This window comes from Tursiops truncatus, chromosome 11 (genome assembly GCF_011762595.2).
Source record: "Tursiops truncatus isolate mTurTru1 chromosome 11, mTurTru1.mat.Y, whole genome shotgun sequence".
Classification (NCBI taxonomy): Eukaryota; Metazoa; Chordata; class Mammalia; order Artiodactyla; family Delphinidae; genus Tursiops; species Tursiops truncatus.
The window spans coordinates 15,250,926-15,366,481 of record NC_047044.1 but is presented as its reverse complement, the minus strand read 5'-3'; the positions used below and the strand labels follow the sequence as shown (position 1 = coordinate 15,366,481).

The 115,556-nt window shown below is 37.3% G+C and overlaps 2 protein-coding genes and 1 pseudogene across 5 annotated transcripts; 1 reads left to right on the top strand and 2 right to left on the bottom strand.

Moving 5' to 3' along the window:
- Positions 1-384: 384 nt before the first annotated feature.
- MTERF2 (mitochondrial transcription termination factor 2) lies at positions 385-13,451 on the bottom strand. The gene is made up of 3 exons (XM_019918346.3): positions 10,749-13,451; positions 8,880-9,000; positions 385-1,856 (listed from the first exon to the last, which is right to left on the bottom strand). The coding sequence occupies exon 3, from the start codon at positions 1,826-1,828 to the stop codon at positions 641-643; it is 1,188 nt and encodes a 395-aa protein (XP_019773905.1). The 5' UTR covers positions 1,829-1,856; positions 8,880-9,000; positions 10,749-13,451; the 3' UTR covers positions 385-640.
- An 835-nt stretch (positions 13,452-14,286) lies between these two features.
- Positions 14,287-107,669, bottom strand: CRY1 (cryptochrome circadian regulator 1). 4 transcript variants are annotated; one of them, XM_073788235.1, is made up of 13 exons: positions 106,658-107,669; positions 48,405-48,513; positions 26,698-26,840; positions 24,441-24,625; positions 24,021-24,109; positions 23,329-23,469; positions 22,935-23,246; positions 21,624-21,775; positions 21,182-21,384; positions 20,982-21,077; positions 15,894-15,965; positions 15,714-15,813; positions 14,287-14,942 (listed from the first exon to the last, which is right to left on the bottom strand). In XM_073788235.1, the coding sequence occupies exons 1-13, from the start codon at positions 106,813-106,815 to the stop codon at positions 14,816-14,818; spliced, it is 1,887 nt and encodes a 628-aa protein (XP_073644336.1). In that variant the 5' UTR covers positions 106,816-107,669; the 3' UTR covers positions 14,287-14,815. The 4 variants fall into 4 exon arrangements, with proteins under 4 accessions (XP_073644336.1, XP_033722062.1, XP_019773904.1 ...); XM_033866171.2 differs by having other exon boundaries at positions 15,714-15,817; positions 106,658-107,667; XM_019918345.3 differs by having other exon boundaries at positions 15,714-15,817; positions 48,344-48,513; positions 106,658-106,796.
- On the top strand, positions 57,879-59,777 carry LOC101322440 (small ribosomal subunit protein eS8-like; annotated as a pseudogene).
- Positions 107,670-115,556: the final 7,887 nt, after the last annotated feature.

The window sequence follows — 115,556 nt, the reverse complement described above, 5'->3', positions numbered from 1 at the left end:
CTTGTTTCCTCATCTATAAAAAGGGGAAAGTAATAAATGCACATAAAAGTGTTTCATGAGATAAAATAGTCAATTTTAAACCACACCAATAAGCTCTAATTATTCCTTTTGATGGGCAATACTTGGTTCTCAAAGATATTCCCTTATTCCAACCTGGAGATGAAATCAACTTTCTCCACAAAAATGTATTAGAAGTTTGCTAATGTTTCACTAAACACTAAGCTACAGAATTCACACCATAGTAGAGTGATGTTTCAGAGCTGGTGGTGAGAAAGAAGGCTGGGTCTGCATCCCAGGTGAAATGTGCTATATGAGTAAAAATGTATCCATACTTTGAATAGAGTGCACTTGTCAGTTTCTTAGAAATTACTCACTTATAAAATATCACACTGATAGACCATTTAATAGTTTTTTAAAATAGCTCAAGGTCAAAATTACAAACTTTATTTAAAATAAATGCAATTTATATTTTTAAGTACAGCAACTAAGTGAGAGATTTTCTACTTAGAGGTCATTTAAACACAACTCAGAAGCTAAGTAGGTTCTTAAAATTACTGGTGCCCACAATATGCCTGAATCACTTAAGTTTTTGCTACTCGGTTTTACTCAGCACTGATAAAAAGAAGCATCAGTCAGCAAGTTACTCATCAATATTTAATGGTGCCACAGGATTAAATAATGGCCTACCTTTTTTGGCCTGAATTTTACCAAAGTTAGCCTCAAACTCTTTTTTTGTTCCATTTAGATATGCTAGATATCCATCCTTTATTCTATAGCCTAAGGAATTCAGTTTCCTTACCCTGTACTGTACTATTTGTGGCGTTAATTCAAGAACCTTTGGTGTCTCTCTTATCTGAGCTATGGAAATTCCTTCTTTCAATAATCCCTGAATTCTCTCTTCCAAAACTGGAACGGAATAATATAAAAGGGCAGGACATTTCAAAACTAATTGCTTCAGGTCATGATCAGTACATTTAAAAGCATGTTTAGAGAAGGACATACTGTTCTGTATACTTCTTGGGCAAAGTTGAAACAGAAATCCTTTGAGTTTGGAGAGAAGTTGGAGAATTTCAAAGTTTGTAAAACCCTGCTCCTGGAGAAATTCTAGTGTTTCCTTTATAGATGCAGAAGAATTTAACAAAATAAATGGGTTTTGGCTTAATAATTTTAGTAGCCAAACTTTCATGTTGACCTCAGAGCCACCTAAATTTAGATAACTCTCTTGAAGAACATTTATCATTTGCTTATTCTTCTCAATAGGAGTGTGAAAAATATTAGATGCAGTTGTCAAAAACCTACTAATGACCACATTTTTGAATCCCAACTCTTGAAAGAATTGGACATTCAGCTTCTGGTTTTCCTGGTCTTGAACAGTAAAGAAAGATTCTGGAAACTGTTCTATTAACTTAACTAACTCTTTCTCGTTCTTGCAAACCGACTGCCAGAGTTCTCTCTGGGTGTTAACAGCAGGTGGACTGCATTTAATTGCTTCTGGGCAGCGTTCCAAGATACTGGCTACAGCAGTCTCATCGGCACCTAGCTGTTGTAAAATATTTGCAATTTCTTCAACATAGGTTTCATCCTCCAGAAGTACCCATCCTTTTAATCTTCGAATTTTCCTGATGTCAACTGACAATTTATAGAGCTTTTCTACTGTCTTTTTATTTTCTCTATTTGACTGATTATCAGTTGTATAGGTGAAGGATGCTAGAAAAGGTGTGTATTTTGGAGCTGATAGCATCTTTCTGAAAGAACAGAGCCTGCAGGGCTGGAATCTCATCAGCAACTTCCACAACATGCCTGCAATCCACTGGCTAATTCCCACCATCCTGAGACTCAGAAGGTACTCATCATACCTATATCAAAGAAAATACAGGTTTTTAACATAAAGGGTGTTGACTTTCAGAATACAAACACAAATTTGAGCTGTAAGTAGTAAGCATGGAAATAAAACGGACTTAAATTAGACAACTCATGTGGAGTATATTAAATAGAGCCTCTTAAATAATTGATGAAGTAACTGTAATACACTGCTTCACATCTTAAACTTTATAAATACATTGTCTGAGTTTGCAACAACCTCGTGCAGTAGTTAGTTCCATTTTACAGACCAGTAGCAAAACCACAAGGAGTTCAAAGATTCACAAACCTCAAATGTTATTTTGACACACACTCCCTTTCAACTCTGATACGTTCAGGTTTAGGACACATACGCTATTTACACACACCCACTTTTTTTTGTTTTAACATTTTACATTTTCAAGCTGATGTTTAGCTGAAGCAAATACTTTTTAAGGAGGGGTGTCAACTCTAATTTTATATTTTAGAGTAAATATTCTTTTGCTAAATAACTATTATCAAAATAAGTCAGTGAATTTGTTTTCTCTAAAATGGGTGAATAAATGTATGCTTTTTTATGAGAATTATGTGAAAAACTTTTTTATAAATCTAGAATTAAAATAAGTCTCAGCCAGGTAAAATGAGGAATGCCATGTGACTGCCCTAGTGAAGCCATAGAAAATCAGGTTAGCTGTGGAATGGTGACCATGGCTTATTTCACTTAGCATAATGTCTTCAAGCTTCATACACTGTGTAGCATGTGTCAGGACAAATCGGTTAATTTTAATTGGTCAAAGGATCAAGGAAGTTTCCCTTTCCTTTAGGATTCCTACTGCTTTTATGCATCAGATGAAAAGATAAAAATTCATCCCTATTTGCTTCTATATTTTTGTTTGAAATTTATTTTTCAGTCCCTGTTTTTTTTTTAACATCTTTATTACACTATAATTGCTTTACAATGATGTGTTAGTTTCTACTGTATAACAAAGTGAATCAGCTATACCTATACATACATCCCCATATCTCCTCCCTCTGGCATCTCCCTCCCACCCTCCCTATCCCACCCCTCTAGGTGGACAAAAAGCACCAGGCTGATCTCCCTGTGCTATGCAGCTGCTTCCCACTAGCTATCTATTTTACATTTGGTAGTGTATATATGTCCATGCCACTCTCTCACTTCGTCCCAGCTTCCCACTCCCCGTTTCCTTAAGTCCATTCTCTATGTCTGTGTCTTCATTCCTGTCCTGCCCCTAGGTTCTTCAGAACCATTTTTTTCTTTTTTTTTAGATTCCATGTATATGTGTTAGCATATGGTATTTGTTTTTCTCTTTCTACTTACTTCACTCTGTATGACAGTCTCTGGGTCCATCCACCTCGCTACAAATAACTCAGTTTTGTTTCTTTTTATGGCTGAGTAATATCCCATTGTATATATGTGCCACATCTTCTTTATCCATTCATCTGTCAGTGGACACTTAGGTTGCTTCCATGTCCTTGCTATTGTAAATAGAGCTGAAATGAACATTGTGGTACATGACTCTTTCTGAATTATGGTTTTCTCAGGGTATATGCCCAGTAGTGGGATTGCTGGGTCGTATGGTAGTTCTATTTTTAATTTTTTGAGGAACCTCCATACTGTTCTCCATAGCGGCTGTATCAATTTACATTCCCACCAACAGTGTAAGAGGGTTCCCTTTTCTCCACACCCTCTCCAGCATTTATTGTTTGTAGATTTTTTGATGATGGCCATTCTGACTGGTGTGAGGTGATACCTCATTGTAGTTTTTATTTGCATTTCTCTCATGATTAGGGTGTTGAACATCCTTTCATGTGTTTGAAGGCAATCTGTATATCCTCTTTGGAGAAATGTCTATTTAGGTTTTCTGCCCATTTTTGTATTGGGCTGTTTGTTATTTTGATACTGAGCTGCATGAGCTGCTTGTATATTTTGGAGATTAATCCTTTGCCAGTTGCTTCATTTGCAAATATTTTCTCCCATTCTGAGGGTTGTCTTTTCGTCGTCTTTATGGTTTCCTTTGCTGTGCAAAAGCTTTTAAGTTTTATTAAGTCCCGTTTTTAATTTTTGTTTTTATTTCCGTTTCTCTAGGAGGTGGGTCAAAAAGGATCTTGCTGTGATTTATGTCACAGAATGTTCTGCCTATGTTTTCCTCTAAGAGTTTTATAGTGTCTGGCCTTACATTTAGGTCTTTAATCCATTTTGAGTTTATTTTTGTATGGTTTTAGGGAGTGTTCTAATTTCATTCTTTTACACGTAGCTGTCCAGTTTTCCCAGCACCACTTACTGAAGAGGCTGTCTTTTCTCCATTGTATATTCTTGCCCCCTTTATCAAAGATAAGGTGACCATATGTGCATGGGTTTATCTCTGGGCTTTCTATCCTGTTCCACTGATCTATATTTCTGTTTTTGTGCCAGTACCATACTGTCTTCATTACTGTAGCTTTGTAGTATAGTTTGAAGTCAGGGAGCCTGATTTTTCCAGCTCTGTTTGTCTTTCTCAAGATTGCTTTGGCTATTTGGGGTCTTTCATGTTTCCATACAAATTGTGAAATTTTTTTGTTCTAGTGCTGTGAAAAATGCCAGTGGTAGTTGGGTAGGGATTGCACTGAATCTGTAGATTGCTGTGGGTAGTATAGTTATTTTCACAATGTTGATTCTTCCAATCCAAGAACATGGTATATCTCTCCATCTGTTTGATCATCTTTAATTTCTTTCATCAGTGTCTTATAGTTTTCTGCATACAGATCTTTTGTCTCCTTAGGTAGGTTTATTCCTATGTATTTCATTCTTTTTGTTGCAGTGGTAAATGGGAGAGTTTCCTTAATTTCTCTTTCAGATTTTTCATCATTAGGGTATAGGAATGAAAGAGATTTCTGTGCATTAATTTTGTATTGTGCTACTTCACCAGATTCATTGATTAGCTCTAGTAGTTTTCTTGTGGCATCTTTAGGATTCTCCATGTATAGTATCATGTCATCTGCAAACAGTGACAGTTTTACTTCTTCCTTTCCGATTTGGATTCTTTTTACTTCTTTTTCTTCTCTGATTGCTGTGGCTAAAACTTCCAAAACTATGTTGAATAATAGTGGTGACAGTGGGCAACCTTGTCTTGTTCCTGATATTAGTGGAAATGGTTTCAGTTTTTCACCATTGAGAATGATGTTGGCTGTGGGTTTGTCATAAATGGCCTTTATTATGTTGAGGTAAGTTCCCTATATGCCTACTTTCTGGAGAGTTTTTGTCAAAAAATGGGTGTTGAATTTTGTCGAAAACGTCTTCTGCATCTATTAAGATGATCATATGGCTTTTCTCCTTCAATTTGTTAATATGATTTATCACATTGACTGATTTGCATATATTGAAGAATCATTGCAATCCCACTTGATCATGGTGTATGATCCTTTAAATGTGCTGTTGGATTCTGTTAATATGATTTATCACATTGACTGATTTGCATATATTGAAGAATCGTTGCAATCCCACTTGATCATGGTGTATGATCCTTTAAATGTGCTGTTGGATTCTGTTTGCTGGTATTTTGTTGAGGATTTTTGCATCTACGTTCATCAGTGATACTGGCCTGTAGTTTTCTTTCTTTGTGATATCTTTGTCTGGTTTTCATACCAGGGTGATGGTGGCTTTGTAGAATGAGTTTGGGAGTGCTCCTCCCTCTGCTATATTTTGGAAGAGTTTGAGAAGGATAGGTGTCAGCTCTTCTCTAAATGTTTGATAGAATTCGCCTGTGAAGCCGTCTGGTCCCAGGCTTTTGTCTGCTGGAAGATTTTAAATCACAGTTTCAATTTCAGTGCTTGTGATAGGTCTGTTTATATTTTCTATTTCTTCCTGGTTCAGTCTCAGAAGGCTGTGCTTTTCTAAGAATTTGTCCATTTCTTCCAGGTTGTCCATTTTATTGGCATATACTTGTTTATAGTAATCTCTCATGATCCTTTGTATTTCTGCATTGTCAGTTGTTACTTCTCCTTTTTCATTTCTAATTCTGTTGATTTGAGTCTTCTCCCTTTTTTTCTTGATGAATCTGGCTAATGGTTTATCAATTTTGGTTATTTCCTCAAAGAACCAGCTTTTAGTTTTATTGATCTTTGCTATCGTTTCCTTCATTTCTTTTTCATTTATTTCTGATCTGATCTGTATGATTTCTTTCCTTTTGCTAACTTTGGGGGTTTTTTGTTCTTCTTTCTCTAATTGCTTTAGGTGTAAGGTTAGGTTGTTTATTTGAGATGTTTCTTGTTTCTTTCTCTGTTTTTGGCTGCTTTGGGTCTTCTTTGCTGCGTGCCGGCTTTTTCTAGTGTGGCAAGTGGGGGCTACTCTTCATTGTGGTGGGCGGGCTTCTCATTGCAGTGGCTTCTCTGGTCATGAAGCATGGACTCTAGGCGCGTGGGATTCAGTAGTTGTAGCTTGCGGGCTCTAGAGAGCAGGCTTAGTAGTTGTGGCGCACAGGCTTAGTTGCTCTGCAGCATGTGGGGTCTTCCCGAACCAGGGCTCAAACCCGTGTCCCCTGGATTGGCAGGCAGATTCTTAACCACTGCGCTACCAGGGAAGTCCCATTTCTTGTTTCTTGAGGTAGGATTGTATTGCTATAACCTTCCCTCTTAGAACTGCTTTTGCTGGATCCCACAGGTCTTGGGTCATTATGTTTTCATTGTCATTTATTTCTAGGTATTTTTTTGATGTCCTCTTTGATTTCTTCAGTGATCTCTTCATTATTTAGTAGTATATTATTTAGCCTCCCATGTGTTTGTATCTTTTACAGATTTTTTCCTGTAATTGATATCTAGTCTCAGCGTTGTGGTCGGAAATGATACTTGATACGATTTCAATTTTCTTAAATTTACCAATGCTTGATTTGTGACCCAAGATATGATCTACCCGGGAGAATGTTCCATGTGCACTTGAGATTTAATCCACTGCTCCTGAGGCTGCTGGGAGAGATTTCCCTTTCTCTCCTTTGTTTGCACAGCTCCTGGGGTTCAGCTGTGGATTTGGCCCCACCTCTGTGTGTAGGTCACCTGAGGGCGTCTGTACTTCACTCAGGACGGGGTTAAAAGAGCAGCTGATTAGGGGGCTCTGGCTCACTCAGGCTGGGGGGGAGGGAGGGGTATGGAATGTGGGGCAAGCCTGCAGCAGCAGAGGCCGGCGTGACATTGCAACAGCCTGAAGTGTGCCATGTGTTCTCCCAGGGAAGTTGGCCCTGGATCACGGGACCCTGGCAGTGGCGGGCTGCACAGGCTCCCGGGAAGGGAAGTGTGGATAGTGACCTGTGCTTGCACACAGGATTCTTGGTGGCTGTAGTAGCAGCCCAGCCATTTCATGCCTGTCTCTGATGTCCGTGCTGATAGCTGCGACTCGCGCCCATCTCTGGAGCTCATTTAGGCGGTGCTCTGAATCCCCTCTCTTTGCGCACCCTAAAACAATGGTCTCTCGCCTCTTAGGCAGTTCCAGACTTTTTCCCAGACTCCCTGCCGGCTAGCTGTGGCACACTAGCCCCCTTCAGGCTGTATTCACGCAGCCAACCCCAGTCCTCTCCCTGGGATCTGAACGCCAAAGCTCAAGCCTCAGCTCCCAGCCCCCACCCGCCCTGGCGGGTGAGTGGACAACCCTCTCAGGCTGGTGAGAGTCGGCACCGATCCTCTGTGTGGGAATCTCTCCGCTTTGCCCTCTGCACCCCTGTGGCTGCGCTCTCCTCTGTGGCTCCGAAGCTCCCCCCCCGTGCCCACCCCCTGTCTCCACCAGTGAAGGGGCTTCCTAGTGTGTGGAAACTTTTCCTCCTTTACAGCTCCCTCCCTGAGGTGCAGGTCCCATCCCTGTTCTTTTGTCTCTGTTTTTCCTTTTTTTTTTTACCCTACCCAGGTACGTGGGGAGTTTCTTGCCTTTTGGGAAGTCTGAGGTCTTCTGCCAGCATTCAGTAGGTGTTCTGTAGGAGCTGTTCCACATGTAGATGTAGTTTTGATGTATTTGTGGGGAGGAAGGTGATCTCCACATCTTACTCCTCTGCCACATTGAAGGCACCTGACCTTTGTTTGAATTTTAAAAGCTAGCTCCTTTAATTCATTTGAAATTTCTGATTGTGAGCTAAGAATGTAAATAGATTTTATCAATAGGTTAGCTATCTCTAAGCACCATGTTTGAACAATCGTTTCCTTCCCCATGATTTGTGATGCCTCCTTTGTTATACTGTATTTAATGTAGTTTCTGTTTCTAGCTAGCCTCTGTCCTCACTCCCCTACTATTTTTGCAATTCCCTGAATGAGCCAGGTGGCTAATTTCCGGCCTTTGCTGTTTACTTGGCTCCCTCTGCCAGACCATCCTAAAACAATCTCTGGTCAACTCACTCTTTCACATCCCCCAACAACTATGTCAAATCTTCTCAACTCAGACCTCCAGCTTCCCCTGACACCCATTCTCTCCTTCACTCTCAACCAATATCCTTGCCTCTAACTTGTACAAAGAAAGGAGTGCAATTCATCATACCAAACATAAACCTTCTGCTATCTCCCCTTCCCTACAATGACATTTTTCATCATGCAGGGTAATTCCTGCTCGTGCTGATCCCAGCCTCTCTGGCCTGAAGTGTCTAGAGCCCTTCTTTCTCATGTATTCACTCCTTCAGCTGCATCCTCCTCTCTGAGGTTCCCACCCTTCACCTCAGTGGCTCTTTCTCTCACTGCCCCTCCAACTAAAATCCCGTTTTTCTCTTCCCCTCAGGTTAATTCTTGCAGCTCCTTCTTTCTTTCCATTTCCTCTCTTTCTATGTATACAACTTCCCATAAAGACAACTTTCATGTGATTAAAGCCAATGAGTAGTTTTAGTTCCTCCCTCTTTTGACACTGGCAGTTTTCAGCATAGGTGACCACTTTCTCTGTGAAATACTCATACCTGACTTCCAAAACCTCCCACTCCCCTGGTTCTCCTCCTTCCTTCCTACACTCCTGACTGTCCTTTAGTTGTCTCCCCTGCAGGCTCATCTTCAAGGCTTGGTTCTAGGCCCTCTCCTCTTCTTACCTTAGAGTTTCTCCCCAGAGATCCTGTCCTCATCCGGGGCTTCTTAATCCACTTGGGCTTCTTTCCAGCTTCTTCTCAAAATGTGATCTTGTCACCTCCCTGCAATAACTTTCCGATGGCACTTTAGGATAAAGACACAAAGTAAAAAAGCCTTACCATGGCCTGCAAGGCCTCTTTGTCTTAGGCTTTGTCACCACCCAAATCTCCTGTCCCCCTCTGCCTACACCAGCTGCACCAGCTTCCTTTCTGCCCCTGGTGCTTTACCTGTTCCCATCACTGGGTCTCTGAAGACTGAGGGCTAACCCCTATGCCCACAATGCTCCTAACTCCTAGGTCTAAGTGTCACTTTCTCAGGGAAAGTTCCCTGCCCTTCATGAATAGATGAGGCTTCCTGTCCCCCTGACAGGCTCTCTTATCACCATGGACTGTTCCTATGTGCCACTTGTCATAGCTGCAGCTGTTCATGAGTGGTTTCTGTCTCACCCTCCGTGAGGGCAGAAACGTTTACTGCCATGTTCCAATGAATTGCTTCCCTACCTTTCACCTGGCTGGCACTGCTGACTCTAGGAGGCATTCCTGGGCAGGTGACTTTCATGTGTGCTCTTCCATAGCACCCTGCTCTTGACCCTACTGTGGCACTTATACTCCTGTAAGTTCTTCATTCATTCAACCAGTTTTTTTTGTTTTTGTTTGTTTGGCTCATTCTGTGTGTCAGGCATTATGCTAGATACTAGCTTTTCTGCTAAAATGTTTCTTCATACCTTTGAATCACAGACCCACCAGAGAACACGGTGTGAGCCACACTCCCTCTCTTTTCCAGAAAAGGACCCATACTCACATTTTGCAAAAGACTTTAGCAGGGTTCATGAGCACCCTGCAGTCTATGAACAACCTGCACTAGATTGCAAGCACCTGGAAAGCAGGGTCTGCGTGCTCTTCTACTTTATCCCCTGTACCCAGCAAAGAACTTGGTCCACAGAAACAAAATCAGTATCTGTCAACTGAAACTCAATGACAAACCAAGTTCACTACAACTTAATGTAGTGGGTAAAGCTGTGGGCTGCCTGGGCTTAATTCCTGGTCATTAGTTGTGCTGTGACTTGAGGAAGTCACTTCACCTCTCTGTGCCTCAGTTTAAGCACCAGGAAAATGGCATCACTAGGTGTTCGTGAAGATTACATCCTGGGTGATTGTGAAGGTTAAATTAATTAATACCATAAATGACAAAGCATTCAGAAACTCATTAAACCACCACAGCAACCCATTTTAAAGATGAGTTAACAGATGCACGTAAAGTAGCCCAAGGTTGGTCAGCTAATAAAGGGGAGACCTTGGATTCAAACCCAACAGCTTAGCTGAGTCCTGCTCTTAGCCCTGTGCTCTGCACATAGCAATGATCCAGGTAAATGTTTTCTAAATCACAACGTGGTTTATTTTCTAATACTTCATGTTTCGTAAGCGTTTTTGAGGAGTGAAACCCACTTCTGTAATATGCACCATTTTCATAACACGGTTCCCTCGACAAACACCGGCAATTCAGTTAACGTCTACTTTTATAACATGTACGACCTGCTGACAGTTTCAAATTAACCCCAATGTTTGTAAGAAAGGAAAAACGAGGGCCCAAAGCAGAGGATACTGGGGAGCGATCGAAAGCCGCACATCCATCATGTGGGGCCTGCGCTCATATCCAGAGAAACTTCCGACCTGCCGCGCCCCAGCGTCCACTCAGCTCCCGAGCCAGCCAGGCGGAGCTGAGCAGCTGGCGGGAAGTCTGGCTTCACGGTGGGCAGCTCCTGACTCCAGCCTCTCGGCCGCTGTGCGGCCGGAGACGATCACCCCCAGGGGCGCAGGACCGGGGCGACTCACCTGTCGGCGTCCACTCTGCACAAGGCGCGAGTTCCGGGTCTCTGGCTCCGTCCTACCCCCCTCCCCAGGCCGAGGCTCCCCGCAGCCTGGCGTCCTCCCGAGGCCTGGGAACAGGGGCCAGGGTACCAAGCCGCCAGCCAATTCCCCTCAGCAGCTCCGGCCCCGCTTCGCGGAACCCACAGTCACGCCCTAGAGCTCCCAACGCAGCCAATCAGGGCGCGGGTCGCAGGCTACGTGACCCTCCTGACGCGGCGGGGCGGAGCCAGGCGGAGCGGAGGGGGCCAGCGTGCGAGTCGGCTGTCCGGGGAACAGCGCCTCTGGCCGGCAACTATTGCTTCCGGCATTTTCTCACCCTTTCCCTGCCAGTATTTTAGAGAACTTGGAGTTTCAGTCCTTTTGTCCCTTGGGGAGTGTCACTAGCCCGGGAGAAAAAAAGGGTAGAAATAACTCAAACCGCTATATCTTTAAGCTATATCTTTAAGCTACAGCCAGTCAGAATTCCCCAAATTAGTCGATAGGTAAAGAACTAAGTTACAAAAGAAACGTAGTTTAAAAAATCCCGAAACTTCTCCGGTACATATCTAGCTTTCCTGCCCCCTCCCCACCCCAATCCAGCAGTCAGCTACAGTGTCTGATGCGTCTTTAACAGCCTCCCTCCTGCTGCTTTCACCCAAATACTCACCTTTTCTGATAAACTGCTAGGTGCTTTACATTCTATTTATTACCTGTGATGCCAACCTCATAGACTAACAAATTTCTCCTTAAAGCCAGGCTCAATGTCTGTCCCATTTATTCTCATATTTATCCATACACATATTTATGGCATGCCTGTTAAAGTGTCAAGCATGTGAAGCTGCAATGACAAAACAGCGGTGCACAAGACAAAAGGGAATAAAGTACATTCCCTATCCTGATGAGGTTTACATTCTATTGGAGAACAAAGACATTAACAACCAATGACATGATTAATCACAACTAGAGTTGAATGTTTCCAAGGACAGGGTGCCCTGACTGGCCTAGCTGTCCTATGCTGGGTGTGGAGTTGGGGTCAGGAAAGCTGTGATTTTCCCAGCCTGCATGTAGTCCCCTCACTTTGCGTATTTCATAGTATACAGTGCACAGTTCTAACACCTTAACGCGCAGCACTGTAATTCTTCAAGATGGCCCTCTCTCCTTGTGGAGTGTCCTTGTGGATACTGATGAATTAATTTTCCTATGAACAGTGCTTGGCACATGGTAGGGACTCAGAAAATGCTAACCAAATCTTTGAGTCTAGCCTTATTACCCAGTTTGTGCTCAATGGCTTTGTTGAGAGGGACTGACAAGTTGCACTTTAATTCCACAGAGTAGCAGCAAGAATCCTGGCTCCTTGTCTCTAGGTCAACTTTGATCTCCAGGATATTCTAGAATTAACTGGGTGGCTAATGTATGTGAGGTAGGGGAGTGTTTGCCCAGTAACCCTTCTCCCTCTGAGTTACCCGTATACAAAACTCCCATTATTCATGGCTTTATCGCACTCTTTTTCCTGAAATACAAGGATTTGGGGTCCAGACTAACCAAAGTGTGTCACCTGCATCTAGGAAAAGGGAATTAAAGTAGGATACAGAAAGGAGAAGGATGTTAAGGAATGTAAACTAGGGCCTTAGAACTGCATGCGGCAGTCACTGGTCAGGAGGGAGGGAGCAGAGATGTGCATTAAGGTGCTAGCAGCTTATATCAGGGCTCCACATAATTGTAAGAGGAATGACAATACATATAACCCTGTGCATTGTAATCACACTTGAAATTGACCAACTTAGCTATGCCAGTGGTCTTAAATAAATGCTACCCAAAGTTTTTTCCATCCTAGTTTAAAGAGTTCATTTCTAGAACCATACAATCAGAAAAACACTTTGATGGAGAAACGGGGGTTCAAAGAACCTAGAACCTAGTATTAGGCATATTACCTACAAGAAAATTACAAACATATGTTTGAAATTGTGGGAAGATCCTGAAGTTTCTAGTACACAAGAGATGGTTAAAAGTAATATTGCTATCAGTCTTTTATACCCCAAATTAGTAACTGTTTTAAGTGAATGTGAAAAACTTAAAAACGTAGTTCCCTCAATTCAGTTTTTCCAAGTTGCTAAGCACAGTTTTTGGTAATAAGAGTTCAAGAAGTATCTGCTGAATGAACAAAATGTCTTAAAATCCCTCAACCACCTATAGGGTTTTTAGAACACTAACCCTTCCAGTTAGGGGGACAACACTGTATTCAAACATAGTGCATTTGCTCAGTTGGAGCACATTGATTGATACCTCTCTTTCCCTTTTGGTGATTTTTTTGTTTTAGTCACAATTTAGACCAAACTGAAAAAAGCTTTCCCCATCCCACCCCCCAAACATACGAAAATCCTTCTACATTTAAAAGTAAAATATCAGTGCCTATGTTGAAATAGTGTTCTTTTACTAAAATACTGATTTATTCATATGAAAACTGCATCTTTTATTCCCCAAATGGTGATGGTAAATTCCAAGTCAATGAATTTCTCAATTCTGTATAGTACAATCAGGTCCAAAGAGCAGGATGTAAAGTACAGGTGTGAAAAACAAAATATTACTCCTTATTAACAGTGATAAAAGAAGATAAGGCAGTTTTTTCTTTCATTTTCTTTCATCTCATTTCTTTCTCAGTAATGAATTTATTGATCAGTATTAATTCATTATCCAGGATACTTTTTAAAATGTGTATCATCTAAAAATAAAAATGATTGTTTCTGGATTTCTGACTCAAATTTATTTTGAGTTACCTTTAAATACAATTACCACACTGAACATCACTAATAAAGATGGGAAAACAAAAGCCAATGTTTATAATTCCAAATGGTAAGAACTGGCCTACTGGAGAACAGTAAAGGGATAATAATAATGATAACAATAATGGCAGCTAGCCAGAGCTGCAGCGGGCAGTTATGCAGACTATGCACTGTACATTCCAGGGAGCTAGCTACACAGAACAGCAATCCTGTAGCTAATATTTACTGAGCATCCTACCACATGCCAGGCACTGTTATGACCATTTCATATGTAGTATGAAGCAGATACTACTCTCATCCTCACTTTTTATAGAAGAGAAAAAAGAAGGCACAAAAGGTTAATAATTGCCCAAGATCTCAAAGCTAATGAGTGACAGAGCCAGGCATTTGACTCCAGGGCCCACACTCTTAACTGCTACCCCATACTGACTAACTCAGAGTTATAAGCCCAATTACTTGAAAAAAATCTCTTTGATTTTAAATCTTTCTTATAGATAACTTTATTTTTAAAAGTACGAAGTATTTGGAAGATAGTATTCTTACTTGGAATAATTTTGAAAAGTATTTTACTAAATATATATTAGCTGTTTCTTCATTCAGAATGGTGACATGTAGTTTACAGAATCTGTCTCTAATTTGTGATCACATCTCACATACCAATGCTCTCCCCCTTACCTAAAACAAACAAAAAATTTTTAAAAAAGGAAAGGAAAAAAAAAAAAGCAACCACCAAGTACACAGGATTCCATATACGCATATACTTTAATAACAAAGTCACTTTAGCTGTAACTGAACAAAGAAAGGGAGACAAGAAGAACTTAACACATGATACTATGATATCCACAACTTTGGGTCAAAACAGGCATACATAAAGCTTTAAAATATATATTGTCTATGTTAATGGAGGCTACAACTACCAATTTTGATTACACATGTTTTCTGAAACATTATTGTCAAAGAGTTCAAAGTTAGACCAAATAATGATGTCAAGAAAAATTCTGTCTTAAAATTTTAACAAAGTCTTTTAAGAAAGTCTAAAATCCTATATTCTCACATTGACTCTCAAAACTTTGATTTTTATATCAGAATATCAGTTTGCCACTTTAATTTTTACCATACATGAAAGATTATCAAAAATATATTGATGGGTCTATACTAATTGTGACTATTCATATTTACATTAAGCAAATTCTTTTACCAAGTTCTTTATATACAAATTACCATTTGTCCTATGTCAAATTCATTAAAAAGTTAAAAACTACAGAAATGTTATTAGAAATAATGCATTTCAATATGTAACTGTTTTCCATTAATGAAGAACATTTTAAAATAATTTAACTGAAAAAGTACTGAACTGCCCACCAATTTCTGCTGCAACGGTATTCCTTCTGAATGTTTTCTGTGATTTAAGGAAAAAAAAAAAACTGGGTAAAGCTTGATTGCAAGGAATGACAAAAATCTGATGACTGTTTATTGATCTTCAAGAAATTTACAGATTAATTATATTGGTATTAAAAAATAGCAATGATTAAAAAACGTAAACAGTTCAAGATAACTGAAGAAACAGCAGTCTTTAAAAACTGGCAAATGCACTATATGAATACTTTTCATATAAATTTAAATCACAAAATAGTATCCCATAACCAGTTGAACTGAATACAGGCATGGCTTTCTGACACTTCCAAAAAGGGCCAACATTTTAAAAAAACTTAAACTATTCCCAAACTGGAAATAATTTAGATTTTAGAAGTATCACAATAAATAAAAGAAATTTATAAAATCAAGAGAAGATTTGGGGAAATTTTCATAAGGGGATTATATTAATACCACTAAAATAAAAAAGTCACTTTAATTGTTTTAGACTCCTGGTCACACAGGAAGGAAATGAAAAGGATGGCTTTTTCCGAGGAAAAACCTGAGCATGACATCATAAGCTTTTCAAATTTGAAGATCATCAGTTCAGACGACCATAAAACTGAGTACAGCACTTTGTCCAGTACAGATACATTTCTCTTGTCTAAGAATTAACTGATTTTGTAACAATCACTGAAAAATTTATGCCTCAGATTCTCTGGTTTGAAATAGAGATTAGCTCCATTTTGGAAATTATATTAATTTATGTTGATTATATACTCCGCTAAAGCAAGAAATAAAGCTCTAAAATATTTACCTAGTTAGTGCTCTGTCTCTGGACTTTAGGACCAATACTCTGTGTGTCCTCTTCCTGACTAGGACGTTTCCCACTGCTGAGACCAGTGCACGTGGAGCTTCTTCCTACACATTTAAAAAAAATGTATGTTTAAGATAAGAAAGGTGAGAAGAAGAGTATGCTCAAATGCTACATTCTTACCTTGCTTTAATAGGTGAGTTTGCTGACTATCTCCATAAGCATAATGTAAAATACCACTCCCTGGAGTGCAACCTGTTAGTATGTTAAACATAGTAAAATTACTTAAACTAATTTCAAGTTGTATGTATTACGATTACAAATCTAATTTTTAGTATTTGTATTGTGCGTTTTAGGATTAATCCACAACCCTTCATATGAACCAAAACTCATACCCAAATCAGGAAAACTTAACTTGTCCTTAAATTTAGGGTCATAGGAATGTGGACTGTTCAAGGGCAAAATCACTAATAATCATTTTCTAAAAAACACTTCTTTACTGGATGACAATTAGACACTTGATCATGAAGTCAAAACATAGGGCATCAGTGAGATATACATCCTTCCTTCACCTCCTCCTCCCTCAGCACCTATCTAAAACATATGTCCTTGGAGATACAGTAAGGGAATAAGGTCCTGCCAGATGAGAGTTAAACAATGGAGCAGTTACCTAGCCTGTAAAATTGTATCAACTCTCCTAAAAAGAAAAAATGTTATAGGAGAATGGGTTAGCACAGAAAAGTAGATTCTAGAGAAAACATTATGGAAAAATATGAGGATCCTACCCCTAGGAGTGGTTGCATGATGGCCCGAACAAGACAATCTACTTATTTTTAGTGTAACTTCATACTTATCACATTTCTCTGGATAAAGAATTCAGCTTTTCGGGTACTCAAAATTGGGAAAGTGAATGCCCTGATCAAGGATGAGGACTTCTGGAAAGGAATATTTCCACCATAAGCTAATAAACTAATGTTCCCTGTTGATATTTTAATTCATATGATTTTAAAATTTCTAGTCTGTCATTCACAGAATGGTCACCACTAATTATAGCAAACGTTCAGGCTTTAGACTTGTAAGGCTGAAGGCCAGACTCAGGACTGTGGCAAATTCACCGCTGAATGGTGCTGCTACTGGTCTTACCATCATCAGGGCTTCCCCTAGTAGCGATACTTGTCATCATGCATCTTTGCACGACTCTACTGAAATCTTCACAAAATAATGTGAAGGTACTTAATTCCACTGAATTGTACATTTAAAATGGTTAAAATGCTAAATTTTATGTTGTGCATATTTTACAATTAAAAAAACTTCAACAAATACATTTTTCAATTATCGTATTTATTTGATTTTTATTGTTATTTTCTATTTTTCTGAATTTTCTAAACTGTCTATAGTGAATAGTTTTTTAAAGCAGTTTTGAGGAGTAATTTATATACCATAAAATTCAACTGTTTTAAGGGTACAGTTCAATAATTTTTAGTTAATTTACAGAGTTGTGTAATCACCAGCATAATCCAGCTTTAGAACATTTTCATCACATCCAAAAGATCCCTCATGTCCATTTGCTTTCATTCTCCATTCCTACCTATAAGCCTAAGGTAGGCACTAATCTAATTTCTCTTTTAAAAACATGACTTTTCTCACTAGTTCATATAAGTGGAATCATGCAGCATGTGGTCTTTTGTGTCTGGCTTCTTTAACTTAACATAATATTTTTGAGATTTATCCATGTTGTAGCATATATCAGCATTTTGTTCCTTTTTATGAATTAATATTCCATTATATGGATACACTCCATTTTGACTATCATGAATAAAGCTATTATAAACATTCACATATAAGTCTCTGTGTAGACATGTATTTTCACTTCTTTTGGATACTTAGGAATGGAATTTCTGGGTTGTATGTTAAATTTATGTTTAGCTTTTAAGAAACTGCCAAACTGCTTCCCAAAATGGCTTCACTGTTTTACACCCTACCTCTCAGCAATGTATGAGCGTTCCAGTTTCTTCACATCCTCCACACACTCGTTACTGTCTGTCTTTTTTATTTCAACCACTCTAGTGGTTATAGGGTGACCAACTCATCCCAGTTTGGGACTCTTCAAGTGTTAGCATGGAAAGTCCTGTGTCCCAAGAAACTCCTCAATGCCAGGCAATCAGTGATAACTGGTCACCCTAAGTGGGTGTGAAGTCCTATCTCTTAATAGTTTTAATTTGCATTTCCCCAATAACTAATAATGCTGAACAGGTATTTTATAATAGAAAAAATTTTAGTAGTCTGCTTTATTATAAGAACAAAAATACCTCAAGGCATCTTTGTATGTTAGTTTATTCCTTTCCTGAGCACAAAAAGTCTACAAAAATGAGAGGACAAAAATGCAGTTTCTGTTGCAGAGATTAAGAATTTTTGCACAGTCATAAATCATAAAGAATCTTGCCCTTTGAAATGCCTTTAAGACACTGTAAATAAAAGCCTACGAATAGGGTAAGTATGGGGCATTAAGGGATACGCTTCTGAAGTATAAGTCCTTTCTAGCATTTAAAAAAAAATTTTAATTTATATTTTGGCTGCGTTGGGTCTTCATTGCTGCGCACAGGCTTTCTCTAGTTGCGGTGAGCGCGAGTTACTCTTTGTTGCAGTGCGTGGGCTTCTCGTTGCGGTGGCTTCTCTTGTTGTGAAGCGCTGGCTCTAGGTGTGCCCGTTTCTGTAGTTGCAGCATGCAGGCTCAGTAGTTGCAGCATGCGGGCTCTAGGGCATGCGGGCTTCAGTAGTTGTGGCGTGTGGGCTTGGCTGCTCTGTGGTATGTGGGATCTTCCTGGACCAAGGATCGAACCCATGTCCCCTGCATTGGCAGACAGATTCTTAATCACTGCGCCACCAGGGAAGTCCCCATGTAAGTCCTTTCAAATGGAACAGAAACCTGAGGGGAGAAATTCTTAACAGCATAGTAACCTAAGGATCTTGCCATAATCACTCCCATTTTCAGGTCTACAATGCTCTCTCCTTCATCTGCCTACTTAAATGCTACCCACCCCACCATCTTCTTTTTAAAAAAAATTTTTTTATTTATTTATTTTTGGCTGCATTGGGTCTTTGTTGCTGTCTGCGGGCTTTCTCTAGCTGTGGTTGAGTCGGGGATACTCTTCATTCTCATTGCGGTGGCTTCTCTTGTTGCGGAGCACAGGCTCTAGGCACGTGGGCTTCTGTAGTTGTGGCACACGGGCTCAGAAGTTGTGGCTCACGGGCTCCAGAGCACAGGCTCAGTAATTGTGGCACACCAGCTTAGTTGTTCCGCAGCGTGTGGGATCTTCCCTGACCAGGGCTTGAATCCATGTTCCCTGCATTGGCAGGCAAATTCTTAACCACTGCACCACCAGGGAAGTCCCTCACCATCTTCTAAGAAAAGTTTCCTAGTTCCTTCAACTCCCTTTTTTCCTATTGCATGAGGACGCAGTGTCTTACAATTTATCACTTTTTTCATTTTCTTTTTACCCCTTCCACACCCCCATTTAGACTCTAAGCTCTATGTAGCTTTTATGTCTTCTATGTCTTTTGAAAGCCTCTAAGCACCTAGCTACAAAGTGTGTTATAGGCAAATATTTACATGATTAGACTACTTTCAAGATTTATTAATCCTATCACAAAACATCATGTTTATAAATTTGTGAAGCAAAATTATTCCAGTTTAACTTGCTAACATGATTAGTTTTGCAGATAAATACAGATTTGGACTAAGAAACAGTATGTACCATCATTATCCATTAGCTAGGTAACTGGAGTCTGTTGCTTTCCACCCTCTGCCACCTGCTTGTTATCTCACTGCTTCACAGAACTTCTGTCCCTCAAACTCATGTGTGGGCAAAAGAGGCAGTCTGTGAACTGCATAATAAATCTGATAGAACTTTTGAAATGCTACCTTGTTAAAGTTTACTTCAAATTGTAGGAGACGCTGAGAAAGAACATTTTTGAAGTACACTGCCATCATTAGCAACAATTTGAATGCAGGTGAAACACATTCCAGTAATAAAATATTTTGTCTTATGAACACTACATTTGGCATTACATTTGCAGGGGAGACCCAGTGATACAGGAAAGAGTATGAACTTTAGGACTAGTTAGACTTGGATCTGAATCTTAGCTCAACTACTTACTAACTGTGGGATCTTGGTTAAGTTACCTAACTCTTCTAGGCTAATTTTCCCAATCATAAAATGAGAAGCCTACCACCACCCCTCAAGGTTATTGTGAGTATGTGGCCAAAATCCCCTCATACTTAGGCACAAAGTAGGCAGTCAAGATATGAGTGCTTTCGTTTCTTTCTCCTTAAGCTAATTGTTGATGCTCTCAAAAGTATGCAAAATATTTCTGAATTCAGAAAGGTTCAATTTGTTAAAGGTGTTATTCTTAATATCAAATTTTGAATAGCTGACTTCTTTTTTTAAAAAAAAATAAGCTTTCCTCTAATGCAGCCTTGGTGTTTTTTTTTTTTTGCCTTTTAGTAACCATGCAGAATTATTTATTTTACTACCTATAACTGAAATACCAAAAAAACCTTATTTCCAAACCACAAAATGACGTTTTAGAATTTAGAATATGGATGTTTTTATCCCCTTACACGACCAAACAGAAAGTAATAAGTCCAGCCATTCAGCCTTGTTTTTAATCAAATTAATTAGCTTCATGCTATTTTTGGTTAGAAACTTTGAAAATTGATATGATTCAAATTTCCAATACATACTGACTTCTTGACACATATTAAGAACATATGTGGCAACTAACTATATATATCACAAAGAAAACCATTATAGACCAGGCTTTGTAAGAAAAAACTCACGTGCAAAAGGACTAGAGGCCCTATGCATGTGCGTGATAAATCTTTTGGCCACGTTCACAGGGCCTCTGACCTTCTTAACTAATTACCTTATAGCTGATATATACTTAAAGGGAGTAAAAAATAATGACCATTCTGAATATATAACATTTCAGTTTCATTTTATCCTTAAAAATTGCTAACCTCATTCAGTTTGCAAGATCTTTACCTTGACCCAATTCCACTATATATAATGATGTTTCTATCTCTAAAATGTCACTAATGGAGTGAGGGTATGTGTGTATGTATATGTACATGTATGCATGTGTACAAGGAACCTATTACACAATTTAAAGATAGATTTTAAAAAACATATTATAGTGAGGTATGATAAACAATATATTTATAATTAATCTCTTTATGTTACTAAGTGCAGAAATTTCCTTTTCACTTACTTCCACTGCTGCTATAACCTGGGATATTTTCTCCAGGAGAATACCCCATGAGGCCTCCATTCCCATTAGGATTAGATGGCACTGATGCAAGAAGACCTAAAGGGAAAAAATTTCCTATTAAGTTATGATCAAGATCAAGTTCAAGGATGGGTACATAAACAGCTGCCAAAGAAATAAATCAAAGGCATTTACTGACATACCTAGTCCTCTATATCGTGAAAGCTGCTGATAGATCTGTTTCATCCTCTCAATATTCAAACGGCTTGCCTCAGCATGGTTCACCATTGGTTTGGGGTAATTAACTCCTATCAAACATTTGGCTACCTTTTGAATACCTTCTGGTGCATTCCAGGGATCATAGATATATTTTGCAGGGAAGCCTCGTAGGACAGGCAAATAACGTCTTTTGGGAGAAGGAAGAAAAATTATTAATAAAATGAACTATAAGCAAATTATAACAAACTATTTATTAGCTATGAATGACCAAAATCAAATCAATACTATTTAAATGATTTGTTACCCTTCTGCTCATCTCTGCTGCCCATGATGAGTGGGGAATACCCACTTTTCATGTTGCTTAAACATGAAAAGTTCTTCCTAGATTAGCTATTCCAGACTGAATAATAATCATTCTTGATTTACCTGATATAGTCTCCATTGGGATCTGTTCTCCTACCAAAACCAACAGGGCAATAGCAGTGAAAAAATTGTTGGAAAAAGGAACTACAAGACAGCCACATCCAACTTCCAGCATTTATGCTCCAATCTGCATCAAGTAATAATTCTTCAAATACCTTCGGAAGTAACAGTAATCACAATTAGTCTGCACACACGTAATTCTCAAAGCAAGCATTTTTCCAGGTCTCTGTAGATCAAAAGTCAAGGCAAGAAAATCTAGCACAGAGCTGTAAACTTAAACATTCCAAAGTTAGCTTCCTTGTCTGTGTTCTATTCTATAATGAGTTATTTCAGGGAAAGAAACATATTAGTAATATATAGATTTCTGAATAGAATTTACTATTCTAATCTTTGCAGTGTTACTGGAAGAGGGGAGAGTAAAAGTTATTAAAGTCACCAATTTAAAAGGATAAGATGGGATATGAGAAGATTAAAAAACTGGAAGAAAAAGCAGTAAACACTTTCAAGAATGCAAAAATGCTACCAAATAAACCACCAACAAAAACTTGGAAGCTTAGTACAATGGCCTACATAATGGGAACAATCAAATACAAATGACCTTTAAAAATTCATTAGTATTATACAGTTTAAATTTGGGATTCCTTGATCCAAAAGAGAAATAGAATTAAAATAAATTATTTTTTATAAATTCATTGTGTGCTGTACATCTACCTCATGCACAACTTTGTACTAGGAAATACAGGAGATGTAAAAAAACACAGGATCAGAAATGGTCTTTGGATAGGGGAAATTTATGATATAGGCAGGAAGGTAAAACATATATTTAAGTCCCATTATATATAACCAAAAGATGTCACAAAATGTTGTATGCTTCACATTACATAATATAATTATGACTAAAAAGCTATGGTATTGAAGTGAGATGAAATGATTTATAGCTTAAAATTTATAAAACAAATTTGCTATTTCTAAGAACTCAGATGAATCCTTTATGTGACAGAAATGATCACCTATAAATATATATCGACCCAATAAGTCCAGAGTATTAAATCTTATAGCTCCCTTGATGGCTAGGCTGATTTAGCCATTGAAATGACTTCAGGTTAACTGAACCACTTTTCACCAGTTCTCCTATCTGATTATGCCATTCTGCTCCCCAAAAGTGTGTCTGTATGATGAGAATTAAATGCTTTTCTATTGAAAAAATTAGACTATAAATGAATCTACATAGCAGACAATTTTTAGGAATTGTTTTATAAAGGTACAGAGTTCTTCAGAATAAGGCCATACTACATTAGCTGGAAGAACACTTACCTTCATTCCTTCTTCCCAACTAATCCACAGGTCACCTCGTGTCAGGAAGCAAGCAACTGCATGTCTGGCTAAATGATGGATCCAACCCTCCTGACGAAGCTGTGTCATGATGGCATCAATCCATGGAAAGCCTGTCCGTCCTTCTGCCCATTTCGCTAAAGCCTCAGGATTCTTATCCCAAGGAATCTGAACACAGATGGGATTTCCTTCCATTTTGTCAAAGCGTGGATTATTTGTTGCTGCTGTATAGAAAAATTCACGCCATAACAGTTGCCCATAAAGGGAAAGGGGAGGGGAACTGTTCTTTTTTACCTAAGATTAAAAAGCAAAGAAGTATTATCAGCAATTTAAGAAAAAAGTATTTTGAAAAATAAGCTCCAGTTCCAGATAATACCTTTTTGTAGAGATCTGTCAGTTTGAAGTAAAACAGTCGACATGACAAACAACCAAATCGGAGATAAGGACTGAGTCCAGTAGGGCTAGCGAGCAGGGAATTCGCATTCATTCGAGGTCTTTCAAAGTTTGCCACCCAAGCCTGAAAACACACAGAGAAAATTATGCTAACTAATTGCCTTTTCCATTTTAAAAGATTGTTTAAAGTTGAGATTTTTTTAAAAGTTACATAGGGCTTGGAAAATAAAATATCATTTTTCTAGCCACAAATGACAGATTTTAATAAAAAACAAGCAAGATAAAAGTGATCATTCTTTTGTTTTAGCCATCCTCATGCAGTAAATTCCTAACACAAGGCTGAGAGCACCTTCAATCTGTCTCTCTGACACTGAGAAAAATATGAAATAGAAGAACTCTATCCTAGCTTCAAAGTTATAGTCATCAGATACCAGCTTACAAAGTAAGAATAGAAGGGGTAGTATTGATAGTAGCTAAAGAGGAAATAATCAGAAGAGGAGGAAGAAGGGTATTTAAATGAAGAGATAGTTGTTAATTTTCAAACAATTAGGATTGCTCTATTTTAACTATTTCTCTCAATCCTTCTTTTTCAACAGTTTTTCTGTTTTTAAAAAAGAGTGAAATTATTTTTAAAATGCCAGTTTGACAATATAAACATCATCTGTATTATCATACTTTTCTTTCCAAATGCCTTTCCAAACGTGTAAGTGCTTCAGTTTCTCCGCCTGGCCACACTGCAGAAGATAAACCATCTGTATCAAAACCTAAAAAAAAAAAAGAAAAGAAAAGAAAAAAAATTGACAGTCGCATAAAAATGAAATGACAGCCCTGGATAGGTCCTCAAAAATAGATGATATATAACATGGTCTCTGTTCTTTAAGATGTACATTTTAAGGTGATAACAGATAGACCACATATTTATAGAACACATAAATAACGCACAGATTTATCACTTCTTAGTTTCAGAGTTTCTTTTCTTTTTTCTCCTTTCTTTTCCTTTTAGTGCAAAATACTTTACATGACAAATTAGAAGTGGGGTTTTTCTGAATGGTTTATTAACTCTTAAGCTCCACATGTATTACCGTTTACACCTACCTAGTTCTTCCAGTGAAGGGACTCCATATTTCTCATCATGGTCATCAGACAGAGGAGTTGTGCACTTTTCTATCACTTCTGAAGTAATTGTCTCTACTGGTATCTCTAGTGGTTCCATTTTGCTGATGAGAGTCTGGAATCTTTTATAAGTAAGAGGTGGTTGTCCACCATTTAGTTCTATGATCCTATTACAAAAGTTAGTAAAATGCTGTTAGTATTAAAAAAAGGACAATACATTTTGATTGATAAATTCTGAAAAGGCTTAAGGACCAAGAAACTTGTTAAAATAATTAACAAATCTAAAAATCATTCTCTTCATTTTATAGACATCTGCTAGGTATCAAAAATATAGTGTATGCAAATATCAAAACTTTTAAGACAAAGGGAATTAAGCACCTATGAGTGGAAAAACAAGTGGCTAAATAAGCCTAAAGGCAAAAACAAAAAATAATATATATGGAAATATAAAAACATACCACAACACAGCTCAAAGAATCTCTTAATCATCAATAAAAACTAAACCAGGCCAATATTATACCAAGGAGCAATCAGCAAGTCTCATTAATTAGGATTCTATATTACTGTCATGATAATCACTTGCTATTTTCTATTGTGCTCATGTTTTTGTTAAATGTCAGCATATGTATCTCATGTATATATTTTATATTTAATTCTGATCACTAATTTCTCAATTAAGTAATACTAAAAGGAAAGATAAGTCTTACCAATGGTAGTCTGAATTAGACACAATTTGGAAATACCAATTATTCTTTTTCACTATGGCCATTTGCTTACTAGCATTTAGCCTTAGTAAAAAATTATTGGTAAAATCCAACTCCATCGTTTTATGCATCAGCAACTGAAGCCTCAAGAGAATTTAATAGTCAAGGTCACATAACTAATAAATAGCAAATCAAGGTTTTCTTAATCCAAATACAGTACAGTTTTCATTATACCACATATAATTATGTATCAGTTGTACATACAGAAAGTAACCACCATAAAAACTATGCTCTCTGCTTTTAGTAATTTTGCTTTGGTATAATACTTTGAGTTTATATATAGGGTCATAATGAAATCTGTCCACTATAATGATACTACAATGGCACTACTGAGGACACTGCTAATTACATAACAGAAGCAGAATAAAAATCTTAGAAAAAATGTTTTCTATATGTTACATTTTTATATGATGGATTATATGTGGTAAATACTCACACTCAATCTAACAAACATTCCAATTTTATGCACAACACTGAGTTTCCCACTTAAAGCAATTGCTCTTATCTTGTTTTGCCTCCTTGCTATCAGCTCTCTAAAGTTAAGAAATCTGGTAAACTAGAAGGCAACTTTATTATCGAAGGATATATGACTTCTGGCTTAATATCAAGTAAGAGCCTTGACTGAATCGAACCACAATATTTTGATACACTTGGAATAAAATTAACTAGCTTGTCGTGTTACTTACAGAATTAGTTTTATTAACTTGACAAAATGTGAAAATAAAAAAGTAAAATAATTTAAAAGGTACGTAAATTGTGAGATTTCAGCACTTGTAAGGATGATAGTATGCTAAAGGTTAATGTTAACAAATCTTATGAACCTTCAAATCTTACAGCATATAAAGCTTTCTAAATTTAAACTTGACCACGGAATCTTTGTTGGACAAAGCATCACCAAAAACTGATAGTCCAGGAAATACGCTTTGAGAAATAAGATATTATACCATTGTTCAGAAGACTATGTAATATTACATAAAATGTGCATATGGACTTAAAATCCAGAGACTAGATATATACACATAAAATAAAATAACTTATGACAATCATGTAAAATATATCAAGGCAGTTTGTGGCTATGTATGTCATATAAACTATAAAATTAACATTGCTAAGAGCCCAGAAAGGCAAGTTAGTAGGCTGAGTTAGAACAGTCAAAGATAACTGTGTGATGCTTTTAATAGTTTTGAAATTGAAATTCTGAGTATGTTTATCTTATGTACTTATGTCTGTAATTTTGGTATCTGTCACTGGGTAAACAAAAATCACAGATGTTAAATAAAATGCTAAAGGTTTGACATATATTCACTTAATTCTACCACAAGTCTATTGTGTATGTTTTTATTTCCACTTTATAAACTAGTCCCACAGTACATTCCCACAGTACATTTTCTATGTACTTAAAACCACTGAAATGTACACTTAAAAGTGGTTAAGATGAAAAATATTATAGTATTTTACCATTAAAAAAAACTTACTTGTCTAGGTCATATAATGTATGTGAAATTCGTACAATTACTTCTACCCCAGCTTCAGTAGCCAATTTCTTAATAGCTGCATCTCGTTCCTTTCCAAAGGGCTCAGAATCATATTCAATTGAAAGTTTAGTAATGTTCCATTCCTAAAATAAAAGAAAGGGGCAAAAACATACATAAATTTTAACAATTAGTTTTTCTATTATAATGACATAGGCTGGAAAAAAGTGAAAAGCTCCAATGCTACCTAGTATATAACAAACACTATATATAAGTGTTTGTCATGGTAAAATGGAAAAAAATAACATGTTACCAAGTTGCTGAAAGATTAAATGAGTCAATGCATATAAATTGTTTAGGACATAGTACATAGTAAGTCCTCAGTGAATGATAGCTGTCATTACTACTAGCCATTTGTATATTTCTTACTTTGTGGGTTGCAGCTTATGTTTTCTTGGGTTTCTATCGCAGTTAATTTTTCTCTTAAGGATTTGTAAGAGCTCCTTATATTTTAATGATAGCAAACCTTCTCTATCACCTGTGTCACTTTTTTTCCTAAATAGTTTGTAATTTAATTCTATGATTTTTTTGACAAATAAATATTTAGTTTTTAGTTAGTAAATGTTAGAATTTAGAACAAGTCAATAACACTCCCTCCCCTTTTCCCTTTTTGAAAAGGAAGGGAATATAAGTCAGAAAACTAAAGGTAAAAATATAGATCACACAGTCTCCCAAGGCAACTGAAATAAAAACAAAAATAAACAAATGGGACCTAATGAAACTTACAAGCTTTTGCACAGCAAAGGAAACCATAAACAGAATGAAAAGATAACCTACAGAGTGGGAGAAAATATTTGCAAATAATGTAACTAACAAGGGCTTAATACAAACAGCTCATACAACTCAACAGAAAAAAAACCAAATAACCCAATTAAAAAATGGGCAGCAGACCTAAATAGACATTCCTCCAAAGAAGAAATACAAATGGCCAACAGGCACATGAAAAGGTGCTCAACATCACTAATAATTAGAGAAATATAAATCTAAACTACAATGAGGTATCACTTTGCACTGATTCTGATGGTCAGATGGCCATCACTAAAAAGTCTACAAATGCTGGAGAGGATATGGAGGAAAGGGAATCCTCCTATACTGCTGGTAGGAATGTAAGTTGGTACAGCCACTATGGAAAACAGCATGAAGGTTTCCTCAGAAAACTAAAAATAGAATTATCATATGATCCAGCAGTGGCACTCCTGGGCATACATCCAGACAAAACTCTAATTAAAAAAGATACATGTACCCCATGTTCATTAGCAGCACTATGCACAAAAGCCAAGACATGGAAACAACCTAATGTCCACTGACAAATGAATGGATAAAGAAGATGTGGTACATATATACAACAGAATACTACTCAGCCATAAAAAAGAATGAAATAATGCCATTTGCAGCAACATGGATGCAACTAGAGATTATCATACTAAGTGAAGTAAGTCAGAAAGAGAAAGACAAATACCACATGATATCTCTTTTACATGGAATCTAAAATATGACACAAATGAACCTATGAAACAGAAACAGACTCATGGACATAGAGAACAACCTTGTGGTTGCCAAGGGGGAGGAGGTTGGGGGGAAGGATGGAGTAGGAGGTTGGGGTTAGCAGAAGTAGGCTATTATACATAGAATGGATAAACAACAAGGTCCTACTGTATAGCACAGAGAACTATATTCAATATCCTATGATAAGCCATAATGGAAAATAATATATAAAAAGAATGTATATATGTATAACTGAATCTCTTTGCTGTAAAGCAGAAATTAACACAATATTGTAAATCAACTATACTTCAATTTAAATATATATATATATATATAGACCACATTACTAGTAAAGTTGAATTGGAGTAAACATGTTATGTTTAAGGACAGATAAGCTTGCTAATTTTTTACCCCTGAATTAAACAGATTTAGCTACCCAATGATAAGCAGCACCTTCCTTGCAGTGTGGGCTGCCCCTACAAAATTTATTACATGGAAGAAGGGACTAGGATAAGTGCTCTCTGCAACTGAATAGGCAAAAAGGTATGATATGAGTGATACTCACCTAACTCCTTCTATTAACTCACCAGTGAGATCATTCACTTCTTCCCTGGGGATAAATTAGTGAACATCTCTCCAGAAAAAAAATGAAAAGCTAGGGAAGAGAAGGTTCCCCAAACATTAAAAGTATTCAGGGCAGAGTCAAGATGGCAGTGTGGAAAGACGAGGAGTTAGCATCTCCCCACAACTAGGGTGCCTGACGGCCGCTGGTGGTGGACTCTGATGCCAAAGGAGACAGGAGGAACCTGAAAGTGAACCAGTAGGACATAGGGGGACTGAGGAGGGAGGAGAAGTGGAGGTCAGACAGGATCAGGGCCCCTGAGGCCAGGGAGATCAGGAGAGGCAGGAAGGAGGAGTGGGGGAGGAGCAGAGGGCGATAGCCCTGCCCCTCGGGCCAGGGAACCTGCTGAGCTCCCAGGTCAATCCTCTGCCTTCCAAAGCCCCCTCCAGACAGCATGGGTCCTTGGAGTAGTAGGAGGGAGGCCAGAGAGATCAGGAGAGGCAGGCGGGAGGGGCCATCTGGGAGGAGCGGGACAGAAACGGAGGGTGATTGCTCCGCCCACTCAGGCCCCGGGAGCCTGCTGAGCTCCCAGGCCAGTCCCCTGCCCTCCAAAGCCCCCTCCAGGCTGCACAGGTCCTTGGGGGCATAGGAGGGAGGCCGGGGAGATCAGGAGAGGCAGGCGGCAGGGGCCCTCCCAGACAAGAGGAGCAGGACAGGAGAGGAGGGCATTTGCCCCACCCACTCGAGCCCAGGAAGCCTGCTGGGCTCCCAGGTGAGGTCCCCTGACCTCTGAGACCAGGGGTTGGGGGCATGCCTGGGCCCCTTCTGTTCCTTGAGCCTAAGCTCCACCCCCCACGGCCTTTTCCAGCCCTGTGGGTCCTGTGCATTGGCCTGGCCCACCATCCAAACCTCACCCTTGCTTAGGCCCCACCCTCCAGAGCCAAGGCCTCTCCCGGCACCCCCACTATTTTTGTTCTTTTCCATCCTCCTCTTTTTTACTACTGTGGTACTGATGTACCTTCTCGTTGTTGATTCATCTATATTTTTGCTTTTATATTCTTCCTAAAATATCTCTTAGTTTCCTAGTCTAATTTTATTTTTTACTTTGTTATTTTTTATCTTTTTTTTTTTTTTGCTGCCCCAGGAGGTTTGCAGGATCTTGGTTCATGAGCCTGGGGACAGGCTGAAGCTCCTGTGGTGGGAACTCCGAGTCCAAACCACTGGACTAACAGAGAATCTCAGACCCCAGGGAATATTCATCCGAGTGAGGAGGTCTCATGGAGTTCCTCATCTCAGCACCAAGACCCAGCTCTACCCAATAGCCTACAAACTCCAGTGTTGGAAGCCTCAGGCCAAACAACCAGTAAGAAAGGAACACAATCCCACTCATAAAAAAAAAAAAAAAAAAAAAAAAAATGAGATGGCAAAAAAATATGTCACAGATTAAGGAGCAAGGTAAAAACCTACAAGATCAAATAAATGAAGAGGAAATAGGCAATCTACCTGAAAAAGAATTCAGAGTAATGATAGTAAAGATGATCCAGAATCTCGGAAATAGAAAGGAGGTACAGATTGAGAAAATACAAGAAATGTTTAACAAAGATCTAAAAGACCAAACAAACAGATGAACAACACAATAACTGAAATGAAAAATACACTAGAAGGAATCAATAGCAGAATAACTGAGGCAGAAGAACGAATAAGTATGCTGGAAGACAAAAGGGTGGAAATAACTGCTGAGGAGCAGAATAAAGAAAAAAGAATGAAAAGAATTGAAGACAATCTCAGAGGCCTCTGGGACAACACTAAATGAACCAATATTTGGATCATAGGGGTCCCAGAAGTAGAAGAGAAAAAGAAAGGCTCTGAGAAAATATCTGAAGAGATTATAGTTGAAAACTTCCCTAACATGGGAAAGGCAATAGTCACCCAAGCCCAGGAAGCACAGAGAGTCCCATACAGGATAAACTGTAGGAAAAACACACCGAGACACATATTAATCAAACTAACAAAAATTAAATTCAAAGAAAAAATATTAAAAGCAGCAAGGGAAAAACAAAAACTAACATACAAAGGAATCCCCATAAGGTTATCAGCTGATTTTTCAGCAGAAACTCTACAGGCCAGAAAGGAGTGGCAGGATATACTTAAAGTGATGAAAGAGAAAAACCTACAACCAAGATTACTCTACCCGGCAAGGCTCTCATTCAGATTCGATGGAGAAGTCACAAGCTTTTCAGACAAGCAAAAGCTAAGAGAATTCAGCACCACCAAACCAGCTTTACAACAAATGCTAAAGAAATTTCTCTAGGTGGGAAACACAAGAGAAGAAAAAGACCCACAAAAACAAACCCAAAACAATTAAGAAAATGGTAATAGGAACATACATATCGATCATAACCTTGAACGTAAATGTACTAAATGCCCCAACCAAAAGACAGAGACTGGCTGAATAGATACAAAAACAAGACCCATATATGTGCTGTCTAAAAGAGGCCCACTTCAGACCTAGGGACACATACAGGCTGAAAGTGAAGGGATGGAGAAAGATATTCCATGCAAATGGAAATCAAGAAAGCTGGGTAGCAATACTCGTATCAGATAAAATAGAGACTGTTACAAGAGGAAAGGAGGGACACTACATAATGATCAAAGGATCAATCCAAGAAGAAGATATAACAATTATAAATGTTTATGCTCCAACACAGGAGCACCTCAATACATAAGGCAAATGCTAACAACCCTGAAAGGAGAATTCGACAGTAACACAATAATAGCAGGGGACTTTAACACCCCACTTACACCAATGGACAGATAATCCAAACAGAAAATAAATAAGGAAACACAAGCTTTAAATGATACAATAGACCAGATATATCTAACTGATATTTATAGAACACTCCACCCAAAAGTGGCAGAATATACTTTCTTCTCAAGTGCATATGGAACTTCTCCAGAATAGACCACATCTTGGGTCACAAATTAAGCCTTGGAAAATTTAGGAAGACTGAAATCATATCATACACCTTTTCTGACCACAACGCTATGAGATTGGAAATCAATTACAGGAAAAAAACCACAAATACATGGAAGCTAAACAGTGCACTACTAAATAACCAAGAGATCATTGAAGAAATCAAAGAAGAAATTAAAAAAATACATAGAAACAAATGACAACAAAAACACGAGGACCCGAAACCTATGGGATGCAGCAAAAGCAGTCCTAAGAGGGAAGTTTATAGCAATACAATCTCACCTCAAGAAACAAACATCTCAAATAAACAATCTAACCCTACACTTAAAACAACTAGATAAAGAAGAACAAAGAAAACCCAAAGTCAGTAGAAGGAAAGAAGTCATAATGATCAGAGCAGAAAAAAATGAAATAGAAACAAAACAATAGCAAAGATCAATAAAACTAAAAGCTGGTTCTTTGAGAAGATAAACAAAATTGATAAACCCGTAGCCAGACTCATCAAGGAAGAAAGGGAGAGGATGTAAATCAATAAAATTAGAAATGAAAAAGGAGGGGCTTCCCTGGTTGCACAATGGTTAAGAATCCACCTGCCAATGCAGGGGACACAGGTTTGAGTTCTGGTCTGGGAAAATCCCACATGCCGCAGAGCAACTAAGCCTGTGCACCACAACTACTGAGCCTGCACTCTAGAGCCCGTGCTCCATGACAAGAGAAGCCACCGCAATGAGAAGCCCGTGCACCACAACAAAGAGCAGCACCCACTCGCCACAACTAGAGGAAGCCTGCACACAGCAACAAAGACCCAACAGAGCCAAAGTTAATAAATAAATAAAATAAATAAATTTTTAAAAAAAGAAATGAAAAAGGAGAAATCACAACTGACACTGCAGAAATACAAAGGATTATAAGAGACTCTGCAACAACTATATGCCAATAAAATGGACAACCACGAAGAAATGGACAAATTCTTGGAAAGGTACAATTTTCCAAGACTGAACCAGGAAGAATTAGAAAATATAAACAGACCGATCACAAGTAATGAAATTGAAACCATAATTAAAAATCTTCCAACAAACAAAAGTCCAGGACCAGATGGCTTCACAGGCGAATTCTATCAAACATTTAGAGAAAAGCTAACACCAATCCTTCTCAAACTCTTCCAAAAAATTTCAGAGGGAGAAACACTCCCAAATTAATTATACGAAGCCACCATCACCCTGATACCAAAACCAGAAAAAGGTATCACAAAAAAAGAAAATTATAGAGTAATATCACTGATGAACATAGATGCAAAAATCCTCAACAAAATACCAGCAAACTGAATCCAATCATACATTAAAAGGATGATACACCATGATCAAGTGGGATTTATCCCAGGGATGCAAGGATTCTTCAATATACACAAATCAGTCAATGTGATACACCACATTAACAAATTAAGGAATAAAAACCATATGGTCATCTCAATAGATGCAGAAAAAGCTTTCGACAAAATTCAACACCATTTATGATAAAAACTCTCCAGAAAATGGGCATAGAGGGAACCTACCTCAACATAGTAAAGGCCATACATGACAAACCCACAGTAAGCATCATATTCAATGGTGAAAAACTGAAAGCATTTCCACTAAGATCAGGAACAAGACAAGGATGTCTACTCTCATTACTCTTATTCAACATAGTTTTGGAAGTCCTAGCCACAGCAATCCGAGAAGAAAAAGAAATAAAAGGAATACAAATTAGAAAAGAAGAAGTAAAACTGCCACTGTTTGCCAATGACATGATACTATATCTAGAAAATGCTAAAGATGCCACCAGAAAACTACCAGAACTAATTAGTGAATTTGGTAAGGTTGCAGGATACAAAATTAATGCACAGAAATCTCTGGCATTCCTATACACCAACAATGAAAAATCAGAAAGAGAAATTAAGGAAACACTCTCATTTACCACTGCAACAAAAAGAATAAAATACCTAGGAATGAACCTGCCTGAGGAGGCAAAAGACTTGTACTCAGAAAACTATAAAACACTGATGAAAGAAATCAAAGATAACATAAACAGATGGAGAAATATACCATGTTCTTGGATTGGAAGAATCAATACTGTGAAAATGACTATACTACCCAAAGCAATCTACAGATTCAATGCAATCCCTATCAAACTACCAATGGCATTCTTCACAGAATCAGAACAAAAAATCTTACAATTCGTATGGAAACACAAAAGACCTCGAATAGCCAAAGCAACCTTGAGAAAGAAAAACGGAGTTGGAGGAATCAGGCTCCCTGACTTCAAACTACACCACAAAGCTACAGTACTCAAGACAGTATGGTACTGGCACAAAAACAGAAATATAGATCAATGGTACAAGACAGAATGCCCAGAGATAAACCCACGCACATATGGACACCTAATTTATGACAAAGAGAAAAGACAGCCTCTTCAATAAGTGGTGCTGGGAAAACTGGATAGCTACATGTAAAAGAATGAAATTAGAACACTCCCTAACACTATACACAAAAATAAACTCCAAATGGATTAAACACTTAAATGTAAGACCAGACACTATAAAACTCTTGGAGGAAAACATAGGAAAAACACTCTTTGACATAAGCCACTGCAAGATCTTTGACCTACCTCCTAGAGTAAAGGAAATAAAAACAAAAATAAACAAATGGAACTTAATTAAACTTAAAAGCTTTTGCAAGCAAAGGAAAAATAAACAAGACAAAAAGACAACCCTCAGTATGTGAGAAAATATTTGCAAGTGAAACAACAGACAAAGGATTAATCTCCAAAATATACAAACAGCTCATGGAGCTCAATATCAAAAAAACATACAATCCAGTTAAAAAATGGGCAGAAGACCTAAACAGACATTTCACCAAGGAAGACATACAGATGGCCAAGAGGCACATGAAAAGGTGCCCAACATCACTAATTATTAGAGAAATGCAAATCAAAACTACAATGAGGTATCACCTCATGCCAGTCAGAATGGCCATTATCAAAAAATCTAGAAACAATAAATGCTGGAAAGGGTGTGGTGAAAAGGGAACCCTCCCACACTGTTGGTGGGAATGTAAACTGATACAACCACTATGGAAAACAGTACAGAGGTTCCTTAAAAAACTAAAAATAGAACTACCATATGACCCAGCAATCCCACTACTGGGCATATACCCTGAGAAAACCACAATTCAAAAAGAGACATGTACCACAATGTTTATTGCAGCACTATTTACAATAGCCAGGACATGGAACCAACCTAAATGTCCATCGACAAATGAATGGATAAAGAAGATATGGCACATATATACAATGGAATATTACTCGGCCATAAAAAGAAATGAAATTGAGTCATTTGTAGTGAGGTGGAGAGACTTAGAGACTGTCATGCAGCGTGAAGTCAGAAAAACAAATACTGTATGCTAACACATATATATGGAATCTAAAAAAAAAAAAAAAGTGGTACTGATGAACCTAGTTGCAGGGCAGGAATAAAGAGGTAGACACAGAAAATGGACTTGAGGACATGGGGTGGGAGGGCAAAGCTGGGGTGAAGTGAGAGTACCATTGACATATATATACTACCAAATGTAAAATAGTTGGCTGGTGGGAAGCAGCAGCATAGCACAGGGAGATCGGCTCAGTGCTTTGCAATGACCTAGAGAGGTGGGATAGGGAGGATGGGAAGGAGGCTCAAGAGGGAGGGGATATGGGGACATGTGTATGCATATGGCTGATTCACTTTTTCATGCAACAGAAACACAGTATTGTGAAGCAATTCTACTCCTCCCTCCTGGAACTTACTGAGGAACTTACAGAGGTAAATAAATAATTAAATATATAATAACTATTAGAAAAAAAATAGGATGCTATGATAGAGGATATGGGGGTGAGGGAGAGCTGGTAAGTTAATTATCTACTCTTAATTACACTGGCTAGACTTTTCAGTAAGTGGTGAAAGTGAATATCCTTGCTTTGCTCCCTATCTTAGGTGTAAAGCATTCAATGTTTCACAATTAAGTATGATGTTAGCTATGCTTTTTGTGGACAATCCTTACCAAATTGATATTTATCAATTTTCTATTCCTAGTTTGCATATAGTTTGCATAAAGTTTTTAAAAATTATAAATGGGTGTTGACTTCTGTCAAATGATTTTTCTTCATCTACTGAGACAATCATAATACCCTGTCCTTTACTCCATTAATAGGCTTGTTAATTTTATAATGTTGAACCAACTTTGTATTCTTGAAATAAACCCCACTGATCATGATGTAGTATTATTTTAAAATATTGCTAAATTCTATTTGTTAATATATTAAGGATATCTGAGTGTGTGTTATGGGGGACACTTGGCTATACTTTTTTTTTCTTTCTTAAAAGTTCATCAGGTTTTGGTATGAGTTATGCTGGCCTCATAAACAAGTTCAGTGTGCCCAATATTATCCTCTGTTTTCTGAAAGAGTGTCATAAGACTGGTATTATTTCTTTCTTAAATATGTGGTAGAATTCACAAGTAAAGCCACCTGGGAACTGCAGTTTTACTTATTGGAAGGTTTTTATAATTACAAATGCAATTTCTTTAAGAGAGGGCTATTCAATTTTTCTTTCTCCTGAGAATTTTAGTAAGTTGCACTTTTCAAGAATATTTTTCATTTCATCTTAGTTGTACAATATATTGGTATTATGATGTTTACAATATCCTTTATTATGTTTTTAAAGTTTAGAGACTCTCTCGTGATGTCCCCTTTTTTATTCTTGATTAAGGTAATTTGTGTTGTTTTCTCCCTTTTTGGCCCTGATCAGTATTGCTAGGAGTTTATCAATTTTATTAATCTTTTCAAAAGAAAACTGAACTCTGAATCAATCAGAGTTCAGTCAGTAGACAGAAACCACATTAGTAATTTGAACAGAGAAAATTTAACCTGAAGAATTGTCAGCAAGTAAAAGAAGAGTTAAGGCTATATACTGTCCAATATGGTAGATAACCACTTGCCACTGAAGTGGGTTCTGAGCACTTGAAATGTGGCTAGTTGGAATGGAGATGTGTTATAAGCATAAAATATGCAGTGGATTTTAAAGACTTCATATAAAAAAAGGTTAAAATAGTTTGTTTTGTAATGATTTTATATTGAAAAGATAATATTTTAGACATACAGTGTTAAATAAATCTAAAAAATTAACTTCACATTTTCCTTTTTTAAAGGTGGCTATTAGAAAATTTTAAATTACACATGTAGCTTCTGTTGGATAGTATTGTTCTAAGGTGTCCAAAAGCAGCTACCACCTCTAAATGGAGGGGAAATAATTAAGCAATGAATTAAGAAAGTTCCCTTTCTTCCCTGCTGCTGAGATTCACACCTCATTGTATGGGGTGTGCTGACTCAAGAACAACCTTCCCTGTAGCAAAGAAACCTGCCAGAGGGCTAGGGCCAGAGCTGGTTCCTAGGAACAGCCCAGTTGGTGGCTGAGAAACTTCCTGCAGGGTATGGGCTGACTGGAGCTGATCTGTAGAATCAGTCCACTACATGGCAGAGAAATATGCCAGAGGGTGTGAATGAGCTGGAGCTTGTCCAGGAGGGCTACTGAGGTGAGGGCTACTGAGGTAAGTGCTACTGGTCCTCCCACATGCTCATTTGCTGGCTAAGGTGCTAGGAAAAAAACTATAAAGATACCAAAAAGAAAGCCCCTTCTCTCCTGCTGTGACCTTACAAAGAACCAACAGCAATTTCTACTGACAAAACCTAAAATCAAGCCAGCCAGCAAAGGAAGAAAGTTTACAGCATCCAGCTTCAGTATCACAAAGCAGGGCAAAGAAGGGTGGATTTGGAGCCGAGAGACAAGAAATTGTTTATTCCATGTTTATTTTCTCTATTGTTTGTCTGCTTTCAGTTTCATTGATTTCCATTCCTCTCCTTATTATCTCCTTTCTTCTACTATTGGTTTAATTTGTTCTTTCTCTATTTTTTAAGGTAGAAACTTAGTTCTTTGATTCTTTTCTAATAGAGTATTGAAAGCTATTAATTTTCCTCTAAGCACTACTATAGCTGAATCTCATAAATTTTGATATACCGTATTCAAATACGGTATGTTTGATATACCATATTTCCATTATCATTCAGTTACAAAGATTTGCTATTCTCTTGCTATTCATTTTATTTTAAATTTTACTTATTTTTTATATACTGCAATTTTATTTCAATCGCACAAATGAAGTTAGCCTATAGGAAATTTAAATGAAACAGTATGGTAAAAATAGCAGAGAACCAAAAACTCTAATAAGGAACTACACCTAAAGCATGAGAATTCAACATTCATTACTGTTTCATCTTCAGTGTTGATTGACACCTGATGCCTGCAAATTTTGAAACAAACTTTGAGATCATGATGAAGAGATTTCAGCTATTCTGATTTCTTCTATTCTGAAGAGATTTCAGCACCAGCACTAAGATTTGTACATTCAGTTGGTTTGCAATTCACTTGTTAGCCATTTACATAGTGTATAGTACAGATTTGTCACAGGTCAGATCACAGTGTTGAAGGAAAGAAGCACCTTCCTGTAATTAGAAAGGATCCCCTAAACTGCACTCAGCTTAAGACATGCAATGTACATGAGCACAAAAACCATAATATTGTGGCTCCAATGAACATAGTTTTGATAAGGAAAATAACCTAAGCTCTGTTTCCCATTTTAATTACTGAAATCTCTAACAATGATAAAATTGTCACATAGGACAGTAAATGTATACAGTAATTCAATCAAACTTCTTGGAAAGAACACATTTTTGCTATTCATTTTAATTTAATTCTGTTGAAGTCAGAGAATATTATTCTGTAAGATTTCAGTCTTGAAATCTGTTGATAACTGTTTTGCGACTGAACATATGGTCTATCTTGGTAAATGTTTCATATGCACAAGAAAATAATGTGCATCCTCTAGTTCTTGGGTGTAGTGTTCTACAAATATCAGTTACATCAAATTGATTTCATAGTGTTATTCATATCATCCATATCTTTATTAGTTTTTGTATATTCAATCAATAAATGAGATGTAAAAATCACCAACTATGATTATGAATTTATCTATTTCTCCTTTTAGTTTTATCAGTTTGAGATTCATGTGTTTTTATGCTATTAGTAGATAATACATATTCATGATGGTTATACTTTTTCTTTTAATACATTTCTTTCCTTCTTTCTTTCTTTTTGGCTGCATTGGGTCTTCGTTGCTGTGTGCATGCTTTCTCTAGTTGTGGAAAGCCAGGGCTACTCTTCGTTGTGGTGTCCAGGCTTCTCATTGTGGTGGCTTCTCTTGTGGAACATGGGCTCTAGGCACGTGGGCTTCAGTAGTCGTGGCATGTGGGCTCAGTAGTTGTGGCTCACGGGCTCTAGAGTGCAGGCTCAGTAGTTGTGGTGCATGGGCTTAGCTGCTCCACAGCATGTGGGATCTTCCCGGACCAGGGAAGGAACCCGTGTCCCCTGCCTTGCCAGGCGGATTCTTAACTACTACGCCACCAGGGAAGTCCAGGTTATATATTTTTGATGTGAGACTTTACTCTTCATCTGTGGTTATTTTGTCTTGAATTCTACTTCTTTATCTTACTTCTTACAAAGTACATCTTTCTCAGTCTCTTTTATTTCAAACTATGTTTCTTCATATTTAAAGTGTCTCTTCTAATCAGCATATAGTTGGTTCTTGCTTGTCTTTTTATGTAGTCTGATAAACTGTCTTTTAAGTGGAGAGTTTAAAAAAGACCACTTACATTTAATATAATTATTGATATAGTTGTGTTTAATTTTATCATGTTGGTAAGTTCTCCGTTTGCCCATCTCTTCTTTTACTCCTCTGTGCCCCCTACCTGCCTTCATTTGAATGAGTAATATTTTTAGTATTCCATTTAAAATTCCTCTATTAACTTTTTAGAAATAGCTCTTTGGGTTATTTTAGATCACAATATGTATTGTTATCACAGTCTACCTTCAAATAATATATTACACTTGAATAATGTAAGAATTTACACATACTTCTATTTACCTTCTTCCTACCTTGTGTGATCTTGTTACAGATTTTATTTCTATATATGTTTCAAGCCCCACTATATTCATATTATTCCCTACAATTTATCAATATTAGCTGGTTTTAACCTGTCAATGGTCTTTTTAAAGGAAAATAGGATATATTAATATACATAACTAAAAAAAAAGTGGTCTTTTATATTTACCCATATTTTTAGTGCTCTTCCTTCTTTGAAGATTCTGTCTTTAGCCTAGAATTATTTTCTTTTACCTAGCAGAACTTCCTTTAATATTTCTTTTAAAAATAAATAAATTTATTTATTTATTTATTTTTGGCTGTGTTGGGTCTTCATTGCTGCGCACGGGCTTTCTCTAGTTGTGGCAAGCGGGGGCTACTTTTTGTTGCAGTGTGTGGGCTTCTTATTGCAGTGGCTTCTCTTGTTGGCGGAGCACAGGCTCTAGGTGCACGGGTTTCAGTAATTGTGGCGCATGGACTTCAGTAGTTGTGGCACATGGGCTCCGTAGTTGTGGCTCACAGGCTCTAGAGCACAGGCTCAGTCATTGTGGCACAAGGGGTTAGTTGCTCCGAGTCATGCAGGATCTTCCCAGACCAAGGATTGAACCCATGTCCCCTGCACTGGCAGGCAGATTCTTAACCACTGTGCCACCAGGGAAGTCCCCTTTTAATATTTCTTATAGTATAGATCTGATGGAAATAAATTCTCTCTGCATTTGTCTGACTGAAAATGCCTTCATTGTGCCTTCTCTTTTAAAAAAATGAATATTTTTACTATTTCTAGCTTTTTAAAAATGCCATTACATTGTCTTCTGGACTTTTCTTTTTAATAAGAAACCATTGAACACTCTTACTGTGGTTCCCTGAATATGTCCTTTCTCTTCTGGCTGCTTATAAATTTTTCTATCTTTGGTTTTCAGTTAATTGATTATGATGTGGTAAGATGTGGTTTCCTTTATGTTTATGCTGTTTGGGGTTTGTTGAGCTTCTTGGCACTGTAGGTTGATATCGTCCATCAATTTTGGAAACTCAATTATCTCTTCAAATATTTTTTTTCTGTCCCAATCTCTCTCTCCCTCTTTTTTATAGGTCTACAATTATGGATATGTTAGGCCATTTACTATTTTTCCACAAGTCTCAGACACTCTATTCCCTTTTTAAAAAAATCTTCTTCCTCTTTGTGCTTCAGCTGGGATACTGTCTTCAACTTCACTGATCTTTTGTTCTGCTCTGTTCAATCTGGATAAACCCAATTAATGAATTTTCATTTTTGATATTGCATGTTTCAGTTCTAGGAGTTTCATTTGGTTCTTTTTAATACTTTCCATTTTTGTACTAAAATTACCATCTCTTTACATAGTTTTTCACCTGTTGACTAGATCCCCTACTATCTACAGCATAATTATTGTAAAGTCCTTTCTTTATTCTAATCCCAACATCTGCATCAACTGTGGGACTGGTTCTACTGACAGTTTTTCTTTTACTTGATTGCAAGTTACATATTCCTGCTTCTTCATGTGTCTCATAATTTGTGATCATACAACAGACAATGTTATAAAAGACTAGAAACGCAATAAACAACATTTATCTCTAGAAAAGTGCATAGTCTTTGCTCTGATAGAAGTTGAATTGCTGGAGTCAGTAATTGAGCTGGGTCTGGGCTTTGTTGCTGCTGTAATTAAATTTCATTCACCACTGGCTTCAAATATTTTGAGGGCAGGATTCAGATTTTTCTTCAACAGGGCTTGAAATGTGAGTATTAACAAGACTCCAGATGTCTCTCTCGGCTTTACAGCACAGTCACTAGCTTTACAAACTATAGGACATCTCTCTCTGCTTTGCTGTCTACCCAACAGCTTTATGGTTGCTAAGGACTTCTCTGTTTTCTAGCCCTGTCCCCTAATTTTCTACACCTCTGGAGGCATCTTTCTACCCTGATGTCCTGTCTCCAGCTTCAGTGAACTGCTACTTTGCACTAAGTGAATGCCCAGTGCACTTCAATGAGGGATTCCTCTCTTCTGCCTCGCTCCAGCCTTTGGCACACTGCCACTGGTACTCCATGAAGGCACTGTAAGAAAGAACTGGAGAGTGGGTGTAAACTTACTCTGTGACTAGGGCTTCCTGAAATTCTAATCTGCCATGTCAGCCCACATATGACCACAAAAAGCTTGGTAAAATTTCAACTGGTTTCTCTTCACTCTCAACTATGGTAGAATCCCTTCTCTTCCTGCTGTGATTTCAGGGATGTAGCCATGGGTCTCTTCTTTCCCATGAAAGTCTCATCCCTTTATGCAATTTGGTTTATTTAGGTTTGTGTCATCAACTCTCTAATAGGTTAAAAACAAACAAAAAACCTATGATATTGTGGCATATTTACTTCCTTCACATTGTTAAGACAGGAATGTTGGTCTACTGCAACTTTCTACATCTTAACCAGAGGTGGAAGTCCCTATCTACTCTTTAGCCCCGGTTTTATTTTAAGCAACACGCGGTTAACCTTTGAATTTCAATAGTAAATATAACAATAAGTTTGCATGTAGTACTAAAATATATTCATGTGAAATGAGTGAATATTCACTTTGCAATTTTAGGCACTAAGATTCATATCTGTTTTTGTGTATCACAATTATTTGTTTAACCATTCAGAAGGCATAATATGAACCACTAAATGGATGTGCAGTTCTTAAAGTCACGAGTAATACTGTGAAAATAATTAAGAAACATAAAATTTTTAGAAAACAAAGTTATAAATAACAAACTTCCTGGGAGAAAGCATTTAAAGTAGTATAATTACATTTAAAAATGTTATCTCACAAAATAACCCAAACATAAAGGTAAAGCTCTAAAAATTTCCACGCATCCATCCATTACTCCTTCCTTTACTCCATAAATCTAGTCTCAGGGTTTTAAACACAATTTACATGTTTAAGGTTCCTAAATTTAGTACAGACTTCTCCCCTGAGCTCTGGACTTGAATCCCACTCAACAAATACATTCAGAGGTCTAAAAGGCATCTCAAACTTAAAATGTTAAAAAAGGTGAACTCCTGATTTTTCCCTAAACTTGTTCCTCCTATATAGTCTTCCTCATCTCACTAAATGGCAACCCACTGTGTCATTTGCCCAGGCTAAAAACCTAGCAGTCATCCTTGACTCTCAAATACCACATATAAACAAACCCTATAGTCCTATTTAAAAAATATACCCAAATCCTACCACTTCTCAACACCCCTACTGCTACTCTAGTCCTAGTCACCATCATCTTGTTTCCAAATAACTGCCATGGTCTCCTAATTGATCTTTCTGCTTAAGTCTTTACAGCATTTCCATTCTCCAATATCTATTCTCTATAGTCAGAGTGATTCTTTTAAATGTAAGTGAAATCATGTCACTCCCCTACTCAGAAATGTCCCATGGCATCCCATTTCACTCAGATTAAAAGCCAAAGTCCTTAACATTGTAAAGCCCTGTGATCTGGCTCCTGCAACCTCTCTGACCTTATGTCTTATTTTCACTCACTGTGCTCTGGCTAGAGCACACTGGCCTCCTTCCTTGCTGTTCCTAAATAAGTCATGGCACACTTCCACATCAGGGCCTTTGTAACTGCTGTTCCCTCTGCCTGTGACACTCTTTCCCCAAACTGCAGTAGCTTAGCAGCTTAAAACAACTGATTAATTCTCCAAGTCTGTCAGTTAACTAGATGGTTCTTCTGTTGGTCTCACCTGGGCTCACTCACAAGCTTGCAGTCGGCTGGCAGCTTGGCTGCTGCCAGAGCATCTAAATGACCTCTCTCACACATTTCAGACCTTGGTGCTGGCTGTTGGTTGGCCCACTCTCTCTAAACGTGGTCTCCCATAATTTGACATTCTAGCCCAGTCCTTACATGGTACAAGGAGCATTCCAAGTGGGCAAAGGTAGAAGCTGCAAGGTCGCTTGAGGCCTAGGATTTGAAACTTGGTATCTCCTTTGGCACTCGGTATCTCCTTTGGCACTTAGTGAAAACAAGATATAAGGCCAACCCAGATTTAAGGGAGTGAGAAAATAAACTCTATCTTTTGATGAACAAGCTGCAAAATTTTGTGGATTCAATATATCACACCCCAGATATCTGCATGGCTCAATCTCTTCATATATTTGCTCAAAGGCTACCTTATCAGTGAGGCCTTCCATGATTCCATATAAAGTAACTATCCTTCCCTCACCTTGGGACTTTCTATCCCACATTTTATTTTAGTACCTATCACCACCTGACATTACATATTTACTTATTATTGGCCTGCTTCCCAATATAGTGTAAGCTCAGTGAAGGTAGGAACTTTTTCTGTTTGGTTCACCAGTATACCCCCAGCACCTTGAACACTGCCATGTACATAGCAGGCACTCAATCAATATCTGTTGAATGAATTATCTTATTCAAATGAGCATGTACCATGAAATAATCAAGCAAGAATCCAAAATGACTCAAAAAGCATAATATAAATTTATGCATGTGAAACGTTAGTGGCTTTATATGTCCTTCTTTGATTTATTCTGTGATTTTGAACAAAACATTTTATTATGCTTCAGTGTGTCCATCTATAAAGACTTTAGACACATGTCTCTGTCTCTTGGATATAATGGGAATGTTTTAAACCAATACTTTAAACTCTTCATAAAAAGTTTCTGCAGGCCCTAGAATATGCGTGGTCTTGGTAGCTTATCACTCTGGCACCAAATGTAGAAGATATAAGATTTAACTGCATAATAATAATAATTTATATAAGATACCTATGATTAATACTGTCATTCAAGTTTTGCCTAGGCTAGTGTCTGCTAAGTTTATCATTTATTCAGTAGAACATGAAAAGAAAAAAAAAAAAGCCATGTTGTCAGCTTATATTAAGTTAGAATTTAACTGAGAAAAATTCTAAGTAGAAAACACGTAAGAAAAAACAAGTTTATCCAACATAGATGTGTGTAAAAATGTGTTTATAAAAATGCTCTGGCCCCATTCCTAAATCTACTTAGTATAAACAGAATTAAATGAGTGAATGCTATAGAAAGAAGGTGCACACTAGAGGAGACGTCAGTACTGAAATCACTATTTCCACCCCAGTAAACTAAAGGTACTGTTATCAGGTCTAAACCAGTTTTACCTCCAATGTGGGAAGCTGGATTATTTACCTATTAAAGTTCTCACTATCTGCTGTACTAGAATAATAAAACCAGAGACAGTAATGTAAATGAGTCAGCTAGTTACTGACAAAAGAATCTTCCTCCTCAGAGAAGCTGGGGGTGTAAGGGTTAGGGATGAGAAGGAGACCTGCTTTTTATCGTACATACTCTTGGGCTCTTTTTTGGAAACACATGCATATAGTACCTCTAAACAAAAAGTAAAAATAAAAATATCAATACAATAAAAAGAGGAATTAACTCCCTCTATGGTTCAGACATATTAAATAAATCTGAAAGTTTTCATAAATGACATTTTATATAGACTACTGTATCAGAATACAATAATAAGCACTCTAGGTATATTAAAGTATATTCACGTATCTGTATTTTATGGCCCTTGCATAAACCATTGCCTCTCTGCCAAAGTAACAAGACAGGACATCATCTATATACAGAAGATAGTTTGATCCAATAATATGTTACTTCAGGCAGAAGAAAGCTCAAAATAAAGAACACAAAAGACTTGCGGAGTTAAACCATTTTTTTAAAAGCAGGTAAATGTTTTGTTATTTTAAAGGTACTTAAAATCTTCTTAAGATTCATTTTACTTATAACACATGGATTTAGATAGGGTTGAGCAGTTATTCACATATACTTTTATACTTGTGAGATGCTGATAAACTATCACCATTGTTTTTGATATCCTTTCTTCTCAGAGCTCTTCCATGTACCTGGGTTAAATTCTGACTCTAAGTAGCTACAGTAGTAAGAAAACTTTTTTTTTTTTTTTTGCGGTACGCGGGCCTCTCACTGTTGTGGCCTCTCCCGTTGCAGAGCACAGGCTCCAGACGTGCAGGCTCAGAGGCCATGGCTCACGGGCCCAGCCATTCTGCAGCATGTGGGATCTTCCTGGACCGGGGCACGAACCCGTGTCCCCTGCATCGGCAGGCAGACTCTCAACCACTGTGCCACCAGGGAAGCCCGAAAACTTTTATAAAATAAATTTTCACTAGCTACAACTGTTGTATTAGCCAAACTCTAAACATTAAAAGGTTCTTTCACACTGCTGAAAAAAAGGCTAGGTAGTGTTGGTTTGATTCCCAGCACTGTGGATATTTCATTCAGGAAAAGGAACTGTTTTCTTGTGCATTAGAAGTAGAAAAAATGCTATTATAAAAATTTGATGAATCAAACAGCTGCAAGAGAAAAACAGATATACATTAGGAATACTAATGGTAGTAAATAGGAAGGGATAGATTAACAAAGCCAGAAAACTCAGTTTCTGGTCTGAACACTTCCATGAGCTAGTTTTATGACCTAGGTTAGCTCATTTAATCTCTCTAGGACTAATTTTTTCATTTGGAAAAAAGAGGGGGAAATAAGATTAGGAGATTTTTAAGATTCTACCAAGTTAAAAACATTACAGTTTTGTAGCATGTCAATTGTTACAGCCCTTTGACTCAGAAAGTCTTACAAAAATTGTCCCACAAATGTACTGGCACATGTGAGCAAAGATTTCTCTTTTGTGAACAAGGATGTTCACTGACAGCATTACTTGTATTAGCAAAAGGCCTGTGGAAAAATAACTAAATGTTCAATAGAAAGCTAGTGAAATAAATTATACCCTCAAAAAATTAAAAATAGAACACAGATAATATGGTAATATGATCCAGCAATTCCACTCCTAGGTATTTATCTGAAGAAAACAAAAACACTATATCAAAAAGATATATGTACCCCAATGTTCATATCAGCATTATTTACAATATCCAATATATGGAAGCAACCTAAGTGCCCTCCAACAGATGACTGGATAAAGATGTACACACACACACACACACACACACACACACACACACACACACACACACAAACTGAAAGATTACTCAGCCATAAAAAAGAATGAAATCTTGCCATTTGTGACAATGTGGATGGACCTGGAGGGCATTATGATAAGTGAAAATAAGTCAGACAGAGAAAGACAAATACTGTATGTTTTCACGTATATGTGGAATCTAAAAAACAAGCAAACAAATATAACAAAACAGACATAGGCTCACCAGATACAAAGAACAAATTAGTGGGGACTTCCCTGGTGGCGCAGTGGTTAAGAATCCACCTGCCAGTGCAGGGGACACTGGTTCGATCCCTGGTCCGGGAAGATCCCACGTGCTGTGGAGCAACTAAGCCCGTGTGCCACAACTACTGAGCATGCACTCTAGAGCCCGTGCTCTGCAACAAGAGAAGCCACCACAATGAGCAGCCTGTACACTGCAACGAAGAGTAGCCCCCACTCACTGCAACTAGAGAAAGCCCGGGCGTAGCAACAAAAACCCAAAGCAGCCAAATAAATAAATAAATTTTAAAAAACCAAAAAGGAACAAATTAGTGGATACCAGAGGGGAGTGGGGTAGGGGTAGGGGTGAAACCGGTGAAGGGGATTAAGAGGTATAAGCTACCAGTTATAAAATAAATAAGTCACAGGGATATAATATACAGCTCAGGGAATATAGTCAATATTTTATAATAACTTTGCATGGTGTGTAATCTATAAAAATATTGCATTACTATGTTGTACACCTGAAACTAATGATATTGTAAGTTAACTATACTTTAATTTAAAAAAAAATTAACAGCATATCTATACAATGCAGTACTATGAAGCCATTTAAAAGACTGAGAAAGTGGGGCTTCCCTGGTGGCACAGTGGTTGAGAGTCTGCCTGCCAATGCGGGGGACACGGGTTTGAGCCCTGGTCTGGGAAGATCCCACATGCCGCGGAGCAACTAGGCCCGTGAGCCACATCTACTGAGCGTGCGCGTCTGGAGCCTGTGCTCCGCAACGAGAGGCCGCGGCAGTGAGAGGCCCGTGCACCTCGATGAAGAGTGGCCCCCGCTCGCCGCAACTGGAGAAAGCCCTCGCACAGAAACGAAGACCCAACACAGCCAAACATAAATAAATAAATTAAAAAAAAAAAAAGAAGACTGAGAAGGTAACATGGAACAATCTCCAAAATATAAATATATGGTTATGTGAATAAAGCATGGCATAGAATGGTATAACATAGCGTGTTCTCACCTTGGTTTTAAAAAGGGGGGATGGTTAACATTCACACAAACACAAATATGTGTATATAAACACATACACATATGCATTCTTATTTGTGCAAAGAATACTTCTAATGAATACACAAACTGGTAGTAGTTGTTGCTTCTGAGAGGGGAACTGTCAGTTTAAGGTAGAAGAAAGAAACTTTTCATTGTAAATCATTTTTTTCACTGTCTGATTTTACACTGTGTAACATTTTTATTAAATACAGAAAATATCCACAATATTTCATTTATAAGCACTTATATTTCCCATACTTTACCCCAAATACGTGTCTTCTCTGACAAAAGATTATTTTTTTATGCAAAGATTTTTCCAATAACCTTGAAAAGCCTGGGAAACACATCTGCTGGTTGTCCACGAATCACAAACAGACGAGAGTTTAATTTTCGCAGATTGGCATCAAGGTCTTCAAGACACTGAAGCAAAAATCTAGAGAGAGGAAAATATTATTTAAATTCTTCAAAATATATATTTAGAAGATATAAAGTAATGTAAAATCATGTTATTCTAAAATTTGAAATGCCACCCCATCACCTTTTTTACCTATCATCTTATTATTTCCAGCTTATATAGAAATTACTGTTTCCAGAAATCATATAATTTTTTTTAATTACAGCACAAATTTCTCAGTATTTTTTAATAAAGTTCCTAAATTAAATTGCTAACTTTCATTAAATACGGGTGACTGTTAGCAAAGTTTAATTTGTAAACATAAAAATCATATAAAGGGACTTCCCTGGTAGAGCAGTGGTTGAGAGTCCGCCTGCCGATGCAGGGGACACGGGTTCGTGCCCCGGTCTGGGAAGATCCCACATGCCGCGGAGCAGCTGGACCCGTGAGCCATGGCCGCTGAGCCTGCGCATCCGGAGCCTGTGCTCCGCAACGGGAGAGGCCACAGCAGTGAGAAGCCCACGTACCACCAAAAAAAAAAAAATCATATAAAGAAAGTAGGGACTTCCCTGGTGGTCCAGTAGTTAAGAATCCGCCTTCCAACACAGGGGATGCAGGCTCGATCCCTGGTCGGGGAACTAAGATCCCACATGCTGCACGGCAACTAAGCCTGCAAACTTCAACTACTGAGCCTGTGTGCCACAACTAGAAAGCCTGCGTGCCACAACTACAGAGCCCAAGCACCCTGGAGCTCATGCACTGCAACTGCAGAGCCCACATGCTCTGGAGCCAGAGCGCCACAACTAGAGATAAGCCCGTGTGCCACAACTATGACCCACCACAGCCAAAAATAAATAAATAAATAAATATTTAAAAAACGAAATAAAGTAATTAAATGAACTGATCTCATTGTTGAAACTTGGTGAAATAAATTCAAGTTCATATAGGAAAGCCACCTTGTAAAATCTAGAACATTTTCTACTGGAAAAAAAGGTAACATCCTATTTAATCACTCTGAGCAATCGTAATTATCTATGTACGAGAGAGAAAGTATAATGCCCATTTTCAAATTTCTAATATAATTAAAGAAAAAGAATTTGATAATAAATAGACGTTAAATTATGTGGCATTAACTCTCTGAGTGTAGAGAATGCCAGACTAATTTTTTCAAAAAAGGTTTCATGATGCAGGTGGAGCTATAGATCTTTTTTCAATGAAATAATTATCAGTAAGTCTTATGCATAATAGATATCTGGGGAAATTCTGGGGCAGAGGCAGAAGACTGCTTACTTTGCATCTTCCATTGGGAAGAAATGGAGTAGCCCACAAGAGCAAATCCAAAAGAGATATCAGATACCTGGAAGGTTCAACCTCATTGTTTGCCTCATGTTAATTTTCTCTAATATTTCATCTAGATTCTGTTCCTCTCAGCTGGATATATCTTATTTCCTCTCTACTCTGTTTCTTCTTTGTTTTTCATCTTAAATATCTATCTGCCTTTTCTACAGGCCATGTGCTCTTTCAGAATAATGATTGTGTCTTACTTGTGAGAAGGAGTGGTTAAAATGAATGGAAAGGCATATTTCAGAACTGCATTGTTCAATATGGTAGCCACTAGGCACATGTAGCCATTTAAATTAATTAAAATTAAAAATTCAGTTCCTCAGTCACACTTGCCACATTTCAAGGCCTCTCAAGAGCTACATGTGTGCCTAGCAGCTACCATGTTGGACAGCACAGGTGAAGAACACTTCCATCATTGCAGAAAGTTCTACTGGACAGCATTTTTCTAGAAGATTATTCAGAATAGATCATTTTGTTGTCTTTGCCCATTCTGATCCCATAATTTCACCAAGAAAGTCTTGTTAATTTTCTACAACTGTAGTTATTAGTGACATCAGTATACCTAGTCAAGTTTGATATTCCTTTCCCTTTAGGAATCATCATGTCTACGGGCCTGGGAAGTCACAGTGCTATACTCACGAGGATGTTAAAGACATCCCACCATTTCACCTTAGGAAGTCTCACAGTTGTCCGTAAACAAATATATACTCACATTTATATTTCACCACATCCCCTTTCTGTCTTGGTTTGGAGTTACCCCCCAATACCCAATCCCCATCCCAACCCACCACTGCCAATGTGTAAATACTTTAGGGAGAATATTGTTGTTGTTTGTTGTTAGAGCAATATAAAAGTATCTAAGTTTTGTAGAATTATCTGTAACTATAAATAACTTATCATGTTTGGTGATAAATGTTTATTGGGAAGCATCTAGTTTTCTGTATTTGCTTGGCAAAAGAAATTGTAGAGCCTGTAGTATTCAGATCAAAAATTAAGAAGTTGAATGAACTAGCAATTTTTAAGTTTTCTTAAATTTAAACAGTACAAAACTAAAATGTCCTGGGAGGATAATCCAAGGCAGAGATAATCCTCAAATCTCTTTTGTAGTATTAGTTTCAGTATCTTCTCTACCAGAGCTGGTAGTAAGTAGCAAGAGTTCACCATATTCTACTTTTTTGGTAGAAAAGTTTTTATGTAGTACAAGCAGGTCAATGATAGACAACAAGATGGAAAAGAAAAAAAAAGGATCTGATTCATTTATAAAATGAACAAGTAAGCCTGAATTAGTTAATAATTAGCCCTTTATTTTTCCCTTTCTTGTTCACAAGCTGAATAAGCGTTCTTAATGCTTTTCAATAAATACTCTATGAACCAAACAAACATTGTACAGAATGACGTGGGCTGAAGCAATGGAAAAAGTTTTGCAACCATAAAGTTAATTTTGTTTTGGCACTTCATAAAACAAAGGAACAGAAGCTGTATTGCGGTATGATGTTTTTCTCCCATAGATGTTATTGATGGTGTTTTTCTTCCATGGATGTTATTGTTTATATCACTATAATTTCACATAAAGATTGCAGAGATACAGTGGACTCAAATAGGTATTTCAGAAAAGACTTGTGAAGAAGAGAAAAAGAGCAGGATGGAGGAGAACATATCAGTGATGCTGTCCTTGTTATAAGGCTTTTTGCACTATGACTTTTAAAACTGTTGCATATATTATTTTGATAAAATAAAATTTACTTTGCATATATCTACTTGTTAACTGGAAGGATACTCACCAAGCTATTAATAATAGCTACCCTTGGGGAGAGGGAGTTTGGGGTGGGGGTAAAGAAAAGAGAAACATACACTTTTTTTAAATGTCATAAGAGTTATAAAATTGACAATTAGCATATTCATTCAAAGTAGAACAAAACAGAAATATTATATTTACTGTAAACCTGGTTTAACACATAGTGAACATATTTTCAAAGCAACAGACATACTTCTATGGCATCAATTTTCATGGTTTCATAGTATTCCATTCCATAGATGTCCCATAATTTAACAATTGATAGCAACAAGTTACTATCCCTCAATCAATCCTGAAAAGTTCTAATTTCCTCATCTGTTAAATTGGAATAGTAACAGGGCCCATATCATACTATTGTTGTGAGAATTAAATAACATAAGTGAAGCTCTTAGAACAGTGCCTGACCCATAGTAAGCATGATTATATAACTGCTATTTATTTATTTTTTTACTCTCCTCCTTCCTATCACTTCTATTCTTGCTACAATAATTCTATCCCTTGTTATCTCTTGCCAGTATTATTTGCTGCAATGCCTTAAAATGGCTCTGCCTACCAACAATCTCTCTCCACTCTTATCCATTTTATACACAATATGAAATCTTCCTGAGGCACACTTTCCTGTAAAAAGGTCTTCAAAAATTCATTCTCTATAGAATAAAGAACAAATTATTTTGTTTGACTAACTTAGGGTTCCAGGGTTCATTTCCTACCATTCCTCTTTCCCTCCCGCCAAACCAAACTACTTCTCTTTTCCCCACACATTCAATCTCCTGGAATTTGCTCCATGCTCTTCCCTCGGCCTGGAGTACCTTTCCCAATTCCCATGTCTTTAAGTTCACATTCTACTAATCTTCAGTCTTCCACCTGAAAGTAATTTCTCCATCCCCTAAACCCTCAAAGGACATAACCTCATCCTAGAGAAACTTTCAGATTGTACGTTATATGATAGCTATAATATATAGATCACCTTCTCCTCCTCAAGGATTTCAAATTAAGTATCTGTGTCTCACTCCTAACTACACAGTTTTCTTTACCTGTCTTTTGGATTCTACATTTGGCAAACAAATCTCATCACGTGCCTTACACAATTTGTTGAAAAGATCAGAAATAGTAGAAAATAACCTATAGAGTTGTCTTGAAAATCTGCTGAAAGGATAGAAAGAGCATAAAATAACTAGTACTTGGTAGATATTCATTCAGCAGAAGTTATAATTATTCTCCCTTGGGAAAAATTTATAGTTTTGAAAGAAGTAACATGTATTTCTATATGTAAATACTGGGGCATGACAACAGAAGATAATGAATTAGTTAATGCCTACATCTATATACATAATCATCTTGATCTCTTAACTTTCTCTGAATGTGACTTTGAACAAAGGTTTGATGAAAATCTTTCCCACAAGGCAAGGCAAATGTGAATATGAATATATATACAACAAGATACAGTGCAATTAAGACCCTGAATCAACTAATCTCTAAGCATATAACTCTTCCTTGATAATACCATAAAATCTCCAATACACCAAGTTCAAAATATCAACTCATTGACAGGTAAGATTTCTTTTTAGTGCTGAAGGAATAATGTTACTTCAAAGGGTACTTTATAGTCTAACTTTTCATCCTTTACCCTCAACTGGGAAGAGAATGAGTTCTGCGAGAGTTCAGATTCAATGTGTTTCAGAGAACACACCAATTTCAAACTTTATATATTACGAATGCATGTACCTAAGAACAGGAATCCAACATTGAATGGAATGATTTAATACAATATATTGAAATTGCATAAGGTACGTTTTTTTTTTGACCCCACCGTGCAGCTTGCAGCAGTCCCGACCAGGGACTGACCAGGGCCACGGCAGCAAAAGCCCAGAATCCTAACCACTAGACCACCAGGGAACTCCCGCATAAGGTACAATTTTAATAGGGACTTATTTTCAGACCTTATCCAATTTGGCATGTTTACTGTTTTCTTGAAACCATACCCATTTGAAGGCTCAGTTAATAATGCTATTAACTACATGTAACAGGTTGATTTTTAAATAGGCCAAAGGGTAGTAAAACTCACTATATCCCTCTGCATAATTGTATTGCCTACACAGAAGAACAGTTCTTATACTATTTAATTACAATACTAACTGCAGCACTTCAAAATAAATTGAAGAGGGGTTAGGTGAGAAAATATATTTCTTCACTTTAAACATTTTAAGGATTTTTTTTTTTACCTCCAGCGATCACTACCTTATTGCTATTAGGAAAAATTACATGCGGTGTGTTTCTTTATGCTGGTTCCAAAAGATGATTTCAACATGAATCAACAGAAATAGTTTCTTAAAGTAGGTCATTGCTATAGCAACCAGTGGGCAGTTTGGTATACTCCCCATAACAATGACCTACTTTCCAGCCTATGCTAGTACAGCTTTATATAACTAGAATTTCTAGTTCTGTCTATAAAATAGTCTAAAAAAGGCAACAGTAAGATACGACATAATCCCATTCCTGCTAAAAACAAGGCATTATGAATTAACACGTATCATACCAGAATAAAGCCATCTGGTTCTGCACTTTAGTTTATAAAATATATCTTATCACATGCTCAACAATGAAAACTACACTTAGAAGAGCTAAACCAAAACAATTCATTGCTGACCCTAGAGAAGTGATTTACAGACTATAAATTAAGATCATTAAATCACATGCAAAATATCTTCTCTTCTACCCTTCCTCCTTGTGAAACAACAGGGTTAAATTTTTTTAAATAAAAGTTCTGGATATACTAACTATAATAAAGGAAAAAATGGAGAGTCTCAGTCATTAAGCAGTCATTGGTGCTTCATTAGAAGTTCAAAAATTATAAATAGCAATTTGTCTCTTTATAAATTGAATAAAGTTTACATATGCTTTTTTTATGGTTTGTAACAAATTTTTAGTGCTCTTATCTAACATTATTCAAATTATCAGAATATTTGTGATATACACTTTCCCTAAAGAGAACAGTTTAATGTTGAACAGGATTAAATATGTATTTTAAAAGCAAAGTTCATATTTTTTCCAGGCTCTAATGGTTCATAAATCAGTGGCTCTAAACCATGACACAACGTCACCTTTTATAACAAATATTTTTCACTGCCTTATTTTAAATTCTGAAATGAAATTCATAGATAACATATCCTTATATACAATTTTAAAGCATTAATATAACGCTCCAATGTAATATATGAGAGAAGTTTAAGTAAAGTCATTTATATTTTTAAAAAAAGCAACATTTACTTACCATAAGTAAATATCTGGGTATGAAACAAAAAGACAATGAATTAGTTGGATGCCTGCACCTACATACAGAATCACTTTAAATTCAACAGCTACAAAAACAGAATGATACAGTTGTATTATTGGTGACTCAAATACCGTAAGTGTTACTGCCTTTGGTTTTCTGTAATGTTGAGCAAGATTTAGTAGAGGTCTGGACAAAGTTCAATCTTCCCTTGATTCACATTGGTGATCAATATATTTTAGGAACACTCAGTGTATATTAAAATTGTGTAAAAAATACCTAGTGTTTACACATAAAAATGGGTTTAGGCTCTAGATTTTGAAAATCATGAATAAGTTTTTCACTTACTAGATGTTTCACGAAACATCTAGTATAATATTTGAAAGTTATGTGGGACTCAGGACAACTATTTATTTTGAGAGACTGTCCTGAGCACTGCAAGTTTTCCATCCTCAGTCTCTCCTCATTAATTCCACTAGGACCCTCCAATCACTGTGACTACCAAAAATGCCCCCATAAATTCCCAAAACACCTTCTAACGAATGACATTCATTATCCACATAATATTCTTGATTTGAGGAATACAAAATAAATGATATGAAATTCCAACACTCGAGTGTAACATTTAGAAAAGAAACTTGAAAATGTACATGATGTATATGAATATAACAGAATCTGTTATGGCAGAATGCAATATATATTATAAGAGACACATATGAATACCAGTAATTTGCTTTGAACAATCAGGAGGGAACAATCACTTCTGGATTTTTTTCTTTTTTTTTGAGATGGGGAGAAATTTAGGCAAAATTTTCAAGGTGATGGTAGAGAGGACTTGCAGTATTAATATAACTTTACTTGATAGCTGAAGACAGGAAGGGAGAATTATTGGCCATAGGACTGTAACCACCTTAAAGTCTGGGACTAGGCCTTGCTCACCACTTCACAGTAACTAGACAATGCCTGACATATAGTAGCAGTTCAAAAAATATTTATCTAATGACTAACCAAATAAATAAATTAATGAAAGCAGGAGAAAGGGACTTTTAAAGACTTGATTCAATAGTCAATGGAGAAGTAAGAAATGTGAGAGGGAAAGAATGTCTGCTGGACTAGGTACTTTACATATACGATATTCCCAACAACTTTATAAGGTATCTCATTTTAAAAATGAATCTAAAACTCAAGGACATCTTCCAAAGTAACTCAGCTAAGCAATCAAGTAAAAAATTTTTTAATTTTGATGTGTCTGACTCTAAACCCATGTTACTTTCCTGAAGGATATATAATAATCTAAAATGTTTTAGGAAAATTAGGCTGGCAGCTTTAAGGACATAAAGACGACTAAAATACAGCTTTTGCCTTCAAGATGAGGGATGAGCATGTGTGTCAATTAAGACAGAATATGTTAGGTTACACTGAGGTAACAAACAACTCTCAAAGCTCAGTGTCTTAAAATAACTAAAGTTTATTTCTCACTCATGCTATGTATCTACTGCAGGCAAGGCATTTCTGCTCACATTTAATTGGTTAAAGCAGGTTACATGGGCAAGCCAAACTTCAAGAAGGCAGAAGCATAAACTTCCTGCAGGTGAATAATGGTGAACAATAATAACATCTACCATAATATTCAAACCAACATTGATATATATGTCTTCATATTTCTTAATGAAGGGTATATTATGGCAGCACAGAAGAAATCAAACTCTGTGTGTGGGGGCAGGGGAAAGGAGACAGGAGAAGGCATGAGGAAGAAAACACTTGAACAGAGTTTGGAATCTATAGGTGTTGATCATGAGGATCAAGTAGGAAAGATCAATCAAAGCAGAGAAAACAGTATCCTTAAATTAAGAAACTCATAAGAACTGTGTTGTTTGGGTCGGGGGGAGTGAGGAATTGGGAGAACGACTACAAGTAACATACTTTCTAAGTCTAAGCTGTATTTCCCCCCAACACAAGTGTTAACACTTTTAAAAATATTCAAAATCAATGTCAAAAGAAACCTACTAACTTCTGTTGCTGACAATACATTGGATTAAGATACCTTAATGGAAATAACTAACAAAAAGTTAACAAAAAACAACAAAAGGAAACTTTTAAACATGATTCACTGGACTGTCCCAAAAGTAAGGAATCATAAGAGGTTAAGCAGAGTGCTAAGGTCAGCTTTAGCCTTGAGGATTTCTACAGAGTCCTGGAAAGCTTAAATATAATCCAGGTTGAGGAGGACAGGAGATAAAACCCAAGGCCCATCCAACTGAGGAAACTAATAATAGACCCTCAATATAAAACCTGGGCTTTAAAGAGCTCCATCCACAGTTAAAATGTAAATAAGACATAAATCTTAATAGGACAGGAAGGAAACTTGCCTGTCTCTACTCAGTCTGGGCTGAAAGAAAATAAAATCTCCCTTCCTGAATGGAAAGGTTAAACATAGTAATTTCACAGTGGAGAAAACTGGCAAACAGTACTGCAACCACATATCGGAGCAAACCTCATCAGTGATAAGTCAGTCATGTATCATGTACATCTTGGTATGATATGATGAGAAAAACACTTCACCTTTGTGATATTTTCCGCAAAACCCATAACCCCACTCTACAGATGAGAAAAACATCAGACAAAACTAAATTGAAGACTATTCTACAAGATACATGACCAGTACTCTAAATCAAAAAGGTCATAAAAAACAAGGGAAGCCTGAGGAACTGTCACAGGACAGAGGAGACTAAGGACACATGACTAAATGCAATGTGGTAATTTGGATGAAATCCTGGAACACAAAAAGAACATTAGCGGAAATCTGAATACAGTCTGGAATTTAGCTAGTGCTATGATTTCTTAGTTTTGACAAAAATACGGTGGTAATGTAAGATGTTAATATTAGGGGAAACTGGGTATAGAGTAATCAGGAACTCTCTGTATTATATTTGCACATTTTCTATAAATCTAAAATTATTTATTTTATTAAAAAATTCTTGTGCATCCCCCCCCATGCATAATCTCAATGCAAATTCATGGAATTTAAACGGTACCAAACGTCTTAAGCATATCATTGCATTTAACATGGTCCCAGGTTGGTTGTGATCTGAGATAATTGTTAAAAGAAATTATAAATCCTCTCTGGATTCTCAACTTCAACCCATGCTTCAATTTCTACAGAAAAAGTTCCACCAAAACTCAATCAATCAATCATAAAATACACAAGGAAACAAGAACTTAATCTGAGTTGCAGAATAAGAGACCTGAAAATTACTGAGAATTTTCCAGAACCACTGAAAGATATCAATTCAAGAAGCTCATGAATCTCAAGCAGGGTAAAAAAGAGAGGTACATGGGGATACGGTTGGGAGGTGGGATGGAGAGGAGGGGAAATAAAAACAGAAATAAAGAACAGATAAAAATAAGCAGAGATACAGAGAAGGAGAGATGAGACAGAGACAGAGAAAGGATCCACATCTAGATACACCATACACCATCTAGATACATCCACATCTAGAAACTACACAAAACCAAAGACAAAGACATAAGATACAAAGTAGTCAGAGAACATTATATCCAATAAGCAGAGAACATTTATGCAAGTACACATGGAATACTCATGAAAATTGACCCTGTACTAGGTCATAATACTATTCAACAGATTTAAAGGAATTGGTATCTATCATACATTTTGAAATTAAAAAACACTTCTCCGGGCTTCCCTGGTGGAGCAGTGGTTGAGAGTCCGCCTGCCAATGCAGGGGACATGGGTTCGTGCCCTGGTCCGGGAAGATCCCACATGCCGCGGAGCGGCTGGGCCCGTGAGCCATGGCCGCTGAGCCTGCGCGTCCGGAGCCTGTGCTCCGCAACGGGAGAGGCCACAACAGTGAGAGGCCTGCGTATCAAAAAAAAAAAAAAAAAAACACTTCTCCACACAATTTATCAGACAAAGAACATCACAATGGATTTTAGTAAATACCTAAAACTGAATGATAATGAAAAAAATATATCTAAAATGCACAGAATGAAAAACAACAAAAAAGAGGTATTAGAAGAAAATATATAGGCTTAAATCCTTACATTAGAAAAATGACTTGAAATTGAGTTAGGAAAACAGCAGAATAGATCTTTAAAAAAATATAAAGAAGGAAATGATCTCTTTCCAGCCAGCACTGAGCAATAGCCATATCTCGGAACAACTGGCACAAGCGCCACAAGACTAGGAACGAGAGAAAAACCTACTACAAGAAGTAGAAGTATGAGCTGGGAATCCCCGCTGCCAACACTAAGATTGACCCTGCCTCATACACACATTCCACATGCAGGGAGGCAACAAGAAGTTGCTGGACGTGGGGAACTTGAGGCTGGACATGGGGAACTTCCCCTGAGGCTTGGAGTGTTGTACGTGCAAAACGAGGCTTATTATAGTTTACAGTGCCTCCAACAATGAACTGGTCAGTACCAAGACTCTGGCGAAGAACTGCATTGTGCTCACTGACAGCACACTATTCTGACAGTGGTAGGAGTCCCACTATGCACTGCCCCGGGGCCGCAAGAAGGGAGCCAAGCTGACTTCCGAGGAGGAAGGAATTTTAAACAAAAAACGATAAAAGAAAATTCAGAAGAAATATGATGAAAGGAAAAAGAATGCCAAAATCAGCAGCCTTCTGGAGGCTCCAGCAGGGCAAGCTCCTTGCATGCATTGTTTCAAAACCAGGCCAGTGTGGCCAAGCAGATGGCTATGTGCTAGAATGCAAGGAGCTGGAGTTCTAGCTGAGGAAAATCAATGCCCGGAAAAGCAAACAAATCCTCCTCCCTCCTATCTTAGCTCAAGTAATAAAGATGTTTATTGTTCTATTGTTCATCTATTGTTCTCTATGTTCTAAAGAAGAAAAAGAAAGAAGGAAATGATCAAGAGCAGGAATTAGTGAAAAGAGAACACAAATACATAATAGAAACAACAAAGCCAAAATTTATTACTTGAAGAAACAATACTGTAAAACTCTGACAAGGTAAATTAAGGGAAAAATAGAGAGCAGACAAAATAAGCAATATTAAGAATAAAAAAGAGGATATAATCTCAGATATTGCAGGGATTAAATGGCAAATAAGGCAGTATGAAAAATTTTATGCAAATAAATTTGAAAACTTTGATAAAATGGATAAATTCCTTACCAAAACTGACTCAAGAAGAAATTTAAAACTTACCAAAACTGACTCAAGAGCAAATAAAGAACATGAACGGTCTCATAGCTACTAAAGAAACTGAATTCGTGGTTAAAAAACTTATATGGAAAACACAAGAGCCAGTCAGCTGTACAGATGAATTCTACCAAACATTCATGAAATAGACAGTTTTAATTTTACAGAGGATTCTAACCTCATACAGAGAATAGACAAAAAAGGAACACTCCTTAACTCACTTTATGAGGTGAGATTTACCTTGATACCAAAATCAGACAAGGACAGTACAAAAGGAAAATCACAAACTAATCTCACTCACAAGTATACCATATTAGCAAGCCAAATACAACAATACATTAAAAAATATACATCATGATCAAGTTGGGCTTATCCACAGAAAGTTGATTAGTTTAATGTTTAAAAACTGGTTAGTGTATTCACCTCATTCATAGAATAAAGAAATTTCACATGACCAACTGAACAGATGCAGAAAGTGTAGCTATTAAAATTCAATTTCATTTTAGCCTCAACAAACCAGGACTAGAAGGTAACCTCCTTAATGTGAAAAAGGGCATTCACAAAAAGTACACAAAACATCATATTTAATGGTAAAATGTTGAAAGTACTTCTTTTAGGATTGGGAAGAAGACAAGGATGCCTGCCACGGCTTCTATTCAACCTGGTACTAGTAGGACTAACAAGTGTAGTAATAAGAAGATCAAGAGATAAAGGGTATAAGGATGGGAAAAGAAGAAACAAAAACATGATTATTTACAGATGATATGGGTATTGACACTATCAAAATATAAAAAAAGGAATACACAGAGAATTATTAAAATTAATAATAGAGTTTAAAAGGGCCAAGATCACTCAATCTCTGGAATCGATTTACACTAATACAATCTATGTAACTTAAGCCTCTCTGATTTCACACAAAGCTATGTATAATCTAGAACTCTTACTCCTTGTCTAATTTTAGAAACCACAGCATTGTGACTCTACCAGGTTAGGCCAAAATCAAGTACAAGATGTACTTCTAGGCTTTAAAGGATTTACACATAACTAAATAAAATGTCTAACGTGTTCAAAAGCATGCTTTCCCAGATCTATGTGTAATGCTTTTCAGTAGTCTAACGGTCTTATTTGAAATTTCTCTCCTTCAGAAAAAGACTAGTTACATGTCAATTATATCTCAATAAAGCTGGGGAAAAAAGAAAAAAATAAGATCTCTATTTTCATCTGTGAAAAATAAGATTGGTGGTTACCAGAGAGGATGGAAGCGCAAAATAGGTAAAGGGGGTTAACTGTACGGTGACTGTATTAGTGGTAAGCATGCTGCAGTGTACACATAAATTAAAATATAATTTACACATAAAACCTATAAACCAATGTTACCTCAACAATAATAAAAAAAAAGATAGGAATCCTTTGAAAGGTTTTGAGCAGAGACTGGGACATGACATGACTTAACTTTTAAAATAATCACTTGGACTGCTGGGTAGAAAATGAGTATCAGGCAAAGGGCAGAAATAGGAAGACCACTTAGGAGGTTACTATACTGCTCTAGAGGAGAGATGATGGTGGCATGAATAACAGTGGTAATAGTGAAAATGATAAGAGCAGTTGGTATCTGGGTAGGAATTCAGCAGGTAATATAGCACAGGAAGTGGGATTGTTAAATCTGGAGTCCAAGGTAGAAGTGTGTGGGTGGAAGATATAAAATTGGAATTCATGAGTACATATATGGTAGTCATTAGACTAGATAAAGGAAAAGAAGAACTGATGGAAGAAAGGACCTTCGCTTTGAATGAACAGAAGGAATGATAGGACAGAAAGAATGCTGGAGAGAGAGAAGGAATAAGAAAAGGAAGGATGGAATGAGGTCTGGATATACGGAAGCAGAGGATAGATATGTAGTCCTAGAAGGAAATATGGAAAGAATGACTGATGGAAGGAAGGGAGGGAGGGGGGATAAAGATGCAATAACACATGAGAGAAGGACACATGATAGAAAGAAGCAAGAGTATATGGGACATATACTCTTATATGTCTTATATGGGACAGAGAAGCAGAGACTGACGGGACAGAGAAGCAAGAATGAACAAAGAAGGATAGAGTAGGGGGTGAGATGGTAAAGTGTCAAAAAAAAAAGGCAGAGAAGAAGATAACATGGAAATCAAACTGAAATTTTAGAATCCTGAGTCTGATGCAGTTCTCAATAACAAAAAGGGGTCAATTTTACTTAATTATTAATAAGTGAGTTATGAACTAGTCATGGACCTCAAACACATCCCATTAATTTCATAGTTGAAAATAAGAAACGTCTCATCTTTACAGATTCTATATAACTACACACAGAACTTGTTCTATGCTTAGAGAAACATAAATGAAACTAAATAAACCCGAAGTACTATCATATCTCTTCTTATTTGGTAAACAGACTCATTTAGATTCACATTAACTTTTACTCTCTTTAGAGATATTTGAGAATTAATTGTTAGTAATCTAATAAAATGTAGAGTCACATATTCTGAGGTACATTCTTTCATTCATAAACCAACATCTGGGCATCTAAATAGGACACAAAAAAATAAATCCAGGGCTTCCCTGGTGGCGCAGTGGTTGAGAATCCGCCTGCCAATGCAGGGGACACGGGTTCGAGCCCTAGTCTGGGAAGATCCCACATGCCGCGGAGCAACTGGGCCCGTGAGCCACAACTGCTGGGCCTGCGCTCTGGAGCCTGCGAGCCACAACTACTGAGCCTGTGAACCACAACTGCTGAAGCCCGCACGCCTGGAACCTGTGCTCCGCAGCAGGAGAGGCCACTGCAATGAGAGGCCCATGCACTGCAACGAAGAGTGGCCCCCGCTCGCCACAACTAGAGAGAGCCCGTGCGCGACAATGAAGACCCCCAACTCAGCCAAAAATAAAAATAAATAATAAATAAATACATCCAGAATTCCAGTCCTTGGAGCCTCCAAGTTCAATGAGAATAAGATGTGCAAATTCATTACTAGTAATTAATATATTGTATTACTGAAGTCCCTATTGTTAAAGGACATGTAGAAGGAAGGTAATTATGCTGAGGAAGAGCTCTAAAATTTTACAGGTATGACTGACCTGGATCTTTATTATCTATCACAGCACTTTGTGATAACAATTTAAGTCAGTCTTTACTTGAAATATATTTTAACTTCTGAGGTTAATTTACACTAGTATAAGGCTATGTAATTTATGCCTGCCTAATCCCCAAATCACAAAGTACTTGAAATCTAAGACTTTTACTACCCCATGTGTATTTTTAGAAACGATTACATTGTAACACTGTGAGGATAGGCCAAAAATCATATTTAAAATCTACTTCTAGGCTTTAGAGGATTAAAATAGAACTAAATAAAATCTGTTCAACACATGTACAAAAGCAAATGACAGAGTTACACATATTGGTTTTCTGATACTCCTATCAGAAAATTCTCTTCTAATAATGTTAACTTTCCTCTAGATATAAGTCAAGTTTTTCAGAGGTTTTCATGGTGGTAGGACTATGAAAAAAGAAGAAGAAAAAAAAGAGTGCCAGGACACAAAAAAAGGCTATAAAAGATGAAACAGTATCCAGATCTTGGTTTCTAAATATCCTTCTCCAATTAGAAGAACCAGGATTCCACAGAGCAGTGGCTGATTTCCGGGCAGAGCAAGAAAAATACAAGATGAGCTGGAGCATCTCATGGTGCCAGAAAGTAAGGAAGTGCTCAAGAGAAATAAGATGGGTGCATGTCTAAAAATAAGATGGATGTCAAAGCTGGACCAATTTAAACAAAATAAACAGTAACAGTAATAGATTATAACCCAAAGAATAAAACAAATACTCACAAACCCACACTTTTATAAATAAATTATTGAATAAATAAATGGGGGGAGAAGGAATAAGTCTTCATTACAGAAGAATTCCAACTAATAAATATAGAAGGAATGAAAAAAATCATGATTGGAATAGCACATAATAATTGCTTCAAGCAAGATCCACTGATGAATACTAAAATTAATATCTGAAAGTATCACAAGAAAAAGAATATTTATCAAAATATCTCTTCCAAAATATTTATTAATTACAAAGGAAAAAAATAGTAATTTTACAGTGGAGAAACCCAGAAGACACTATTTTAACCACATGATCAAAGGTAATATCACCAGTAACAAGACACACTGATACCATGTCTCCCCTGATACAAGGCCATATCACTTCTGTGGTATTTTTCAAAAATGCAAAACCTTGATCTAATCATGAGAAAACATCAGATAAGTCCAAATTGAGGGAGATCCTACAAAATGCCTGACTAGTACTTTTAAAAGTCTTAAGGTCTTGAAAGATAAGGAAAGACTGAGATATTGTTACCGGCCAGAAGAAATTAAGGGGACATGATGACTAAATGAAATAGGGAATTCTAGACTGGACTCTAGGACAGAAAAACTACTAGTGGAAAAATCAGCGAAATTCAAATAAAGTCTGTACTTTCGTTAACAGCATTGCACCAATGCTAATTTCTTACTTTTGATAATTGTATTATGATTATATAAGGTATTAACATTAAGAGGTGCTGGGTGAAGGGTATACGGTAACTCTCTGTATTATTATTTTTTCGCTGTGTTGGGTCTCCACTGCTGCATGCGGGCTTTCTCTAGTTGCAGCGAGCAGGGGTTACTCTTCACTGCAGTGCATGGGCTTCTCATGGCGGTGGCTTCTCTTGTTGTGGAGCACAGGCTCTATGTGCATGGGCTTCAGTGGTTGTGGCACATGGGCTCAGCAGTTGTGGTACGCAGGCTCAGTAGCTGTGGCTCACAGGCTCTAGAGTGCAGGCTCAGTAGTTGTAGTGCACGGGCTTAGTTACTCCACGGCATATGGGATCTTCCCTGACCAGGGATTGAACCTGTGTCCCCTGCATTGGCAGGCGGATTCTTAACCACTGCACCACCAGGGAAGCCCTCTCTCTGCATTATTTTTGCAACTCTTCTGTAAGCCTAAACTTATTTCAAGATACAACAAAAAAACAGAAGAATCAGAGCATTGTATCCTGAAATAAACAGGTTTGCGAAGGTTTTCCCTACATAGATATTACTTTCACATCACTTCCGGTAGTAACCACTTGAATAGTTCCATCCATGAATTTATTCATTTAACAAATAAACACTTGAGCGCCTACTAGGTGCCAGGCATATATTACAGAAAAAAAGTAGGGAGTGCCAAGTATGGGGGAAGGGGATTGCTGTTTTATGGGTTGATTGAGAAGATTTCATTAATAAGGTGATACTTAGCAGAGTTCTGAAGTGAGGTAAGCCAAGTGGATATTTGGGAAAACGAACAGCAAGTGTGACAGCCTAGAGATTCAATAGCATGTCTGAAGAACAGCAAGATGGCCAGTATGGTTGAAGCTCAGGGAGGGACAGGAAGAAGGCAAAAAATAAGACAAGGTGAGCAAATTATTCAGGGTCTCCTTGGTAATTGTAAGGGCTTTCTTTGGCTTTTATGCCAAAAGAAATGGAAAGGGACTGGAAAGATAAGAGAGCAAGAGTGACATGAAGGTTCTACAGGGTAATTCTGACTATCATATGAAGAACTGGGCTAAGAGAGGGAATACAGAGATCAATTAAGAAATTACAGCAGTTATCCAGGTAAGAGATAATGATGGCTTAGGTCAGGCTGTAATCAACAAAGGGAATGAGAAGTGACTGGATTCTGGATATATTTTTAAGGTATAACCTATAGCAGCGGTCCCCAACCTTTATGGCACCAGGGACCAGTTTCGTGGAAGACAATTTTTCCACGGGGGTTGGTGGGCGATGATTCAGGCGGTAATGCAAGCAATGGGGAGCGGCATGCTCGCTCGCCACTCACTTCCTGCTGTGTGGCCCAGTTCCTAACAGGCCACGGACCTGTACTGGTCTGCGGACTGGGAGTTGGGGACCCCCCATCTATAGGATCACCTCATAAATGTGAGGTGTGAGAGAAAGAGAGCAGTCAAGGTTGATTCCAAATTCAGAGCACATGATAGGATAAAATTTCTATTTACTGAAATGGGAAAATACAGGACAAAGAGCTTTGGGGATTTTTTTTTGTTTTATTCTGTTTGTTTTAAGTATAGTTGTTTTAATTTTAATTTTGTTTGTTTCAGTTTTAATTTTGGTTCATATTTATTATTTCCTTCCTTTCACTTTCTTGCAGTTTACTTTTTCTGATTTTTTTTTCAACTTCTTGGAAAAGAATGCTTATGTTTCAGATTTTTCAGTCTTTCTTCTTTTCAACTTGATGCTTTTAGGGCCATAAATGTCTTTAGCTGTATTCCACAAATTTTGGTATGTCATTGTCATTTAGTTCAAAATATTTAAAAATTCCACTGTGATTTCTTCTTTATTATTTATAAGAATATTGCTTAACTATCAGTATTTGGGGCTTTTCTAATTATCTTTTTATTAATTCTGAGCTTATTTCATTGTGATTAGAGAACATATTCTCTGTTACTTCAATGTTGTGAAATATGAGACTTGCTTTATGACCCAGGATACAATTAATTTTGTTAACCTTTCGATGTGCCCTTGAAAAGAATATGTACACTGTAGGTGTTGGATAAAATGCTCTACATATGTGAATTAAGTCAAAGTTGTTAATCATATTGTTCCAATCCTTTATAACACTACTGATATTTGGCCTGCTTGTTCCATTAGTTACTGAAAGAAGTGTATTAATATTTCTCTGTGACTTTGAATTTGTCTGTTTCTCCTTTTAGTTCTATCAGCTTTGGCTTTCTGTATTTTGAGGCTATATTTTACACATACAAATTTAGAATTGCTATATCTTTCTGGAGGACTGTCCATTTTAATGACTGTGAAACATCCCTCTTTATCTCTAACAATTACGCTTCTTGCTTTAAACTTTACTTTATCTGATATTACTAAAGCAATACCAGCTTTCTGTTAGCCTTTGCCTGGTATATCTTTTCCCATGCTTTTACTTCAGCCCATCTTAACCCCCATATTTAAGTTGTTTTAAAAATGTGTTTAACGAAATTTTATAAATCAGTGAGCCAAATATTAACACAATGGAAAAACGGACACGGGAGCTGAACAGGCACTTCCCGAAAGACAGTATCTAATGACTACTAACCACATGAAAAAATGCTCAACTTCTTTGGTGATCATGAAGTGAAAATTAAAGCTATAATGAAATAACACTTCACATCTATCAGAATGACTGAAAATAAAAAAACTAACAATAACAAGTGTTGACAACAACATAGGTAATCTCAGACTCCCATGGACTGCTGGTGGGAATGTGAATGATATAACCACTTGGGAAAACTGGCAGTGTCTACTAACAGTGAAGAAATGCCCACTTTATAACCCAGCAATGCCACTTCTATGTATATATATCCCCAAAATGTGTGGACATGTTTAATGGGAGACATATACAAAAATGTTCACAGTAGCTTTATTCATAATGATCATTCTGGAGAAGAATGGATGAGTCACGATGTTCATAAAAGGAACTTGATGGAATTCAACAACTAATCTATAATAAAAACAGTGATAAAAAAATAGTTGGACACTTCATACCTATCTTTCACCACCATTTTTTTTAATGGACAGCAGGCTCTTATTGAAAGTTTAGGGTAGTGGTAGGAAATGACACTACAAGACAGGTAACAATTAAAAGTTGAATATTAGACATCTCCACCCTAAAGCACTAGTGCTATTCCCTACCCCAACTTTCTCACTGGCCATGACCCTCTGCTGGCCCTCAAATCTATCTTATTCTTGGGACTCCTCATCCTCCTCAGCTTATCCCTATACATGTGTCTTCTTGCCAGGTCTTGGTCACTCAACCCTTCTCTCCAGAGTTATCCAGCATCATACGTAGTGGGAAAACACTAGTGGAGTTTCCACTATAGTTGAGGACAAAACAAGGATGCCTGGCATCATAGTCTGATTTTCCAAAATCAGACCCTGAGACAAGAACTTGAAAGTGGGAAATTTACTTGACGGTCATCTCAGGGAGCACAGTGAGGAGACAGGGAAGAGAAAAGTCAGGAAAGTGTGCTTTACTAAGTAGAACAGACTGCAGTCCTTTGTTCTTCAGAGCTCTGCCCTTGGAGGGGTCTTTGCATTTCCATGAGAAATGGCCCTTGTGGCAGCTGATTGGCTTTCTCACTCTGTTCCTACTCAAAGAAACTTGGGCCCCCAGAAGTCTTTGTGTAACTAGAGCCACCTCAGTTCACACTGTGGTGCTTCCACCAGTAGAACTCTCTTTAAAACAATGAATTTCCTATGAGTCTGACTTTAGTCCTCTCCATTCAAGAGAGGTCACACCCTCGATTCTCCTCTAGACAGGCCTCTCTCCAATTTGCGCAGAATGTTAAAGTTCTATCGGACAACAGCCTTAAGATTTTTCAGCTCTTTAGTCTAGCCAGGAGGATCTACTAGCCACTGACTGGAATCCTTCTGAAATGTCTCTTTTTTAAAATTAAGTATAGTTGTTTTACAATATTGTGTTAGTTTTAGGTATATAGCAAAGTGATTCAGATATATTTTTTTCCTAGATTATTTTCCATTTAGGTTATTACAAGATATTGAACATAATCCTATGTGCTATATAGTAAATCCTTGTTGCTTATCTAGTTTATATATAGTAGTCTGTATCTGTTATCCCCATACTCCTAATTTATCCCTCCCCCCTCCCTTTTCCCTTTGGTAACCGTAAATTTGTTTTCTAGATCTGTGAGTCTGTTTCTGTTTTGTATTCATTTGTATTATTTTTTAGATCCCACATATGATACCATATAATATTTGTCCTTCTCTGTCTGAATTACTTCACTAAGTATAATACTTCTAGGTCCAAATGACAACACTTCATTCTTTTTTTATGACTGAGTAAATATTCCATTGTGTGTGTGTGTGTGTGTATACATATACATACATATGTATACATATACATACATATGTATACATATACATATACATACGTATGTATACGTATATCACATCTTCTTAAACCAGTCATCTGTTAATGGGCACTTCAGTTGTTTCCATGTCTTGGCTATTGTAAACCATGTTGCTATGAACACTAGGGTGCACATATATTTTCGAATTAGAGTTTTTGCCTTTTCTGGATATATGTCCAGGAGTGGGATTGTTGGATTATATGGTAGCTCTATTTTTAGCTTTTTAAGTAACCTCCATACTGTTGTCCATAGTGGCTGCACCAATTTGCATTCCCACCAACAGTGTAGGAGGGTTCCCTTTTCTCCACACCTTCTCCAGCATTTGAAGATAGCCATTCTGCCCTCTGTGAGGTAACACCTCATTGTGGTTTTGATTTGCATTTCTCTAATAATTAGTGATGTTGAGCATCTTTTCATGTTCCTGTTGGCCATCTGTATGTCTTCTTTGGAACAATTTCTATTCAGGTCTTCTACCCACTTTCTGATTACATTGATTGTTTTTTCAATATTGAGTTGTATGAGCTATTTGTATATTTTAAATATTAACCCTTTGTCAGTCACATCATTTGCAAATATCTCCTCCCAGTCCATACTTTGTCTTCTCATTTTGTTGATGGTTTCCTATGCGGTGCAAAAGCTTTTATGTTTGATTCGGCCCCATGTGTTTTTTTGTTTGTTTGTTTGTTTGATTTCTTTTGTCTTGGGAGACTGATCTAAGAAAATATAGTTATGCTTTATCTCAGAGAATGTTTTGCCTATATTCTCTTCTAGGAGTTTTATGGTGTCATATCATATAGTTAGGTCTTTAAGCCATTTTGAGCTTATTTTTGTATACGGTGTGAGGAAGTGTTCTAATTTCACTGATTTACATGCAGCTGTCTGGCCTTCCCAGCACCACTTACTGAAGAGACTGTCTTGTCTCCATTGTATATTCTTGCCTCCTTTGTCATAGATTAATTGACTGTAGGTGTGTGGGTTTATTTCTGGGCTCTCTATTCTGTCCCATTGATTCATATATCTGTTTTTGTGCCAAAACCATGCTGTTTTGATTACTGTCGCTTTGTAGTATAGTCTGAAGTCTGGGAGGGTTATGCCTCCAGCTTTGTTCTTTTTCCTCAGGATTGCTTTGGCAATTCTAGGTCACTGTGGTTCCATAAAAATTCTAGGATCATTTGTTCTAGTTCTGTGAAAAATGTCATGGGTATTTTGATAGGAATTGCATTAAATTCATAGATTGCTTTGGATAGTACGGCCGTTTTAACAATATTAATCCTTTCAAGAGCATGGGATAGCTTTCCATTTCTTTGAATCATCTTCAATTTCCTTTATCAATGTTTTATTGTTTTCAGTGTATAGGTCTTTCACCTCATTGGTTAGGTTTACTCCTAGGTATTTTATTTTTTTTAATGTTATTTTAAACAGGATTCTTTTTACATTCTTTTTCTGATATTTCATTGTTAGTGTAAAAAAATACAATGGATTCCTGTATATTAATATTATATATTGCTATCTTGCTGAATTCATTTATTAGTTCTAATAGTTTTTGTGTGGAGACTTTAGGGTTCTCCACATAGAATATCATGCCATCTGCAAATACTGACAGTTTTACCTCTTCCCTTCCAATCTGGATATCTTTTATATCTTTTTCTTGTTTGACTGCTGTGGTTAGGACTTCCAATACTATGTGGAATAAAAGTGGTGAGGGTGGGCATCCTCATCTTATTCCTGAATTCAGTGGGAAGTCTTTCAGTTTTCCACCATTGAGGATTACGTTAGCTGTGGATGTGTCATAAATGTCTTTTATTATGTTGAGATATGTTCCCTCTATACCCACTTTGGTGAGAATTTTTATCATAAATGGACACTGAACTTGGTCAAATGCTTTTTCTGCACCTATTAAGATGCTCATGTGGTTTTTGTGTTTCCTTTTGTTAATGTGGTGTATCACATTGATTGATTTGGGTATGCTGTGCCATCCTTGTGACTCTGGAACGAATCCAACTTGATGATGGTATGTATGTATTGTTGGATTTGGTTTGCTAATATTTTGTTGAGGATTTTCCCATCTATATTCATGAAGGACTTTGGCCTGTAATTTTCTTTTTTTGTAGTGTCTTTGTCTGGTTTTGGTATCAGGGTGATGGTGGCTTCATAGAATGAATTTGGGAGTGTTCCCTCCTCTTCAATTTTTTGTAATAATTTGAGCAGGATAGGTGTAAGTTCTTCTTTGTATGTTTGGTAGAATTCCCCAGTGAAGCTGTCTGGACCTTGACTTTGATTTGGAGGGAGTTTTTTAAATTACAGATTCTATTTCACTTCTAGTGATCGTCTATTCAATTCATCTATTTCTTCTTGACTCAGTTTTGGCAGGCTGTACGTTTCTAGAAGCTTCTCCATTTTGTCTAGGTTGTCCAATTTGCTGGCATATAACTTTTCATAGTACTCTCTTATGATCTTTTTGTATTTCCGTGGTATCTGTTGCTATTTCTCCTCTTTTATTTCTTATTTTGTTTATTTGAGTCTCTTTTCTTCTTGGTGAGCATGGTTAGAGGTTGTCAATTTTGTTTATCTTTTCAAAAAAACAGCTCTTGATTTTATTGATATTTTTTATTTTTATGTCTATTGTATTTATTTTCTCTCTGATCTTTATTATTTCCTTCCTTCTGCTGACTTTGGGTTTTGTCTGTTCTTTTTCTAATTATTTTAGGTGGTAGGTTAGGTTGTTTGAGATTTTTCTTGTTTCTTGAGCAAGGTCTGTATCCCTATGAACTTCCCTCTTAAAACAGCTTTTGCTGTATACCATAGATTTTGTAAGGCTGTGTTTTCATTTTCATTTGTCTTAAGGTATTTTCTAATTTCTTCTTTGATCACATTGTTGACCCATTGGTTTTTCAGTAGCATGTTGTTTAGTCTCCATGTGTTAATTCTTTTCCTGTTTTTCTTTCTGTCGTTGATTTCTAGTTTCATACAACTGTGGTCAGAAAAGACGCTTGAAATAATTTCTATCCTTTTAAATTTGCTGAGGCTTGTTTTGTGACCTAGTATGTTGTCTATCCTAGAGACCATTCCATGACTGCTTGAAAAGAATGTGTATTCTGGGCTGTTTTTTGGAAGTAATGTCCTGTAGATATCAATTAAATCCAACTGGTCTATTGTGTCATGCAGTTTCCAATGACAGAGAAAGAGAGAGAAAGAGACATTTCTTAAATTCCAAACAAGAGTGTCTGGACCTGCCATGGACCACAAACAAACTCCAATTGCATGTGTTTGCACATCTGAAAATAAAAAATGTTCCCTGACCATACAGATATTACATAATTATATGACAAAACATAATCTAAGTAGATGAAAAAAGAGCAACAACAGAAATGTACTTAATGAACTAACTGTGTGAAGTACATTATTTTACTTAGGTAAAAAATCATATTTAGGCATGTATTAACTTTTACTATCTTTATGGTCCATTGGTGGTATGGTCCACACCATTTTTATAATTTTTTAATACTAATAACCAGTGACATAATATAGAAAAGTATATCTGAAGCATTTTCATTCATTCGTTCTTTAAATCAACATTTGGGCATTTTCTTGAGATAAAAAACACAGAACTCCCATCCTGAAGGCCTCCCAAATTTAATGAAAATAAGGTATAAAAATAAACAATTTCTTATTAAACTGTATGATCAAAGTTTATGGTACTAAGAAAATACGGAGGAGTTAAATCTGTCAAGGGAGGGTCATGAAGTTTCACACAGATGATGTTTGATATAGGTCTTTTAATAGCACAGCATTTCACTTTGTGTTAGGAATGTAAGATGATCTTTAATACAAGTATCATATACCTTCTGGAATTGAATTACACTAGTACAAGTATATGTAACTTATGCTGTCCTCATTTCAAAAATCACATTGAAGTATTTGTAATCTAGGCCTCCTACTAATCTTTGTCTATTTTTAGAGCGCACTGCATTGTAACCTCAAAAGGACAGGCAAAATCAGGTAGGAGATTTATTTTGGGGCTCTAGGGGACTTACATGGAATTAAATAAAATCTATTAAACATTTGTAAACAGCAAACTGTTTTAGAGAGCTACATATAATGGGTTTTTATAGTCAGATAGCCTAAAAAATTTCTTTTCTGAAAATATTTATTAAAAAACGCTGAAAATTATACTTATTTTTCTGATCCATGACCTAAATTAAACACAATTATCTCAAGTTTGCCAGAAGCTTTCTCCAATCGTAACCAAATAAGTACACCAAAAATAACAATAATAATAAAAGAAGAAGAAATCTAAAAAGTCATAGAAGGTAAACCACAGTATTCTAATGTAATATGATTTGTGACTTTCCCAAAATGATGGTACCTACTCACCATATTGACAGTGGCTTCAACAATGCTATATAATCATTTATTTATTCAACAAGTATTTATTGAGAACCTACTAGGCACCGGGGACTGTACTAAACATTAGGGACACAGCTGTGACTTTTTTAAAAAAGACATTCTTACTACTGTATAGCTTACATTCTAGTGGGGGAGGGATGGTGACAGAATAATAAAGAAACAAAAAAGAAATCAGTCAAATGGTAATAAGTGAATAATACAAGGTTCAAGGGGGAATAGGGATTTTAGGGAATAAAAGAATGGAGATTGCTGTTTTATATAAGACTGTCAGGTAAATCCTCAGTGACAATGAAACATTTGTGCAGAGACCTGAAGGCAAGTGAGGGAGTAAGCCATGCTGGTAGAAGGATATTCTGTGCAGAGGGAACAGCAAATGTACAGTCCAGATGGGGAATATGCCTAATATTGTAAAAAGAATACTCAAAAGGCCAGTATGACTGCAGCACACAGAGTGAAATGCAGAGTAGTAAAAGATTAGGTTAGCAAGTTATCAAGTTCCAGTTCACATAATATCTTATAAACTACTGTAAGGATGTTGTCTTTTACTCTGAGAAGTAAGTCACTAGAAGACTAACCTTATGGTCACAAAGAATCATAATAGGTTAAATGGGAGGAAACGCAGAACCAGCAAAGTCTAAAAGGAAACTATTGCAATATTCTATGTAGTGTCTTGGGCCAAGGTAGTTAATATGGAGGTATGTAACATGGTCTGAGTTTGGATACGTTTTGAAAGCAGATAAAATATAATTTAATTAATATGCTTAAAGTAAAAAAGTATAAATAAAAGCAGGCAAACAAGCAAAAAACAAAAACAAGACAAAAAGTTTAGGGAGTAAGAAATGGCATGTTTGAAAAGGAACCAAGGAAAACTTCTATTAAAAACTAATTGAAATAAAACATAATGATGCAGTTAAAAAGAGATCTTATGAAATGTAAAGCTGACATAAAGAAATTTTATAAAATGAAATACTGAGAGACAAAGAGATGAAAATTATGGAGAAGACCTTAAGAACACAGTGAAAATATCTAACACATGTACAAATAGGGTTCCAAAAGGAGAAAGGAAGATGAAGTAAGGGCAATATTTGAAAAGGTAACAGCTGAAAAATTATCAGAACTGATGAAAGATACCAACTCTCAGGTTCAAAGAGCCTTACAAATCCAAGAGGAATAAATGTAAAGAAACTCACACCTATATTCATCATTGAAAAACTGAAAAATATATCACAGAAAGAGAAGATTTAAAATTAGACAAAAAGGAACAACATATTACCCTCAAAAAAGTAACAGTGGAAATGGTGGCTGACTATAACTATTATCTCCAATATGCTGAGAAAAAATACTGTCAATCTAGAATTCTGTACCCAGTGTAAGGAGAGAAACACAGTATTCAAACAAAGCTTGAGAGAGTTTGCCACTAGCACTACAGATAATTCTAAAAGATATATCTGAGATAAAAGTGATTCCAAGTGGAATATTCGAGGTGCTAGGAAGAATAAAAAACACAGAAGGTAGTAAATATGTAGGTAAATAAACACTAGTTTTATAAAACAATAAAAATAATGCATTTTGGCTTTTTTAAAATCAAATACACAAACAAAAACCAGAGAGAATTAGAATATATGTCAGGAGGAAACTAACTGGAGTTTAAAAGTTTAAGTGTTTTAAGGTATGATCCAATATATGGACAAAGTCATTGATTAACTTTAGACATTGATCAGTATAGTTGCAGTAATTTCTAGGGTAAATGCTAGAATAATAGTTAAAATAATGTATAATTCCCAAGCTTGTACAAAGAAATGAATAAAATTTAAAACAATTAATTAAATTTAAAAGAAGCAAAGATAAATAAAACAAGTAGAACAAAAAGAAAACACAAAATAAGATGGTAGACATAAATACAAACACATAGGCAATTATAACAAATATAAATAGGCTTCAATTAAAAAATAAAAACTGTCAGACCAATTAACCAAAAAAACAAATATATACTGTTTACAAGAGACATCTAAAACAAAGTTTCCAGAAAAACTGAAACAAAAGTTCACCATAAAAATACCAAAGAAACCTGCCATAGCCGTATCAATTATCAAATAATTAACTTTAAGGAAAAATACTTGGCACCATTCATAACACTTCAATTCACCAGGAAAATATTATATAAATATATATATATATATAAATTTTACACATACACTCATCACACTTCATAATGATAAAAACTAAAAGCATCGATTAATCAGGAGGACATATATCTATTATAATAATCTCACAATGTATAAAGTAAAAAGTGACAGAACTTCAGAGAGAAGCACGATTAAACTGGGGGAGATTTTCAAAACTACAGTGAGGTATCACCTCACACCAGTTAGAAGGGGCATCATCAGAAAATGTACAAACAATGAATGCTGGAGAAAGGGAAACACTCTTGCACTGTTGGTGGGAAGGTAAATTGATACAGACACTATGGAGAAGAGTATGGAAGTTCCTTAAAAAACTAAAAATAGAATTACCATATGACCCAGCAATCCCACTACTGGGCATATACCCAGAGAAAACCATAATTCAAAAAGACACATGCACCCCAATGTTCGTTGCAGCGCTATTTACAATAGCCAGGTCACGGAAGCAACCTAAATGTCCATTGACAGACGAATGGATAAAGAAGATGTGGTACATATATATAGTGGAATATTACTCAGCCATCAAAGGAACAAAATTGGGTAATTTGTAGAGACGTGGATGGACCTAGACACTGTCATACAGAGTGAAGTAAGTCAGAAAGAGAAAAACAAATATCGTATATTAATGCATATTTGTGGAATCTAAAAAAATGGTACAGATGAACCGGTTTGCAAGGCAGAAATAGAGACACAGATGTAGAGAACAAATGTATGGACATCAAGCGGGGGTGGGATGAACTGGGAGACTGGTACTAACATATATACACTAATATGTATAAAATAGTTAACTAATGAGAACCTGCTGTATAGCACAGGGTACTCTACTTCACTGTACAGTAGAAACTAACACAACATTGTAAAACAACTATACCCCAATTAAAAAAGTTTTTTTTAAATAAAAATACATAAAATACATAAAAAATACATAAAATACATAAAAAATACATAAATAAATAAATTGGGGGAGATTTTAATACTCTTCTGATAATAACTGAGATAAACAAGCAGACCAAAAATGATTACAGAAGATTTGGACAACACATTAACAACTTTGACCAAATGAGAAAAAAAAATACTCCATGCAATCACAGTAGTAGACTACTACTGCTGGAAGAACAGTATGAACATGGAACATTTTTTAAAAACTGACAATATACTGGGACATTAAAAAAGTCTAAACAAATTTCATGTAATTAAACAATGCAGAGCATATTCTCTGACCTTGGTGTATTTAAGCTAAAAATTAATACTAAAAAGATAATTAGAAAAACTTTACAGGCTTGAAATATATAAATATTATAAATAAATAATACTAAAGGTATATTTACACACCTAAATGCTTTTATTAGGGAAAAAAGGCTAAATATTATTAGCCTAAGTATGCATCTCAAGAAGTTAGAGTAAGAAAAAGATATCAGAAGGAAGAAATAAAAGTAACAGGAGCCATTAATGAAATTGAAAACAAATCTACAACAGAGAAAGACGATCAGTAAGAACAAAAGTTGGTTCTCTGAAGATGATAAAATTAATCAACCTCTGATCAATTCATCACAACAAAAAGGGAGAAGACACAAATAAGCAATATCAAAAATGAAAAGGGCAAAATAAGTACAGATGCTACATATATTTGGGTCACACACACAAAAATAAGTGGGTTTCAATTCCAAGTAATGGCCTAATTATTTAGATCAACATTCCCATTAAAAACAAATAAAAATATTGGTTAATATATATAAAAACACATCTTCTTAAAGCAGCTAAGAGCTGACAAGACAATAAAAATTAACAAACTAGAAGCTAAGTAGAACACATAATCAGCTTTTACCCTAAGAGCATTTCCTAATCCCAAAGCATCTGAAGAGCGGTTTTGATCACCTCATGATGCAAGGGGAACAGAAGACAAAGCCTAGGATCAGTCCAACGTGGAAAGTCTAAAAGAAGATACCCAAAAATATTAAGTCAAGATGCCAAAACACTACACACCTTCTTAGGAAATGAATAAACCAGATACAAAATCCTTCACACCACACTGTGGTGAGGTTGCCTTGGCATTCAGCAGAAAAGGAGGGAAGAAAATAAACAGAAAGAAATGAATCTGTAAGTTGTAAGCACTGACCAGCCCTGGGGCAGATTTGCAGCCCAAATTCAAATCATCAGGATAGTCTGAGAAACTTCAGACCAAAAAGTTAAGTGTCCCTCAAGTGGCAAAGACTCTAATGCCACTAAGAATTAAGTTCAAATTCTCTCCGAAGAAAGGAACCCTCAGGAATTTCCCACCAATAATTTTGAAAGACAATGAGAAAAATCCCCAAGGCAGATCGAGGGTAGGGGTAGACTACAGATTACCTTCAAAGGAGCAACAGTGGAAACTAGAAGACAGTAGTATATTTTCAATAGGCTGGAAAAACAAAAATTTTAAGCAACTGTTGCTTTTGGATGAATGGCTGAATGGATTTAGGTCTCACCTTGACTCTTAAAAAAATAATTATCCGGGCTTCCCTGGTGGCACAGTGGTTGAGAGTCGGCCTGCCGATGCAGGGTACACGGGTTCGTGCCCGGGTCCGGGAAGATCCCACATGCCGCGGAGCGGCTGGGCCCGTGAGCCATGGCCGCTGAGCCTGTGCGTCCAGAACCTGTGCTCCACAACGCAAAAAAAGAAGAAACAGAGAAAAAGAAAATGGTATAAAGAAAGAACAAAAAATGCCAAGTAAAAAGATTTACAAAGTACCTATTACATAACAGGCATAAATGACAATTGTTGCATGATGGGTTGGCAAATCAAGAAGCAATATAGCACAGGAATTAAAAATGATGAAGTCCTGACTACGCTATTATGAATGAGTGCAATGAGAAAAGAAACTAAGTTGGGGGTGGAGGGGATAAAAAAAAGTCTCTCTCTACCTAAAGGAGTTTTCTCAAAAGCCCAAATTTCAAAAGTGAGAAGACTGGTGTATAATCAAGTAAAATTGCAAAAATAAACAAAAACCTTTAAAAAAATGTCTGCAATGTTAAGGCTGACGTTTTTATTTGTTTGTTTTGTTTCAAATGCTAGATATGACAACACAACCCTTTTAAAAATCATGCTCAAGCCAAGAAAATTAACAGAGAAAATTCAAGTCTATACTCAGGATAATAATATAATATTAATAGATGACAGAGAATACAGAATGTCCTATTCCACTAGCCCCTGGTAAATATATATACCCTAACAACAAACATCAGATAGGGATGTACAAACCTAAAGAGAGAACAGAAGTCCAAGAGATGAATCTTGGCAAGAATAATGAACAAGCTCAAAATGAGAAGAGTCAGAGGACGGTAGATGAGAAAATAAGTCTTTTTTTTTTTTTTAACAGGTGTGTATGTGTAGGGAAGATTCAAAAAGTATAAGCTAGTAAGTTTAATTTTACTCACCCCTGGAAAATAATAGAAAACAAAGCTTGTTCTAAAAACAAAAACAGTATTGCTGGTAAGTTAACAGCAAGATAACAATTTCTTTTCACTTTCTGACAGGACTATTAGACTGATGGGATATATGACAAAGTTAATGATGCTTTTTGTGGACAATATTGAAAATTCTGAACGGTTTGATAAGATTTTTAACTATGAATTGTATTCAATAGGGAACTGTTGAATTAGTTAATGTTAACCTGGAGCAAGGACTCTGATATGAAACCCTGTGAGGCTATCTGTCTGTACTCATATATCTCTTGACAATTTCATCATTATTTTCAATTACACAAAAAAGGATTTTGAATGTAATAATCATGTTTTATATTAAGACACTATTGGAATAGACATGGCCTGGGGCAAGTGGTTTAATCTCACTGGACCTATTTCTCCATCTGACAAATAGACTAAATCAGTGACCTTTTTGATAGTGATCCATAGCAAGAAATATGATTGAGAACAACTAATCATGTATGCGTTTATGTGTATAACTGAAAGTTTCATAAAATGGCTTACCGTTATAATATAGTGCCCTCTGATAGTTGTAATTCTGTATCATTATTTTTAATGTCCATTACAACCTGCAAAATTGATTTCATAACCCAAAATGGGACATGAACACTTTAAGAACTCAGAAACTAAATCCATGCACCCCCACAAAAGCTGACAGCTAAATGCTTGAATTGGGGAAACAGTGACAAATGGATTGCTAATCTACTCTTTACCTGCATTTGGACTTCAAAGTGTATCTTCAAATTCTATTGCTATACACAAACATACACATGTTCTGTTAATATATCCACTAGTATGTCATTAATTTCTTTCTCTAAACAAATGAACAAAATCATCAAGTGCTAGGAAAGAGTCAAACTCGACTATTAAGCCATTGTACTACATTTGTACTACAAATGTAGTACATTTGTAGTGTACTACATGTGTAAGCCATTGTACTACAATTCAGTCTTTAGAAATCCTTTTATCTTATCCTCAACATTAAAAATCACTATTTTTGCCCCACCCAAGAAACTGTAACATGTCATTAAGATTCACTACTTAATAAATAAGCCACTGGCAGTCACAAAAATAACATTTTATTGGTATCAGCATGTAAAGAAGTGTGATGATCAGTGTTATAAAGAAATGCACACAACTACTGAGACTAGAAACCCCTATAACCACTGCAGGACTGCAGAATTTCTGCAGAAGAGGGAGGAATTATCAGAGATTGCCATTTTGGTCCCCCTAGGTTAGAAGAAAAGCCAAAAGGAAAAACTCAATGGTCATAACTACTTAGAGCTATTTACTTCTATCAACAAAGTCTTATTTAGCAAGCTAGAAGTAAAAGAGAAAACAATTAAAATTCTGTAAACCTACAATAAAATCAGAGTGAACTGCTCCTCTCTAACTCGCCACTCCCATTTTCATCAACTGTCAATACTGGGGCCCAAACCCATAGGAACCCTTATCATTTTTTTGCCTGGGGAGATACAAATACCCCTGGAGAACAACCATGGCAGACTTTAAATGTTGAAAACATAGCTCTAGGGCCCCAAATTGAGGAAGATTCACAATTCAAAACCTGAGCATATGCCCCCATGAGAAAAGGGTGTTTCCTAATCTAGATGGAAAGAACACTAGTATAGAACTTTAACACAAGTTAACACAGAGCAGAGTTCAGCTCTAAAGCAAAAGCTGTAGTCTAATCAAAACACACACACACACACACACACACACACCAATGCCACCAAGTAAAGAGAAGTAGATTAAATGCAATGTTTTAGCTCCAAGTATAGTTTCCAGAGAAAAACTGAAAAGGTCTCGATAGATAGGAAAGGAGTTAGGGAGAACACACACATACTATTACAAAACAGAGGGCTTCAAAACAGTTCCCAGGCTCTGCATGCTGAAACTACAAAACACATGAAAAAAATAAAAGACCTAAATAGATGGAGCGATATACTATGTTCATGGATTGAAAGACTCAATATTGTTAAGATGTCAATTTTTACAAATTGAGCTATAGATTCAGTGCAATTTCAGTCAAAATCCCAGTAGGATTTTTTGTAAATATTGACAAATTAATTGTAAAATTTACATGGAAAAGCAAAGGAACAAGAATAGATAAAAAAAAATTTTTTTGAAAAAGAAAAAATTTGGAGAATTCACACTACCTGATTTCAAGACAGTATGGTTTTTCATGAAAGGATAGATACATACATCAATGGAATAGAAGAGAGAGTCCACAAATAAATTAATTTATATATGAGTACACACATACACACACTGAATTTTGACAAAGATGTAAAAGCAATTCAATGGAGAAAGGATAGTCTTATCAACAAGTGGTGCTGGAACCACCTGAGATCCATATGCAACAAAATGAACCTTGACACATACCACCACCTCACACAAAAATTAACTAAAGGGCTTCCCTGGTGGCTCAGTGGTTGAGAGTCCACCTGCCGATGCAGGGGACGCGGGTTCATGCCCGGGTCCGGGAAGATCCCACATGCCACGGAGCGGCTGGGCCCGTGAGCCATGGCCGCTGAGCCTGCATGTCCAGAGCCTGTGCTCTGCAGCGGGAGAGGCCACAACAGTGAGAGGCCCACGTACAGAAAAAAAAAAAAAAAAAAATTAACTAAAAACAAATCAAAGACCTAAATATAAAATGTAAAACTATGAAAGTTTTAGAAGAAAACACAGGAGAAATCTTTGTAACTTTGGATTAGGCAAAGACATTATGTATGGCACTAAAACTACAATCCATACCAAAAAAAATTAATAAACAGAATTTTGTTTAAAATTTTTTAAATTATTCTTTGAAAGACACTGTTAAGAGAATGAAAAGACAAGCTACTGACTGGGAGAAAATATTTGCAAATCATTTATCACACATCCAACAACTTGTACCCAGAATATGTAAAGAACTCTTAAAACTCAACAACAAAAAACAACCCAATAAAAAGTAAGCAAAAGATTAGAACACACATGTCACTGAAGATGATACAGATATGAGAAGTACATAAAAATGCAAATTGAAACCACAATGAGATGCCATTACATCTTATTAGAATAAGAATAAAAAAAACCCCTGATAATACCAAATGCTGACAAGGATGAGGAGCAACTCGAACTCTCATGCATTGCCAGTGGAAATGCAAAATGGTAAAATTTGCATTTGCAAATGGTATAAAAACAATTTGGCAGTTTTTAATAAAGCTAAAACATATACTTACCATAAGACCCAGCAATCTCACCCCTAGATATATGCTCAAGCAAAATGAAAACCACATTCACAAGAAAACCTGTGTGTGAATGTTTATAATGGTTATGTGGGAGGTCCCCATGACAATGCCTAGGTTCAATGATTTACTTGAGGAACTCACGGGATTCAGCATATAGTCATACTTACAATTAAGATTTAATACAGAGAAAGGAAACAAAGCAAAACCAGCCAAGGAAAAAGGCACATGGGGTAAAACTGGAAACCTGAAGAAAGCTTCCAAGAGTCCTCTCCCAGCAGGATGCACTTAATCCTTCCAGCAATTAATTACAACAGTGTATGTGAAGTACTATCTACCAGTGAAACTTCCCTGAGCCTAGGAGTATAGGTTTTATTGGGGGGCTAGTCATACAGTCACCATAGCTTATAGTACGTACCAAAATTCCATACTTCCAGAAGGAATGAATGTATTTAGCATAAACAGCTTAGGCACATAAACCACACTTATCAGTTAGAGAATGGTGGGAACACTCTTGAAATCTGAGTTCCAGACAATAGCCAAGAGCCAACCCTGCAAACAGGCTTTCCAGGGATAGCAATCTCAGATCTGTTATGTTAACTCTTTTCTACACAGTGGCTTTATCTGTAATTGTCAAAAACTGGAAACAATCCAAATATTTGTTGAACTGGGGAATGGATAAACAAACCATAGAACATCCATACAATGGAATATTACTCAGCAATGAAAAGAAATGAACTACTGCTACCTACAGTGACATGGATGAATATCAAATGCATGATGCTAAGTAAAAGAAGCCAAATTCAAAAGGCAACATGCTATGACATTCTAGAAAACACAAAATAGATCAGTGGTTGCCAGGGGGCTAAAGGGGAGGGGGCGGGGTGTGAATACAAAGGGATAGAATGAGGGAATTTTTCTGGAATGATGGAACCATTCTGTATCTTGATTTTGGTGGTGATTGTAATGTTCTGTGCATTAAAACTCAGAGCTGTATACCAAAAAAAGTGAATTTTACTACATGTTAATTTAAATTTTTAAAAAAGTAAAATACCGTCCCCACATTATGCATGAATAAGATGAAAAGAAATAACATCGCAATGTTAATGCAAATAAAAGACAAAAATAATTCCACAGCAGGCAAAAAGCCCACAAAATCCAGTACAGAAGAAAACAGAACACATGAGAAAAGTAGAAAAATCTGCCAAAAAGATCTGCACCTTCAGATGAACTTAAAAAGAACAACAGGGCTTCCCTGGTGGCGCAGTGGTTGAGAGTCTGCCTGCCGATGCAGGGGACATGGGTTTGTGCCCCAGTCCAGGAAGATCCCACATGCCGCGGAGCGGCTGGGCCCGTGAGCCATGGCTGCTGAGCCTGCGCGTCCGGAGCCTGTGCTCCACAACGGGAGAGGCCACAACAGTGAGAGGCCCGTGTATCACACACACACACAAAAAGAAAAAGAACATCAAATCAATTTGCCAAATGCTTAGAGACAAAAATGATAAAATAGAAAAATGAGATAAAAAGATTGCAGAGCTACGTAAGAATAAAAACTAATAATAGGCCCCCATTACAGAATTTTATTAGAAATAGAAAAGGGCAGAATCCACACAGTATAACCAAATGACTATAACACGTAGGAACTGTAGGAGATGACATGTAGATTACAACAATTTGAGAGAAAAACAATGAAATGATTGAAACCATAAAGATAGGAAAGTCAAAGCCAATCCCACTTAATTAGTAAATTTCAAGTAGTGAACACAACACATGGAATAGAAAAAGTATTCAAAACTATGTTAGAAGAAAATGTCTCTGAAATAGGGAACTGAATCCGTCAAGTGTGAATGGATCACATCTCGCTATTGAAGATTAAAAATTCAAATCAGGTTAAAAATACTCAGGTACATACTGTTTATAAGAGTCATACAAAAAATAAAAGCAAAGATAGAGCAGACAAGTCAAAGTCAAAACGAAGAGAAAGCAGGAATCACAACATTAACAACATCACACAACGCAAAAAATCCCAAAAATGCTCAACAAAAGAAAGAAGGAACTGTCTACAATAAGGGTCAGCAAACTATGGCCCATGGGACAAATCTGACCCATGGCCTGTTTTTTTTTGTTGTTTTTTTTTTTTTGCGGTACGCGGGCCTCTCCCTGCTGTGGCCTCTCCCGTTGCGGAGCACAGGCTCCGGATGCGCAGGCTCAGCGGCCATGGCTCACAGGCCTAGCCACTCCACGGCATGTGGGATAATCCCGGAACGGGGCACGAACCCGTGTCCCCTGCATCAGCAGGCGGACTCTCAACCACTGCGCCACCAGGCAAGCCCATGGCCTGTTTTTATATTGGCTCACAAGCTAACAATGGCTTTTACATTTATAAAGGGTTATATTTTAAAAAAGAAGAAGAAGAATATAAGACAGAGACTATCTGTATGGGTCACAAAGACTAAAACATTTACCATCTAGCCCTTTAATCTGCTGACCCAAGGTACAATCTACACTAATGCATAAACTTATACATAGGAGGCCTTAATATATTAAGGAAACCAGACTTTTATCATATATATTGACTTTTTCCCGTATGCATGCTGTCTTCAGACTTTATGATTATATTGGCATGTACAACTTCTCTATGCTTATCTAACTGAATTTACCAATCTTTTCTTTTTAGTTTCTAAATTGCATGTTAGAAAGACATACCCTGTACTTCAAGAGTATTTAAAAAATTCCTCCCAAGTTTTCTTGTACAAGTTTTATAGTTTTGTTTTTTATATTTTAAACCACTGAGACACACAGATTACTGTATCTTTCCTGAGGCCTTTCTAGGAGAAAAGGAAGAGAATCTACATAGCAGGATACCAGACTGCAGGCTAACTGGGGAAGGGAGATGTTGGAAAAGTTTAGAAAAGAGGAAGAGGAAAATGAGCAAGAGTCTGTATGTAGGCTGAAACCTTACAAATGACTGATAACTGATATTATAGGTTTTCTGCCTCTTCTCACTGGAAAACTTAAAACTATATTCTTTGTTCAATCTTGAAAGAACGTTCTCAACTGAGGAAGTCTCATGGGTCATGAAGGAGTTAATTTCCTAGCTATTTCACATCTCTCTCCTCCCTTATTTGAGAACAAGAGTTTAGGCAGAGAATAAGATCCAATCACCAATCTCTTTGTACCTGAATTCAAGTTATCGCTGGGTATTGTCATCTCTCTTTGTTGCTGTTATAAAAAGGATTTTTCTTCCTATGATACTTTCTAACTGGTTGTTTATATGTAACAGAGGGTCAGCAAAGTATGGCCCATGGGCCAATCCAGCTCACTGCCTGCTTTGTAAATAAAGTTTTATTAGAACACAGACATGTTCATTTGTTTACAAATTGTCTATGGCAGCTTTCATGCTACAACAGGAGATTTGGGTAGCTGTGACAAAAGTTGTACGGTCTAAAATATTTATCACCTGGCCCTTACACAAAAAGTTTGCCAATCTCCAATATGAAAGAAAGCTATTTGTAATTTTGTGAGGTAAAATTCATATCACATAATTTTAACCGTTTTAAAGTGCACAATTTAGTGGCATTTACTTCAATTCATAATGTTGCATAATCATTATCTTTTTTCTAGTTCCAAAGAATTTTCATCACCCCAAATGGAAACACTGTACCCATTAAGCAATCACTCTCCATTTCTCCCTTCCCCTATCCCTGGCTACCACTAATTTGCTTTCTGTCTCTATGGATTTACCTATTCTGGATATTCATCCATGTTGTAGTACCTTATTCCTTTTTATCACTGAATAACATTCAATTGTATGGATATACTACATTTTGTTTATTCATTCATCAGTTGATAGACATTTTGGTGATTGTTCACAGAGCTGCTATGGACACTCATGTACAAATTTTTGTTTCAATACCTGTTTTTAATTCTTTTGGAATTCTTAGAGTGGAATTGCTGGGTCATATGGTATGAACCATAACACAGCCACAAACAATTCTGTTTACAACTTTTTGTGGAACTACCAAACTGTTTCCCACAATGGCTACATCATTTTACACTTTCAACCAGCAATGTATGAGGGTTCAGATTTCTCCACATCCTCACCAATACTTATTTTCCTTTAAAAGAATTTTTATGATAACTATCCTAGTGGGTGTAAAGTAGTATTACACTGTGGTTTTGCTTTGCATTTCCCTAATGACTAACAATGTTGAATATCTTTATACGTGCTTGTTAGTCATTGTTGGTATTTTTTAATATATATTTATTTTAAGACTCCTACAAATAAAATTTTAAAAGACAGTTGAAACATCAATAGAAGAATGAGTAAGACTATTAAAAGGTAATTTTTAATAGAAGGAAAAAAGCCTCTAAAGCCAAGGTAACAAGAAATGTTCAAACCTATTATAATCAGAAAAGTACAAAACAATCAGACATTACACTTATTAGACTGGTAAAATTTAGAAACCTGGATAACTTTTAAATGTTGGTATATATGAATATATGAATACTCATACATTGCTTGTGGGAATATAGACTAGTTAGGCTATTGGGGATAGCAACCTGGCATTTCTTAGTCAAACCAAGTATAGGGTTATCTTATGACTCAGCAATTCTATTCATTTTTATACATGTTCCAAAGAAATCCTTACATAGAGTCATGTACAGCATGTTCACTGCAACATAATCTGTGATGCCAGGAAATTGGAAGTAGCTATCACTAAGATAACAGGTAGGTAAAATGAGGTAAACGTCCCACAAAAGTATTACGCAGCTATTAGAGGCAGTGAATTAGAAGTACCAACATGAGTAAATCTTAAAATTTTAGTGCCTAGTGACAGAAAGTAGCAGAATAAGATTTACTACTCTATGACTTTTACATAACTTAAAAAATAAATGTACAGAAAACAATAATACCCTTTTTTCCAAGAATACACAGTTACAAAAAGATAAACAAATATACTAGAATATAGGTAATAACATACTATATAATTATTTTATGAAAAATAATATAACATAAACAAGTATTAAGACATTTCTTTATGAGGGAAAGGAAATTCAAATAGATAGATATAAAGGAGACTAAAGAAAGAAAGAAATCAAGCAAGAGATTTTATATACACCCATGACAACAATGTGTCTTGATCTAAAGATCAGTTTAACTCTCTGCACCCAAGGTTAAGAAAAATAGTGCCCAGCCACATTACTAAATTCTTTTATTATTTATAACACTTTCAGTCGATTCTCCTGGACATTTCAGATGTAAAATCATATCATCTAAAAGCAATACTTTTACCTTCTTTTCCATTGTTATGCCTTTTAGACTTCACTGGTTAGTATCTCTAGCACAATGATAGTAATAGTGATGGTAACAAGCATTTGTATCTTGTTCTCAATTTTACAGAAATTCTTCCAAAATTTACTCATTAAGCATAATGCTGGCTTTTGAGCTGATTTTTTTAATATAACTGTATTAAGGAGGCAGCCTTCTATTACTGGTTTAGCGCTAGTTTTTATTCAGAATGGATGTTGAACTTTATCAGAAGTCTTTTCAGCATCTATGAAGATGATCTTATGATTTTTCTTTGTTCTTTAAATATAGATTTATATTAAAATATTTCCAATATTGAATTATCCTTGCATTTTCTATATGCAATAGAGTATACTTCTAAAATATGATTTTGTATTCCATTTGATAAATTTGTACATTTTATTCCTAAATAATACTGGACTATAGTTCCCTCTTCTTTTACCATGCTACAGAACAGTGCTTCTTATAGCACTGAAGCTACATGTTCTTAAGTTTGGTAGAACCCAACTATCTGAGTCGATGCATTTTGTGGAGGTAACTCTTTGCAATATTCTTTTTTCCTTCTGTGAGAGCTATGCTTTCAAAAGATCAATAGGATAGAAAAGCATCTGTCAAGTCTCACTAAAAAATAAAAAAAGAAAACTATACAAATACCTATTAGTAATATAAGAAAGGGACCATAACAGCAGTGGTTATTAAAATAAAAGAATATAGTATACAACTTTGACAATACATATGAAAATGTGATTAGATTAAGTGGTAGACATTTTAAGAAAATATGAATTATTATCAAATTCAATTATCAAAGTGACCAAAAAGAAACTAAGTCAAGCAAAAAAAAAAAAAAAAAAAAGAAAATTGGAAGAATACTGGAGTATCTCAGGTAACCTATGCTCAGGAAATACAGTCAAGTCTAAGGGTTCTGGAATGTTAGGAACCCAGGATACCTGCTCCTTTTTGGAAATGAATGGTCTTGTTTTTCTCTTTCTACAATCACCTTTCTATGCTAAGATACCTAGCTTTTTATGACTGCTCAGTGTCTAGGCACAGTATCAATCAACTAGAGTTTGTGTATCCCTTTTCCAAACTTCCAAATTCCAAACTGGAACAGTTTGGGTCAGGTATGGACTCTAAATCCAATAAACGGTCCATAGGAAAAGTAGATTAGAGAGTCATAAACTACTAAAATGGAAGCTAAAATTCATCCTTTTAGCAAGGTTTTTGATGTTGGCAGTACAGTGTGCGGACTGCACAGGTACCCTGAGATATTTACAAAAAGAATCTGCCTACTCCCAAAAGACCCCAACCCAAAAGACTTTATGGGTGAATTCTAGCAAACCCTTATGGAACAGAGAATTCATCTTTTTTATAATGTTAGGGAGTATAAAAAGGATATGAAGTATTTTACAAGGCTAACATGATCCCATTATCAAAACCTAACAAAATTAGCTCCCAAAGTAATACCCAATGAATCATTTACATTTTTGAATAGAGACACCAAAGTTTATGTATAAATATGCTTAGTTTTAATATACATATGCATTCATATTTTCGTACTTTTAAACTATTACCAGATATTTTCTTCATATTTTTTGAATTGTTTACAATTTATTTTTCATCAGAAAAAGTTTCATATTTTGAAAATTAAACAGCCTAGAAACAGACCTCAAAATATTTAAAAATTTAGTGTATGGTTAAGATATCATTTCAGTGGGGATATTATTCAATAAATACTGTTGGAACATCTGAACACCATTTGGGGGAAATGACCTTCAATTGGGGAAAAAGAAGTTAGAAGTTCAACCTCAGTGTCAATATAAATTGTAGATATTTTTATGTATAAATGAAAATATAAATGTATTAGAAAAGCATATAGATAAATATATCATCTTTGGGTGGGAAAGGCCCTTTGAAGCTTATTATTACTGCTATAAACTGAAATTTTTGAGTACAAAGATTTTAACATGTATATTTTTTCAAAAATCATAAACACTGTCATTCCTTTTTGTTTTCTCTTATGTCCCTCTTTTAGTATTTTCATAATTTTCTATTTTGAATTACCACCTCAAAAAGGATTATTTCCAATTATATATATACATCTAGCCCCAACTTCCCTTCCCAGCTTCAGTCCCTGTTAACCAATTGTACCTGTACCTGGATATCCTACTGTTTCCTTAACTACAGTACACCTTGAAACAAGCTTATCATCCTAACTCCTGAACTAGCTCCTTCTGACTTCATATCTCCCTTTCTGGGATCTCAAAACTTAGAATCTTCATTGTTTCTTTTTCTAAAACCTCTCATATATGTTGCCAAATCATTTTTAGTATTTCCCTTTCATTCAATCTTTCCTTTCTATTCCCATTATATCATCCAAAATTATGACCCTCACTACAAAAAATAATAACATTAAATCCTATAACAAAAAAGGTATTTTAACCCCCAAATTAGAATCTGACCACTCATCATATGTTAATAACAGTAAAAAGATTGGCCAGTACATACACACTATAGCACAGTAGTTTAATATTAAGGCATTGTATTTATAGCCTTTTAATTCCTGCCGGCTTATATCACTTAAAACAGCAAAACTAGAATAAAACCACAAATGTTAAGATATTAGTTTGTTGTTATTGTTGCTACTGAGGGGAGAGAGCTGCGATAAGATAAAAATGGCAAAAATAACTAGAGTCAATAGAATCCCATTTTTAAAACTGCATTTTTCCTTCTTTCATCTCTAGGAAACTCTAATGCCCGATTAAAACAAATATGCGATCCAAACCAAATAAAAATGTCAGAATTAATTTTAAAATATCAAGTTAAAAAGAAAAGTTACAGCTTTTATATTACTAATAACTATTTTTGCTATTTCCATATAGACATCATACAATCTCTCCATAACTCCTGTGAAACATACAAAGCCATACTGACTGACTGATGGCCATGGCTAAAGTCAGCTTAAGAAAAGCAAGCTATTGCTGTGTTACAACCGATTATTGTTCTAATCAAACTTCTAGGCATGTCAAGAGTCAATTGTGTTATTTAAACCTGTTCATTCCAGCTGAATTTCTTATTGTAATCACATAATTACATTTTATATAAACTGATTGAATGAGTGTAAAAAGAAAACTAAATTGAATGCTTCAAAAAGGCTTGATAAATGGCAAATCACCAAAAAAGTTTCTAATTATCTGTGGATAAGATAGCTATAATAGATCAGAAGAAAAAAATGTACTAGAGGAATTCTATACTGCTTTGCTTCACAAGCATCTTTAAGGTTTTAATCAACTTTAAAGAAAATGATAGGCAATATCATACTATGAGTGTAATTTATGCATGAAAGCCAACATGAAACTCCATCAGCAAACTCAGCAGAACAATATTCATTTAGACACTCAATCCACAAGTGTACAATGAACACCTACCCTGTGCCAGGTGCTGTTCTAAGGCAGTAGTTCTCAAACTTTTTTGGCTTTAGGACCCTTTATACTCTTAAAAATTACTGAGTAACCCCGAAGAGCTTTGTCTTATACGTAATATCAACCAACATTCATGTGAGAAATTAAAGCTGAAAAAATTTTAAAACACAAGAATACACCAGCACACATTCCATTAGCCATCATAGCCAATAATGTCATCACTTACCGTGTAGCTTTTAGAAAACTCAACTGTACAGACATGAGAAAATGACAGTAAGAAAGTCATATAATGTCTTAGTATTATTACAAAAATAGTTTGACTTCACAAATACCCTGAAAGAGTCTTGGGAACCCAAAACGTCCCTAGACCAACCAGTGAGAACTGTGTTACAGGACTGAGGAACCAATAATGAATCAACCCCTCTCTTGTGTAATTTGGTGAAGGAATAAAACAATCAATCAATCAGTCATTCAATCAATCAATCAATGATTTCAGGTAGTAATAAATGCCATGAAAAATAAACCAGGGCAAGGAGGAAGAAAGTGAAAAGTGGGAGATGCAGGGAAGGAGTAGGGGCAATGACATAGGATGGTCAGAAAAGGCCTCTCTAAGGAGAGATACTGAAGGAATGAGCCCTGTTAAGTTATAAGGGAATATAATGTTCAGGTAGAGAAGTAGAAATGCTAATACCCTGGAAGTCACTGGAGGATTCTGAGCGTGGGAATGACCTGATTTGATTAAGGTTTTTTAAAATACTACTCTGGCTTCCACATGGAAGAGACTGGGAAGGAAGTTATAAAAATGGAAGTAGAGAAGTTAGGAGGCTACTGCAGTAGTCCTGCAAGAAATGTTGGTGACTTGGATAGTATGATAGCAGTGGAAATGTGAGATTTGAATCAATATGGGAATTATTTTGAAAGAAAAGCAACAGTAATTGCTGAAGGACTAGAGATGGGGTTGTGAGGGAAAAAAAGCAATGAAGGAAAGATGGTTCTTAGGTTTTTGCAGAGCAATGAGGTGAATGTTGCCATATGTGACATAGAGAAACAGTGGGAGGTGGAGGAGAAGGAGGCAAAATTAAGTTTAAGATGCTTATTTGCAATCTGAGTAAAAATACTGGATACCTAGGTCTGTAACTCAAGATAGAGGTCAGGGCAGGAAATGCATGAGGTATTCAAGTATGTGACTAGATTAAATCACCTAAGGAGTAAACGTGGATAAAGAAGAGAGACAGAGAATCCAGACCTAGAATTCCACCCTACATCAAAAGCTGTCAAATTAATGTACATTTATATGTTATTTTTTACACTTGCCTTTTTCAAATAACTAACTGCTAGTCCCAATGATATCAGATAAGAGGGCTTTTTTTTTTTTTTTTTTTAGTATCTTCCTTTTCATATTAGGATAATCTTAGGAGCACAGAAGAGAGACAACCCTGGGGGAGGAGGAGGGATTAGGAGTAGAGGTGGTGTGTGCGTGTGTGTGTATGTGTGTGTGAGAACAGAGAGAGAGAGAGAGAGAGAGAGAGAGAGAGAGAGAGGGAGAGAGGAAGAGAGAAAGAGAGAGAGAGAGTGAGTTGGGGGGAGGGAAAGTGTAGGAGGTAGGAGGGAGGGAGATACTGGTTTGAGAGAGGAGGAGTTCCAGAATATTTCTACAGAAGTCCTATTTAACATCCTATATTCTAATTATTTGTCCTTGAGTGGTGTGAAAGTTTCTTTATGGGCAGAAACTATGACCTTCATCTTTGTGCCTTGCAAAGTGCCTGGCAGATAACAATCTCTTAATGAACATTTACTGAATGAATAAAATGAAGGAGTGACTTACCCAAAGTCAGCCCAATTGCTACTGAACAGGAAAGCAGGGATTAGTATCTAGGTTTTAGGACAGTCAGATGTTCTAAACTCACTTCAGGCTGTCATTAAAAGGACTACACATTCGGGCCTCACCTTATCTATATATTTTATTTTCTATTTGTCATCCTGTCTGGACTACAAGTCTGATGATCTACCCAAAATTCACCTTCCCTCAGCCTGTCCAGAACCTGTGCATCCAGCTTATGTCTTACCTCTCCCATAAAAACTCTCTTCACCAATCCCTCAATCATCACCCTCCTCCCCTACACCAGCCACACACACACACACACAGACACACTTTCTGTAACACCCTGATTTCTGTCCTTACAACTACATTGAAGCTGCTTTCCCAAAGTTTACCAAAGGCCTTTGTAATAGTTAAAGTATAATTTTTAAAATGGTTAAATCACGACTCTCATACAAATGTGAAATGAACTTATTAATGAATGAAGGAACCAGTAAGATGTTAAAACTGGTTCAAATGAGAATCTGACATTCAGAGATTTATATTGCCCAGTCTATAAAATTCATTTGCATGGCATGAACAGGAATAATTGCATTAGTATAGGCAGGAAATATTTGTTGTTACCAGTTTTCTAGAACGAAACTTCTGTCGCCTTTTTGCAGAGTTGTAAAACAGTCTAGTCAATCAAGGACAAAAATATATATCTCTAAATCAAAATAATATAATTCCTGGAGGGTCCTCTAGGTTCTGGAGGGTCCAATGCCCAGCATTCAGATACGCCGTAATTTCTTCTGCCCATTTCCAAGTCTCTGACAAATTTTTCCCGCGTAACTGTCAAAACTCATCCTAACCTGCCTTCTTCAGCACAATGAAGGAAAATTCTTGCCACCTTTGGTTTCCTGACTCCCTTTCTCTCTGACTGATTCTCTTCAGTCTCCTTCACCACTTCCTATTCATCTTAAATACAGTATTCTCCAAGGTACTGATGGGTCTTATTCTATCTAATATCAGCAGTCATGCTTCACCTATTAATTATATAGGAATTACTCCCATATCCACAGCTCTAATGTCTATACTCCCCGAACTTGAACTTCTATTTTCTCCATTTCCCATACTGATATCTTAGCAGCACCTCATATTCATCATGACCTAAACTAAACTCACTCTTGTCATCATCTAAATATGATCTATCCCTAACTTAGTTAATGTTTAATTGTCAAAGAGGCATAAAGCATGAGAATCTTACATTTTACTCTCTCCCTCACCCTCCTCTACGTAACTGCCTTTTACAGTCACCTAAACTATCCATCGCACCTCTACAATTACCCTCTTGCATCCCTCCCCTTCCTCACAGCCATTTCCCTAATTCAAGTCTATATTATCTTTCAACTGAACTGTTGATAAAGCTTCACACTGCTATATTGTCTCTTTTCTCTATCATTCACTCAGATGCCAAAGTTATAGTTCCCTAACAGGGGTCAAAGTTTTTCTGACTTAGTCCCACTTTCTGATCCGAGTTCTTATATAATAGGCATCTATTGTTTTAGGACATCCACCTACTTCCTACTTATTCTACTTCAGTTACTTCAGTCCAGTCAAGCTGATTCCACCCATGAGGCAAACAACTCCAGCTCAGACAATCAGGTTCATAATGACTGGTTCAGAATTGGCTCAAACAGAGCCACTGAAATGCCACAGACTTTTGCTGACACTTCTGGGGCAGAAGCAAATGCTTTTTACTATATACCTGCTATTGTTATTGCTATATTTTACCACCAGAGGACAGCCTGTCTGAAAACCCAGTGCAGAATAAGTGAAGTTTGGAGATGCAGAGAGAATTTGGCCCTTCTGAGCCCTAGCATCAACCCATGTCTGAAGCCAATTTCCCTTGGATTGTTCAGTTACACCTGCCAATAAACTGTCTTTCTGCTTAAGCTCGTCTGAGTCAGGCAACCATCTAAAGCACTGAACCAAGAGTGCTAAACAACACTGCCTATCTTTTTATGCATGACATGATTCGGTTACATCAACCTCCTCACCAGTATCAGAATACAGTGCCTCCCCTCACGTTTTTTCCTCAGTCTGGAATTTTCTTCCCTCTGGCTGGAATTCCCTTCCCTCTTTTCTCTGTTTATTAAGATCCATCTCATACTTCAATGCTTAGTTCAAATGCCTCAGTGAGGCAATCCCTGGAGGCTGGGAAAAGAAGCAGAAGACCAGATTACACAGAGATTTTAAACCATGCTATGGTTTTTTGAACCCTTACATAAGGGTAAATAAATGTCACTGAAGGATTTTAAAATAGCAAAGGACATGATCAGATTAACAATTTTAAAAGATGACTCTGGTTGTTGTGTAAAGGATGAATTAGAGGAGGGCAAGGGGAACAATGATTTGTAAACTATGAAAAATCTACACAAAAAGGATAGTGGTATGGGCTAAAGTGGCAATGGAGACAGAAGAATGTACTTCCATGATTACTTTATTTCTGAATAAATCTGTCTCTACATTGTAAACTCCCTGAGGACAGAGAATTTATCTGTTGACTACCATTTTATCCTCAGAAATTAGCAAAGTGATTGGCACACAGTAGGGACACACATTTATCTGTAGAATAAATGAATACACAATTAACCTAATATGTAAACTCTGTGAGCAACTGGGCAAATGGCAGTATTATTTATGAAGATAAGAAACACAAGAAAAGTCAGTTTGGAGTTTTTTGTTTGTTTTTGAGAAAGAGGTAAGGGAAAAGATGCACTCTGTTTTGAACAAATTGAGTTTAAGATAATATAATACATTCAAATATGGAGGGAATCTATATATAGTGGACACATATCTGGGGGTCAGGTGAGAGATCTGGGCTGCAAATACTAATTTGTGAATTCTGGGCATATAGATTGGTAACTGACTTTATGAAGAGAGAAGATTACCTAGGAATAAGGAAAAGAGGGTGGAGATTACAGACTTAAGGGGCATTTAAGGGTTGAACAGAAAAAGAGAAGTTAAGGAAGAACACTAATAGCTCTGGCAGAAAAACAAACGTAGGAGAATCCTCTAACCAAAGCAGAGGGAAGAAGAGGAATGTGTAGTCAAATGTGTCAAACAGTAAAAAGTCCAGGAATGAAAAGTTTTAAAGTATCCTTTGGATGAAAACAGTTTTGGTGGAGAAGGGGATGGGGAGTGGGTAAAACCAAATTTGGAGTGGGTTCAAGGGTGAGTAGAAGATAAAGAAATGAAGTCAGTCAGTATTTAGACACCTTGTTTAGGAAGTGTGACTATAAAGGAACTGAGAAACATAGTTTCAGGAGAGGAATGTCAACGGTAGGTTTCGTTCCTGTTTGGTTTTTTGTTGTTGTTTGTTTATAGAATTTGGTTTTAAGCATGTGTAAATGTTGATTGGAAGCAACTTAAAAAGAGGACAGCGTTAAAGAAAAGGTGAAAGTGAATAATCAAAAATGAGCTTCACGATGAATACATATATCAAAAAATCTATCTTATAGCTTAAATATATACAATTTCAATTTGTCAATTATACCTCAATAAAGCTAACAAAGTTTATAGAGTACAGATGAAGATATTGGGATTTTTAAAGGCATTTATTTTACTTTATACAATTTTTAAAGGTTACACTCCATTTACAATTATTACAAAATATTGGCTATATTCTTCATGTTGTACAATACATCCTTGCAGCATATCTTACACCCAACAGTTTTTACCACCCACTCCCCCACCCCTCTATTATCCCTCTCCCCCTTCTCACTGGTAACCACTAGTTTGTTCTCTGTATCTGTGAGTCTGTTTCTTTTTTGTTATATTCACTAGTTTGTTGTATTTTTTAGATTCCATATATAACTGATATCATATAGTATTTTTCTTTCTCTGTCTGACTTATTTCACTTAACATAATACCCTCCATGTTTCTCCATGTTGCTGGAAACGGCAAATTTTCGCTCTTTTTTATGGCTGTATAGTATTTCATTGTGTGTGTGTGTGTGTGTATACACATACATATATATACACCACACACCACATCTTGTTTATCCATTTAGCTGTTGATGGACACTTAGGTTGCTTCCATATTTTGGCAATTGTAAACAATGCTGCTGTGAACATTGGGATGCATGTATCTTTTCAAATTAGAAAATCTTAAAGACACCACCAGAAAACTACTAGAGCTCAACAACGAATCTGGTAAGGTTGCAGGATACAAAATTAACACACAGAAATCTGTTGCATTTCTATACACTAATACAGAAAGATCAGAAAGAGAAATTAAAGAAACAATGGAATTTACCATCACATCAAAAAGAATAAAATACCTACGAATAAACCTACCTAAGGAGGCAAAAGGCCTGTACTCCAAAAACTATAAGATACTGATGGAAGAAATTCAAGATGACACAAACAGATGGAAAGATACACTGTGTTCTTGGATTGGAAGAATCAATATTGTTAAAATGACGATACTACCCAAGGCACTCTACAGATTCAATGCAACCCCTATCAAAATACCAATGCATTTTTCACAGAACTAGAACAAATAATTTTAAAATTTGTGTGGAAACACAAATGACCCTGAAAAGCCAAATCTTGAGAAAGAACAGAGCTGGAGGAATCATGCTCCCTGACTTCAGATGATACTACAAAGCTATAGTAATCAACACAATATAGTACTGGCACAAAACAGACACATAGATCAATGGAACAGAATAGAAAGCCCAGAAATAAACCCAGACACTTATGGTCAATTGATTTACAACAAAGGAGGCAAGAATATACAATGGAGAAAAGATACTGGTTTTGAATAGGGTAAGCAATATCTCTTTCACTGAAGTCATACAGTAGAAGGAAAGAATAAGTAAAGATGTGGATACATTTATAGATTCGGTTACGAAAATTAAGAGACTCTCATGTGACAGCATCAACTGTGTCATAAACATGTTTAAGTTTAAATATCAAAAGTAATCTCTTCATTAAAAATTATTTTTCCAAATTATGAGTTTGTTACACATTAGCATCTAAGTTAAGGGAAGTAACTGCCCCTCTCCCAAATCCTAGACTTAACAAAGAAAATTTAAAAGATAATTACCAAATGCCTACTTTGTACAAGACATGATGCTAGACATTGTGAAGAATACACAGGGCTCTTCCCCCAGATATTTCCATAGCTTTTTTCTCCTTCATTTAGGTCTCTGTTCTCACATTCTGCTTTATTTCTCTCCATTACAATTACCACCAGCTGATATGTTTGTTTTATTGTCTGTTTTTCCTCCTATACTAGAAGCTTCTCAAGGCAGGGACTTTTTCTGTTTATTCATTGTTGTATCCCCAGCACCAAGAATAGTGCCTGCCATGAATATGAACCCCAAATAAACTCTGATTAAATGAATAGTATCTTCTCTTTAGGAAGAAGAGGTGCAATCTGTTAAACAGGGGAGAAATGAATATATGAGAACTATATCAATATTTACAAATGAAAGAAGTAATTACTAAGGATGATATAAGTAGTATCAAAAAATGATATAAGAGCTCACAAAACTGTTCATCAACCAGACAAGATGTTAAAGAAAGGTATATTGGAAACGGCGTCATTTGGACTGGGCCTTAAAGAGGTGAGTAGGGTTCTGGGGTTTTGTTTATTTTTCAACATGTACAATTCAATGGTTTTTAGTATATTCACAAAGTTGTGCAACCATCACCTTCTAGAACATTTTCATCACCTCAAAAAGAAACCCCATGCCCCTTAGCTCAACTCCCACAACCCCTCCCCCACCAGACCGAAGAAGTCACTAATCTATTTTCTATCTCTACATACTTACCCGTTGAGGACATTTCATATAAATAGAATCAAATAGCATGTGGGATACTGTGACTGGCTTCTTCACTTAGTATAATGTTTTCATGTCCATCCATGTTGTAGCATGTATCAGTACCCCTTTTTATGATTGAATAATATTCCATTGTACAGATATATCATATTTTGTTTAGCCATTCATCAACAGATGGACATTTAGGTTGTTTCTACCTTTAGGTTATTATGAATAATAGTAACTCTATGGACATTCACATATAAGTTTTTGTGTCACATAACTTCAACAAGAAATAAGTGAAGGAAGGAATTGAAATACTATAAACTACTCAAATCCAAAGATGACAAATTCACGATAAAATTTTCACTGGTCTGAGAGATCAAATGGGGCAAAGTGAATTTTCATAAAGCTTAATTTATTCAAATCAAAGAACTGTCTTTTATTTTGTAACAATGTCCTTCAAACTTTTTTTTAATGTTAAAGCACTCCTTTTTTAAAAACTGAAGTATATTCGATTCACAATGTTGTATTAGTTTCTGGTGTACAGCAAAGTGATTCAGTTACATATATATTATTTTTCATATTTTTTTCATTATGATTACAGGATATTGAATATTGTTCCCTGTGCTATACAGTAGGACCTTCTTCTTTATTTTATATACAGTAGTTGGCATGTGCTAGTCTCAAACTCCCAATCCAACCCCCTCCTGCACCCCCCTCCACCTTGGCAACCACAAGTCTGTTCTCTATGTCTGTGAGTCTGTTTCTCTTTTGTAAATAAGTTCATTTGTGTCATATTTTAGCTTCCACATACAAATGATATCATATGTTATTTGTCTTTCTCTTTCTGACTTACTTTGCTTCATAGGATAACCTCTAGGTCCATCCATGTAGCTGCAAGTGACCTTATTTCATTCTTTTCTATGGCTGAGTAATATTCCAGTATATGAGTGTGTGTGTGTGTGTGTGTGTGTGTGTGTGTGTGTGTACCACATCTTCTTTATCCATTCATCTGTTAATGGAAATTTACATTGTTTCCATGTCTTGCCTACTGTAAATAGTAGAGCACCCTTCTTTTTAAATTGAAGTATAGTTGATTTACAATGTTGTGTTAGTTTCAGGTATACAGCAAAGTGATTCAGTTATAACTATATATATGTGTGTTTGTGTGTGTGTGTATAGATATGTACACACACACATATATATGTTCTTTTTCAGATTCTTTTCCCTTATAGGTTATTACAAAATATTGAGTATAGTTCTCTGTGCTATATAGTAGGTCCTTGTTCGTTATCTGTTTTATATATAGTAGTGTATATATGTTAATCCTAAACTCCTAATTTATCCTCCCCCCTTCCCCTTTGGTAACCATAAGTTTGTTTTCTATGTGTGGGGGTCTATTTCTGTTTTGCATATAAGCTCATTTGTATAATATTTTTTTTTTAGATTCCACATATAAGTGATATCATATGATATTTGTCTTTGCCAGGCTTACTTCACTTAGCGTGATAATCTTCTAGGTCCACCCATGTTGCTGCAAATGTCATTATTTCATTCTTTTTATGGCTGAGTAATATTCCAGTGTGTGTGTGTGTGTGTGTGTGTGTGTGTGTGTGTGTGTGTGTGTGTGTGTGTGTGTTTCACATCTTCTTTATCCATTCATCTGTCAATGGACATACAGGTTGTTTCCAGGTCTTGGCTATTGTAAAAGTGCTGCTACGGACATTGGGATGCATGTATCTTTTCGAATTATGGTTTTCTCCAGATATATGTCCAGGAGTGGGATTGCAGGATCATATGGTAGCTCTATTTTTAGTTTTTTAAGGAAACTCCATACGTTCTCCATAGTGGCTGTACCAATTTACAGTCCCACCAATAGTGTAGGAGGGTTCCCTTTTCTCCACACTCTCTCCGGCATTTATTGTTTGTAGAATTTTTGATGATGGCCATTCTGACTGGTGTGAGGTGATACCTCATTGTAGTTTTGATTTGCATTTATCTAATAATTAGCAATGATGAGCATCTTTTCATGTGCCTTTGGCCATCTGTATGCCTTCTTTGGAGAAATGTCTATTTAGATCTGCTGCCCATTTTTTGATTGGACTGTTTGTTTTTTCTGATATTGAGCTGTATGAGCTGTTTGTATATCTTAGAGATAAATTCCCTGTCGGTCACATCATTTGCAAATATTTTCTCCCATTCTGTAGGTTGTCTTTTTGTTTTCTTTCTGGTTTCCTTTGCTGTGCAAAAGATTTTAAGTTTAATTAGGTCCCATTTGTTTATTTTTGTTTTTATTTCCATTACTCTGGGAGTCACATCCAAAAAGATATTACTACGATTTGTGTCAAAGAGTGTTCTGCCTATGTTTTCCTCTCAGAGTTTTATGATATCCAATTTTACATTTAGGTCTTTAATGCATTTTGAGTTTATTTTTGTGTATGGTGTTAAAGAATGTTCTAATTTCATTCTTTTACATGTAGCTGTCCTGTCTTCTCAGCACCGGTTATTGAAGAGACTGTCTTTTCTCCATTACACGTTACTGCCTCCTTTATTGTAGAGTAATTGACCATAGGTGTGTGGGTTTATTTATGGGCTTTCTACCTGTTCCATTGATCTATACTTCTGTTTTTGTGCCAGTACCATACTGTTTTGATTACTGTTGCTTTGTAGTATAGTCTGAAGTCAGGGAGCATGATTCCTCCAGCTCCATTTTTCTTTCTCAAGATTGCTTTGGCTATTCGCAGTCTTTTTTGTTTCCATACGAATTTAAAAAATTTTTGTTCTAGTTCTGTGAAAAATGCCATTGGTACTTTGATCTGTAGAGTGACTTGGGTAGTATAGTCATTTTGACAATATTGATTCTTTCAATCCAAGAATACAGTACATCTTTCCATTTGTTTGTGTCATCTTCAATTTCTTTCATCAGGGTCTTACAGTTTTTGGAGTACAGGTCTTTTGCCTCCTTAGGTCAATTTATTCCTAGGTATTTTATTCTTTTTGATGTGCTGGTGAATTCAATTGTTTCCTTAATTTCTCTTTCTGATCTTTCACTGTTACCATATAGAAATGCAACAGATTTCTGCATATTAATTTTGTATCCTGCAACTTTACCAAATTCATTGATAAGCTCTAGTATTTTTCTGGTGGCATCTTCCAGGATTTTCTATGTATAGTATCATGTCATCCACAAACAGTGACAGTTTTACTTATTCTGTCCCAATTTGGCTCCCTTTTATTTCTTTTTTCCCCTCTGATCACCGTGGCTAGGACTTCCAAAACCACGTTGAATAAAAGTGGCAAGAGTGGACATCCTTGTCTTTTTCCTAATCTTAGAGGAAATGTTTTCAGCTTTTCATTGATTATGTTAGCTGTGGGTCTGTCATATACGGCCTTTAGTATGTTGAGGTATATTCCCTCTATGCCCACTTTCTGGAGAGTTTTTATCATAACTGGATGTTGAATTTTATCAAAAGCTTTTCCTGCATCTACAGAGATGATCATATGGATTTTATTCTTCAATTTGTTGATGTGGTGTATCATACTGATTGATTTGTGGATACTGAAAAATCTGTGCATCCCTGGGATAAATCTCACTTGATCATGATGTATGATCCTTTTAATGTACGACTGGATTCAGTTTGCTAGTATTTTGTTGAGGACTTTTGCATCTATGTTCATCAGTGATATTGGCCTGTAATTTTTTTTTGTGTGTGGTATCTTTTTCTGATTTTGGTATTAGGGTGATGGTGGCCTCATAGAATGAGTTTGGAAGTGTTCCTTCCTCTGCAGTTTTTTGGAATAGTTTCAGAAAGACAGGTGTTAACTCTTCTCTAAATGTTTGGTGGAATTCACCTGTGAAGCCATCTAGTCCTGGACTTTTGTTTGTTGGGAGCTATTTAATCACCGATTGAATTTCAGTACTTGTAATTGGTCTGTTCATATTTTCTATTTCTTCCTGGTTCAGTCTTAGGAGATTGCACCTTACTAAGAATTTGTTCATTTCTTCTAGGTTGTCCATTTTATTGGCATATAGTTGGTTGTAGTAGTCTCTTATGGTCGTCTGTATTTCTGTGGTGTCCATTGTAACTTCTCCTTTTTCATTTCTAATTTTATTCATTTGGGTCCTCTCCCTTTTTTTTCCTGATGAGTCTGGCTAAAGGTTCATTAATTTTATCTTGTCAAAGAACCCAGCTTTTAGTTTCATTGAGCTTTTCTACTGTTTTCTTAGTCTCTATTTCATTTATTTTTGCTCTGATCTTTATGATTTCATCCCTTCTGCTAACTTTGGGTTTTGTTTGTTCTTCTTTCTCTAGTTGCTTAAATGAAATGATGGCAACATCAAAAGGTGGTTCTGTTAATTTACTTAGGCAAAATAAATTTTTAAAAATTTGTTTTTCTGTTAAATCCAAAAATCTAGGAAATACTGTTGATTAAAGGAAATGGCACAAAGGAAAGAAGACAGAAACCCACAAGACAGCCTGAATGCCAAGCTAAGGAATTTGCACCTTATTCTATGGTCAATGAGTAAATTAATAAAGTTGTTTAAACATAAAATTATTGACTCCTGGAAGTCACTTCATTAACAAACATTAACTGAGTTACTACTATATGAAAAGCACTGTAGTTGGTGCTATGAGAACAAATTAAATAAAATCTCTCCCTCCTTTTTATAACAGACTTCAGTGGAAAACTGTCTCTCTTCATTATTTACATCTTTATCTGTTACTCATCAAGGGCAATATTTAGTAGTTAAAAAAATCCGTTTTAAAAAGGAAAATATGGGACTATTCCTATTATGCTTACAAGTTTTATTTCACTCATTATTTAACAATGTGAGTTGTTGGATGTATAAAGTAAAGCAATATATAACCCCTAATCTACAGAATTTTATAGTTTAGGTTTTATAAACTTATAAAGTACTCTAGAAGAAACTGACTGTAGGCATTTAACTAGATATTATTTACCTAGGGCTTCCAATTTAAGAGCAAACAGCAAATAAGCACTTACTACTACCACTCACATTTTAAGCAGTTAACTTTTTTTTTTTTTTTTTTTCCAGTACGCGGGCCTCTCATTGTTGTGGCCTCTCCCGTTGTGGAGCACAGGCTCCGGACGCACAGGCTCCTCGGCATGTGGGATCTTCCCGGACCGGGGCACGAACCCGTGTCCCCTGCATCGGCAGGCGGACTCTCAACCACTGCGTCACCAGGGAAGCCCGCATTTAACATTTTTAAACTAATTTAATCCTCCTAACAATCTTATGAAGAGGGAATCATTACTATATTGTTAAGATATTAATAGATTAAAATATATAACATTTATTATCTTTTTCCAGAATCAACTTTGACACCAATTCTGCTAAGGAAAGTGTTTTATATAGAGTTGCTATATAATTCCCATCAGTACACAAACATGCTGTAATTTCTCCCATCTTAAAAAAAATCCTCTCTTGACTTCATGTTCTCCTCCAGGAACTACACCATTTCTCTGATCCCCCTAGAGGAAAACTTCTTAGAAGAGCTAGTTAGGGCTTCCCTGGTGGCGCAGTGGTTGGGAGTCCACCTGCCGATGCAGGGCACACGGGTTCGTGCCCCAGTCCGGGAAGATCCCACATGCTGCGGAGCGGCTGGGCCTGTGCGCCATGGCCGCTGAGCCTGCGCGTCCGGAGCCTGTGCTCGGCAACGGGAGAGGCCACAACAGTGAGAGGCCCGCGTACCGCAAAAAAAAAAAAAAAAAAAAAAAAGAGCTAGCCATTCCCAAAAGGCTTTTGTCTCCGACACTACTGGAACCACTTTAGTCATGATTATGAATGATCTCAAATGCTAAATATGATTTTTAATTTTCAGTCCTCATCTCACTTGACCAGCAACTTGACAAAGGTAAAACACTTTCTTTGAAACACTCTCTCTCCTTCTTTACTTGGCTTCCAAGACACCATACTCTTCTGGGTTTTCTTATCTTCCTAGATGTTCCTTCTCAAATTCCTATGCTGGTTCTTCCACAGGTCCACAATTTCAACACATTTGAGTACCCAAGGCTCAGTTCTTGGACCGCCTCTCTTCTCTATATACACTCATTTTCTTAATGTTCTCATATAGTCTCATGGCTCTACCAGAATGTGCTTCAACAAGACAGGGATTTTTTAGCTATTTTGTTTATACTGAATGCCCTACACCTAAAAGTGTCTGACATGTAGTACATGCATGCCATATACCTGTTCAATGACTGAATGGATTAATAAATGGCTTTAAAAGGTACCTATAAAGTGATGACTCTCTAATTTATACCTCCTGCCTGGATCTCTGTCCTTAACTCCAGATATATCCAACTACCTATCTGCTATCTCTACCTGGATGTGTAATAAACATTTCAAACTTAACCAAGTTCAAAAGAGAACTCAAATCACCCTCTCAATGGCTTCTTCAACTGACCACTTAGCAAAGAGCAGTTCCATCCTTCTAGTTTCTCAAGTCAAATTTTGAAATCATTCCTAATTCCTTCTCTTTCTCTCACACCATATATCCAATCTGTCAATAAATTCTGTGAATCCTGCCTTCAAAATATACTCAGCACTTGACTACTTGTCACCACGTCCACCACAATCACTATGGTCCAAGTCATTATCATATCTCACCTGGATGAATGCAATGGACTCCTAACTGGTCTTACTGCTTTTTGTCCACCTCCATCCCACAATCTGAGTCTGTCCTCAGAACCGCAGCCAGAGAAGTTTTTTAAAAACTTACGTCAAATCACATCACTTCTCTGCTCATAATCCTACAATTATTCCCACTTTGCTGTGAGTAAAAGCCCAAATCGTGACAACTGCCTATAAAGCTCTACTCAATCTGGCCCTATTACATCTCTGACCTCATCTACTACTTTTCCTCTCACTTATTCTGCTCCAGCCATATTGGTTTCTTCTGTTGTTCCTTCCAAAGGTTAAGCATATTTCCAACTCAGGTTCTTTTCTCTTACTGTTCCTTCTCCCTGGAATGCTTTTCCCTAGATATCTGTAATCCATTACTTGCTTCATCATCTTGCTCAACTGTGACTTTCTCTGAGTTTTTCCCTATCACCATATTTTAAACTGCTACTCCAACCCCGACCCCTTGTATTTTTCATCCCTTTTATCTCTATTTCTGCAAATCCTTTATCGCCACTAAATACTATATGCTTTCTGGGACATGTGCTTGAAAAGCACAAGAAGTTCTATCTGTTTCATTCACTACCGTATCCCTAGTGTTTAAAGCAGTGCCTGGTATACAGTAGGTGATCAATAATCTGTTGAAAGAACGGTTTCATTTCCACCAGGGGGCCTAACAATCCTCTAGCCTGGCGTTTCAGGAAAAGATCATAAAGCTTCTCTACGATTTCTTCCAGTGCTCTGAATCCTAGAAGGATTATACATTGCCTAGAAAGAAAAACTGTGCTTGTCTAGTCAACCACAAGGAGGAGTGGAGAGGGAGAGCCGAGCAAAGAGAAATGTTTCCCTTGCTTTGCCTGTGGCAACCTCATGGTGGAAGAAAACCGGATTTGGAGGCGACTCTACTGAATGATTTTCTCCATACTATGAGTTAACTAGACACACACAAACGTAAACATTAAAAACCGCAATCCCTTCAAACGCCACAAAGAGGCCAAGGAAATCAACCCACGGGCCACTGAGAACTGGACGGGTGTTTCTTTAACTCCAGCACTAAGCACTCCATAAATCCACGGTAAGAGTTCCCATTAGTGCAGAGCCACGGAACTCACACCTTAAGGCCAAGGTGTTCCAGGCTGCCAGCACAGCACTCTCTGTCCAGAGGACTATTAAATCCGTTCTATTTAATACTTAAAGCACCTGCAGTAATTAAAACGGCATAGGCAAGCCGGTGCCAGGTCTAAATTCTCAGGTCTGGCCGATCGCATGTGAAGTCTTGATTCAGCAAACAGCGAAACCAATTTCCCACGGGATTTTGACTCACCGCCACCTGTTGATGCCAACATTGGAGGAGCCGGCGAACCAGGGGTCGAGGATGTAGACGCAGCGGATGGTGTCGGCGCCCTGAATACACTCCTTCAGGGCAGGATTGTCGTGAAGCCGAAGCCCCTTTCGGAACCAGTGCACAGCATTCACCCCCATCCCGGGGACGCGGCGGGTGGCGGGGAGCCGCCGAGCTCCTCCGCGGAGAAATTCAGGGCAGGGGCGTCCGGCTCATAACCGACACCTCCGGTCGCAGGAGAATCGCCGCACCCAAGGAGTGAGGAAAGGGCGGCAGAGGGGAGGGAAGGAAAAAATGAGTCCGAGGAGGGGACGGGAGACGGAGAGGGCGCTGGCGGCGCAGCTGGAAGATGAATGGAGGTTGCCCAGTCAGCGGAGTCCGGGTATGACGCCTTTAGGAGCCGGCACCCGCCGCCACCTCCTGGACGAGACGCATAACTTCGAGGGCCCCGGACCGGCGGAGGCTGAGCAAGTTCAACAAAATCGAGCCGACACGACGGCCCGAGCGGGCGCGGGCAGCCCCAGGAGGTTCGTCACGGAAACCTAGCCCCACCGAGGCGGCCCCCGAGGAGCAGACGGCCCGCCTGAGGCGAGTCGCCGACAGGAATGAGAGAGAATTTAGCCACTGTCGGCCACGCTGCCTCTCGGCCCGGGAAAGAGGAGTGAGGACGGAGCACGGAGGCGGTGGTCGAGGCCGCTGGACGGTTGCCGGCCGGTGACCGGTCCCGAGGCTGGCCGGGTGACTCCGCCGCCACCGCCGCGTCAGCGGCCTCGGCCCCGCCCTCGGCTCCTCATTGGAGGGGGCACTCCCCACGTGACCACCGGCACCTCACGTTTCTGAAGTGTGTTTACTACAGCAGCTCTGGGGAATCTGCTTGCACTTCAGTCGCTTCTACGGGGCGACAGCTGCTCCATCTCAAAACGGCCTATCCTCGCCCAGACGCTAGACATTCTCCCTCTGCCCCTTTTCTCGGCTGACTGGTTGGTGTTGCCTGGAAGCGCCCACTGTGAGCAGAGGCCCCATGTGAGAGAAAGCTTAGCCCCGCCCTCGAGGGCCGTGAACGTCCACCGTTGGCTGAGGTTCGCCGAGACCCGGATGCGCACGGGTATGCGGGGAGCTCGCGAGCGCGCGCTCTGCTCTGGAAGGCGCGCTTGCGCTCTCGCTGCGTTCCAGTGGGAAGGAGGGCGGGGCCGGGGGTGGTTGGAGCGCGCTCCGGGATTCCTCCCGCGGGGTTCACGGAGCCCTGGAGACAGCCTGGTGTCTTCCAGGAGTCGGCGGGGCAGCCGGGCGGGGAGTGAGGGCAGGATGGGTTGGAAAGAGCAAAGTAGGAGGCTCCACGTAGACTTGGAGCCCAAACCATGTGCTTCCATCCAGCTTTAGCTGGAGACCCCAGCTCTACTTTGGAGTGTGTAGAGCTGGCGCCCTTCTTCTTGCGGCCCTCGCGGCATGGCACCCTTGCATGTGCTCTGGGGAAGAGGAGTAGCTGGCGGGTGCCAGGCATCCGTGGAATTCCTTAATATCGTCAACATGTCAGCCCTAGTTTCTTACACTTAGTGTGGTTTGCAGGGCTCTTCGTAATAGAATCTTTGCCTACCTTCCTGGGGACAATGAACTTAAGGCCATGCCATTCCTTAGACATGCAATGACCTTATATTCATTCAACAATCACTTACTGAATGAAACTGGCACTTTTCGAAGTGCTGCAGATACAAGGGAGAAAGAGACAAATATCTCAGCCCTCACAGAGTTCACAATCTGTCTCTTAACCTTTATATGTTCTATTTTTCCCTCTATAAAATGCTCTTCTTTAGAATCTGCTGCTCACTACAACCACCTTTGAGGTGGTTGTTATAGATTGAGTTGTGTACCTCTAAAATTCATATAAGCCCTAGTACCTGTGAATGTGACCTTATTTGGAAATAAGGTCTTTGCAGATGAGGTCATTAGGGGACCAAATCCAATGACTGGTATCTTAAAAAGGGGGAAATTTGGATGCAACACAGACCCACACACAGAGAGAAGGCCATGTGAAGATTGGAGTTATACTGCCACAAACCGAAGACCTACTCGAAGCTAGGAGAGTGGCCTGGAACAGATCCTTCCCTAGTGCCTTCAGAGGGAGAATGGCCCTGCCAACACTTTGATTTCAGACTTCCGGCCTCCAGAACTGTGAGATGATAAATTCCTGTTGTTCTAAGCCACTCATTTTGTGGTACATCACTACAGCAGCTCTAGCAAACTAATACAGCTGTAATGTAAATTTAGTCCTCCAGTGAGCCAATATGTCTGGATAGACTTCCCTAACCCTGCTTTTGTTGCCGTAGGGAGGGCATAGCATCTTCTTTTTAGTTTCTTAACATTTAAAATTATATAGTATATGAAAACCTGTTGTTCACTATGAAGTATTAAACAGTTATTTTTATCAGTGGGGATGAGCCTCGGTTAATTACCACACCCAGGGTCCCATCACTTTTGCAGAGGATGTGGCAAACAGAGCTGTGCACTCATTTGGATTGCCTCATACTCCAGGGCCTATTGTACTTGTAAAACTACAGTGTTTCTAGTTCATATTTCATTTTAGGCAGTTTGAAAGTAAGCGGATTCTGGGACTTAACCTGGTGGTCCAGTGGTTAAGACTCCGTGCTCCCAATGCAGGGGGCCTGGATTCAATTCCTGGTCAGGGAACTAGATCCTGCATGCCACAACTGAGACCCAGCACAGACAAATAAATAAATAAATATTAAAACAAAAACAAACGAAAAAAAGTAAGCAGATTTTGTCTAGAGACGTAAGAATTATTTTAAGCATCTAAGTGTAACAGTGGGAGGTAGAGAGAGAATATTGATTTGTGTGGAGTTGCCTTATGTTTGCCAGTTGTCCATTCAATAGATGTTTTTTTTTTAACAGACGGCTGTATGTGGGTGGGTGTATAACTTTCATTTACACATGAAAGTACTAACTTATTATGAAAATGTCAGTACTGTCAACTGTGCATTCCTCAAAGAGTAAAGGTTTTTTATGGCATGTAGGTTGTTCTTTAATATATTTTTGTAAGCATTTAATAAAAGCTATGACTTATTGATTACCAACTATATGCCAGGCACTTTATATAGGTTATTATTAACCCTCAGAATAATCTTATAAGGCAGCTTATTATTTGTGCCTTTGCAGATGAAGACGCTAAAGCTCAGAAATACAAATACGTAGAAAAACCAGATGAAAAACCAAGACTGTTTCTGAGCCCAAAGCTCTTTCCTTATCACATACCATCACTGACACCACCACTCCCTTTCTTTTTCAGAATGAGTGTATATGTATGAAGAAGGAAAGAAGGGATGGGGAGCATTGCTGGGAATCTCTTGTGAAATTCTGGTTGGCTCCTACATCCTGGTGGTAGAAAGAGTATGGGACTAAGAGGAAGACACTGGGTTATATCTGAGCTCGCCGTTAATTAGTTAATGATCTTGAGCTAGTCATCTAGGCTTTCCTGGCTTGCTTAATTCATATGTAAAATGGGGGGATTGAAATAGATTTCTAAGTTTGCTATACTATTTTAAAATTCTAGAATTCTATAAGCACAGCCCTGTCATGGGCTCAAAAATATCTATGAAGAGTCCTATTAAACGTTCTTTTAACTGCCCACAGTGTTAGAAAAATCAGTATCTCTTTGATTTCATAAGCACCCTTGATAAAACTGTGTCAGCCTCTAAATTGCAAGGCTGTGTTCTCCCTTGACCCTGTCTTGTAGAGGTGATTTTGGGCGTGTGTTATCAACACACAAATAATGAAGGAGTAGACAGTGTGATCAGCTCCCTCAGTCTTGGTGTGATGTGAATATTAGGCTAATAGTCCCTGGCTGAGTGACCCCCCCAGCACTGGAGTCTTTGGAGGGATTGAATTTAAATGTGTTAAGGGATCTTTTTTTAAATTGAAGTAACATTGGTTTATAACATTACATGAGTTTCACGTGTATAATGTTATATTTTGACTTCTATATATACTACAGTGTGCTCACCACCAAAAGTTTAGTTTCCATCCATCACCATACAGTTGACCCCCTTTACCCATTTTGCCTTCCCCCAGGATCGTCATTATTTTAATGTCATTCTCATATGAATATAAAATGAACACATGTCAAAGATTTCACTAAACTTGTTAATTAATGAGGGAACCAGTACGATGTTACAATGAAATAAAAGGAGATTCCAAAGAGCAGTTATACATGTAGGCCATCAGGAATGCTAAAAGTAAATTTGCTTAATATATGCAAAACACTTCTACAGAGGCGTTGGGGGGAGGGAAATCAATTTCACTTTCACAGGAAAAATCCACTTACATGTCCATAGTTAACATTCCTTTGCATTGCATCGTTTATCTACAATTTACAGAGCTGTAAAATAGTTTAAAGATAATGACAGACAGAGAATAACTTGAAGGGTGTCCCAGACAAGAGACCTAGTGATCTTTTTTGCCCATTTCAAAGTCATTCATAATTTTTGTCACCTCCTGGAAGAGGTCTCCCCTGTCAGCCCATTCTAAAAAGGACCCCTTCTTAGTTTCTATTATAGTCCCCTGTTTACTTTCATCATAGCACCGATTGTTATCTGTATTTTTTTGGTTGTTTACTTATTTATTGTCAGGCAATCTATGCCTGCCCCAATCCCATATGCAAACTCCAGGAGGGCAGATATTTTGGTCTATCGTGTTCCTCATTATACCCTTAGCATATGCCACAGTGCCCAGTACCCAACAGACTCTCAATCAATGTTCTTCTACAGACCGTGATAACACCCAGTTGATCACATGAACGCTGTACATCATCCACATGTCAGTTATCAACTTATTGCCTCTCAGCTCCAAATTCACCTTTTGTGCTTCCTCTGTGTTAATGGAACTAAACTCTGTAAGGATTTCTCCTTCACCACTGGCACCATGTTAAACATTGCCAGTAGAGGGTGCTGGAGGGAAACTGAAAGAGGAAGGGGCTTCTCTTCCTGGTTCTGGTATGCTTGGTTTCTTTGTTGTTCCACTGATGCCGCAGGCACTTGGGGGAGGAACATACATCAGGCTCTTAGGCTCTCTGGCTCTCCGTATCCACAGGTTCCACATCCACAGATTCAACCAACTGCAGATCAAAAATATTAAAAAAAAAAAAAAAAAAAAAAAAAAAAAAGATTCCAGAGCTTCCCTGGTGGCGCAGTGGTTGAGAGTCCGCCTGCCGATGCAGGGGACACGGGTTCGTGCCTGGGTCCGGGAAGATCCCACATGCCGCGGAGCGGCTGGGTCCGAGAGCCATGGCCGCTGAGCCTGCGTGTCCGGAGCCTGTGCTCCGCAACGGGAGAGGCCACAACAGCGAGAGGCCCGCGAACCGCAAAAAAAAAAAAAAAAAAAAAGATTCCAGAAAGTTTCAAAAAGCTAAACTTGAATTTGCTGTGCACAGGCAACTATTTACATATAATTTACACTGTATTTATTTCTATTTACACAGCATTTACTTTGAATTGTAAGTAATTTAGAGCTGGTTTAAAGTATACAGGAGGATGTGTGTGGGTTATATGCAAATACTGCACCATTTTATAGAAAGGACTCACGCATCTGCAGATTTTGGTATCCTGGCAGGGGGCAAATGGGAAATGAGTGCCGTATGAGAAAGATAATTATCTATCTTTTCTAAAATAAGAAGATAATATCTCACCTACCCTTTTTGGATTAACTCCAGATTCCTAGATAAGCTTAGAGTGATCTGAGAGTAGAAGAGACTTGCCAACTTTCCATCTGAAATCTGGAGGCTGACCCCTCACGGAAGTCCCGTTACCACTTTACTGTGACCCAGCCCAAAAGCCCATGAGGGATGCTATTGGACAGAGAGGGCCTGGGGAGCCCTGCCAAGCATCCTGCTGGCTAAGAGAACAGCTGGAGTTTTCTAGACATCCCCTCTTCCTTAGAGGGCTTCCTTAGAGTTAGCTGAAAGACAAAACCAGTTAACCAAGGGGTTTTGCTAAAGGGTACAGCACGTGCAAAATGTCACAAGATATTGTGACCAAGGACTAGATGGGGATGTGGGCATCTCAACAGATGTCATCCTGGAGAGATAACGACATCTGAGGACCAGACAGGATGAGACATTCAGCAGATGTCAGTGTTGGCAAGTAAGGAATGACAGATCAACACTCCTTTGCACTGTCCTTTAAATATCTGGGAACTTAAATGCTACCCTAAAGAGAAGCAGAGAAAAGGAGATTTTTTTTTTTTAATTGATTGATTTTAAACTTGGGATGACAGGAAAATCCTGAATTGACCAAGAAAATCTGGAATTGACCAGACCAGTTTTCAACCAGTGGGCAGACTGAGACCTTAAGATAGAAACTACGTTTAGCTATAGAAAAATAAAGACAGTTACTTTTGGACCATGATTTGTGGACTGAAAAAATGTTATACTTGCTACAAAATCCAGCCAATTATTATAGAAACTCCAAAGACCTTACACAAGCTATCTGGACGTGGAATCTGGTCTGCATCCCTATTCCTCTCACTCTCCCACTTACTCTCTCCTTGCTGTTCCTCAAGCAGGCCAAGAATGCTTCAAGAACTTTGTACTTGCTGTTTGCCTGGAATGTTGTGACACAAGATATTCTCATAAATCCTTCCTCATTTCCTTCAGGTGTCTGTCCCAGTGTCACTTCCTTGGGGTGGCCTTTCCTGTCTACTGTAACTATACTTATCATTCTAAAATCCCCTCACCCACATTTATGTTTCTTCTAGTACTCATCGGTATATGAATTATATATTTATCTATTTGGTTACATGTCCATATTAGTCAGCTTGGGCTGCTACAACAAAATACCATAGACTGGTGACTTAAACAATATATTTTCTCACAATTCTAGCGGCTGGAAGTCCAAGATTAAGGTGCTAGCATGGTCGGGTTCTGGTGACAGCCCTCCTCCTGGTTTGCAAGACTACCTTCTGTTGTATCCTCACATGGCAGGGAGAGAGAGAGGGAGATGGAAAGATGGGGAGAGAGAACTATCTGGTGTCTCTTCTTATAAGGACACTAATCCTATTGGTTCAGGGCCCTATACTTATGACCTTATTTAACCTTAAATACTTCCAGGAAGACCCTACCCCCACCTCCAAATACAGACACTTTGGGGGTCAGGGCTTCAACTTACGAATTTTGGGGGGACACATTTCAGTCCACTCTATAGAGTAAGCCCCATGCTGTGGGCTGGAATGTTTGTGTGTGTCTCCCCCCTCCCTGCCCCCAAATTCATATGTTGAAATCCTAATCCCCCTCATGAATGGGATTAGTGATTTATAAAGGAGGCTCCCAGGAGCTCCCTAACCCCTTCCACCACCTGAGGGCACAGTGAAAAGTCGGCAGTCTGCAAGTGGGAAGAGGGCCTTCCCCCAGAGCCTGTGCTGGCACCCTGATCTTGGACTTCCAGTCTCTAGAACTGTGAGGGATAAATTTTTGATGTTTGTAACCTATCTAGTCTGTGGTATTTTGTTATAGCAACCCAAAGGAAGTAAGACACCCCACAGTATTTATAGAGTGAATGAATGGATAAATACCCTAAACAATATTAATAATATCCAAGATCAATTCAGTCCTTAATATGTGCCAGACACAGAACTACTATAGTAGGCACTGTGCTAAGAGCCTTAGGTATGTGATTTAATTTTCACAACAGCCGTATAAAGTAGATATCACTGTTGCCGTTTTACAGATGAGAAAACTGGGGCCCAAAGTTAAGGCCTCATAACTTGCCCTCAAAAGTGGAAAAGGCAGGAAGCAAACCCAAGTTCTCCCAACTCCAGAGGCTGTGGGTTGCCCATCATACTCTCCTGCTCTCACTGCTCTGGCATTTAGGTGCTTTCATATAGATGCAGGACGAGGACTATCAAAGTATGGGGAGAAGGCTGAGTATTTCTGTTTAAGATGAATCTGGGTAGGGTTTTTGTAGAAAGTAGCATTTGCACGGGGAAAAAAAATTAAAGAAATGAATAAAGGATTCCAAAGGAGTAGATAATTGTGCAATATAAAGCAATATATTTATTTAAAATAAGACACTGATGAAAGAAATTTCATGTGCTATAAGACACTGATGAAAGAAATTAAAGATGATACAAACAGATGGAGAGATATACCATGCTTTTGGATTGGAACAAATCAATATTGTGAAAATGACTATACTACCCAAAGCAATCTACAGATTCAGTGCAATCCCTATCAAATTACCAATAGCAGAACTAGAACAAAAAATTTCACAATTTGTATGGAAATGCAAAAGACCCCGAATAGCCAAAGCAATCTTGAGAAAGAAAAACGGAGCTGGAGGAATCAGACTCCCTGACTTCAAACTGTATGACTAAACTATATGACTAAACTATACTAAACTATACTAAAGCTACAGTAATGAAGACAGTATGGTACTGGCACAAAAACAGAAATATAGATCACTGGAACAGGATAGAAAGCCCAGAGATAAACCCACACACATATGGTCACCTTATTTTTGATAAAGGAGGCAAGAAGATACAATGGAGAAAAGACAGCCTCCTCGATAAGTGGTGCTGGGAAAACTGGACAGCCACATGTAAAAGAATGAAATTAGAACACTCCCTAACACCATACACAAAAATAAACTCAAAATGGATTAAAGACCTAAATGTAAGGCCAAACACTATAAAACTCTTAGAGGAAGACATAGGCAGAACACTCTATGATGTAAATCACAGCAAGATCCTTTTTGACCCACCTCCTAGAGAAACGGAAATAAAAACAAAAATAAACAAATGGGACCTAATGAAACTTAAAAGCTTTTGCACAATAAACAAGACGAAAAGACAATCCTCAGAATGGGAGAAAATATTTACA

Bases quoted from the DNA above. Each gene is read 5' to 3' on its own strand.
- MTERF2 (XM_019918346.3), bottom strand. From the start codon at position 1,828: ATGGTGGGAATTAGCCAGTGGATTGCAGGCATGTTGTGGAAGTTGCTG.
- CRY1 (XM_073788235.1), bottom strand. From the start codon at position 106,815: ATGGGGGTGAATGCTGTGCACTGGTTCCGAAAGGGGCTTCGGCTTCAC. The intron at 21,385-21,623 runs GTAAATCAAGAA...TTCTCCCAAAAG, and splicing joins CCCAATGGAGACTATATCAG to ACGTTATTTGCCTGTCCTAC. The intron at 15,966-20,981 runs GTAAGTGAAAAG...ACATACTAACAG, and splicing joins AGGTTATAGCAGCAGTGGAA to GTTGCACTCCAGGGAGTGGT.